This window comes from Candoia aspera, chromosome 3 (assembly GCF_035149785.1).
Source record: "Candoia aspera isolate rCanAsp1 chromosome 3, rCanAsp1.hap2, whole genome shotgun sequence".
NCBI classification, from domain to species: domain Eukaryota; kingdom Metazoa; phylum Chordata; class Lepidosauria; order Squamata; family Boidae; genus Candoia; species Candoia aspera.
In genome coordinates, this window is record NC_086155.1 from 208404481 (window position 1) to 208541451 (window position 136971).

The following is a 136971-nucleotide window of genomic DNA, read 5'->3' on the forward strand; positions in this document are numbered from 1 at the left end:
GGCAGGCGACCGCGCGGCTGCCGCCGAATTCGGCCGGTCCGGGGGCCAGCCTCCGCCGCCGGTGCCGCCTCTCCCCGGGAGCCGCCCGCGGCGCCGGCCAGGCACGGAGGATGCCCGGATGGCTTTGCGCAGCAGGGCGGGCGCGGGCGCGGGCGCGGCGGGGGGCGTTTCCCCAAGGGGGGCGGGCGTCTCTGGGGTGGTCGCCCCGGGAGGACCCGGCTGGGGGATCGGCGCCCGCTCGGCCGCTGGGACTCCTTGCCACCAGAAGGCGGCGGGGCGGGGCGGGGCGGGGCGGGGCCGAGCGCCGTAGGGACCCGCCTGGGGGGAGATGCCCGGAGCGCCCTCCTGGCCGAGAGGGTCGCCTTCTGCCCCCGTCTCCGGAGTCAGGGCTGTAGCACAGGGAAGGGCGGCCGGCCAGTCTCCCTGCCACCTGGCGGCCCGGCCGTGCCCATCATTCCCAGCCGAGACTCGCATTTGGGGCCTAACCTGCCCAGCGGCCACCACCAAGTGGCCCTCTCTTCGTCTGGTGTCAGCGAGTTCCCCCGCCTCACCCTGCCCTAAGCCTTGCGCCTGTGCGCTCCTGGGAGGCGAGGCCCCTCGCAGTTTGCCTGGGCGCCTTCCCTGTCAAATCTCTTCTCTCAGGGGAGCCCGTTCAGGGCGTCCAGGAGAGGCTCCTGGCAACATCCCTTTCCCGAAGAAGTTGATGGGCTGAAAGATTGCATCTCCGGCATCAGGGGTTCTTGTGGGCATGCTGGCTGGCTGGGGAATTCAGGGAGTGGAAGTCCACCCATCTTCAAGTCGCCCAGGTTGAGAAACACTGCTGTAGAGTCTTTTCATTGAAAGGGTGGGCTGGGCTAGCTTTGTTTTAAGCAGTTGTTGTTTATTCGTCCAGTCGCTTCCGACTCTTCGTGACTCCATGGACCAGCCCACGCCAGAGCTTCCTGTCGGTCGTCAACACCCCCAGCTCCCCCAGGGACGAGTCCGTCACCTCTAGAATATCATCCATCCACCTTGCCCTTGGTCGGCCCCTCTTCCTTTTGCCCTCCACTCTCCCCAGCATCAGCATCTTCTCCAGGGTGTCCTATCTTCTCATTGTGTGGCCAAAGTATTTCAGTTTTGCCTTTGCTATCATTCCCTCAAGTGAGCAGTCTGGCTTTATTTCCTGGAGGATGGACTGGTTTGATCTTCTTGCAGTCCAAGGCACTCTCAGAATTTTCCTCCAACACCACAGTTCAAAAGCATCCATCTTCCTTCCCTCAGCCTTCCTTATGGTCCAGCTCTCGCAGCCATATGTTACTACGGGGAACACCATTGCTTTGACTATGCGGGCCTTTGTTGTCAGTGTGATGTCTCTGCTCTTAACTATTTTATTGAGATTTGTCATTGCTCTTCTCCCAAGGATTAAGCGTCTTCTGATTTCCTGACTGCAGTCAGCATCTGCAGTAATCTTCGCACCTAGAAACACAAAGTCTTTCACTGCTTCTACGTTTTCTCCCTCTATTTGCCAGTTATCAATCAAGCTGGTTGCCATAATCTTGGTTTTTTTGAAGTTTAGCTGCAAGCCAGCTTTTGCACTTTCTTCTTTCACCTTCATCATAAGGCTCCTCAGTTCCTCTTCGCTTTCAGCCATCAAAGTGGTATCATCTGCATATCTGAGATTGTTAATGTTTCCTCCAGCAATTTTAACTCCAGCCTTGGATTCCTCAAGCCCAGCATGTCGCATGATGTGTTCTGCGTACAAGTTGAATAGGTAGGGTGAGAGTATACAGACCTGCTGTACTCCTTTCCCAATCTTAAACCAGTCCGTTGTTCCGTGGTCTGTTCTTACTGTTGTTACTTGGTCGTTATACAGATTCCTCAGGAGGCAGACAAGATGACTTGGTATCCCCATACCACTAAGAACTTGCCACAATTTGTTATGGTCCACACAGTCAAAGGCTTTAGAATAGTCAATAAAACAGAAATAGATGTTTTTCTGAAACTCCCTGACTTTTTCCATTATCCATCGGCTATTGGCAATTTGGTCCCTTTTCTAAAACCAGCTTGCAAATCTGGCAATTCTCGCTGTCTACCTTGCAGGATCTTCAGCATTACCTTACTGGCATGTGAAATGAGTGCCACTGTTCGATAGTTTGAACATTCTTTAGTGTTCCCCTTTTTTGATATGGGGATATAAGTTGATTTTTTCCAGTCTGATGGCCATTCTTGTGTTTTCCAAATTTGCTGGCATAAGCTTTTAAACGTCGATTACCGTAGCATCTGAAAGGAGTAAAACCTCAGTGTAATAAGAAGGGAAGTTTTTACCAAAGTAAAGAGAGTAGCCAGCTTGCGCAAAGTCATTGTTTGTGTTGTGGGAACTCAGCATTGCAGTTGGTAAGCCACGGTTTTTGGTTTAGCATATCATGCACACTCAAACAATGGCGATCGTATAATAAACTGTGTTGTGTTCTGGTGGGGTGTAGCACAATATGCAAATCCAACCCTCGGAGGCTTCAGCTGGTTGACCCTCAAATAGTGCTGTGTGGCTACTTCTGTTCAGCTTGCCGTGGATAAATCAAAACGCTGGGGAGTTATTTGTAAAGATTTCTGTTGGTTTTTTTTTTAAAGTTTTGCTTAGAGTTTCTTCAGTTGTGTTGTTTGCCACAGGGCTGTGGTGAGGTGTGTATTAAAGAATAAGCTTTAAATTAAATACAGGGTGGGAAGAGATAGGATTAGGGGAAAAAGGGAACCAACTGAAGCAAGGCATTCAAAGGGCGAGGGGCTTTTACCTGTAAGAATAAAATTAAATTAAAGAGTTCACAATTCTGGGAGTTACCAAGTTAGAGACAGGACTGAATGGATCCTGATTTGCAGGCTCAGGAAGTGTAAACAGAGGTCAGTTTGGAACAGGAAGACAATCTTCTGAACGGGCTACAGTTCCATTTCCTAGAACAATATTTCTCAACCTGGGCAACTTCAAGTTGTGTGGACTTCAACTCCCAGAATTCCCAGCCATGCTGGCTGGGGAATTCAGGGAGTGGAAGTCCACCCATCTTCAAGTTGCCCAGGTTGAGAAACACTGCTGTAGAGTCTTTTCATTGGAAGGGTGGGCTGGGCTTATTGTTGTTGTTCAGTCGTTAAGTCATGTCCAACCCTTCGTGACCCCACAGGCCACAGCACGCCAGGCCTTCCTCTCCTCCGCTGTCTCCCGGAGGTTACTCAGATTCATGTTCATTGCACCAGTGATGCTATCTAGCCATCTCAGCCCCCGCCATCCCCTTCAGGGTCCTTTCCAGTGAGTCTTCTCTTCGCATTAAGTGGCCAAAGTATCTGAGCTTCAGCTTCAGAGTCTGTCCTTCCAATGAGCAGTCCGGGTTGATTTCCTGTAGGATCAACTGGTTTGACCTCCTTGCAGTCCAAGGGACTCTCAAGAGCCTTCTCCAGCACCACAGTTTGAAAGCGTCAATTCTTCGGCGCTCAGCCTTCCTTATGGTCCAACTCTCACAGCCATACATCCCTACTGGGAAAACCACAGCTTTGATTATATGGACCTTTGTCGGCAAGGTGACGTCTCTGCTTTTTAATATGCCATCTAGGTTTGCCACAGCTTTCCTGCCAAGCAGCAGGCGCCTTTTAATTTCATGGCTGCGGTCACCGTCTGCGGTGATCTTGGAGCCCAGGAAAATAAAATCTGTCACTGCTTCCATTTCTTCCCCTTCTCTTTGCCGGGAAGTGATTGGACCAGATGCCATGAGCTTAGTGTTTTTAATGTTGAGTTTCAAGCCAACTTTTGCACTCTCACCCTCCTCGAGAGGCTCTTTGGTTCCTCTTCACGTTCTGCCATTGGGGTGGCATCGTCCGTGTATCTGAAGTGGTTGATGTTCCTCCCGGCAATCTTAATTCCGGCTTGTGATTCATCCAGCCCGGCATTTCTCGTGATGTACTCTTCATATAAGTTCAATAAGCAGGGTGGCAACATACAGCCTTGTCGTACTCCTTTCCCAATTTCAAACCAATCGGTTGTTCCGTGTCCGGTTCTAACTGTTGCTTCCTGACCCGCACGCAGGAGACAGGTCCGGTGGTCCGGTACTCCCATCGCTTCCGGAATTTGCCACCGTTTGTTGTGATCCACACAATCACAGGCTTTAGCGTAGCCAATGAAGCAGAAGTCGATGTTCTTCTGGAACTCGCTTGCTTTCTCCATGATCCAGCGAACGTGGGCAATTTGGTCTCTCGTTCCTTTGCACCTTCGAAACCCAGCTGGTACTTCTGGTAGTTCTCAGTTCATGTATTGCTGAAGCCTGGCTTGTAGGATTCTGAGCATAGCCTTGCTAGCATGTGAAATGAGCGCAGCTGTGCGGTAGTTTGAGCATTCTTTGGCATTGCCCTTCTTTGGAACTGGGACGTAAACTGACCTTTTCCAATCCTGTGGCCACTGTTGAGTTTTCCAAATTCGTTGGCATATTGAGCGCAGCCTTTTAACAGCGTCATGCCTGCCTCATGAATCCCAAAGCTGGAGGGCTGTGCAGCTGCCAGCCTCATGGTGCTGCTGCTGGGAATGCATGGACTCCCTCAAGATTTGGCTTCTGCCCCATCCGAGACCCCAGCAGGCATGCACAAGCCTCATGCTCCTGGCTCCCCTCTTCTGGTTCTGCAGCCCATCCTCTGCTGGCTCAAAGGCTTTCCTGCAGCTCCCCTGGGCTGTGTCTCAGCTGAGGTAGGGGAGGTTCCAGGTGGGTCAGGCCACTTGTGCATCAGCTGGTAGAAATATGCCAGTCACAGTTTCCTTGACAAACACATCTTGGTTTTCCGCCCAACCTGTTGTTAAAAGCGGCTTTTTTTCTGCATTTGCACTCAGATAGGAGCATTTGGTTCCCTCTGTGCCAGAGAGGCTCTGCTGCCATCAGAGGCAACTGTGTTCACTGAACTTGGTTACCAAAGTAAGCCATTTGCCAGCTTTGCACAAAGCATTAAAGTGTGCACACAGTGTTTCTCAACCTTGGCAGCTTGAAGGCTGGCTGGGGAATTCTGGGAGTTGAAGTCCACACATCTTCAAGCTGCCACAGTTGAGAAACACTGTGTGCACAGAACAGGCCTGGTGTGCACATTGGGCTAAGCCAGAAAAAAACCAATTTGCCAAGCTGAGCATCTTGGGAAAATGCAGTTGCTTGACCACGGATCTGGTTAAAGGTGCATGAACCAACCTTTGGGTTCAACGCACGGAAAGATTTGCTCAAGGAAGAAGAGTTGGCTAGTGGCAAAATCTGTCCCTTGCTCTTCATGAAAGGTCAGGTATGCCTGTGCCCGTCCCCGGCAGCAGCTCTAGATCCACAACAGTTTCTCAAAACCTCCGGTGTGCCCACGAGCCGGACAGTTTGGGAACCCTCAATCGGCCAGTCTCTTGGCAAAGATTTTGAGCAACAAGACTGCCACTTCATTTGTCGTGTCCGTAGCCGCCCTTGCTATTTCAGATCACTTTTTCTCTTCCAAGGATGTACAGTGTGTTTTTCTGTAATTTGTATGCTACACAGTTCCAAACAAGCTCTGAGCACTTAAGTTTCTTAATGCATATCAGAAGCTCTTGTTTCACCAAGATGCACAAAATGTGTATTTGAAAGTGGGAGAAATGCTGTTTTCTTCCCCTTTACTGGAACACTCATTTTCTATGTAAAACTTCCCATCTTTTTCAAATTAGGCACTAATGGAGCTGGTGCGCTTTTGTTTAGTCTGGGGACACTGATGGCAAAGAAGGTCTCTGCTCTTCATGGATATCTGCATTTTCTCTTTATGGAAAATGGGAGGAGGGCTGTTAGTTTCCTGTTGTGCCCATGCATGTGCAAAGGACTGCACAGAAACGACGTGGATCAAAAATTCTCCTTCCACGATAGAAGAGTAATATCAAGGCAGGCGTTTGGCATGAATTAGTTTAAAGCGAAACGTCAGCGCTTTTGCATGTAATCTGGTGATGCCGCCATGCAAGCTATCCCTCATTTCCAGCTGTTGCCTTAATACGTAGAACTGAAGACAGTGAATTCCTCCTTTTATCCAAGCAGCCCGATGGTTTATAAACCAGCAGATTTAGGGCTGTCTGCAGTCCTAATGGTGGCATCCAAGCCTGGCCAACCAAGACTTTCCTGTACTGTAGCATGAACAGGGTGCAGCACCAGCCAGATGTAGTGCCAAAGTGTGCGTCCGTGTGCCAGCGCGTGAAAGAAGTGTCGCACAGTATAAAGAAATACTTGCAGACTTGAATTAAGAATGACCTTTTAACCCCTTCCCTTTAATTGAAAGGGAAAAGTCCATCATTCTGTTCCCCCTAAGAATTTGCAAGGAAGGGGTATGGCTCTTACTGTGGAGCACGCTCGGCCACATCTCCGCCTCCGGCCTTTTGAAGCCCGGGCGTCCTCCTTCCTGAGATGCACGTGTGCGCCGGGCGTGCCTTCCCTGGTGTCGAATCGGGCCCTTCCTTCCTGCAGTGGGCGTCCTAGGGGCTGCGTCCCCCGCCCTTCCTGTGCCTGTGAGCAGCTGTAGAATGGCCACAGTCTCAGCGGATGCTTTGCTTGCCTCCTTTGCTGGAACGGACCAGCTCCTGAAAGCTGCTGGGCTGCTGCAAAGAGCCCTCCCGATGTGATCTTGCAAAAGTGCCACTCCCGCCCCCCCCGGGGATTTACCCTGCAGATGCTTCTCCCCCCCCCGCCCCCGTCCAGCACGTAACCTAGAAATGCTGTGCGCTGACGTCCCAACCCATTTGGGGTCCGCCAGGTGTGGGAAGGATGATCCATGCCATCCGATCCCTCCCATCATTCCACTGCCTCGTTTTAAACCTCAAGGTCACATCCGTTATTTTCCCCGTGGCTGAGCTTTATAATGAACTGTCATGCTTGATCCATTGTAATCTCAAAGGAGCATCCTTTATAAGCCCTTGTTATTTTTTTTATAGTAATGTTATTAAAAATTACAGTTGTGACAATAAAAAGTAGTACGAACTAAAAAATAAATAAGAGAGTAAAAAGAAAAATAGGTGCAGAAAAAAAAAGAAAAATGAGGATATAGTAAAGAAAAAGAAGAGAAATATATAAATCACAAGTATAAACAATTTTAGTAACTTATCACCTCCTCTTAAAATAGAACAAATGATCTCTTCTTCCCATATCCCATCTCTTATCTATAAACAAATCCGCAAAGCCTCACCGTTTCAGTCCTGATGTCAGCAAAAGTCTGTTAAGGGTTACCAGAGATAACAACATACATATTTTAACCTCGATCAAATAAACCAACTTTATAGTCCTTCCTTTTAGTTTTAACAATCTTGATCTTTAGTCCCTTCAAACAATATCCTAGAATTTGAATTCTTTTCATTTTTTCTTTGTCCCTTTTTACAAATTTCTTCAAAGCTTTAACAAGCCTCTTTTGTAAATCCAGTATAGGAAAATTATCTCTTGGTTTCTTATTTGTATATTCCTTTTAATTATTAAGACAGCTGGTTTCTTTTGTATGTCCAGTGTAACATCTTTTTCCGTCTTATTCTTGTAGCCTGTCATTTTTAAATCCACTTTCAGATCAGTCTCAATCTTGTCAGGTAATACTTGTTCCCCTTCCATAACGTCTTTTAAACTCAGTCTATCTATAGAGGCAGACACTCTTAAAATTAACTTCTGGGTTCATTGTTCACAAATATCATTCAATACTTCCAATGTTAAAGTATTTTGCTCCATTCTGTATTAGTAAGTTGAGTTTGAGTGTTTGTCTCCTTTAATTGTAATCTTTAGTTCCTTCTAGTTCCCTCTAGCGTTCAACCTTCAAAGTCTCATCCTATTATCGTTTTTTTAAAAATATTTCAAAACAAAAGCATTTCCCCACAGGAAGGATTCTTTAATTCCAAAATCTTGTTTCAAATTTATCTGGACCCTTAGTCCGTTTGTAACTTTCCAAAATCAAAGTTCTAATCACCCTTTTGTTGTTTATCCCCCCCCCCAAATCAAGTTCTTAAACTTGTATTTAAAACTTCTTTTGCTAAGGATTGAAGGAAACTCACCTGGTGCTGTAAAACTTGTCAATCCAAAGGTTCCTAATAGCTGAAAAGCAGTTAACAAGCAATTTCTGGATATGATTAGAAAAGGAAGTATGCGAACCTGGTATCCTCAAAGGCGCTAACTGTGATTTGAGCAAGATGGCTATTCCCTCATCTCCCAGGGCTCTAAACCCGCTGGAGATCGCTGTCTTGCAGCCTCCTCGAGAGGAGAAACTGTCTGGAGCACTCGTGGGCAATCTCAAGTCCTCTCCTTGTCCGAAGAGGAATTATAGAGGGGCCTACTCGCTGGCTCTTCGTTCTGCTGCAGTTGTTGGCTTTGCTCTCAGCGGACCCATCTTCGGTTTGCCATTTCTTCCCCGGAAGCCTATAAGCCCTTGTTATTAAGAGGCTGATAATTTTGCACTTAATCCTACCTTATCCATAGAGGATCAGAGTGGATCAAAATCTTGTAAAAACACATTATATCTGCCTCTCTGTCACGAGTGCTTCCCGGGTCCTGCTTGCCATTTCGTTTTTACAGCATCTGACCCCCCCACAGAGTACTTCAGGAGGCTCAATATTACTCTAGCTTTAAAGTGGGGGAACTGAGGCAGAGGGAGCATGGGTCAGTTCACACACAGCAGTAAGTCAAAGTAAAGTTTGTTTGATTTGGGCTTAGCTTGTGTTAAAGGACGGGTGTGATTTGCCCACTGCCGCTGTTGGAAATCCATTGGATAAATTAGAATACGCTTAGTGTGAGCATTTAATCAAAGCCACAGTGACATCCCATGGGTCAGGACATCATTGTGCCAATGTTAAAATTGTATTGTACATATCATTTGTGGGATGACCTTGTGATGCCCCTGAGGTCCCTCAGCTCCCCTACCCCTGGGAAGACCAGATTTTTGTGGCTTCTGGAGGGCAATTGACGGGTCCGGAGTTCCCTCTCCTCCCACGGCCCCAGCAAAATGATGATGTGGGCAAACTAACCACAGATGGGGAGTTTGCAGTTAATCATCAGGTCCAAATGCAAGTTGGGGGATATGCCTGACATCAATACCTGGGAAAATGCAAAAAAAAGGTAATCAAGCAGTGGGTTTGCAAGCCCTTAGAAATGAACAGGGTGTTTACCAGAATCCAGCACGGATTTGTTAAAAACAGGTTGCATTAGACAAATCTTGTTGCTTTCTTTGACAATGTAACTAGATTAGTGGGCCAAGGGAATGCTGTGGGTGTAACACTTAGGCATCAGGAAGGCCTTTGATAAAGTTGATCACAGTCTCCTTCTTGATCAACTGGAGCAATGTGGGATGGGTGGTCCCACTACCAGGTGGATTCACAATTGGTTGAACAGCCACACCCACGTGTGGTCCTTAACAGGTCTTCTCCATGTGGAGGAGATACATGGTGGGGCACTTCTGGGTTCCCTCCTGGGCCCAGCGTTCCTCAGCATCTTCACAAATGACTTAGAGGAGGGGATAGAAGGGATGCTCCATAAATCTGCAGATGACACAAAGCTGGGGTATTACTAATACTCCTGAAGACAGATTCAAGATTCAAAAGGATCTTGATAGGTTCGAACATTGTGACCTATCCAACAAAATGCTGTTCAGTGGTGATAAACGTAAGGTTCTGCATTTAGGTAGGAAAAAACAGAGATAGGTGGTACCTGGCTTAGCAGTAGTTCTTGTGAGAAGGATCTGTGTGTCCTGGACCACAGATTAAACAAGATCTGGCAGTGAGAGCTCTGAAGCAGTGGAACAACCTCCCTCCTGGAGTCATGGGAACTCCACCACTGGAGGTTTTCAGACAAAGATTGGACAGCTGGGCTGATCTGAGGATTCTTGCCCTGGGCAGAGGGTTGGACTAGATGCCCTCCAAGGTGCCTTCCGACCCTAGGATTTTAGGAATTCCAGCTGGCGCTAACCGAGGAATGAGTCATGAGCTAATTGAACAGTGACTATTTTCTCAGCTTAGCTCCTGCCTGAAATGCAAGAACAGGCATTCAGTTGATTGCGATGAGGAGGCGGTTTCATGTCAACATTGTGATGAGCGCAGATGCCTTAATGGCTGCGGGTCTGTTCATAACTTGTTCGGAGGCAATATTATGTCCTGGCTGAAGGGTCCTCACCAGGTTGTTTCCTTCTGCTTTCTCTTTCCTTGGTGCTAAATATGGCTCCACCCAAAATGCCAAGCCGTTGTGCGGTTGAGTTTGGCTAGGCGTGATGCCAGTCTGAACCATTCCATCCCCTGGGCTCAGCTTGAGGCACAAATGCAGTCAAATGCTGTCGTTAGACGTGGCTTTGGAGTGGGGGGTTTAAAGCGAAGAGTTCACTTTAAACTCAGCACGGAAACAGGGAAAGAAGGGTAAGATTCAGGCTGTGTGAGAGAGAGTGGTTCCCCCACCAGGCTTGTGAGCAACTAGTATGTAGGATGAGGCCCAGGGGCTCATAGCAGGGCAGGGATGTCTGCAGCGGCATAAGAAAAGTCAAAAGGTGGCCATGAGAGCATAACCGAAGACCTTTCCCCTTTTACATAAAAAAAGGAGCAGAGTTTTGATCCTGTGCTTGTGGCTGCCATCTTGACATTTTTTACAATCTCATCCAGGAGAGAATTAAGCTTTCTGTGATGTCTCTATCATACATCAGAAACATCTCAGAAACCACCAACAGAGTTACAACCACACGGCATCACCGTAGCACATAAACCAACTAAAACTCTTCAAAACATATTAAGCAACCCAAAAGACCCAGTAGCCCAAGAAGGAAAAACAGGAGTTATTTACAACATACAGTGCAAAGACTGTAGCAGCCACTATGTAGGACAGACAGGCAGAAGACTAGCAGAGGCATCCTTGAACACCAACTAGCAGTCAGAAGACACGATGAGAACTCCTTCATCTCACCACACACGGACAGACTCAACCATAGTTTCAACTGGGAAACGGTGAGCATCCTAAACCAAGCCGAATCCAAAAACGCCAGAGAAGTCCTGGAAGCCTGGCACTCGGGCAAAGCAGCCATCAACAGGCACATAGAGGCAAACAACATTTACACACCATTCAGAAGAGACAAGAGAAAAGCCAAAAGACCAGGACACTCCCTTGCCAGCAATTAACACCCAGATAGGCAAAAATCAATGCTAGGATTAACACCAGAGGAACCATCAAACAGCACAAGACACCCTGATCAAGGAACTATTAATCAACCCAGCAGCAAGCAACAGCCCAATCAAGGAACTCCCAAGGAGAGAACAGCACACTCACCAACACAAGCAGGGCAAGCCACAGTGTATAAACTGAGAGCAAGGCCTGCTCCCTCTTTGCACTGAAGATGTTGCCTAGTCTGGCAACGAAATGTCTGCAAGAAAACAACAAGGCTCAGAGAGCACCAAGGACTCCCCAGTTCTTGAGCTACAAATATTTGCTTCGATTGGTATGTCTCTATCACTCTGCACATGCAGTAGGTTGTCACTGGGATGATGATGATGGTCCTTTGCTACGTCCACACCCTTGAAGACCCCCGTTCCTTGGCATCCAGGCTCACTTTCCAGGCTGGCTTTGAAGGCATTCCCACAGGACATTCTGGAATCCTAGAAACCAAGTCCAGGAGAGGCTGGCATTCAGGAAGAGTTTGCAACTGACGTCCAGGAAAGTCTCCTCCTTGCCTGACAAATTCAAGAAGGCACTCCTGCAGCCTGGCAGCAGCAAGGTTTGGGCCATAAGCAAATTCTGCAAGAAAGCAACAACAGAAGAGCTTTGCCCAAACTGGAGCCCCCCAGTGAAGTCGAGCTGTTACTCCCATGTTGGAGGCATTCAAAGCTGCATTCTAGTGCCTGTGGAGGGCACCGGGTTGGGGAAAGCAGAGCTGAAGGTATATTTCATACCCACATGGGAGGGTCTCTGAAGGGAACACATGTCAGCAAGAGTGAGAGGCCATTTCTCACTCTTGCTGACATGTGCCACAAGGACCCCCCTGTATGTCACAATGTCATTGCACAAGTGACATCATTTGCATCATTCTGTGATTATCTGGGAGCCCACTTTCCCCTGTGCCCCCCGTGGATGCCTTAGTTATTCACACATAAATTCAAAGAACAAAGAAATTCATAACAGAGAGGATCTCTCACTTGCACAAGTTGGCTGGAAACCAGTTTTGTTTTCTCGCAAGGCACCTTGATGGCTTTGGTGGTTTTACTAAAGCTTTATTAAAATTTGGCATCTCCATTGCAGGCAAGGCAGAGAGGGAAGGAGGCAAATCGTGGTTCTGGGGTTGGGCGGCACCAACATTGAATTAAAGAAATGAAGAAATATTCAGCGGATGTTGGTTGGCCATCCCCTAAATGAGGAGAGGATGTTGTGCCAGTGGCAATTTTCTTTCCAGTGGGACTCACAGCCTCAGCAGTGGAGGGAGAGATCTTCCCTGGCACTGTGCAACAATGGAAAGAGTAAATAAAGTAAAATAAAGTAAGTAAGTAAGTAAGTAAAGAAGATCTAGAACAGCTAATTCTAATAGTCAAAGATGAAAGAGAAAAACTTGGATTGCACCTTAACACCAAGAAAACAAAGATAATGACAACGGCAGAGAATGTGCAAGTCAGTGTTAAGATCAACAACGAGGCAATTGAAGCAGTGAAGGAGTTTAACTTCCTTGGCTGTAACATCGATCAAAAGGGTGACTGCAGCCCGGAGATCAGAAGACGTATGGCGTATACAGCAGTGACCAGTATAAATAACACCTGGAAGAATAAAGATACCAGCTTCCCAACCAAATGCAGACTAGTTAATAAGATCATATTTCCAATAGCTATGTATGGTTGTGAAACCTGGACTTTGAAGAAGGCAGACAGGAGAAAGAGAGATCCATTCAAATGGTGGTGCTGGAGACGATTGCTACGCATCTCATGGACAGCGAAGATTACCAACAAGGAAGTCCTAGACAGAGTCAAACCAAAATATCCCTGGAAGCCAAGATCACCAAACAAAAACTGTCATGCTCCAGTCATTTTATGCAAGCCGACTCACCCGAAATGACAATTCTGCTGGGACTGGTCAGTGGCAAAAGAAGGGGCCGCCCTCGGACTCACTGGCCTGACACCATCAGAAGGGACACTGGAATGACTTGGATGGAACTAAAGGAAGCTGTAAGAGATAGAAAGGCATGGAGGGCATTGATCCACAAAGTGACCAAGAGTCAGTCATGATTGAACAGATCGACCAGACCAGAAGCCTTTACAAAAAAGATGCTTGGAATTAATTTGCACGATTTTCATTTTATCTGGTTGGGCCCACTGAGTGATTGGACCAAACCTTGGTGCTTACTCATGCTGAAACAAAGGCAGAAAAGAAAGCACATCTCAACCTTCACAATCCTAACGAGTTTGGACGCTCGCTTAGACAATGAATAGACCTACTCACCTTGAAATGCCTGACTCTAATCTACGTAAACAATACAGCCAGATTCTCACAGTAGCAGTCAATTGAAAAGCTGCCCACAATCTTAAAAAGACTCCCCAACTCTCCCCAGAATGTCACCAGGATCTTGGGGTGAAATTTTCAGTAGCTTCTGCTCCCTTGCAGGGGACTCCCAAGGATCCATCTTGGCTTGGAGGGACAGAGGGCCCCTTGATTTTGGAGGGGACTCAAATAAGGTGGCAAATCTTATTGGCCAAGGCAGCATAGAAATACTGTAAAATAAGTGCTATCAAAATACTTTAATTTCTCCAATTCTACTATTTCCTATTCTTCTCTGTACACTGTAGGATGTTAGTTACCCCAAAAGCAAATAGCATGATGGGGATTGTGGCAGGAAAACTTTGTTCCTCCTCCTCAACGAATATTTTTGCACTCTTTCAGCTTTCCTAGAAATTTCTTTAATCCCCCTCACCATCTGCCCTCTACCAAGTGAGCTTTAAGACATCTTAGCCACCCTCAGCTCTCATCAGGACGCCTAGGATGGCTTTGTCCTTGGTCAAAGCCTTTAATAAGTCAAGAGCTCCTGAGCTTTCTCTCCATCATTTGGGGGTGGGAGAAAAACCAAGGTGATTGTTGACCAAACCAGGTCTTGGACACAGGGGGACAAGGGAGCACCATATGTCTGCAAACCCTTATCTAGTGAGGCCCCCTGATGCCTTCCCCGGGTGCAGCCATCCGTTAGCATTCCTTGATGGTGCCTGTATTTTTTTGATGCTTGTCGCCTGGTCTCCAGCACCATGACTACCAGCAGTGCAGGAATCCAGGGACAGCTCCTGGACCCTCTCTCAGGGGAGAGCTGGCTGCATGCCTAAAAGATGCAGGAGCGGACAGCAGAAAGAAATCTGTGGGGAGGTTTCTCCAGAAAGTGGCCAAGGAGGAGCAGATTACGCACAGACATTTGTAAGCTCTCTGTGCGTCTGTGATCTCCACACCTGCAGACACTTGTGCTGAGTGCAGCCCTAGAGATTGCTAAAAATCAAAGCAAATCTTGGGCAGTGCAATCAGTGCTCCTTTCACCCCATTCCAGCCAATTCTGGCCTGAAAGAAGAGATTTCGCATTTATTTGGTTGGTTTGTATGCTGTTCAAGGCATATGTGCCCGAGGCAGCATACATTACCTTCCCACCTCCTACTTTCCCACGCAACAGCAACGCTGGGAGGTAAGCTGGGCAGAGAGGGAGAAAGAGCGGTGCAGGTCACCCTGCCTGCTTCCGTGGCTAAGGGTGGATTTGAGCCTGGGATGCCCATGTCCGAGTTCAACACCTTGACCGCTACCCTACATTGGCTCCACACAAAGATATTTGCTTGTAATACAAAGTGCTCTCTGGTTGGCTTCTAAGAATCTCTGCCTGTTCATCAAACCCACAAGTCTCCTTGATTTTTTAAGGCACTGTATAGAACGGTGGGTGGGCAGACTTCCAGAGGGCCAGTGGTAGAAATTGAATAGTAGACATAACCCAGCGTAACTTAGAACACATGGTAGCGTGGAGAAAAAAGTTTTTTTTCAGCTTCTATTGGGTCTCCTGAAGATGACCCAAAGGGGCTGTGCCAGGGGTGATGAAAGGCCTCTTAGTGCCCCCAGCAGGAAGCCCTTGCTTTATAGATTTTTCTTCTGAGAAAGTCGCAGATATCCACTGTGAGGTAGTTATCCCCATTGGTAATGGTTGTGAGAAGAGGTCAGTATACTGATTTGTCCTAGGCTACTGGGTAAGTTGTAACCTGGGGGCCTTGAGGATTGGACAGGGTGCTTGGGTGGGCATGCATGACCACTTGCCCTTTAGATCCCGCTCCCTCTTGAAGGGTGATCGCTAGGGCATCTTTGCTGAGGGAGGCGTTGTATTTCAACAAATTCTGGAGGGGAGGTGTCCTGTGTCTTGAAGGTGAAGGTATGTCCTCTCTTGAAAAATCTTTAGATCCCTCCCTTTTTATCAACTTTAGTCTGGTATTAAATCTGTCATTTCTTGCCAAGATGGTTGAAACAGTGGCTTCAAGCACTCCTGGATGAAATTGATTTTCTGGATCCATTTCAATCTGGTTTCAGACTGTGTCATGATGAGGAGACAACATTGGTCATCCTGATGGATGATCTGCTGAAGGCATGTGGCAGAGTAATTTGTTCTGGCTCATGTTCCTAAATGTCTCTATGGCTTTAGATAGTCCTGGCCCTGATATCCCCAACCATGGGGAGTTGGGGACACGGCATCGTTATGGCTCTGCTTCTGCCGTGAAGCAGTTGTGGAAGTGGGTAGCATCTTTATGCAGATGATACCCTTTAGTTCTTTTCTTTCCTTCCACATCAGATGTGCTGAGCGCCTTGGTTGGACTAGATGAGGTGTAACAGGCTTAAACCGAGCAAGTCGGAAAGGCTAGTTTGTGGGGGAACCTCTCAGCCAAGCCGATTTTTTTTCCTGCTCTAGGTTGGGACAATTTGCCCTAAGGGAGCAGGTCCACAGTTTGAGAGGCCTCTTCCATACTACACTGAGGACCCAGGTCATCTTGGCGGTTCACAGCGTTTACTTCCAGCTGCAGGGGATCTATCAGCGGCATCCCTTTGGAGAGGCCAACCCAGCCATTGTTATCCATTTCCCAAGTGCTGTTCAAAGAATTTTTCAGAGTGTGAAACTTCTTTGTGGACAACAGCTGAGAAGAAGAGGTTGTGATGGTTTCCTAGCAAGTAGTGCTAAATCTTTCAGTGGTGCAGAAGCCCCTTCCCCAGGTCCAAACCGGGGGGGGGGGGGGCAGGCCTGGAAAATGAATACAGCTGCATGGTAGAGAAGGCTCCTTGTTCACCCAACTAGGACTCTGGCTCAGTTTGACTTTTTGGTGCTTCAGCAGACTGGTTCAGAAATGGGGTGGGTCTTACCCAGTAAGCAGATGATCGTGCGTGCTGGCCCATGAATTCCCTGCTTTTCAAAGCAGGTGTATAGACCCATGGCAAGGCTGAGGCTTCCACGGCTTCCTCTGAGAAGAAGCAACCCCCGCGATTATTGGGGGGCTTAATTCTGAGTAAACATAGGACTGGAGCAGAGTAGAGCCTGGGTGGGGCAGAAGGTGGGCAACTGGACTGGGACCCTGCCAGACACGCTTGGGCCAACCTACTGTGCCTTGTTGGGATGTAGTGAAAGGGAGAGGGTGGTCTATTAGCTTGAGCATCCTGGGGAAGAGGTGGGATGAAAATGTCTTTGATAATGAGGAAGCGGTAGAAAACGGGCAGTTATGTGTACAGCCTGTAGTCTGGGGCCGCGTCCTCCAGCCCGCCCTGCGCCCTCCAGATCTTCTGAACAAGTCTTGCCATCTGGGTGGAGCTGACCAAGGGCACCGCCCAGCCATCTCGGGGTGACCTGCCTTGGTCTTTCCGGCGGTGGGAGCTCTCTTGCAATGTCCTTTTTCTCCCTCTCTTGCCAGCAGCTGGTCTAGGATGGCCCCAGCGAAAGCCCCACTTGTCTGCCTCTTGCTGCTAGGGCTCCTGGCGCTCCAGGCCCACGTCTGCCCTGCCCCTTGCCGCTGCTACAGCCTGACAGTGGAGTGTGGTTCTTTGGGGCTGAAAGACATCCCGGGGAGCGTCCACCCCTCCACCCAGGTGAGGCCACCAGGGCCCTAGTGGTGGGCCTGCCACCTACTCTCACACCCGTGCCGTTCTCACTAGCAAGGCACGGGGGACTCGAGACAGGGCCACTTTGGTGGTGGTGCCAGGTCTCCAGAACACTCTTCTGGGTGGCCGTCTTGATGCCAGACTTCGGGGGGTTTTCACTGCTTTTTAACTGTTGATGCCTTTGGAAGATGCTCTCAAAGGCTGTGGTTTGGGCCTATGTGATGCTAGTCCTTTTTAACTGCTTCTGCCATTTTGCTGTTTAAGTATTCTCTTTTACACTTAAAATCCGTTGGCTTGGCTTTTTCATCTACAATCAAGGAGCAAAGTTTTCTGCAAGGAATAACTAAGAGCAGTGGTGGTTTGGTTTGGTTTTTCACAGTAGGGGTACACAACCTATGGGTGACCTCTGAAAGCCTTGGGAATGGCTTCCACTGCCCTTGCAAAAATGCTGAGAAATGTTCAGGCTTTGCACCATTGTGGTGAAGGTGCTGGACTAAGAGTGGGCAGACACAGGCCCTGATCCCACTCAGCCACGAAAGCACGGCCATTTTAGCCTAGTATGCAGTTTGTTGCATGAACCCAGATCGCCGTGCAATCAAGGATCTTTCATCCATTCTTATCCATGGACTGTGGTTTATGGAAAAGGAAGAGACAGAAATGTATTGATTAATTAATCCAATTTATATGGTTGCCATCTAGCCAAAGAAACTTTGGGTGGCAAACAGAATAAAAGCAAATCATGCCATTAAAACCCAAAGAAATCAAACTGAGGCCCAATAACATCTCAAGAACCACTAATAACATTCCCCCTGCCAGGAGTCCCATAACTAACAACCTGGCCCCGGTGCTTGAGGGTCTGAAAGCTCAATACAGTTAGAAAGAAGAAGATGAGGCAGCACCATGGAGCCTTTTCTTAGCTTTATGTATAGGTGAATGCTTACTTTTATTAATTTTAATTGTCTTAAATTTATAGAGAACCTTCAACTCTCTAGAGCAGCACTTCTCAACCTTGGCAACTTTCAGACGTGTGGACTTCAACTCCCAGAATTCCCCATGCTGGCTGGGGAATCCTGGGAGTTGAAGTCCACACATCTTCAAGCTGCCCAGGTTGAGAAACGCTGCTCTAGAGTTCTTCTCTTGGCTGATTTCCTGCCTGGGAGCCTGTATCCTACAGCCTGTGTGCATGTATGCCTCTGAATGCTCTTGGTTCCGATTTGCCCAAACGGCTGAAAGAACAAAGGTTCTTTAGGGATGCAAAAGAAAAAATGAAACCAATAAATTGAAAGACTCATAAAAACGTGTGCGGACCCCCCATGGATATCTACATCATCTCTAAGTCTTTGGGCTTTTAATCTGCACTGGAGAGAGAAATTTGAGTTTTTCTGGCTGCCCTCCTTTGCTTTCAAAGGGCATGACTGAAATGAGCTCAAGGTGATCTCGTTCAAGCCATGACGACATCAACATAGCTCATGCTGTCATGGTGCAAATAATGCCAGTGATGTCATTTATGTAACAAAGGATGTGTGTCTCACCCTGCAGACACCCATGATTGAATCTGGGCTTTCTCCCTCCCTCCCTCCCTGGCTTGGCAGACCATTTTCCTGCAGGACAACAGCATCACGCAGATCCGCCAACAAGACTTGGCTTCTCTTTGGGATCTCCAGTATCTCTACATGCAGAACAACACCATCTCGGCCCTGGAGCCAGGAGCCTTCCACAACCAGAATCGGCTGCTGGAGCTGGCTCTGAATGGCAACCGGATCCATTTGATCAACAGCAGCATCTTTAAGGGACTGGAGCACCTGCGTGTCCTCTATCTCTCTGGCAACCAGATCACCCGACTCCCTGATTTCACCTTTTGTGACTTGGAGGTGAGGCTTTCTGGGGGACCAGATGAAAGGAGGCTGGAGTTCGTTCAGCCTCCTCTAACAGCAACATATGGCATTGTAAGCCCTGGTTTGGGGAACTGAGGCAGAGATTAGGCTTATGCATTGAACTAAGCCTTTGTTTGTGTGAACCTAAGTTCAATAAACCACAATGGGCTACATTCATTCAGCGCACTAAGTCATAGACCAAGGTTTCCAAAGCTTAGCAGCAACGTTCACACAACAGCTAAATCGTGTTAGAGTTTGCACTGATGTGTGATCCCCGCTTTAGCATAAGCCCAGATTTAGCCAGAATTGGAATCCAACCCTGCTCTTCATTGGCCCTGGCAGTCCAGAGTACAAATACATGGGCTGCTTAAGGAAACTCTTACTGTGTTCCAGTTTCTACCTCCTTTTTCTCTGAAAAGTAAATATTGGAAGTGACTTTAAATATCACAGAATGCACCATGACATTGTGCAATTTAACCAGAGAACCCCAGAAAGAGCAAAGGAACCACCAAGTTGGGAAAGTCAGATGGGAAGGTTAGGAATTGCACGATGGGTGTGTGTGCAGTGGGGGGTGGCTCACTTAATAGGTGGCAGGCAAAATAATAAAATAAGTGAGGGTGATGCTCTCAGGTTTTCCCAGAGTTCCTTAGTCTTCAGCCTCAGCCATGTTTTGCATATAGCTGTCTCCTGAGAGTTAACCTATGCAAAAACATACCTTACGTTGAGATAATGTTGGATCCTGTTGATTTTTTTAAATCCAATTGAGCTACTTCTTATTCTGGCCCTGCAATCCTTTTCCCACATTCGTCCTGCCTGTATCTCATATGAGGGCCTCACAAAACCTATACAGCAATGTTCCTCAAACATGGCAACTTTAAGATGTGTGGACTTCAACTCCCAGAATTCCCCAGCCAGCTGTGCTGGGTGGGGAATTCTGGGAGTTGAAGTCCACACATCTTAAAGTTGCTACATCTGAGGAACACTACTGTAGAGTAAGTCTAAAATAGCCATCTCACCTTGTATGGAAGAATACAGACCTGGCCTCAGGAAGGGCAAAGGGAGAGGTGAACCATTAAGTTTCCTCTCTCCTGAGAAAAAGCGTGAAAAAGAAACTCAAATAACCTTGATTGTATTGGGTGTATCTCAGCCCTTCAAGGTAGGCCAGGCCAAGAAACAAAAGCAGCAGGGATTCCAGGAATGCTGTTTCACTGATGTAAGATAGCATAACATTTCTCTCTACTTCATCTTATACCCGGCAAAATCAAAGTGGGGTTATGTTAACATTTCTCTCTACTTCATCTTATACCCGGCAAAATCAAAGTGGGGTTATGTTGAGGTTCTTTCTCACACTTTTCTCTTTCTCGGGACCAAGAAATCTTTTCTCCTTCTTAATGATTCATTGCTCCCTTTGCCCTTCCCAAGGCTTGGGCTACATTCCCTCACACCGTAGCCTCACCCACACTCACACAGGAGACAGGGCCATTGATTTTGCATTGTGACTGTGAGCCTAGCAGCCATTGCTCTCTGCTCCAAAGGCTATTGAATGGGGCCTTGGTCACCAGAAACCCCTGGATTAGCAGGGTTTGTGCATGCCCAGGACACACATCCTGGCCAGAACACCACCTCTGCCCTCAGGCTGTTGTCAGCCAGGCAGACGAGGGAGGTAAAGATACAAGAAGGAGTGAGAATGGAACAGCCCGAGGGTCTTCTGCTTGCTCTGAAGATGTGCTCGTTTTCCCTTTGCAGAGGCTGCAGGAGCTTCACTTGCAAGAGAACAGCATTGAGACTCTGGAGGACCAAGCACTGACAGGGCTGACCTCACTAGCCCTGCTGGACCTCAGCAAGAACAACCTGCGCACCATCAGCCGGGTGACCTTGCGGCCCCTCATCAGTCTGCAAGTGCTGAGGCTGACAGGTGTGTCCAAAGTGACCTCTGGCAGTCCTCCATTTCTCCTGGGTGAAGGAAAAGCTGGGAAAGTAAGAGAGACCCTTTAGTCAGGTGGGGGGAACCTCAGCAGAAAGGACTGAGAGGAATGTGGTGCATCTGGGAACTTGGATCCAATCAGTGTTCTTTCAGGTCCACTTGGCAGGGACCAATAAAGTGTGGGAAGCCCTCGGTTGAGGATTTTGGGGGGTGGGGCTGGCATATTGGAGCTGGGTCTAGCCCTGGAATTGGACTCAGTTTTAACGAGACAACTGAGCTGGGTTCAAAGCATAGGAAGCCACGGACCAAAGGCTGGTAAAGAACTGTTGATAGTTCCTCATAACTGTAGTTCCCAAGCTCTGTGGGGAAGGGAGGGATAATGTCACAACCACTTTCAGATGGTTTGTGTAAGAGATGGGTCTGATCTGTGGGTGAGAGAACCAGTGTCACTGATGATGTGACCCAGTTGGGTCATGAAACGTCTGCAAGCCAGCAGCCAAGTTCAGAGAGCACCAAGCACTCCACAGTTCAACCCTGAGCTGCAGAGATTCTCTTCCATCGGAAGAATTAGTGTCCTTGAGTCTTCTCCAAGTCACACTGGGAAGCCTGCCCTGACTTGGTTCCCTCTCAGGTGCTGGGGATAGTAGGACTGGAGGAAAGTCCAGTGTATCTTGAGGGTGCCAAGCTGGAGAAAGCGGATGTCAGAAGGTCAAGCGGAGTGGGCCCAGCGGGCAGAACTCCTGGCTGTTTCCTTCTCTGGAGGGGATGCAGGCCTGAACTGGGCAAACGGGAGTGGCCGTGGGAGCCAACGGCTTGTGGGAGCTGGGCGAATGATTCCTCCTTGACAGGACACTTTTTTTCCTGGCAGAGAATCCGTGGCGATGCGACTGTGCTCTGCACTGGCTCAGCAGCTGGATCAGGGAGGAAGGGCAGAGGCTCCTGAGTCCGCTGGACAAGAAGATCGAGTGTTCGGAGCCGCCGCGCCTGGCCTACCAAAGCCTAGCGGACGTCTCCGGCAACAGCTTGATCTGCATCCCTCCTCTCGTGCAAGTGCAGCCCCTCGAAGTAATGGCACGGCTGGGTGATGACTTGCGCATCTCCTGCCAGGCCTCGGGCTACCCGCAGCCACTAGTGACATGGCGTAAACTGGCCCATTGGCGGGCAGGGGGCTCCAGGGGAAGTCGGGCCCGGCTACCCGGCGGAACCTTTGAGCTGAGCGAGCGCAGCGTGGGGGAGCGCTTTGAGCAGTCAGACACTGGCAGCGGGATGCTCTTTCTCAACAACGTGACTGTGTCCCATGCCGGCAAATACGAGTGTGAGGCTTCCAACCCAGGGGGTATGGCCCGGGTGCTCTTCCACCTCACGGTTAACCTCTCCCAGCAGCAGCAGCAGCAGCAGTCACAGGGCTACCCAACCTTGGTAGACATTAGCCAAGAGCCCCTCTACGACATGGAGAGCATGGACTTCCATGCCCTTGGCACGGCCACCCAGACCGCCATTGCTGTGGCCATCTCCCTGCTCACCCTGGTGGCCCTCCTCTTGGTGATCATGATCTACCGGAAACACCGCAGGCGGAAAAAGGCCAGGAAGGAGGAGAACGTCCTGTACGTCAACGACTATTCCGACGGGCCCACCACGTTTGCCCAGCTGGAGGAATACCGTGATGAGAGGGGCCACGAAATGTTTGTCATTGACCGCAACAAGCCCCTCTTCGCCACTTACAAGGACCCCCAGGGCTTGGCAGGAGTCTTCCCGGATCAGTTGCAAGACCAGGCGACTCAGACCCCGGAGGGGGAAGAGGACTGTTCCCCAGACGCCAGCGAGCGCTTTGCCAACCAGGGACTGATGTTCCCTCCTCAGATAGCATATGAAATCCACTGCTGAGTGGAGCTGCTGAACCCTGGGGCGGATGGACCCCCACTGGGCTGTCTGCTTGACCTCCGGCCTCTCTCCGCCAGGCCTGCTTTCCCTGTGAGCCCAGGGCCCTGAGAGGAGGAGCCTGGAAGCTCTGGATGACCGTGCCCATGGGTCCAGAGAGGACTCTTGTATGTGCGGCGAGGGACATTACCCTGTGGCTACTACCGGGGCACGTTCTGCCCTCACCGTATTGATCATCATCACCATTCCATTCTTGGAGTTTTCCATTGCTCTATGAAGAGGCTGGGGGGCAATTCATGGGACCTTGCTCAGCTTTCTCTCAAGCCTGAAAGAAAAACACGCAAGAATAGCTTTGCTAGAAGGCATTCGTCTTAGTCTGGCACTTCCTTTCTCACGGTGATCAACCAGATGCCTCCAGGTCACCCACAAGCAAGGGATGGATCTCCTCCCCCTCCTCCTCCCGACATTGCTCCCCAGCACACAGCATTTGGAGGCACGTTACCCCCAACCTGGAGGTCTACAAATGATAGACCTGTGAAAAGCACGGAAGGGCCGCTGATGGACAGCCACAGGTTTGACCCCTGAACTCTTCCCAGCAGCCAGCTGTGCCCCTCCCTGGGCGCTCTGCAACTGGACACAAGGACCTCTGCACTGGGTTTTTGGTCGCAGTCAGCAAAGGAAGCGCAGCTTGGAAAAAAAAGCCACAGGTCTGTAAAGAAGGCTGGATGAGACATCCACTGTGCAAATCTGACGAGCCCTCTTGTGGAGAGACTTCAGTGATGGTGGGACAACCTTCTCAGTCCCTTGTGCAGGCTGAGTTGGTTACGTGGAACTTCTGTTTCTTGGCTTGCCTGTTATTTTTTAAAGGGGTAAAAATAATGCCACAGTCATGAGCAGCACAGCTGCATCTGTAGACCCCATGGGAAACCCTCCTCACCTCAACCTCACACTCCTCTGTCAGTGTTAATGCGACAGCTCCTTCCCCCTACCCGTCCCAGGACCACAGAGTCAGCTGTGCCCCAAAACCACAGAGGACAGGGTGACTTTGTAGTGGCCAGGAAAAAAAGGCTGTGTGGGAGTCCTGTTCAAGCAAAGGAGTCAATAAAATGTAGCCAGCACCTCATGGCTGCCAAGGTCCTGTTGTCTTCTTTTAGTGGATTGGTGGCTGGGGATAATGGGGAACAGAACCTGTGTTGCTCTGAAGGATTCCTGCTGGCTGAACAGCTTTCTTGCTGTTGTGTGCAGTGTGTGTGTGCAGTGATGCCCAGGGCTGAGAAGGTGCCCACAGTGATGCCCAGGGCTGAGAAGGTGCCCACTCTCTAACACAGTTGCAGCCCAAAGAATTCTGCTGCCCAGCAGTCACCTGGGGAGACATCTGTCCTGCTCCAGCTGTGCGACCGTGGAAGGGTCCCCAGAACAGGTTACAAAGGTTGGTTGGTGGTCTCAACTGGAGTAGAAAATACATCTCTTATAATGGACCATTGTGTTTGTGCATGCGTGGTGTTTAAAGAAAAAAAGAGGGACAAAAAGGTGGGTTACCAGAGGAAGGTGGAATTCTCCGAATCCCTTTCCCCTTCCCCTTATTGTGCAATTGCACAATGAAAAGTCTGTTTTGGAAGCCGCCTACAACTGGGGGATAAAGGGCAATGCAAAGGACTGAAAATTTTGCTTATTTGGGGGTGTGTGTGTATAATATATCTGATTTTATATGCAACTACATACATTCACATACCTGTATCAGATAGATGTGGCATCGAATATTAGACCAGGGTTTCTCCACCAGGGTTCCCTGGCACCCTCGGGTTCTGCAAGAGGTCCTCAGGGGTTCCCTGGGAGATCACAATTTATTTAAAAAATTATTTCCAATTCGGGCAACTTCCCATTAAAGAGGCAAATTTCATTCTTTATTTTTAGTTTGAGAACACAGTTAATGCAATAGACAGGCCTACCCATGAAACGAACATAATAATTTTGCACCTTCTGGCCTATCTTTGAGCCTGAATGTGCCGGGGTTCCTGGAGGCCTGAAAAATATTTCAAGGGTTCCTCCAGGGCCAAAAGGTGGAGAAAGGCTGTGTTAGACTCATGGATCTGGAAGGTGGGATGGAAATGTAGTAAATAAGACTGAGAAACATTCATAATTAGGATCAATTTATTAGGATGCAAGCTTGCTTGTTAGAGGAGGCAGAAGCAGGTGTCCTCCGTCGAGCCTCCCTCTTCCTTCCCCCCGGTTCCAGGAGGACCCAGTCCCCCGAAAGCAGTTTTAATCTGTATCTCCTTCGCTTAGGACTCCCACCTCCATGAGGTAGGCTCTGGTTCGGTAACCCCGATAGGCGGACTGGATCTTGATCGCTGCTTCTTCCTGGACACGCAATGTTTGCCGTGCCCGCCAGCCCCGCCAGAAGGCCTGGATCAGGGTGGCTGCGCGGACCACCTGCCACATCTGTTTCCTAGTCTTGAACACCCGCCTCTGGCCTTCGCCCATCCGGCGGGCACCGTAGTTCTCGTACAGCCAGTCGGAGGTGCCCGGGGAAGGTGCCTGCCGCTGCTGCTGCTGCTGCTGGACGCTGGTGGAGGAGAGGCTCCGCGTGGTGGTCCGCTCCCGTGTCAGCCGGACAGAGGTTGGCGTGCTGGTGGCCAGGCGCTGGCTCAGGCCTCCGGGCTCCCGACCCTGCCTCCGCGGCTGCTCCTCAGCAGGCGTATAGTAGCCTTTGGAAGGCGCCTGATAGGAGAGGTGGGGCCTGTGACAGCGGGGCTGGCCCAGTGCCTGTCCCTCCTTCTGCCTGGAGGCGTGGGACATCCTCCTGGCAGTCCTGGAAGGAGGGAGCGTTGCGTGCCCTTCACACTCGCTGTCTTCCCTTTCTGATTCCGAAGGCGGGCCTTTGCCCACGCCCACGAGCACCCGGATGCTGGTGCACCTCCCGCAGCGGGGACACATCTTGGGCTGGGAGACGTCCGTGTCCTCTTGCTGGGACCGCGGGACCTTGCTTCTCCACTCCTCGGGGTCTCCCACAAGGCACTTGCGCCAGTGTTTCCTGGGGTACGGGCCCACCCAGGAGGAGCTTCCTGGCATGTAGCCAGGATGGCCATAGTAGGTCCCCCCCTTCGGAAGACTTTCAGGGACGTGGTAGGTCCTCTGTGGGCGGCCAGGCGGGTAAGCGTGGCTCACTCCTTGGGCCAAGTCCTGCCGGGTACGGTATCCCCTCCAGTGGGCTTGGATGGTGGTGGCCGCCTGCTGGCATTCAGCGAGGGCCTGGCGAGTCATGTAACCCCGATAGTGTGCCTGGATGACCTGGGCAGCTCTCTCCCTGTCCATCCTGGGGTGCCCCTGGGGCTCCCTCTCCCGCCCATAGGGGGAAAGGGAGGATGCCCTTTGGTGCCTGTACACTTGCTGTGATGGCATGTGCTGCTGCCGCAAGGCCCGGTACTCGCGGGTTATGTATTGCCTCCAAGCGGCCTGGATGGTGGCAGCTGCGGCCTGCTCGGTCATGAGCTGCTTCCGGCTGAGGTGCCCGCGCCACGTGGCCTGGATGGTGGTGGCCGCCTTGTCCATGAGCATATCGAGCTCGTCCACCAGGAAGGAGGACCGCCGGCGGGATCGGCTGTTGCTCCGGGCTCTCACCTTGGCCAGCTGCCGATCGTGGTGCTGCTCCTCCTCCGTCAGCTCCTCCTCTCCGCTTGGGTAACTGTAGGAGCACCAGGGGTGATCCTCATAGGTCTCCATCTGGAAGGGGAAAGGGCAGGCGTTAATTAGCAGGGAGGTCCTGACGCCCTTGAGAGTGAAAGCAGAGCTCTGGATCCCCCCAGGGAAATGGAGAATTCTGGAAATGGAAGTTCCACCGTCTCTGGAGGGCACCATGTTGGGATGGGCTTCTTTGCCTCTTCTCCCTTTCATGACCTCACCTTCTGCTATCGATCCGAACTTTATTACGGTCCTACAACAGTACAAATAGGACAATAAAAACAGTACAAGCAATAGAAACAACGGATCCCATTTGCCCACCAGATCAGAGTTAAAATGCGTTAAAAGTACCAAGCCTGTACAGGTAGTCCTCGACTTATGACCACAATTGGGACTGGAACTTCTGTTGCTAAATGAGGCAGTCATTAAGCGAGTCATGCCCGATGTTATGACCTTTTTTGCTGTGGTCATTAGCTGAATCATGTGGTTGTTAAGCGAATCTGGTTCCCCCATTGACTTTACTTGTCAGAAGCCAGCTGGGAAGGTCGCAAATGGTAGGCACGTGACCCCAGGACACTGCAACTGTTGTAAATACATGCTGGTTGCCAAGTGCCTGAATTTTGGTCATGTGACCACAGGGACACTCCAATGGTCATACATGCAAGGACCAGGCGCAAGTCACTTTTTTCAGTACTGTCTAACTTTGAACAATTGCTAAACGGATGGTCATAAGTCGAGGACTACCTGTATATCCAATTGTGGGCTAAAATGCAAGTAGCAATAAAAAAAAACTAGAACTGCTAATTGAAAACTCTTCCCTGACCTTCTACTGTTTCCCCTCTGCTCAAATGACCTATCTCTTTCCCTCCCTATTTTTCTAAATCTATTTATTAAATTTGTATGCCACAGAATCATGCCAACTCTCTAGAAGTTTATAACAAGATACAATACAATAACCCCTTGGGACAAGCTTTAGAAGTTAAAACTAGCATGGTTTGGTAGCCAGTGCAGGACCTAAGACAGGTTGAAGGGATGCTAGCAGCTGGCTCCAGCCAACAAGCAGGCCACTGACCGTGGTATCCACGTGCTCTTCAGAGGCAGCCCCACAAGGAGTGCATAGAAGAAGTCTAGATGCATGGTGGCAAGCAAAGGGCTTGAGTCACTCTGGCCAGATTGTCACGTTTCAGGATGAACTGCGATTAGCGCATCAGGGAAAGTAGAGAAAGCCCTCCTGGCCACAGCCTCCACCTATCTACAGGTAGTCCTTGCTTAACAACCATTTGTTTAGTGATGGTTCGGACTTACAACTGTGCTGAAAAAACCAACTTATGACCAGCCCTCACACTTCTGACCATCACAGCGTCGCTGTGGTCATGTGATCACGGGTTGGGCAGTGGGCAACCAGTTCGCATTTATGACCATCGCAGCATCCCGTGGTCACATGATAGCCATTTTCGACCTTCCTGATCACCTTCTGGCAAGAAAAATCAGTGGGTAACCATGTGGTTCATTTAATGACCACGCTGTTTGCTTAATGACTGCCACCAAAAAGGTTGTAAAATCGGGTTGGATTCGCTTAATGACCACTTCGATTAGCAACTGAAATTCCAGTCCCAGTTGTGGTCATTAAGCGAGGAGTGCCTGTTTCTACCCAGGGGTGTCCTCCCAAGTATGGTCAAAAAAGTCAAGATGGTAGGTTCAAAGGTGTGATTGAAGCTTTGCCTTTTTTTTATATGCATGTGACACTCATGGAGAAAATCTATGTGGTCACTAAGAATCAACACCGACTTGATGGCACATAATAGGAAAAAGTGACATGCATAGAAAAGAAATGGAGCTTCAGTCACAGTATGGCGCCTACCATCTTGACTTCTTTGACCACACCCCTGCAGTAGCTGTTTCATGTCTTTTCAGGGTTTTCTATGACATTCTAGTTAGACCTAAGGTTACTAGCCCTCAGTTTTAAAGATACCAATTTGCTTCAGACAAGTCTTCTGCACTTTTCTTAACCCGTCTCCTCTTTCCCCCATTTCTCCATCTGCCATTCCCATCTCCAGGTATCTTGAATTCATTCGTTCTACAGTATTTGTAATGTCCCCCAACATTTTTTTTCAACATGGTGCCAAGTGGGATGTTTGTATGGAATGGGTGCTCCTGAGAACTCTGGATGAAGCGGATTATCTGGACCCCTTTCGGTCAGGATTCAGGCCGGGATGTGGGACTGAGGTGGCATTGATCGCGCTCTTGGCTGACCTCTGGCGGGACGGGGAGGGGGCAGTGCGACCATCCTTGCTCTTCTTGACCTCTCGGTGGCCTTCGATACCGTCAATCATGGTGTCCTCCTGGACCGGCTTTGGGAGTTGCGGGTAGGCAGCACGGCGTTGTGCTGGTTCTCCTCCTTCCTCTGGGTCGGTTCCAGTCAGCGTTGGTGCGAGGGGAGAGGTCCAGCCCACGTCCCCTACTGTGTGGGGTGCCTCAGGGCTCTGTTCTTTCTCCCCTCTGGCCACTGGGTGAGGTGACCGGACGGTTTGGGGTGAGGTGTCACCAGGATGCTGATGATACCCAGCTTTATATCTCCACCCCAGGCTGCCTGGGTGATGCTGTGCATGTCCCATCTCTGTAGGGGCCTGGATGGGGCACCATGGTTCCCACTCAGCCCAAGCAAGACTGAGTGACTTGGGGTGTTTGGGCCACCTGGTACCAAGGTTCTTCCATCTTTGGTCCTGGACTGGGAGGCCCTGCTCAGTCATTCATGCCCTCGTGACCTCCTGTCTGGACCACTGCAATGCTCTTTACATGGGGCTGCCCTTGAAGAGCATTCGGAAGCTTCAGCTGGTACAAAATGCGGCTGCCCAGGTTGTAAATAGTGTCAGCTACTCAGCACACATAACATCTCTGCTTCGGGAGCTGCATTGGTTGCCGGTGTGTTTCCGGGTGCAGTTCAAGGTGCTGGTTGTCACCTTGGAAGCCCTCCATGGCTTGGGGCCAGGTTACTTGAGGGACCGTCCCTCCCCAGTTGTTTCTACCCATCCAATCCAGTCAGGCAGGATGGCCCTAATCTCTGGCTTTCCAGAAGGCCTTGAAGCCTTGGCTCTGTGCCCAGGCCTGGGGCCCCAGGTGTGTGAAGGGCCCCGTTTCCTGGTCATTTAGCCATGATGGTGTATGATTTATTCTTGGCTGCTATGTATTTTAATGTATTACTTTAATTGCTTTTATTTTTAAAATCTTGTTCGCTACCCAAAGTCACTTGGCGAGATGGATGGCCATACAAAACAAACGAACGAACGAACGAACAGGGCAGAATTATAAGCCCCTCTGCCTGCAGACAGATGGACTGTGTCCCAGTCAAGTGGAAGACAGCTGCAGGAGGTGGATGGACCCAAAGGGAGCAAGAGCAGATCCACTATTGGATCTTGCTCTGAACACACGATTTCCTGGCTGCAACAAAATACGTGTTTCTCCCTAAACCACTGCTATGCATCTTCCAGTTCCTGAATATTGACTGTTGGGGATGAAGCAGAGCGATTCTGATGAAAATTAAATACTGCCTTTGAAGAGGATGAAGGAGACTGAACCAGGAGCTTCCTGGAAAATAGATGGAATGGTGGTTTACTGATGAAGTGCTGCGCACGTGGACACGAGAAAGGGAAGAACGCTGTTATTGTTCCACGTGCTAAAGGAAAAGGTAGCAAGAGTGAATGCAACAACTACAGACAGTCCTCACTTAACAACCATTTGTTTAGTGACGGTTTGGACTTATGACCGTGCTGAAAAAAACAACTTGTGACCGATCCTCACACTTGTAACTCACAGCATCCTTATGGTCACATGATCATGATTTGGGCGCTTGGCAACCAGTTTACATTTATGACCGTCGTAGCATCCTGTGGTCACGTGATTGCCATTTTTGACCTTCCCAGAAAGCTTCTGGCAAGCAAAATCAGTGGGGAACTGCGTAACTTGCTTAGCAACCATGTGCTTCACTTAATGACCATGGTGATTTGCTTAACTGCTGCAGAAAAGGTCATAAAATTGGTTCGGATTTGCTTAATGACTGCTTTGCTCGGCAACCGAAATTTCGATCCTAATTGTGGTCATTAAGCGAAGACTACCTGTACAGGGGATTTGTTTGTTAAATGACCCTGGGAGGCGGTTTGGCAGCACGCTGATCAAAATGGGTGTCTGTGGGGAGGAGAGTGTCAAAAAAGTCAAGATGGCGACGTGACTGTGCAACAGACCATGCTTCAGCATGGAAAAGGGGCAGGGCTTTGATCATGTGGTTGCAAGTGGCACCTTGAGTTTTTTTACACACCTCCAACCCCCCTGGAAGGTAATGGCGAGCTAAGTTAGGGAAAGGCAGTGCAACTTTTTACTTACGTTTTACTCCTATTTATATTTATTTATTAGAATAATTTTATATTTGTATATTTTATTTTATTATATGGTTGTTGTTTTAATCAATTATTGTAAACCGCCCAGAGTCCCCCAGTGGGAGGAGATGGGCAGGGACAAATTGAATAAACAAACAAACAAACAAACAAGCTTGCTGTGGGGCAGAGGGCGGGCAAACCAGATTTTTGCTCTTTGGCAGTTATGAAGCGGCTGCAGCACCGGTCCAGCCTACCTTTCTCACAGCACCACGCCAGCACCCCCGGCTCTTCTTTGGAGCTGCTGCTGGGCTGAGGAACAGGGCTGGATCTTCCCTGGGGGCAGAGAGGCTGTTCACAGGGTCCCGGAAGGAACCCGCCACAACATAGAAGGCCACCCCTTGGCTCACACCCATGGGCCATCGAGAGCACCAAGCGTCCACTCCACTGGCAGGGGTGAGTCTCCCCAGATTCTCCTGGCATGGGGTTTTCTTCGTGTTGCCATGAAGAAGTCCTTCTTGCAGAAGGTGGCTTCATGGCCTCTTTTTTGCTTGTCCGCCCTTTTTTCCTTTTCCTTCTTTTTAAATCTTATACACGCTTGTCAGCTCATACCTGGGGTTTAAATCAACTTATTTTTCAGACCCATTTAATCCCTTCTGTTTCATTCACAATCTAACCTTGAACAACAGTGAACACTCTTTCTAGGGAGGGAGGGAGGGAGGGAGGGATCATTATGCCAATGACTATACTGTAATGCAGCTGAAGGAGCAACTATTGCCTTTATAAAATATTCAACTGGTCCAGAATGCGGCTGCGCAAGCAGTTATTGGTGCCCCAAGATTGGCACATGTGACACCACTGCTGTGCGAGCCGCAATGGGTTCCAGTTTGCTTCCAGGTCCAATTCAAGGTGTTGGTTATCACCTTTAAAGCCCTACATGGCATGGGGCCAGGCTACCTGCGGGGCTGTCTCACCCGTTACATCGACCCGTCCCACCCAGTCAAGCAGAGGGGGCATGCCACGGACCCCAATGGTAAGGGAATTCCAACTGGCAGGGTCCCGGAGGCAGGCCTTCTCTGCAGTGGCACCTGCCCTCTGGAACGTTTTGCCCCCAGAGGTGAGGCAGGCCCCTTCGCTCCTGGCCTCCCGGAAGAACTTGAAGACCTGGCTCTGCCGCCTCGCCTGGGGTGGGAGGGGGAGCAGCTCTTCCTGGGGGTGGCTAGTACCACAGATCTTTCCCCAATGAATAAGATCTTCACCTCTTGGGTTTTATATCTATTTTATCTTTATTTATTGGTCTGTTATATTGTAATTTATATGCTTTTAATTTTGATTTTACTGTAAACCGCCCAGAGCCCCCTTTTGGGAGAGATAGGTGGTAACAGAAATTTGAAAAATAAATAAATATTCCCACTCCTCTACTTTAATTTTAGCATCTTTCAGGCTCTCAGTCACACTGAGGTAATCTCTGTTAATTTTAGCAGTTCTCTTTTAAGTTTTATTTGCTTTTTGCTGTTCTTTTTAATATTTTTTTCCTGAATGTTTAGCTTAAATCCTCAGGTTCATAATATAAACCCCTTGTTCCTAAGCCATCCTTGCAGATTTTAAACATTTCCTCTCTTCACATTATACATTAATCAAACCTATCTCCAACCATTCTTGAAGGATGCTTGGCACAGGTTGGTTTTATTCTTGCAACGAGTCAGTGAGGTAGGTTAGCCTGAGGACCAGCATCTTGGCCATCCTGAGGAAGTGAAGCTGGGATTGCTGTCCGCACCTGGGAAAAACAGCTGCAGCCAGGCAGAAACACTTCCCGCCACCACTTCCCCAAGGCTCAGCACAGCCCAGCCTTTGGGAGAAAGCCCCAGGTTTACAGCCCCCGAAACTTGAGAGGAGATGGGCTTGCTCATTCATTTGCTCATTCATTCCCCACTCACACAGTTTACTCACAAGCATCCATGCTGGCATTCCAGGTGTTGGGCTAATCAAGCCACAACTTGGTGTTTTTAGGAACGTGTTGGCATCCAGAGGCAGCTTCACCCCACCCAGACCCATAGCCTACCAAAGTGTGGGTGTGTAGGAGAAGGGGAGAAGACAACAACAGGCAGACAAGGAAGAGGGAAGCAACATCTGGAATGTATGACTGTTACAGACAAGCAAAAAAGCTGTCAGTCAATTGCCAGGAAATTAAGTAAGTAAAGGAGGTGATCCCCTACTGTTATGAAGTTACAAAATACACTTACAGGCAGAGATTCCAGGAATATAAGTACCAGGAACAGGAAGGAGTAAGAGAACTTTGGGTAAGGCTGGCAGACCTAGCTAGAAAATGGTTACAGCCAGAGGGACATAGCGTGCAGGAGATCATGAAAGAAATTGTTTTGGAACAATTCCTACAGATCCTACCTGGTCCTGTTCGATTTTGGGTGCAAGAACATCACCCAGATGAAGGGATTAAGGCAGTGTCCCTAGCTGAAGGTTACCTTTGCAGCCAGAAGAGCTGCGGAAGCTAGAAGAGGACATAGAGAGGTTGGAAAAGGGAAGAAAAAAGCAGAGACTGAAAAAGGAGGTATACAAGGAAAGGCAACCTTTTTCCAGTCTCAGGGAGGTCGAACAAATTAAGGGGAGGATAGATCCTGTTATAAACGTGGCAAGGTAGGACACTTAGCTAAAGATTGTCAATGTCACCAAGGAAAGGGACCTTTCTCAGCCATGTTGAAAGCCCCATGGGGTCAGAAATAATAATACAATCTAAGGTCAATGGAATTCCTGTTTTGGGTTTAGTTGGTGATATTTCAACCTGGGATTCCTCACTCACACTCAGCTTATCTCACAACACTAAGAGACCAGCTTTTCAAATATGGGTCTCTGTGGAAGCCTTAGGTGGGTTCACATGTCATACAAAGCTAAGGCACCATAATCTGTCTGAAGGCAATGTGTGAACCCACCTTGCAAAACAAGCAGCAAAGACATGATTCTGAACTGGATTAATTGGTATTTAAAATGGGGCTTATTATCTACCTCCTTAAAGAAAGGCGGCTTGACGGGAAGCCACGTTGCATTGCCAAGACTGCTTTTGGACAGCATTTGCTCTCTTTCAGAGCCAGGAAGAATTTAGTGCAGATGCCATAATTAACTAGTTTATAAACAGATTGTGCCAAAAGATAAAGAAGAGTTCTGTATTACTCAACAGTTAAGAACTCAGTGACCCAACTAATTACAAAATAGCATTTCCCAACTTACTTGAAATGAAAATTGAATGAGCAAAACAATGGGGAAAAGGCATCCAGGGTCACTGTGTTAGTGAGGTCAGGAAACATCCAGTTTTGTGAGTACAGATCAGAGCTTGCTGTGTCTGTTAACCCAGCCTTGTCAATTTTCTTGCAAACAGTTCTTATTCTGATCAATGAGGAGAAAGGTTTTAAACCTTCTCTTGCACTATTTATGTCCCTGGAACTTTTTTTTTCTGAAATGCATCTTTGCAGAGAACTAGAATAGAAGAAAACTGAGATAGTTACATTGCCCTAGTCTAGTCAGGAAATAGACCTTTGCCTTCTTCTGAGGATTAGACTTAAAACCTTAAACTGGACTAAGGTTTGGAAAGTAGCCATTGTGTGAAGAAGCTGAGACTTGCTTCTATGAAGCTTCACCCTGGTCAGCCTAACAGCTTAAGTCTTCAGCAAAACCTGTTGGACATTTCAAAGGCAAGCCGCACTGACTGATTTTATGCACAAACGAGCAGAGGGGCTACCTTGATGGCTTTCTCTGTGGCTGATCTCTGAAAGGCTGGGCTGTGTTGCTCTCAGTTGGTCTGTGACCTGGCAAAGAGAAAACAAGAGGGTGAGTGGGCAGATGAGGGTGTCCCTGCCCTCCTGAAGGGTTCTGCATTCTTGGTGAAGCCAACCTAATGCCATATCTGCCCCAAAGAGAGTACTTGCACACACCCTATTGTTTCTGCCTGTAGGGCCTTCCAGCCAATTCTTTCTTAGACCAAGAATTCTGGCAAACCGTGACCTCAAGTGGTGATGTCATCACAATTGTGGCATCATGGCCTATGTGCAGCCAAGCATAAGTTGCTGGGGAAAAATTGGGGCAGCTGATATGCAGAATGGGAGCATCCATCTTTATTATACTTTTCACAAGTATGGCATACAGCCAATGAGTGGAGAAGATGCTGGGCCCAGTTTTGAGTCTACTCCATCATGGAGGTCCACTGGGTGGACTTGGATGCTCCTCCTTAGCTTAACCTCTGTCACAGGGTTGTTGTGGGGATAAAATTAGGAGAGACCCTCACGCACGCCACCTTGAGCTCCTAAAAGAAAGGCAGGATGTAAATGCAATAAAGAAACATGTTACAGCAGCCAGCAAATCGTTCCTAATGTTCCTGCTGGTCTTTCTTGAACAAAACTATGGAAGTTTATATCTAAATGATGAACAAATCACAGTAGTTATATTGCATCAAAGCCTTTTTTTGGGGTGGGGGACATAGTGCATAAAAGCTAGCCACGTTATTCAGTTACGGTGTCTTGATTCTACAAACTGTGGCTCCATCCTGGAAGACTGTGATTGGCAGGAATAACAACACCCATCCGGTCTGCAAACAGAGGCAGTGACCAAAATTGTTCCTCGAAGTTCAGCTAGTCCTCCAGCTGCAGCCAGGTTAGAGAGGCAGGTTAGAGAGAACACTGGGCGAAGGCTGCCTGGACAAGCAGGGGAGCTTTAGAAGGGGGCTGTATTCGGCAGCTTGTATAAAGTTTTCTCTTTTGCTTCCCCCCCCCCCGCTTTTTTTTGGTCTCTTTCTTTTAGAATGTTTTCACATTCCCTCAAAACCAAAGTACTCATCCAGGTTTGGATTCTCCAACCTGCTCTTTTTTTCGGTACAAGCTGTTTCCTTTCCTTTTTTTCAAAGGCTGCTGGGCCACCTGAGTTTGATTTCAACTATTCCACACCGTTTGGGTGCTACCCAGCTGACAAGGGGACAGTGATCTCGGCCACAGGGAAGCCCTGAGGAAGGCTGCAAAGGATTGGGACGCTGGAAAGAACTTTGCCTCATATCCTCCATGTGCTGGGATTTCCTTCCTGCCCTTCTTAGAGCCTAAGGACTCGGGGAAGACCCCCCTCGGTTCAGTGCAGTCCTCTTGACAACCCTTAGTTTTGATCCATCTTAGCTCCCTCATGCTGAGGCTGCTACTCCACCGGGAGAGAGTTTCTATACCGGGGAAAAATGTACCGTTATACTGCCTGGGACTGAAAACTGCAGCGTGTACCTGTTGCCCTGGTGAAGGGCCCTGGAATAGCAAGAAGAGCACACAAGTCCTGTCAAACTACACACAGAGGTTTTTCGCTCAGTTGTCTTCTCCCCACTCCATGACAGGCTGGATGGACAGACCACATGGACCAAGGCTCAAAGACTTCTTAGAAGCACCTAGGAGGGATGACCGAGTCTCCAGTTTGATAAGCAATTCGCCCATAGTCTTAAGCTTGGCAGCCTTGGCAACCTTTTTGGCTGGGGAATTTTGCGAGTTGAAGTCCACACATCTTCAAGTCACCAAGGCTGAGTGTAAGCAATGGTAGCTGAGAATTTTGCAGGGCAAAAGACCTGCTATTGAGTCAGAAAAGTCTTTCACAACATCACTCCCTCTTCTAACCATCACTTAAATTTTCTCTACTCAGCTATAATCCAGCTTTGAGCTGATCAGAACTCAACTCGAGATAGCCCTTGGAACTGGCTCTCATTGAGGCAGAATCCAGCCTTTTCCATAAGTAAATGACAGATACTGGGACTTTGCTCTGATAGGCATCATCTTTTATTTCAAGATAAAAGTCCACTGCATAATCTCCCCCACCCCCCACCCTTAATAAAATGAGGTTTCCCTCTAAATTCAGGATCCACAACCTGCCTGCTCCCATCCTGTCCATCAGTGAGAGAGGGCAAACAACACAGGTGAAAAGCACCCAACTGCACCCTCCCATATCAGCCCCCACAGCAACACAATGCTACACTCTGATGTTACAAAATAGAAGTAAAAAAACAACAACAACAACCAGAAACAGACCCCCCTCCCCAGCTATTGCTACATGCACTGGAAACGGTCTTCAATCAAAAAGAAAAAGAGGGCTTGGACCTGGCCTTGGGTGCTCGCGCCCACCTTCGGCAGGGATGGGAAGAGGCCAACAATGCCCTCTCCCCCAGCTGCGCTTCCCCATCCTCCCACTTCCCATCACCGCAGTGCGGCTCCTGTGCCCCTGCGCCTTTAGGGCCCGGCGCAGTTGGCAGAGAGTGCTTTGGGCAATGGTCTCCAGGGGAGGCTATTCTTTCATGCCCAAGGAAAGCACCCACGGGCTCTTAAGGGACCGCCTGCAGGGCTTCCCCAGGCCCAGCTTCTGGCTTAGATGCACAGTGACTGCCAGGCTGGCTCAGATCGCTGACGAGAGAGGAAAAAGAAGGGGGGCCTATTCCACATTCATGGGCAGAAAAGTACTGACCCCAGCAGGGCTATAAACTGAAATAGTCAAAGCTGTTGTGGCGGCAAAGGTTTGTGGTCCAGATGGCGTCTCCCCGGTTGGCGCTCAGCAGCATCTGCTGGAGTTCATTGCTGACCCGGGAGAACTTCTCCTCGTCCACCGAGCCGTTGAGCAGGTTAGAAGAGGTGGGGGGCCAGGGCAAGTCGTCTCCGTAGCAGTCCACGGGGTAGGGGTAGATGACGAGCTGCAGGTCCAGGAGGCCCACCGTCTTATGGAGCAGGTTCTTCACTCCCTTGGTTGAGATGGGGTTGCCAAACACCCCCAGGTAGCGAAGCCGGGCGCAACAGCAGAGGGCGGGGAGGAGCAGGTTCAGGTGGGTGTCCATCAGGCGGCACTCCATGATGTCCAGGTGGAGCAAGGTTGAGGCAGCCTCGGTCAGCAGACCCTGGAAAGGCTGGAGAAGGCTGTCGGACAGGTTGTTCCCACTGAGGTCTAGCTTCTTCAGGGCTGAGGTGTGGAGGCTTTGGGAAAGGTAGGCAAAATCATTGGGCAGCAGGTAGCAAAAGGCCAGCTCCAGGCTCTCCAAGGGGCTTTGCAAGTCCCTGCAGACAAAGCAAGAGAGAAGGCTTACGGACTGGACTGGCACCACTCGTGCTCTGCTGCTACAGCCTCCCTCTCCCCTTGTGCGCTAACGCAGGGCTGTGCAGCAGCTTCTGGGGGAGAAACACCCTCAGCCCTTCAGTCCGGCACCAGGGACACATTCCAAAGAATAACAGGCAGGGCCAGGATGCAAAAGACATTTTGATTAATTTCATTTGCCTAGGAATATATGCTTACTAGGATATAATTAATACATCATTGATTTCATTTTTTCTCTCCCCTCCGGTCACACTAAAAATTACAATTTGATAACATGCCCTGAGGATCTCTGGGGCTTCAGCAAAGGTTTTCAAGGGCCACACCTATGCCAAGACCTGAGACTGTGCATCTCCAATTTAATGGGTCTTTTAAGAAGCAAAAGGTTGTACAGAGAGAATTAAACGAACGAACAACAAAAAACAAGGCAAAACTACATTTTAAGGCCCACAAATACCTGGCATAATACACACTTTAACAGTAAGCCTATACAGGTACCTATCTGCTTCTTCTTTGCTCCCCCCAGGCCACTGGAAAGGAATTATGCTGCCACAGAGAAGACCCTCACTGGGGACACAGAAGAGGGCATCTGAATCATATCTTCCATCTTCCATCTCATACAAAAGAAGGGAAGCCTTCTGAACTTCCAGCCAAATCATTTAGGGCTTCGTAAGCAAGCACCAGCACCTTGAACTGTGTTCAAAACAAGCTCAGAGATCTGGTGGTCTAAGCTGAGTTCAAACAATCAGCAAAGCACACAGCAGAAAGCAAACTAAAAAGTGTGGTTTGCATGAGCTTCTGTTTCCAAATGCTCTTTGAGGTCAGTCCCATAGGCAGCAATTGCTAAATGCTGGATTATTATGGGATACATGTCAAGGAAGCAGCACAACTGGGTAAAAGTATCCTGAACCCTGACAGTATTCAGAGGGGGGTCTCCTTCTGAGGATTGAGAACCAACCCTGCTTTTAAACCGACCGATGCACGACATCAGTCAACCCGGATCCATGCTGGGCCATCTAGCAATATCCATGTTCTCTCAGCATTCAGATGTTGCGTCACCTTATGCTGTTCTTGGGTCTGAATTTACGCCGGCCCACAGATTTGGTCTGCCAACCTCCTGAAAACCCTGGATATCAAGAATCACTGATATTGAAGGGCACCTGCAAATGTTCCAACTGAGAGGTGAGCAAGTGGACATCAAAAGCACCTGAGCCACACAGGTGGCCTACCCTACGTTGGGACCTTTGCACCAGGGTGTGGATGCTCTGCTAAAATGAGTAATCCTGCACTCCCTTTCTCTCACCACGCACAGACCCAAGCCTCCCACCTCTCTTACCCCAGGAGTTGTCGCAGCTTGCCCGAAAGCCTGGAGGAGCCCAGGTTCAGCTCCTTGAGGCGGGTGAGACGGCTGAGCTGGGTGGCAAAGTACTGCAGGTTGCCTTCCATGCCTACCGTCAGGCGCCGGACATCGATGTTGCTGTAGGGCAGCTTCAGGCTTGCCAGGTTGGTGAACTTAGTCAAGTGGGGGAGGACCACCCTCAGGCCGGAGAGCCCAAGGTTGTTGAATCTCAGGTCCACCTGCCGGACCCCAGCCGGGTCCAGGAACTCCAAGAGCCCCACGGTGCTGGCGATGGAAAGCTCCTCTGCCCGGAAGTCCCGACACCGCAGCCGCAGGGCGTTGCTGCTGTTGATCTGCAGGGCATCCTTCAGGACCACGTAGGAGGTGCTGTTCACAAAAAGGTCCACCCAAACGTCCACCGAAACGGGCCGAGGGGCCGGCAAGGCCACTGAGCTGCTGTATGGGCCCTTCCTCCTCTTGGAGGACCGCCTCAGGCACTTGCTTTGCTGCTTGGAGACGTCCAGGCAAGCCTTGGCCAGTGTGACCGTCCTGGACCACAGGCTCATGCTCTCTGGGCCCTGCCCTTCGTCCTGGAGGCCCGTCATGTCGAGGACCTGCAAGCACTGCCCCTTGCTGCCGGGGAAGTGAGATAATCAAAGCTATTAAAGCAGCAGCAGCAGCAGGTCTCTTGTGTTTCTATGCTTTTTTAGTTTTTTTTTTTCTGTAGTTTTTATCTTTGCTTGAAACTTAATAAAATTCTTATTGAAAAAAAAAAGCAGCAGCAGCAGCAGGAACAACAACTACTAGTGTACCTTCAGCTAGCTGCTGGCTTGGCCGGCTTGCCTTCCTAGAGGTCCCCGTTTGTACAAGCTTACCTAAGAGTGCCGTGATGGAACCAAACAGGATCACAGCAACAGAAAAACCCAACTCCATAAATACATCTGCAAGCACACAGATTATTAATTATTTAATCAACCAAGTGATGCATTTTAAATGTAAAGAAGGAAAAGAAAGGCACAACTCTGCAAGTTCTTAGGACTCTGGCTGGATTCTTCTTGAACGGTGTCCTTTGGACAGCTGGGTTCTCTGCTCTATGGAACCAGCAAGATAGATACGATGCACGGAGATCTGGACACTTTTTCAAAAAACGAGATCGACTGGAAGAAGGGAGATCAAAGGGGTAGTGGACTGTGGCTCCCTGGCTGTCCCCAAACTCCAGTTCCTGAGGGCCAATGTGACCGCTGCTAAGGGGGCCAAGAACCGTAGCTTGGCAGAATCTGGGAGGGCCATGGCCAAATTTGCAGCTAGATCAGATACAACAACATGTGAATTCAGATCAAATTACACTCAATGAACGCTCTGTCAATGAAAAAAGTGATCAAATTCTTTAAAACTTTTCTATTTTGCTGGTGGATTTGTCAATTTTTTTTTTATTGACAACTTGCTATATATATTAATATGGACATACCTGTTTTAAAATTACTATTTTCATTCAAAAATAGTACTAGCTTTAGGCACTATTTTATCAATGAAACCATCGTTTTTTTTCCTGTTGGAAGTGTGACTACGGCCTGGATACAGGTCATGTTTTATCTCCTTGCCTTCTGGACTACAAAGGAGGACTTGGATTAGACCACCAACTTAGTGGGAGCTGGATAGAGAGAGTAGCAAAGGGAGTACCTTATCCTGTCCAACTGACTATAAGGGACATTATCATGGAATAACTAGGGTTTAGTGCCCCCACACACTCAAATCAAGTTTGATTCCTTCGGGTCCACTAGCAATCGTATTCGATTGTTCCCTTAACAGTGATCTTTGCTAAAATTATTCCAGCCTCCCCTGGGGGCTAATAGCTTTACTACTGGAGTGCATTACCATATACAGCTTGGTATTCTCAGCTTCTGCAGGGCAGAAGATGCGGGGTGGGGACTCAGCAAATAAAATGAACATATGGTATATGAAACCAACACGCATACAAAAGTTTTAAAACCACTGTGCGTAGGAATCATAAATAATGAAGAATGACCTTCCGGATAGGTAGAGGATCATGATCTTAGAAATGCTGAAGAGAAGCTTAAGCATGTGACAGAAGTACAACCTAAAATGAAAAAGGCAGGCTGGATGTATCACAAATTAGAAATTTTAGGGAATCCTGGTTTTAATCATCCTCTCAAGCCTCAGTGAAGATGCAGTCAGTATCTACCCCCCACCTCACTTGGGAAGACAAAGAACTAGGGATGCACCTACCTCTTAGTACAAGTTCGATCCTCCAGCATCTTGATGAGATATGTCACTACCCCCAAAATAATGGCCTGAATGCACAACTTGTTTGGTTTCTCCCGGATCAGGGCCCGTTCACAATGCTGACATTTCCGCAAGAGTTTCTGAAAACTGAGGACTGGGAACGGCCAGGTCTGAACTAGTTGCTGGAGTGATGGAGTTCTCTTGTCCATGAAGGCTGCCTTGAACAGGACGGGATAGAGCTCCTTGGGGAGGAAATCCAGGGCATCTTGCAGGGTGGCGTAGTGGGAGACGACCTTCTGCGCACAGAGGAAGACCAGGGAGTACATAGCAGCAACTGGACGGGGAGAGAGCCAGAGGGTCACTATGGAAAAGAATGATTTTACTAGATAATTTTTCTCCAGTCCACCTCAAAGCTTCCATCCAAGTTTTCAAAACTTCCTAGTGACTTTAGTCTCAAAAACATTTGCTGAGAAAGTGACATGCATAGTGCACTTTATAAACAAAAACAACAAAATTACATCAGCCCGTCCCATCCGGTCAGGCAGAGAGGGCATGCTACAGACCCTGTCCGTAAAAGATTGGCGATTGGTGAGGTCCAGGTGTGGCCCCCGCCCTGTGGAACACGTTGCCCCCAGAGGTGAGGCAGGCCCCCACCCTCCCGGCCTTCCGAAAGGGAGTGGAGACTTGGCTGTGCCACCTCGCCTGGGGCGGGAGGGGGGATATCGTGGAGCCAATCGTGGGGATGGTTGGTGCCTTGATGAGGCCCTGGGAAATTTTATTCAGACTACTGTTTCTCCATCTTGGATTTTATATTTTATATTTTTAGGATGAATCTGTTTTTATAGTATTCTTTATATAATCTTTTATTATTTTAATCTGATTGTAAACTGCCCAGAGTCGCTTTGGCAAGATGGGCGGTGAAGAAATGCGAGGGATGGATGGATGGATGGATGGATGGCTAAAATTCCCGCAAAGGTAACAACCATTATTTGTCAACTGCAGCCAAAAAACCCACATCTTGAGGCACCTTAAAAACTAGTAAATGGATTATTGCATCAGCTCTTTGGACTACTGTTTACTTCATTAAATACATGGATCTAACTAAGTGCTCTGCAGTCTGTGAAAGCCTATACTGAAGGACCAGGTGAGGGACAGACTGTCATGGAGAAAATCTATCCCTGTGGTCACTAAGAGTTCACACTGACCGGATGGCACATAATCAATCAATCAGTCTTGAGAGGGCCACAAGCCTCATTGTTACAAGTTGAGAAAGGGCTTGAACCTGACATTTCAATCACATTCCACTGACTGCAACAGAACAGGCACATGAAATTATTGTCTAGTTAAGTTTAGATTACACGCCTTCTTGGTCCTCCAAGAGACAGAACGCCACATTTGCGGATTCCCCCTTTGGAGACTTACGGGCCTTGGAAGGTTCCTGATGTCTTGGGATGGGAGAGGGATCCTACTAGCTGTTCCTAATCTCTTCAGAAAGAGGTGACCTCAGGCACCCCCACTGTAACCAAAGAGCAGACTCAGCACCTTCCGACTCTAAGGAATGCTGCTGCTGCGCCTGCTCAGGGACAGTTTCTTCTGACTTGGTCTGCAGAGCTATCCAAAACGAGCTGGCTTCCTCGTGAGATGTAGCGTTTTATACTGTGTCTTCTTCAAAAGGCTTCTCTTCAGATTCATCCATGACTAAATCTGAGGCAGAAAAACAACAGCATAATTAACTAACTAACGGAGATTTTGATGGAGCAGGCGTATCTCGTAGATACTTGCCTGGCCAGAAGTACGGCTATAAGGGAAAAGAAGGCCGGGTACTATTCTGAATGGTTCAGGAGGGAGGCGTTCGTTAGGCCTGCAATACAGTGTGTAGTTTCAAGAGAGCAATCTGTACGCCATTACAGAAAAATTCCAATTATGCTTCATTCCTGCGAAGTGGTAGCTAAGGATTGCAAGCCTTCTTAAAAGCTACTATGAAGTAATTTTGATCTTCATAAAGCGTTGTTGCAGCCATAAGCTATATCTGAATTACTACTATTGAAATGACTAATGTTAACATTTAAGGCCTTTACAGTTGTGTAAAAGAGCATCTTGATCGTCTGAGTTCTTTAACGATCTGCACTTGGCGTGTGAAACTCCTCAAAGAATTTCAGTCTTAAAGAGGAGCAACCTTTTCTCAAACAAATCTGACCGGGCTCCATAACTTGCTCAGCCCATGGCTGGATACCCAATGGGGAGAAAATCAGGCTTGCTTGCTTGCTTATTTATTCCTCCTATCTCTACACCGCCCATCTTGCAAGCAACTCTGGGCGGTTTACAATTTAGTTAAAATAATAAGAGATTAAAAACATAAAAACAATTACATCATAAAAATATAAATACGAAATATAAAATATAGAAAAATACTTGAAAATTTATGTAAAATATAAATTCCTCGGAGCCACATCATGGCGCCAACTACCCACCATTATTGGCTATCCCCACCCCACCCCAAGCAAGGTGGCATAACATGGTTTTCACTCCCTTTCGGAAGGCTGGGAGAGTGGGGGCCTGCCTCACCTCAGGGGGTAACATGTTCCACAGGGTGGGGGCCACAGCAGAGAAGGCCCTCCTCCTGGACCCTGCCAATTGATGCAATCGGGTTGATGCAATGGGGGTGAGGCGGTCCCTCAGGTAGCCTCGTCCCATGCCATGTAGGGCTTTAAAGGTGATAACCAACACCTTGAACTGGACCCGGAAGCAGACTGGCACCCAAAGCAGCTCGCGTGGCAGAGGTGTTATATGCGCCATCCTTGGGGCTCCTAAGACTGCTCGCACGGCCGCATTCTGGACCAGCTGTAGCTTCTGGATACTCTTCAAGGGTAGCCCCATGTAGAGCGCATTGCAGTAGTCTATACAGGAGATGCCTAGGGCATGAGTGACTGACCGGAGCACCTCCCGATCCAGGAAGGGACGTAGCTGGTGCACAATACGAAGTTGCGCGAAGGCCCTTCTGGCCATGGCTGCCACCTGCTCTTTGAGCAGGAACCACGAGTCCACGAGGACCCCCAGATTCCGCACTGGGTCTGAGTGGGGCAGCGCCACCCCATCCAGAACCAAAGATGGCAAATTCCCGGATACTGAGGAGCCCCCCACCCACAGCCACTGCATCTTACAGCTCTTTCAGCTGAAGCCTGTTGTTCCCCATCCAGACCCCCACAGGCCCAGGCAGTGGGAGAGGGTGGTCACAGCATCACTTAAATCACCCGGGATGGAGATGTATAATTGGGTATCATCAGCATATTGATACCTCATCCTGTGGTGTCAGATGATCTCACCCAGAGGTTTCATGTAGATGGTGAATAGGAGAGGGGAGAGTACCAACCCCTGCAGCACCCCACAAAAGAGGGGCCAAGGGTCAGATCTCTCGCCTCATATCACCACTGGGTGGGACCGGCCCTGGGGGAAGGAGGTGAACCAGCACAAAACCATGCAACCCATCCCCAACTCCCTGAGCCGACCCAAAAGGATACCATGGTTGATGGTATCGAAAGCTGCTGAGAGGTCAAAAAGAGCAAGGATGCACTGCCTCCATCCCGTTCCTGCCAGAGGTCATCCGTAAGAGCGACCAATGCCGTTTCCGTCCCATATCCGGCCTGAAACCTGACTGAAAGGGGTCTAGATAATCCGTTTCATCCAGTCCTCTGGAGCTGCAATGCCACCACTTTCTCAACCACCCTTCCTAAAAAGGGGAGGTGGGAGACTGGATGAAAATTGTCCAGTACAGTAGGATCCAGCGATGGTTTCTTGAGGAGGGGGTGCACCAGCGCCTCTTTAAAGGTTGTCGGAAACACTCCCTCCCTCAAGGGTGAATTCACCATCGTCTGGAACCACCCACATGTCACCTCTCTAGCTACCTTCACCAGCAGGAAGGGCACAGATCTAATTGGCAAGTGGTGGCATTTACAGTCCAGAGGACCCTGTCTACTTCCTTGGACCCAACAGGATCAAACTGTTCCCAGATAACCGGGTAAGTACATTCCTCAGACATCTCCACAGGGCATGCACCACCCTTGGCATCCAACTTGGTACGAATCTGAGCAATTTTATCCTCCAGATGCTCGGAAAACTCCTTTGCACAGCCCTGTAGGTGGGTTACTGGGCCCACCTTCCCCAATAGGGATCAGGTGATCCTAAACAGGGCCGCCGGGCGGCATCCTGCGGATGCAGTAAGAGCGGAGAAATACTGACGTTTCACCACTCTTACTGCCACAGGTAGGCCTTAACAGCGGCTCTAGCTTGTGCCTGGTCAGGTTCGGTCCTTGTCTTCCTCCAGGGGCGCTCCAGGCGCCTCTCAATCCTGTCCGGAACCCATCTTTCTGGGTTCTTCGCTGGTGTAGCTATCCAGCTACCCGCTCCACCAAGCCGAAGAGTCTGCTCTCGCATGAAGCTTATGTTCCTCCCCCACACTAAACCCGCAAAAAATATGCAACTCTCTGGGTGCCTGGAAACTTGAGACTTCCAAGACAAGAAACAAGGCACAGAGATACAGCCATCCTATCCTGTGACAACACACAACTGCAGATCACATCAAATCTTAAATGCCTAAAAAAACCCTCATGGACACCCCTCAGTGGATGTAACACTGAACTGATTTCTACACTGAATGCTTTTGCCGACCACCTCAAGCCACAATCATCCATAAAAAAACTCCCCTCACACAACCACCTCAGCAGACCAGAACAAGATGCCATCCCAAGACGTGAGGCTAACAATGCCATCATAATCAAACAGGCTGAGGGGAAGCTGGCTGTGCTCAGACCTTATGTCACCAGCACTCCCAGCTACGTAAGGACACCAGAGACTTCCCAAGAAGACTGAAAGCCATGGACAACTCCTATGACAACATCATTTAGCCACCATGGATGCTGAGGTGATAAACAACAACACCCCCACAAATACGGGCATCAAGCTATCAGAACCTTCATCACTGATGTCAAGACAGCATGCCTTGCCACCGACTGTGTGAGTTTGTACTCACCGGTAACTACTTCATCTTTGTTACTATTTTGATTATAATAGTAAAATCTAATACAAACTAAACTTAAAGAGAGAGGCGTAAAAAGTGCATGGAAAAAGAGAATGATAAAGAGAGAAAGAAAAGACTATAATAAAGAAAAAGAAAATATATAAAGAAGTAACTTCCAACTTTCATCACAAGTATAAACAAATTCAGTAACTCTTCACCCTCTTTAAAGTTAGAAACATTTATCTCTTTGTCTCATATCCCATCTCTTTTCTATAAACAAATCCATAAAACATCATCTTTCAGTCCTGGTGTCAGCAGAAAGTCCAAAAAGGGTGGCCAGAAGTAACAACATATCTTATTTTAACCTTGATCAAATAAACCAACTTCATATTCCTTCCTTTTATGTCTAATAGTCTTAATCTTTAGTTTGTTCAAATATTGTCGCAGGATGTGATTTTTCTTCATTTCTTCTTTGTCCCATTGCACAGAGTTCTTCAAGGCTTTAACAAGCCTCTTGTGTAAATCCAGCAGGAAAAAATTATCCTGGTCACTCTCTTGGTCTGTCATTTGTATTTCCCTTATAAATTTTAAAACCTCAGCCAATTTCTTTATAGGTCCAGCAAAACATCATTCCTACATCATTCTCTTGGCCTGTCAGTTGTAAATCCACCTTCAATACCATCTCTATCTTGTCATATAAAATTTGTTCCACATCTGACATTTTTTCAATAACATCTTTTGGACATAGTCTATCCATAGAAGCAGACTCTATTACTGACATTGTTGATCTTGTAACTACTATTTTCTGATTCCATTCTTCAAAAGTCTTCTTCAGTATTTTTACTGTCATAACTATCTTGCAGGCCTGTATATCTTTCCTCTACCTAAAATCTTTCTTTTCAAATAGATTACAAAAAGAAGTGGCTTCTGAATTTAAACATCAAGGACATACAGCAATTTTCCATAATCAATCCTTACTCTAAATTAAACCAAAATCACATTATTTCTACAAGTCAACCCCTTAGCACATTATAAAAATCACTAAATACTATTGCTCCCTCCCTTTATATTAAAAGAAAAAGTATAAATCACCTGATCAACTTCTTCTCCCAACGTAACAATTACTTAATTATTCCCTTCCTAATACTATTCTATACATTCCTGTCTACTATAATGATAAAAAAGCATGTAAATTCTTTGCCATTATAATTAATACAAGAAACATGAATTAATATTAATATTAATTAAAAAAAACTTTAATAATCATAATCCCAATCATTAACGTTAAGTAAAATCATCCAAAGCCAAAAGACCATCCAGATAAATATTTTTGGTCGCTTAGTAAAGGTAAAGGTTTCCCTTGACGTAAAGTCCAGTTGTGTCCGACTCTAGGGGGCGGTGCTCATCTCCGTTTCTAAGCCTTGGAGCCGGCGTTGTCATAGACACTTCCGGGTCACGTGGCCAGCATGACGACTCGGAACGCCGTTACCTTCCCGCCGAAGCGGTACCTATTGATCTACTCACATTTGCATGTTTTCGAACTGCTAGGTTGGCAGGAGCTGGGACGAGCAACGGGAGCTCACCCCGCCGCGTGGTTTCGAACTGCAGCTCAGCGGTTTAACCCGCAGCGCCACCACGTCCCTTGGTCGCTTAACCCACTTCAAAATAGACTAAGACATTTACATACCCCCATAATGAACACAGAGCTATTTTCTTAAAGAGCTCAAACAGCCCAACTGCTCCCTTCACCAACAAAGACTTCTCTTCAAAAAACCTCCCATACGTAATAACCCCTTCTCTTCCATAACATTCCATCAGAAATTCAAATTCACTCATGTCTTGCAGCTCAATTTCTCCATTTAAGTTCTTCAGCATTGTCAGTTTCATCCAGGATTTCAATAGAAGCCCAATCTCACTCTTAGGAGAGACATTTCCATCACTGTTAGATTCTTCAGTTTCATCCCCAACATCCCCAACCAGGTGGCACATTTTAGACCACATATTTTCCACAATGCTCTGAATGTCTTACATAATAACTTGACAGGAATCTGAAAAAATCTGCTTAGTATCTGCTTTAATATCTCGATGGAAGTCAGAGAAAGCCTGGTTAAGATCCTCCATGTCTGAGGCAGTAAATTATGGCGCCCCCTAGATACTTAGCGGCAGAAGTGAAGGGCAATGGAAAATTTCAAACTGAGTTAAGATAACAGACAGTTCCCCAGAGAAAGTAGCGGCAGGAAAGTAAAAGTTCGGAACAGTAAATTCAACGTGTAGGAAAAAAGCTAAAATCTTCAAAATTAGCACAAAAATAATAACAGGTATTGGTATTGGATGGAAAGCAAAATCCAAAGTTTTTTTTTTAAAAAAATAAAATAAAATAAAAAATAAAAAAAATCAATCACAAAAATAATGATAAGCACTGAGATAGTTTCTCCTTAATGTAGAAAGCCTCTCTTAGGGTAGAAATACTTTAAAAAATAAATAAATAGGGTGCTTTAGAAATGGGGTGGCTCAACTTAATGTCCCTTTCAGGCTGCAGCGCGGCTGAGAAATGGCGATATCCCAGCCTCCCAGCGAAGTCTTACCTGTCGATCGCAGACGCTGTTTACGATCTCGTCTGGAGGACAAATGGGCCAATTCCAAGAGCTTTCCTTGGTCCGGAAAAACACTCCTGGGCTTCAGGAGGAACCAGCCTGAACTGGAAAAAACTGCCATGATGCCAGTTCTGTCTGCAGAGCTTGTGGGCACAGCTGTTCAGTCCTCCATGTTCCTACCGAAAGTGCTCTACCTAAAATCTTTAGTCCCCTCTAGTGTCCAGTTTTTGAAATCATGAAATTCTTTATCTATGTTGTGTTTGTAAAAACCAAAACAGAACGAGAAGCTGTTTGTACTTTATAATTAATTCCAATGTCTTATTGTAAAAGTTTCAATGTTCCAATTTTATCTGGACCCTTAGTCCATTTATAACCTTCTAAGATCAAAATCTTATTTAGCTTTTTTGCTGTTTATTTCCGATTCTTTAAATTCTTCAGCTTATAATTAAAGTTTTCTTTTGTTCAGGACTAAAGGCAGACTCACCTGGCGTTTTCACACTTGTCATTCCAAAGGTATGACAAGAAGTGGTTAATGAGCAATTTCTGAAAGTGATTAGAAGGTGAGGCTTGTGGACTTCGTGTCTTTTAAAAGTCTTCTGCAGTTACAAACAAGACGGCTAATCCTGTCATCTCCCGGTGCTCAAACCTGGGAACATGGCTGTCCTGTGGTCTCCGCATGGGGAATGGCCATTCAGCGCACATGTGGGCAATCTCCTGTCCTCTCCTTATCTGGAGAGGTTCCAAGGGACTGGTCGACTCCCCGGCTCCTTGGTCTTTGCTGCAGTCAGCGGCTCCGCTTTTGCAGAGCCATCTTCAGTTTGCCCTATCTCCTCCAGAAGCCACTACTTTATTTTTGGCAATGACATATACCTGCAAATCAGTGGCACAGCCATGGGCACATGTGCAGCACATTATTATATTTTTATCTCACGTTTAAATAAATCTCTCTCTCTCTCTTGGCGGCGAACATACCTAAGACTCCTGCCTCCTATTTTCTCCACAACAACCACCCTGTGAGGTGGGTTGGGCTGAGAGAGTGACTGGCCTAAAGTCATCCAGCCGGCTTTCACTCCTAATATGCCAGGATCTTCATGGTTGACCTAGAACAACGCCTTCTCAATTCCCATCACCCCAAACTCCTCTTTTACTTGAGATTCACTGATGACATTTTCACCATGAAAAAGGGTAATAAAATTCCATCATGACTTCAACAACTTCCACCCTACCATCAACCTCAGACTACCTAAAGATAGGTTTGCTTCCTTGATGATATGGTAAAACTACACAATTGAATACAAAAACACATTATACAAGAAATCTACAGACTGTCATGCATGCCTGTAGGCCTCTAGCTTCCATCCCAGAACACATCACCATATCTATCATCTACAGCCAGGCTCAGCCACACTTATTCTGACCTACCTGACAGAGATGCTCAACTGATGGAATTAAACCAGGCATTCAGGAGACTGACCCACCCACCCAGTGAGATCAACAGACAAATCAATAGAGCCAGATCTATTCCCAGAGAGCACCTATTAAGACAGACCACAAAACCAGAATAACGCTATTACCACTAGTTGTCACCTACAGTTCACAGCCTAAGATATTCAAATGCATTATTAATAGGCTGCAACCATACTTGACAATGACATTCTACTTTCTCAAGTACGGAGTGGCAGGGCCATACATGCATACAGACAACCACCCAACCTTAAACAGATTCTCACAGGAGATAAAAAACAAAATAATGATGCAACATAGGAACCAGATCCTGTAGCAAACCCAGATGTCTACTTGGCCCCAACATTTACACCAACAGCACCATCACAGGCCTCAACCACTTCACATAAAGTATAAGTTCTTGACTGAGAGCTCAAATCCTGCAGAGGCTTTTTTTTTTTTACAATATATAACACATAAATATATAACTTTCAGAGATCTCTCTCAGTACACTATCATCCTATAAGCAGATCCCTTTCCTAGGCAGAAAGAAATTCTGGTTTGATCAAGATTCTATACAAGCCAGAGTTGATTTAGTAGCAACCTTCTAGTAACTGCTCTGTCAATAGGAATCAGCTTCTAAATCTTAAAAAAGCTATAAAAACTTAATAAAAAGGAAAAGGCATAGAGACGACTACTGAACCTAAAGCAGATTCTCACAGGAACAAGAAACAACGATGCTAAAAGAAACAAACAATGATGCTAAAATGAGAATCAGACCCTACAAGTCCAGACGTCTACTTTCGCTAACTTTTATACTAACGGCACCATCACAGGCCCCAAAATCTTGGAGGAAAAGCATGTGAAGGCACCTCTAATGTGATAAATGCCACCATCTGGATTCTATGTAGGACAAACAGGACAAACTTTCAACAAAAGAATAGACAAAAGTTTGACAAAAGAACTCAAAACAAGGACAAAGTAATATCAGAGCCTTTCATGCTTCCAGGACACTCCATTACAGATCTCAAAGTAGCCATCTTGGGAGAAAAAAGAAATTTTGCCAGCACAACAGAGAGAGAGATTGCTGAACTCACATACATCAAAAGGTTTCAGACTATTTCTGAAAGCCTCAACAAACACAATGGATTTTTAACACAGTACAAAATCTGTTTTACATATAATCCGTATAAGCAACTGTCTTGCTTTCCTTTCTCTTCCCTACCTCATCCCAATTTAATCCCATTCTTGGCAACTGCCTGGAGAAGTCCCTGCAGTTTTCTTGGCAAAGTATTTCAGAAGTGGTTGGCCATTGCCTCCTTCCTAGGGCTGAGAGTGTGTGACTGGCCCAGGGTTACCCACCTGGCTTTGTGCCTAAGGCAGAACTAGAACTCAGCATCTCCCAGTTTCTAGTTGGGTGCCCTTAACCACTATACTAAACTGGTACTCTATCCTTTTTTTTGCTTCTAAGCCAACCCACGGTAAGGAGTCTTTCCAGAATAATCTGGCTGGTTACAACAGGAAAGAGATGTACATTTAATCCTCACATATTTTCATAAGTCAGACAATATGGAATGTTTATTTATCAAATTTTGTCACCTCCCATCTCCCCCAAAAGAGGGACTCTGGGCGGTTTACAATAAAGCTAAAAAGATCAAAACACAATAAAACAAGATACATTACTTAACGTATAAATATAAAATAGTATCCAAGATGGCAGTTAAAAGTTCTATTTATTTATCAAATTTGGTCGATATCCCTCTGCACATGGATTTGAGCAAATCAACTTTCTTATTTTCAAAGGACAGAAACTATGAACTCATTTTATTTATTTATTATCCCACCTTCATTATTTTTATAAATAACTCAATGCAGCAAACATATTTAATACTCCTCCCTCCTCCTATTTTGTTTTATTTCAGACCCGAGGACCACCCATATTAGGACCATATTACCGGAAAACATGCCAGCTTCTGAGCTCCCTTTTGTGATGCTTAAAATTCAAATCCGTATTCAAATCTCTGCAAGCCCGCTGCCCTCCCAGCGGATCCCCAGGGGCCCTTTCTCCCGCGGCAGCAACGCTCCCAAAATGTGGGGCGGCATCTCCCTGCAGCCCAGGAAGGCCGCCCAAGCTGAAAGGAGACTCCCGGGGGAGACGGGGCGCTTCCGAGGGACGGTCCGCAGGGCGAGGTTTCCTCCCGCAGGGGCAGACGCTGGGCCCGCTTTGCGCTAACGGATCCCAAGCGCCCCGGCTGGACCCGGGACGCGAAGCCCCGCAGGGGGCAGGAGCTGCAGCGGCCTTCGCGGCTGGACCCGCCGCCACCCGGGCGCCCTCGCAGGACGCCAGGCCCCGCGCTGCAGCTTCCGGGGTGGTGGGTGTTGTAGTCCCACCGGCCCCTGCCCCGCTCCGGGCCGTCTCGAGATTCTGAGGGGGTCTCCATGGTAACGAGGCCCGCCGTTGCCCCCGAGGAGCCCCGGGACCGCGACACGCCCCTCCGCCCTTACCCGCGCCGCGCTCCTTCAAGCTCCCGCTTCTCCCGAAGGCCATCCCGAGGCCTCAGCAACCGCAACGGAGGTCCCGCGGCGGCCTCCGTACATCTCCCGGCCGCGCATGCGCAGGCGGCGCCCCGCCTCCCAACCCCGTTTCCAGGGCGCCGAGACGGGAGAGGCTGCTGATTGGCCGAGCGGGCCCCGTCCGCGCCCCCGGTTCGCCTATTGGTCGGCGCGCGGGCGGCGCGGGAGCGGAGAACTCTGGCAGCCTCGGCGCGGGCGAGCGGAGCTGCCGCGTCTCCTTGGAGTCCGCACGGGCCTCGGGCCCGCCCGCAGGTTTGGCCGGCGGGGAAGCCGGGAGTCGCCCTCCTCGCTCCCCTCCTGGGGAGGCTCTGGCCCGGCCAGGCCGATGGCATCCCCGGGGGGGCAGCCTCCCAATTCGGGAATAGGATAGATCTGGGCGCTGCTTGGCGGGGTTCTTCCAGGAGCCGCGCCGCCCCCCCCGGCCCCCCAGGCCTGCCTGCCTGCCCGCGAGGCCGGCGCCCCCAACCCCGCCGGGCGGCCTTTGGGAGGCGAAGTCCAAAGCCGGGGGGGGGGTTGGGGTTAACCCTTCGCGCCCTGCACCCTCCTGGGGGAGCCGCCTTCTCGGGTCGATTATCTGCTGAGCCTCAGGGTTTGCAGGCCAGGCCTCTGCCCTGCGGTCTTGGCTTACCTTCTTCCACTTGTCACCCTCCCCGTCGTCTCCTCCTGCTTCAGCACTTGCCTTTACCAAACAGAACCTCTCAGGGAAAGACAGAATTGCTGCGCCGCCTCTCGGGGTTCCTGTTGTCCCTCTATTCTTGTGTATCTTCGGAAGAAAGGAAGATAACAACAACAATATATTAAATTTAATAATGTTGGTGTGTTGGAAAAAAAATAGAAATGGCAACCCTATTGGCCCAGCTTTGGTAGGGCTGGCTCAAATAGCATAAAACTGTCCCGCCCATGTGAGTCTGCCGTAAAGAATCTCCAGTTCCACCAAAGCATTAAGAATATAAAAAGTTTTTTTCAAATTTTGCATCTATGCTTCAACTGTAGGAAAATGAATAAAATATTCTAGAATGGAATTTTAAAGATGCTGAGTTGTCTGTTATACAGATAGTCCTCACTTAACAGCCATTCATTTAGTAATGGTTCAGACTTACGGCAGTGCTAAAACCCTGACTTAAAACAGGTCCTCACACATATGACTGTCGCAGCATCCCCACAGTCATGGGATCACAGTTTGGGTGCTTGGCAACCAGTTTGCATTTATGACCATCGCAGTATCCCATGGTCAGATGATTGCCATTTTCAACCTTCCCAGCCGGCTTCTGGCAAGCAAAATCAATGGGGAACTGCATGATTTGTTTAACGACCATGCAGTTTGCTTAATGCCTGCAGTGATTTGCTTAATCGCCAGGGGGAAAAAAGTCATAAAATTGGGTTGGATTCACTTAATGACCGCTTCACTTAGCAACCAAAATTCCAGTCCCAATTGTGGTTCTTAAGCAAGGATTATCTGGATATCAAAATCTGAATGAGAATATTGTGTGATGATTGATGTTTACGTGAACCATTTGGATGTAGTCTTGTTTGTAATGACCGCTCTGTGTCCTCTCATTGTATTTCTTGCTAAATCTTCTGATGGAGTTTTCTTGAGACTGATTAATCTGACATTCTGCCTTTTCATACAGTTTTTGTGAAATTACCAAATGGAGCTATGGACCCTCTTAACAAAATTAAGGTCCTACTGAAGAAATGGGAGACTTCTTTTTTTCTGGAGCACCAGAGGAGGCCCAGCAAGGTATTTGGAATGTGATTTGTTATCTGAATATAACAGGTCTCATTGTTATATTCAGGCTGATTAAACTATTTGCCACACAACTGAAATCAAGCAGATTTTTGAAATTATTTCTTCGTTTGTTTTCCAGGCAGATGTTCTGGATGCTCCTGAAAAAATAAAAAGTAAGTATGATTCTTCTCCATACCACATTATATTGGAGGTAGTAGATGTGATAGAATATCAGTTTTGATTTTTGGAAAGTGATAGTTACTGTATTTGCAAACAGTTTTTTTGTTGTTGCTCATTTTCTCATCAGAAAGGAGATAAGGAAGACTAGAAATCTCTATCTAAAACCTTTTAACTAGATGCTAATTGAAATGGTTTCATAACAAAAATAAATTAATGTTGCTCATTTTGATTGCATTGCTATATGTTTTGCCAAAAGTGACTTCTTTAATATTTTACTATTGGAAAAACAAAAATGTTAATGATATCAAGTCAGTTATAATATAGTATGAGGAGACTGTGGTGGCCAGCACCAAAGAGGCTCTTGCTCAGATCCACCCTCAGCCAGTCCCTCTCAGATCGAACTTGGTCAAGAATTTGAAAATCTAATATACTTCTTTCTGGATTGAAGCTACGGTTTCAATCATTTAAAGGAAGAGCTGTAGCTAAAACTTTCCTTCTCAGCTTCTAGCAACTAATTTCAACGAATTGTAATTGAACACACTTCAGTGCCTAACTCAGTAAGAGAATTTTCACTGTCTGGGATGTGCAAAACATTTTATTCTGAGGGCAACATTTCACAAACCTCCACCCCACCCCACCCCACCCCCATGTTCTGAATTGAGACTATGTTTCTGAGTGCAAAGTGGGCTGTTCTGAGCGTTCGAAAACTCAGAGGGCTTTCAAAACAGCCACTGTCATACTCCAAACCAGCCTTTCTCAACCTTTTGACCCTGGAGGAACCCTTGAAATATTTTTTAGGCCCCAGGGAACCCTTGTACATTCAGGCTCAAATATAGGCCAGAAGTTATAAAATTATTATAATTGTTTCATCTGTAGGCCTGTAAAGAATGAAACGTACCTCTTTAATGTGAAGTTGCCTGAATTTGAAGTATTTTTTAAATAAACCGTGGTCTCCCAGGGAACCCCTAGGGACCTCTCGGGGAACCCTCGGGTGCCATGGAACCCTGGCTGAGAAACCCTGCTCCAAATAGTTTTTCACACAGAGCAGAATGTTTTGTGAAACTTTGGTCTTTGACATTTCAAAGCAGAATGCTCCTCCATTAACTACTGAACAATATTTCATAGAGACATGTTCTTACATAATGAAATATTTTAAGTCTCATGCTGTCTATGAGCAATTGGATAACATGCTGCCGAAAGAAGATGGTGTATTTGATGGACTTCAGAACTGATTTGTGTATATGATTCTTAGCTAGCTCAGAAATCTCATTTGTGCACAGAACTATACAGAGAGTACAAGGCTCTAAAGGAATCCAAGGGGCATGATGGTCCACCTGGGTCTGTCGTGATCTGCCAGCAAGAGAATCAGAAACGGCCAGCACCAGAAAAGGTGATGAATGGGCCATGGTGTTTTGCAAATACATGGTTCTCTATGAGCCCTGATCCTGAAGGGGAAAAAAATTCATTGCCTTCTTTTTGCCTTCAAAGTAAAACTTGCTTCAACAATGCCTCCTGGTGGTCGGGTTTGTACAACAAGCTTAACCTAGTTACCACAGCTGTCAAGTTTATGGATTCACACAATATACTGAACCATAAACTAGCTGAATGGGATGAGTTCATACAATATAATACACTGAGCCACAAAAAATAAACCAAGGTTAAAACCAGCCAGGTCTTTACTTGATTTGTTAAGTGAGTTGTGTGAACACAATATCAGTTTTCCTAAAATATTTCTTATGGCTAGTTAACATTTTCTTCACTCCTTTTGTATACAGCATCCAAAACTCACTGGCTGTGTTTGCACAACATACAAACCCTAGTTTACCTAATCATGGTTTACCCATTTAACCCAACTGTCATGATTTGCATAACACTGTAAACTATAAACTAATCACACTAGCTGGATTTACACAACAGGGCAACCAAAAATATGATTGTCAAGTTTGTGGCTCAGTCTGGGTCTTTTTGAAAAGATGGTACCAATATTAACAATTGACCGAGTTGTCTTTCCATCTTCTCTCTGCTTGGGTCTATTTCCTAAGATACCTGATTTTGATTCCTGGGGAACTCACCTGAATCGAGGCCAGAAGATTCCTAAATTGGCCCACCAAGATCCAGAGGCACTGCAGGCTTCTGCACAGCATTTTGGGATGAAGCTGAAATGCAACTTAGGTGCAAGAATTAAGGTCTGAGAAGTGTGTGATTGAGTTGAGAAATGCATACGACACGCTTAACTTAGCTGCTACACTATTGTATTTTCTGGGTTCATATGTTACAAAATATATCGTGCAAAAGATTGTAGTTTTGAATATAGAAATAGCGTGGCTTCTGGAGGCCGAAAGTCATTGAAGAAGCAAAGGGACCAATTTTCTTTTTTAAAAAAAGTTATCCTTGCTCTTCTGTCAACAAACGTAAAACTACTGCATCTCATTTTGGGCTAATTACTATAGATCCCTCCTACTGCGCTCCTCTGGGCTCATAGCCACTAATAATTCAGAACTGTTCACCAACAGTTGGCCTGGAAGAGAAATCTACATGTGAGTGTCAGTTTTTTAATATATTAAAGTAGCAATGTGTTGTGACTGATGAAATAAGAAAACCAAATAAAATGAATGAAGATTAGAAAAATAGCTTTCTAAAGGTTTATCACTCCAGTCCAGAAACATAGAAATAAACCCCAAGAGAGCTGACTTCCTCAAGAAAAACCAGGGAAATAGAGTGCAGAGAGAAAATTAAAAGGAGGTTTTTTTCCTCTGTTTCTTTGGTTTTTTATGAAAAGGTCAGCTTGCCTAGTGACCAGGCTTATCTCTTATTTTAAATATAATTTTCTGATATGAGTAGATAAGAATAACCTTAGAAGCTATAATAGTTTATACTCTCATTAACTCAACAAATAGTCTTGATGGTTTGGCTTCTTCTGACCTTCTAAGAAGGGTAGGGGAGAAAAGGAGGTGAAAGTGTACATTTAGGCCCAGTTTTTACCAAAACTAGCCAAATGAGCCCCAATTGTAAAATGACTTAGTTCTTCATTTGGCCTATGGAGTGAAGAATATATTCCCTGCCCAGAGTCTCTTGGATAGCTGGGTAGTCATATAAATTGGATAAATAAATAAAATATCATGGAGTTAGCGGGCAACACCACAACAGAGAAAAATGAAATAATAAATGTTAGATTTGAGAAGATTTGGGAGTGTTGTGATATTTTTCAGCACTGATACCCATCTGATTTTACTAACTGATTTTTACTTTTGATCTCAGGAATGTCCTATGACTTTAAGGAGATCCCTCACTCCCAAAAGGAAACCAGTTAAATTAGCGCGGAAGGATGGACCTCAAATTGTGAACATGGTGCCTTTCCCATCACCAGAAGTCCATTTGTTAAAAACTACCCCCAATAGTTTGCCTGGCTCTAATGCCAAGGAACTTGCAGCTCTTCTTCCTTCTTCATTTCCAGACCTGACTGATACTCAGTTGCTCTCTCCTGATCCAAAACCAAGACTGTCATCACCGGATTGGTTTCAGTGGCAAAAGCAGGCTATAACAAAACAATTGAGCAGTTTGGATGCTGGATGGCTGGACAGGTGTCAAGGGACAAAACTGGAGACTAGGGAGGAACTAATCAGAGACTACAGTTCGGTCCCAGTTAATGGGGCACAGCCATACCAGGAATTGCCAGAATGCATTTCCTTCGAAACATTGACTCCATTTTTCCAAACTGAGAAAAGAAAATGGGAGAAAGATTGCAACCCTCCCCAGGAAAATTGTCAGAAGGACGTGTTAGAGAGGCAGCCCCTGGTCCAAAGTCCTGAAGACCTCAGGACATTGAGCATTCAGGATAATCAGACTGCAGGAAAGGCATCAGACAACAAAGGGATAAGTGTAGCATTCAGTGAAACCAGTGCTGAATTTTCCACCATCAAGCAGATTCAAAACCAGGACACTTGCAGAAAAGATGGCAGCCAGAAAATGGAGGAGTGTCTTCTGCAAGGAGCTTCATCCAGGCTGAGAGGTGCTTTGTGTGATGTGGGGCATGGGCAACTTCCCCCTGCCAAGAAAGGGAAAGTGTCTGGCAAAAAGAGGCATCTGGATACTGCAGGTGATGATGATGTTGCTCTGGGCATTTCCAAACATCATGGTGTTTGTACAAAGCGCCAAAGGACTAAAGAGCTAGTTGAGGACAGCCGTGTCAAAAAATGGCACCGTTTCAGTCAAAAGCCAGGAATGGATGAATATGACTTTGATCAGGACACTGTCGAAGTGGAAGAAGAAAAGAAAATGGTGGTTCCGTTTCCTTCTGAAAATGTACTTGGAGACCTCAATGAGGAAGAGTGTCCTAAGTGGAGTGGGAAGTCCAGCATTCCAAGCTGCAGGTACCCCTCACTTTTTATTGAAGCGGGGAACTGTACTTTTCCTATTAGGTAACAGGTAAAGGTTTCCCTTGACATTAAGTCCAGTCGTGTCCGACTCTAGGGGGCGGTGCTCATCTCGTTTCAAAGCCGAAGAGCCGGCGTTTGTCCGTAGACACTTCCTCCGTGGTCATGTGGCCAGCATGACTGAACGGAACGCCGTTACCTGCCCGCCGAAGCAGCGCCTATTAATCGATTCACTTTGGCATGTTTTCGAACTGCTAGGTTGGCAGGAGCTGGGACTAGCAACGGGAGCTCACCCCGTCACGCGGATTCGAACCGCCGACCTTCTGATCAGCAAGCTCAGCAGCTCAGCGGTTTAACCCGCAGCACCACCGCGTCCCTTTTACTTTTCCTGTTACATGGCATATAAAACATCCTGCTGCTTGCTAAATTTTAGAAGAAGGGGCAGCATCCATTGAATTCCATTGTTCCTAGTTTGCTTAAGTCAAATGCCTTGAAGCAAGGCTCCCCCTCCCCCATCTGTTTCAGCGTCATTTAATGTTCTCTTTGTTAGGATGATGCGCTCACATTGATTTCCCGTGCAAAAACAGAACTATCCGTTATGTGGATCTTATCCATATGGTCCATTACATTGTGGCTGTTTTTCCTCTTTGGACAAATTCCTATCAAATATTCATTCGCTGCCTTACTGCAGAGTTTTGAAGCCTGGTGTCTTCTGGGCATGTTAGATTTCAACTCCCATAATTCCCAGCCAGCGTCAAAATAGAATTTAAAACATTTGGAGGGCAGTTGGGAGAAATGGTTCCTTAGAGACATCTCTGTCCATGTTGTTCTTTTCCCTGCCATTAATTTCAAGAGTTGCTCCAGGTTCTACCTCCATAAATACAGTGAAAGCACAAAGAAATAAAGTTCCTTCGGCAGTAGCAGAGGCTGAGAATTAGAAAGAATTTCTGTTCTTAAGCCATAGAAGTCTTCCCCAACCTGAGAGATATCTCAGATAGATAGAGCCAGTTTGGTCTAGCGGTTAAGGTGCCAGGCTAGAAACCAGGAGGCTCTGAGTTCTAGTCCCGCCTTAGGCATGAAAGCCGGCTGGTGGCCTTGGGCCAGTCCCTCCCTCTCAGCCCAGCTCCCCTCACAGGGTTGTTATTGTGGGGAAAGGAGGAGGAGGAAGGAGTATTTGGTATGTTCACCACCTCGAGTTATTTATAAGAATAATAAAGATGGGATAAATATAAAGAAATAAATAAAATCTTGAACTACAATTCCCACAATCTATTGCCACTATGGTGTTTGGCAGTGAGTTGTAGGAGTTACAATTCACTGCCAAACTGTAGTTCAACACATCTGGGTGGCTCCAGGTTTGGGACAGCTGGCTTACGTGCTGCCACTGCAGCGTACCTTGCCCTCTCTTGCTACTGTCTATGTGGGCCAGAACCAAAGAGCAGCTGTATATACCCAGAGCACTGGGAGCGTTTACGCTGAGAGGAGGTGTTTATTTTTTTCCAGGATGCCACCGAAGAAGTGTGGCAATTTTGTCCGTCTCAATATGAAGACAAAGTCCCATGTAAAGAGTTCCACCTTGAAAGGAAAACAGCTTCGCAAGCAGGTAAATGACCTTTGGACCGAGGTCCATAGTGGGCCAACACTTTTAGGGCCTTTAATTGTTTCTCAGCTTCCATGCTTTATCGTCTTGTTTTTTCTTCTTCTCATGCTGGAGAATCGACTATTAGGAGTCAATGCCATAAGACTTACTGAAAGAGCAAGCATGACTAGCCCCCGTTTCTCTTCCGCTTGATTCCCTGAGGTCAGCTGTGATATAGGAAAGGACAAGACGGGCCCCCTTTGGCTCATCTGTAGCTGATTCTTCCTAGGTGTGGAGGCAGAAGTGGCAGAAAAAGGGGCAGCAGTTTGGTGGAGGCGGCAGACCTGTGGACCAAAGTTCCGATACGTGCTTCAAATGCGGGGGACGTGGTCATTGGTCTTCGCAGTGCAAAGGTGAAGGTGGGTGCAGCTGGCTGACATTATCAAAGTGGAAAGTTGGATTGCAGGACCCAGGCTGGTTATTAGCAAAGGCTGCCTTGACGCCACAGAGGGACACCCTGTATTTACCTGAAAAGACTGTTCTGAATTTAAGGCAGTGTTCTCTCCTACCAAAGAAAGAGTAAACAGTAAAGAAACAAAAAATAAAAAAACCTTCCCTACCTTGTTTGATCTAGGGCTTTGTTTTTTAAATTTTTAATAGTGGCATACAAACAACTCCAAAACCAACAGGAAAAACGTACAATGGGAGTTACCCAATGAAAAAAGGATCTACCTTCATTGGTGGTGGTTAAAACAAACTAAATGTGACCAAAAAGAAGGAAGAACGGATAAAATTATTAAGAGAAAGAAGAGCTGAATTCTGTCAAATTAGCAACAATACAGAATTAAGTCCTTAAGCCTATCATTAAATCTAGACCATATGGAAACATCTTTTGCGTGCTTCATCTTTTCACTTTTAGAAGATAAAAGATTTTTTGAAACTAGTTAAGAGACTCACATCCTGAATGCATTCCTTGGGATCAGGTTTCTTTTCATTTACGGTACGTAATATCCTCCTTTTTCCTGAGCTCCAGGATTGATAGAACCAAAGCTCTTCATAAAATGACAAATTACTTATTTTAGAAAGATAATTTAGCATTATATTTAGATCTTTAACTATTACATTTCTTTCCAAAGTTCTATTAACCTACCTATGATTTGAAATGAAAACAAAGCTATGGCTGGATAAGACCAAATGTGAGGAGTTGAAGAATCCTCAAATTTCTTTCAATGCCAGCCCAAAGAATCTGATACCCTTTTAAAACATTTTGGGGGTGGTCAGATAGACACAAAACAATATTTTCTATTTCCTGTTTTACGTTTCTTAAAACTTGGATCCGCTGATTTTCCAATGCTTGATTCCGTAGTTCAGATACGTAACAAACGCCAGCCTTCATTCTGTTTTTTAATTCCTAATAAAACTGAATGGCTCGGTTTGCTTCACGCGTTCCACCTCTTAAGGATCCTCAGATTGCAAGTACCGCTGAGGCTGCTAAAGCATCTTGCCATAATGTTTAGGCAATAAATGTTACTGCCGAGCAGATGTTACGGATAAGTCATCTTCAGAATGCAATATTTCAAAGTCTTTATAACAACCGCTATAAATCAATGAACTTAAGGAATTCCTTCTTTGGCCCTGGTGTTGTAACAACATCTTCCCCTCTAGCTTCACGTTTGACTTATTTCACAAAGTCAATTTCTCATGTGCTTCTGGATCAAAATTGAACTGCTTACCTATTAAGAGCCAAATAGGTCTAGCAGTTTTCAGGGCTGGAAATGATTGTTTTAGGGTGCCAGGAGTTGGTCTTTTTTATTGTTTTGGATTGGTTCTTTTTTTTAACTGTTCTGTGAACCACCCAAAGCTTTGGGTCATAAGATGGGTAGCCATCTAAATATCTTACATAAATAAATGATTAATCATCAGCCCCTTACAATGTAAGTGCCAGTACATCTATCAAAGTTCTATACCATTCAGCGGAATTTACTGGGTCTGGGGTTTTCACTAATTTCATAGGTTTTATTGTCTCTCTAATTTCTTGTAATTTCATTGGTTCCGTCATGCTTTTTTAAAATCGTCCTCAGAGATCTCCTTCAATTTGGTATTTCCCAAGAAATTAATAATTTGCTATTCGGTTACAGGTCTAATATTAATGCAACTGAGTATAAAAATAATTAAACTGGTAATTAATAACCTCTGTCTCACTACATAACTGACCATTGTTGGCTTGAATTCCAGGTATAAAATGGTATTGCTTTTGTTGCTTCAACTTGAGAGCCAGTAACCTTCCAGTGTTCTTTCCTGATTCCCCTGATTAATGCTTTTCAAAGAATAATTCAAATTGTTCTGAACATATTAGCTGAACAGAGAGCCTTATGTCCATGTAGACAAAATATTTCTCAAGGTCAATTTCCCAATGTTACTAGGCTTAATAAGTGGCGGAGGCATAAAAAGAAAGCATTTAAATACTTATCTGAACTAAAATAAGCATAATACAAACACATGATTAAGAAAATCCCCGCGCACACACTGCACTCACATAGAACAAGTTGTTTGCATTCCTCTGGTATGCCCCACGCAGGTCGTCTCTCTGCCGCTGGCACCCTGCTGGAGGAAGACCGCTGTGCTGCTGGGGAGGAAGTACCTCTGTTAACCCTGGAGGAAGTGGCTCAAATGACCAACACAACCTACACAATAATTTCAGGTGAGGGGCAAGCGCTGCGTCCGCCATGCCAGAGTATCTTCTAGACTGATTCTGGGTCGCCTCAGACCAGGAGATAAGGCCTGGCATCACCACGAGGTTGGGTTGCTACTAGGGCTTCTACCCCATCACCAGTCATGACCTCTGCTTCCATTACCCCACGGGTGATTTTTAAAGCAACATTTATTTTCTGTAAGATGCAGAAATAATGGTGTAATGTGAACAAACACTTGTAGCTTATGTGCACATATCTTCTACAGGCAAGAAGTGAAGGCTGAATGTATGACATAAATTTTTAAAAAAGCAATAAAAAAAGGAATTCCATCTAAGAGGATGTGCAGGATCGCAGCCTAAGAGGGAAAAAAAAGGCTTTACTGCAATTGCTCTAATACGCATGCTAAATACATTGATGGAGTTAAGATACAGAACTTTGCTTTGAAGTGTGTTATTAATTATAGACAAAAGAGACTATGGGGAGATCCAAAAAAGTATTTTCCAGTTGGGCAAGAAGCAGTAAAAGGGTAGCTAAGACTCGGAATGCATTATTGGCCATGGGGGTGGGAGCTGGGGTAGCCTAAGAGATGGCTTCAGTGAAGTGCAGAGGGGAGCTTGGAAGCAGTACTGTCGAGTAATAAAAAATGTGGTTTCCCCCCAGCTGTTGTTGAAAGTGAGACAGAGAAGTTATTTATTTAGAAATTTTACATGGCTCCCAACTTACTTACATTACTCTGGGTGGCTGACAGCAATCAACAAGAAAATAATACAGAAATAATACAATAAACAGAACAAGACACAATTTAAAAAATCACAATACCTCCCTCCAGCAAGGATTTTTAAGTCATTTCTCCTTTCTCAGCAAAAAGTGAGAGCAGCCAAGAAACCCCGAAGCAGGGTGCTCAGGAAGAAGGTCGCCTGCAAGTAGGAAGGCCTGCATATGAAGCGTTCGCTCCCCCTGCACCAATGGAGCCTTTCTACGAACTGGGGCCGGATAAGGAGGTGAGAGGTAAGGCTCAGACACAAGGTAAAAAAAAACAAAAACCCAAGGAGTATATGGTTTAAAGACTCCTCATTATATGGTCCTTCCAGACTCTTGAGTTCTACTAAAAAGATGTCGCCAGCTACCAGGGCCAGAGTTAGGGCAGTCGAATGAGCGGCTAAGTGCTTTTTCCCGGGACGCTTTTTATTCCATTGGCCCACAACTAAATATTCTTAGAGAGTTTCTGTATTTTATTCACCAGTAGTCTCATCCAAACGAAACTGTGCAGGTGATGCTTCTATCACAGAGAATCAAATACTTAATTTTGGATGCCAGAGGCCTCTTGGTGCTGAATGCGTGTATCAAATCCTCAGACAAAAGGAGCCGACAAGAAAGTGCCTGTCACATGTGGACCCCTGTGGAGTTAGAGGGAAATACAAGTATTCTGGCTTCCAGATTCCACTTTTCATAAACTCCAGTGCAGGGGCGCACAACCTGAGGCAGTGGGGTCACGTGTCCTGCATCCAAATACTGTTACCAGATGCGTCACTTTTAATATTGCAGAAGAGAGCCAGCTTGGTGTATGGTTTAGGCATCAGGCTGGAGACCAGGAGACTGAGTTCTGGTCCTGCCTTAGCACGAAGTCAGCTTGGGCCAGTCCCTCTGTCTCTGCCCTAGGAAGAAGATGGCAAGGGCAAGTCACTTCCGAAAATGCTGCCAGGAAAACCTCTAGTCCAGGCAGTTGCCAGGAGTCAAAATGGTCTCGAAAGCACCAAAAAAACAAGACAGGAGAATAATATATGATTGACTTGACTTGACCCAAAATTATTTTTGTCCTGGCTCTGCAAACTTGGACTACAGCCTCAGGCCTGCCACTTAGCAGCCAAGAACGAGCCTCAACCTCAGAAAGGTGAGGGCTTCCTACACTAATTCATTAGTCCTCTCCATATACAGCTGAAGGTAGGAAGTAGCAGCTGGAGTTATCAGCATCTTCGTCCTACCCCACTAAGCCTCAAGTTCTTCAGAACCTGGAATCGGAATTGAGCCCATTTCCTTACAGCTGAAATGGCCACGGGGCAGGTGGAAGACTTCCTGATCAGCTGCTCCTGCTGATTCCTCCTTGAGGACAGGCATTTTTGACTGCGGTTGTGCACTGTCTTGTCCAGATACGCCTCCCGAAGTGTTCCAAGCGCTGGCTGAGCTGGGTTATACTTCCTTCCGCCCAGGACAGGAAACAGCAGTGATGAGGATACTCTCAGGTAAGGCATAAAGGAGCAAAAAGTTACCCTTAACTTAGATGGATCCTGGCAGTGGTTGCTGGTGGCCAGACATTTCTGGCAAACCTGAATTCTGAAGGACAAGCAGGTGGCTCTCAGTTGGCTTCCGTTTGTCCTAGTCTCCTACCGGGGCCTGGTGGGGTGACATTGGCATCGATGGGTGCCAGGCACAAAGGGCATCTCCCTCTTTCCTGGAATGCTTGTGCTGCCCCATGGGGAGTCTCCATGGTTGCCTGAAGCTGCCTTCTGTCTACTGGGTATATTCAGTGAAAATGCATGTTTTGTGTTACGGAGCATGGTTTTGCATTGCAAAATGAATAGAAAGAGAAATATAATGTGGTGTGGCTTCTCCTCCGTTTTTCTGAGCAGGACAGGGCCTCCGTTCCCCAATCCTCCACGTGAAATTCCTGTTTTCTGCTATGTCCGCTCTACTGTGATGTGTGGGTGGGCACTCTGCATCCTAGCTAACTCTTTAGACGGACTTCCCCTGTGGCATCTCTGTGGACAGTTCCCTGCAATTTGTTGGAGGAATGTTTTTCTCTTCATGCATTCACAAGACCGCTTGGAACCCTTTCTGGTCTTTGAGGGAGTAGATTCAGGCTAAATGTTAGGAACTTTTTGAAAGCATGGTCTGTCAGCCATTGGAACAGGCTGCCACGTGGAGTGGGGCGTTTCTCACTGAAGGTCTTCATATAATCAAATCAAACAAACAAACAAACAAATAAATAAATAAATATAGAGGTTCAGTGGTTGTCTGTCCAAGGTGCGGTAGCGAACCTTGCACTGAGCAGGGGGTGGGACTAGATGACCTTCTAACACTGCAATTCTGTCTGAGTGCCAAGTGCAGAGGAAGGTTCCCAGGGCTGCTGGTTCTGAGGCTGACTGCCAATTTCACGCTCCTGCAGGGCTCTCCACCTTGGTGGTCTTGTCAACAGGGATGGGAAAGTCCCTCTGCTACCAGCTCCCTGCATATCTGTACAGCAAGCGGTCCCCGTGTATCACGTTGGTGATCTCTCCCTTGGTGTCACTGATGGATGACCAAGTAAGCTGGAAGGTGCCCTTGGATCGGGAGCTTGGTGTGGCTGTCCCTGTTGCTGGGTCCATGTTTGCCTAACTCTGAATGAGGCGCAGTCTGCATTTCTCGCAGGTCTCTGGCCTTCCTCGGTGCTTGAAGGCGGTCTGCATCCACTCCAACATGACGAAGGCTCAGCGGGAGGCTGCGATGGAGCGGGTGAGCCAACCATATGGAGGCAAAGATATACTGCCCTGCAAGGCCCATAATGCCCATGCAGTCTAGGAATTGTGGGATTTGTGGTCTCAGCAGAGGTAGGGCCAGGTCGCTGTGCTGTGTTTGGGTCCCTGCCAGCCTCCAGCTTTGAACTTACGCTGTAAATAGTGAAATAATCCTTAACCTTTGTAATGTTTCAGAATGTTCATAGCACTTGTTTACAAGAACCCGGAGTAACATAAATCCCTTATGTTTCTCCCTGTTGCAGATGGGGTGGGGAAGGGCTGAGACTTGGAGGAAGCCGTGCCTAAGCCCCTGGAGGGTGTGGGGTGGAGGCTTGGTTCAGATCAGGGACGTTCTCATTCCTAGTTTGACCCTTCAGCGGGGCACTGATGAAGTGGCCCTACTACGTTTGGCTCTAAGCTGCAGGGCACTGACTATTCTAATCTTAGGACAGTTCCATGGGAGGTTTAAAGGAGGACAAGGGCAGATTTAACCATGGTTACCACCAGCAGCACAGAAATCGGGCTAACTGGTAGCCAAGGCCAGTCTCATCCTCTTGCTCAGGAAAGGGGCTGTGGCTGGGGGCGGAGATGAGGTCTGTTAGGAGGAGGGGTCAAGGGGGGGACTCAACCCTGCCAAGCAAGGCTGTGGCTGAACCTCCAAAGCTGATAAAAGCCCGCGCCCCTGACCTGCTGGGGTTGTGTGCTTGCAGGTAAAGGCCGGGAAAGTCCAGGTGCTCCTGCTCTCCCCCGAGGCCCTGGTTGGGGGGGGCCTCTCAAGGGCCAGCTGCCTCCCTGCTGCAGATCAGCTCCCCGCTGTGGCTTTCGCCTGCATCGATGAAGTGCACTGCCTGTCCGAGTGGTCTCACAACTTCCGCCCTTGCTACCTCCGGCTCTGCAAGGTGCAGACCAGGGGTCTGCCATGCGAAGGACGGGTGGGAATGGGTTGGGGAGCAGGGAGGGGTGGCTTGGGGGCTGCCCTTGCCAGATCCCGTCCAGGCCACGCCTCTGGGATTCTGAATGGGAGAAACTCTCCTCTTCCGTTGGGAAGAGCAGTACGCAACATGCAGGCATGAGCGTGCGTTTCTGGGGCGGGGGGGCCTTCTTATTTCTCCGGCGGGGCACAGATAAGCACACGGCCGGGGATTTGGCCTCTCGCGCTTCCCAGATTAGGTGGCCTGTGCCTCACCGTTTCTCCCTGGCAGGTTCTGCGGCAACGCTTGGGCGTGCGGTGTTTGTTGGGCCTGACAGCAACTGCCACCGTTTCAACGGCACAAGATGTGGCCCATCACCTGGGCATCCCAGAGGGCGAGGGGCTGGCTGTGCGCTCTGTGGCAGTTCCTCCTGACTTGTGCCTGTCTGTCTCTGCGGACAGAGACAAGGATCAGGTAAGTCTGGAGTCTGGCCTGATGCTTCCATAAAAGCTGGCTGGCGGGGGGAGGGGGGTTCAGAAGTCTTCTTTCCCGATGTTGGTAGGTGTGAACGTTGAGCCGTGTCTTCCAGAAGCTCCCGATAAGGTGGAATCTAAAGGCTTCTCTAGGAAATCTGGTTTTCTCCATCAACAGGAGTCAGAAGGATATCCTGTGCTTTGCACTTCCCATCCAGAGGTTGTTACGCCTTGTTTTTGCAGTATTAGTAGCCGGAATGCTGGAATGGATCTATCCGGGTTCAGAAATCCACTCCTCTGGGAGAACTCGTTTGGGGGGCCAATCTCTTAGAATTGAGAGGAAGGCCAGCTACAAATGCAATCAATAATTCCCTAGATAGGAAATGTTTTCCTGCCGGGTGTTCTTTTCTTTCATCTCCAGCAGCACAAGCATGTTTTCCTAAGCTATCCAGGAAAACAGTTCTGCACCTCTGCTGAAAAACGTTAACTGATTGCAGGCTCTCGTAAGTTTGCTGCGAGGGGAGAGATTTGGGAGCCTAGACTCGATCATTGTGTATTGCACGCGCCGGGAAGAGACGACACGGATTGCGGCGTTCATCCGCACGTGTTTCCAGGGGGTGAAGCTAAGAACCCCACCCAGGGAAGAAGAAGAGGACCATCTCCCTGGAAAAAGGAAGAAAGCCAAAGGTAGTTGTTGACTGGGGGTTACTGGCAGAACCAAGCTGGGGAACAGCTGGGTAAGGAATAAAGGATGTGGCAGAACAATTGTTCTTTTTGAAGCATTTGTTTGCAGCCTTCCCCAACACAAGGACTTGGAGCGGATGACAGTAGATGTGGCATAAGCAAAACCACACCCTTGAAGGCAGGAAAGTACTAGAGCCCCCTTAAAGTTCACCTGCACAATGGCTTCCGTCCAACCCCTTCCGACAACCTCAGTGTTCACTGAAAAAGCTTCTAAAGGCTTCTTAGGTTTCTAGAATTCAAGTCGGATACTTGAGAGCCGACATCCTTCTGTGCTGCAGCATGGTGATTTCCAAGCAGGGAGGCCTGTTTATCACCCTGCGTCATGGCTGGTTAGAAAGACCGTGAACGGATCGCAGGTGTAGTCGGAAGCCAAGGGAGGCAGGAGGCTGATGTGGGTTGCTCAGGTCAGGGTGGGCAAGGAAGCAGGCCCGATTCCCACCCAGGCTGCTGCCTTCCACCACCCTGAATCAAGAGCCACTCAAAGCTTGTGTCTGCTGGGAGAGTTACTGTAAAACCACAATTTCCAGGATTCTCAGACTGTGCTGCCCCAAACCATGCAGGCTAAGGATATTGGGAGCTGCGGTCTCAGGACTTCTGGAGGGCACCAGATCGGGACAGACTGGTTTTAATGCACACACAAATTACAAGATGAAAAATAAAAACAGGTCACAGGCGAGACATCTGGGAATGTATCTTATGATTCAGAGGAGTTGGGACTAGGTCACTGGAAAGTCACAGCTTGTTTTTTATTTACAGAAACATCTATCCAGGAAATTCCTAAGGCAGGTTTAAAATAAACAAAGTAGCTGAAAACAGACTCCTCCAGGCTTGGCTCTTGGTGACTCCATGGGCATATTCATTCAGAATATTTGGCATCAATGTGTTTTGCTATTGCCTTTTTCCAGGACAGTTTTTTTGGATTTCCTGGCCTAGCCTATAGTGCTGGGATTCCCTGGTGGTCTCCTATCCCAGCAGTAACTTAGCTGTTCTTGGATTTCTTTAGCCCAGGTAACTGCTGCCACGTGCCATAAAACATGCAGACAACGTATCAGAAGCAGAAACATTTGGAAAATGGCACTGTAAAACTATAAGCAAGATAAAGCAGTCTACACTTTAAAATTGGGGGAGGAAATTAATCTATCTTTGCTTAGTGCCAAAATGATATCAGAGTAGGAGCCCACTAAGCATCTTCACGGGAGATCCTTCCAGAATTGGAACACAGCCAAAGAGACATGAAATCTTTTGCTTCTGGAACACAAACCAGCTTTTTTGGCACATCTGAATCCTTGAAACAAGTTGTGGTTTAGTTGCGGGATGCTTTTCCCAGAGTTGCAGTGAGCCCTGCCTTCATTCTCCTTTGATTTCCACGTAGCTAAAAAAAGCATCCGCCGCCCTCTGAGATGGATTGCCGATGCCTACCATGCCGGCCTGTCTGCCACCGAACGCCGCCGCGTGCAGAACAGCTTCATGTCTGGACAGCTCCGAGTGGTGGTGGCCACGGTGGCCTTTGGTATGGGTTTGGACAAGTCAGATGTGCGCGGGATTGTGCATTATAACATGCCCAAGAACTTTGAGAGCTACGTGCAGGAGATTGGGCGGGCAGGACGGGACGGCAAACCAGCCCAGTGTCATCTCTTCCTGAACCCAGAGGTGAGGCATGGCTCATCCTGTGGGATTTGTTCAGAGAAGAACTTAAGCCTGAAAGCCGCTTGTGCGTGTATCATGTGCTTGTGAAGGAGCTTGGAATTCTGCACCTGGAATCAAATATCCCTGTGTAGCAATTTCATGCCATGAGGATTTGGGATGAAGCGGGGAGGTGTATAGCCAGCTGTAATGCAAGGATTTCTTGCTTTTCATTTCTATCCTCCATCATGGAGGTGCATAGCAGGCTAACAGGAGCACAATGTGTGAAGTGGCAGTACAAAAAGTTATTAGCAGACATGAAAATAGTCTAGGCCTTGCATAGCTCTGGTGGAGAAAACCAGATACTGCGACGTTCCTGGAAAGTATTCAGGCTGAAGCTTGGATGAACTTGCATAATTCCACAATTATGGAACAGCCAGTGGGAGCTCTTCTCCAAATGTCTGACGTTCTACTGGACAGATCTTGGCTGTACTTCAGGGTCATGGGGAAGAGGAGGGAGTCTGGTCCTTGATGCAGCCTTCCAAAGCTTGAAGCGTTCTGGTGAGTTTGGATTGCTGTAGTTTTCGGAATTCCCGGACAATGTGGTCCTGCTGGTGGAGAAGACTGGCAGCCTACGGTCGTCTGGAAGGGATCGGGTTGAGAAAGCTGGTGCCCTCTGTAGACTGTCTCCTTGTTGTAGTGACGCTGGCTTGCTGATTTGTGCTTGGAAAATAATAGAAAACCACTAAGGCATTCTTATTGAGACAGGCTCTTGGCATCTAAGTTGACGGCCTGTTGAAGTAAATTGTTGCTTCTTTCTTAGTTAATGTGTTTTGCTGGTTGTCTTTATTTGCATTATGTTTTAATCAGGCACTTGTTACTTTATTTGTATTTCATTCTCAACTAACCATCAAAGACAGAATGCCTCATAGAGTGCAGTTCAGTCTGTTGGGTCGTCTTCCAAGAATTCATGGCCACATTCCTTATCTGCCCTTACCCTCACTACCCCCTTGTGAGGTGGTCTTGACACAAACCATGGTCACTTGGCCTTGATCAGAGATTGCCTACCTGATGAAATGAGTGATAGGCTTTTCTGCCATTCACAAAGCTGGTCTCTTCCTTCCAGGGTGAGGATTTGCATGAATTGAGGCGGCATATTTACGCAGACACAGTTGACTTCTTCACCATTAAAAGGCTTGTGCAGATGGTTTTCTCACGCTGCAAATGCCGAGAGCTTCATCAGAAGCAGCAGGAACTCAACAAGGTGAGGAGAGGGGAGCGAGCAGGTGTAGGGGAGGACTACCGGCCAGAGACTTCTTTGAAAGCTGCATTGTTCCTTATGAGAACCAGCGTGGTTGGGTTTATCTTGTGGTGGTTAAGAGCTGATTCAGGCTGTGCAATGAAGGACCACCTCATTTTCTCGCATTGTTGAACCCAATCTTTTTTTCAAGGCATCCCCAGAATTGCTTGAATGTGCTCCTGAATCTCAGCTGGGGCTTTAGCTGACTTTCAAGAACATGCACATGACCCAAAGGGAAAGGCCTTAGAGATCTGAGCAGAAGAAGGCAGCATTGGCTTCTCTGAAGCCCGCAAGGCCTGTCGGTCCCTGGGTAGCCAGTTGGTTGCCCAGGTCAGGAGAACTCTGCTTTCTCTTCTTCCTGCACATTCCTCTCAAAAATTCCTAGTCGAGCCACATTGTTTTCTTCCCCCAAGTTGTGTGGGTTGGAGGGATTGAAGAAGCCAGTGGCGATATCAGGCATCAACCTAAAACTCTGCTCCCAGGGAAAGAGTTTTAAGCCCAGCAGGACCCCCTGACCCTCTGGTTAGCCTGTCCCTCTGGGCTGAAGCCTTGAGATGAAAGCCAGAGCCTCTCCCCCCTGCCCCCCCGCACTCCTCTCATACGCAGCCAGAATGTTTCTAATCACCAGGGCTGCGAAGTGGCGGATGCCGAGATGCCAGCTGCCCTAGGAGGAAGCTCAGAAAAGCCACCTGAGCCAGAAAATGGACAGTCACGGATATGTTACAGGCATGAGAGGGCCATCCCTATTCAGCAGGCTGTGGAAGCGCTGGACATCCGAGAAGAAGGTGAGGACCGCTGGGTTAGGAATCAGAGAGCTGAGAATGGTCTTCCCGAAGCCTTAAATATGACATACAGCCAATCAGAGGGGCTTGAGAAGAAGAAAGAGCTGAAGAGGTTTTCTGTGTCTTCCCTGATTAATTGTGCTGCCTCAACTTCTTCCTTATCTGAAGAATCCAAACCTGATTCAGGATAACTTTCAGCCAGTATTTAATAAGATACTGGAAAACATAGTGGCTTCTCAAATCTAACCGGGTTTGGATTAGCCAAGGGTTTGGCATTCCAGATTGATTTCCAGCCTGGTCTTGGAATAGGAGCCGCCAGGGAAAAGATTTCCGTACCGTAGGATTCCCTGGGGCCCGAAGCTCAAGTCATCTAGACTTTGATCCATCTTGAGCAGGAGGGCAGGTTTCCTGATGCTTGGTTTTTTAAAAAGACGTTTCTGAGCTGAACCAAGACTGCCTAGATCCTTTGTCAACAGATGGCACAAGTCCAATTGTGGACATTGGGGTGGGGGCTTTCCAGACGGGTGGAAAACCCCAGCAAATATGTTCCCAAGTGGGTACGGCGGTGCTTGTTCCCGTCCACGTAATAGATGGCGTTTGTCACCATTCAGGCGCAGAGACCCTTCTGTGTTACCTGGAATTGCACCCCTGTCGCTGGGTAGAGCTGCTGCATTCTACCTTCTCCTCTTGCCGGGTTTCGTGCTACAGAGGTCCTCAGCAGCTGCGGACGGTTTCTCGAAGGTGAGGGAAGGAGGGAAAGGAACGGGACAGTGTGAGAACAGGTGGGGATATTCAGAGACAATGTCCTGACAAGCAGGAACCACGCTGAGACGAAGAGAAAGTCTCTAGTGTTTTATTACTGCTACGTTAGACAGAAAATCCTACCAAACTGAAAAAGCGTGAGAAAACCCAGGCAGATAAACCCCCAAAGTTAAGGTGGGTCTGGTCTGTGTCTCTTTGAATGGCTGCTTAACTCCTCAGTACTATGCATGCATTTTCCCCCCTGGATAGGGGCCCCCTCCTGCTCACCATCAGTGCTCATGACAGGCAAGGCTGTTTCCCAGAAATCACTCAAATCCAGTAGCCAAAAATTTGGCACGCAAAGTTGGAGGAGGAGGAGGAGGAGGATTTGTTATAGCTGTCCCAGTCCAAAAGACTCTGGGCAGCTTACAACATCCAGGATGCAATTAAAAACAATTAAAAACAGCCACACAGCGTAACAGCCTGGACGACGACAACCACCCCCAAACACGACAGACTCCTCCTGGCACATGAGGGCATCAGTTTTACTGCAGAAAGGAACTGTCTGCTGCAGCTGGCATTTGGGAACCTTTGGCTTGAACACGATATTGCCGTTGTTCAAATATGCAGCCAAACTGGGGGAGGAAAGTGCCTAGGTCAGACTCTTTTAACCAGTTCTCCTCCGCCCTGGCAGATTTATTTTAGTGGCTTCTAAGCCGCTCCAGTCAAAGCTGACTCTTCAGACTGGCCACCTGTTGCCATCTGTCAGTGGCAGTGGAGTTACCCAGGACTGCAGATCACCAGCGTTAGCCAGACAGAAGGCCGAACCAGTGTGTGGTCTGCTGCACGTGTGGGAGCAGATGCCACTGGTACAGGTCCGCGGTCGAGAAGCCTGCAGATGCTCCTTAGACAATCTCAGGGTGGACACTGAAGTCCCCCAGGACATGGAGCCATGAGTCACTGAATGCCGTGTCTGAGACCACTCTGGGTATTCAGGAGATGCTGCTGGGCAGCAGGGTGGGCAGTGCGCAGACTGTCCTGGTCAGTCACAGCAGCACTCACTGAGGAGCAGCTGTCAACAAGATGGGGTTTGGTCGGCCACTCCGGGTTCCTGCCTTCTGGTCCTACCCAGCTGGACCGCAGAGTAGCCTAGTAGCTCGAAGGGATGAACTATCCCCTCTTCTGTCAGCTGGGTCAGCCCTTTCATCCAGCATTAAATCTTGGATCATCAGTGTTCTGTCAGCAGCTGACCTGGCCTCAAAAACCTGGCTTTTCCCCCAGGGCCAGGGCCAGGGCCAGGGCCAGGAAGTGCGTAGAGCCCAACATGTATGGTTTGATTGGATTACAGTTTTTAGGGGCCTTGGCTTTGCAGCTATGACATTTTACTATTTTTTGTGTTTACGTCTTGCATTATGAGCCCCTCAGAGTCACAAGATTGAGATGGGCCACTACTGTGTATAAATTCTATAAGTAAATCTCAGGATTTTGAGGTTGGAGTATAGAAAAGGTGTCTCTGTTCGTTCCATTCCTGCAGTCAGGTTCGGTTGGTAAGCATAGGCTGTTGGCTCTCCTGGGCTCCTCACTTGCTGCCTGTTCCTCCTCCAGGTGCCCCCCGCTTGCAGTTTGCTTGGCCCAGCAGCGCCTGAAAGGGATCTGCGCCACCCAGGCCAGCTCTGTGGAGTTCGATGTCGTTGAGCTGGCTGATTCCATGGGCTGGGAGGTCCTGCCTGTGAAACGCGCTCTGCGGCAGCTGCAGTGGGACACCCAGTGGCAGAACGGTAACCCAGTGGGGAGCTTGGCCGACTGGCATGCAGAGGGCCATTTGGGGAGGCTTTTTAGCTGAGCCAGTTCTCGGTCACGGGCCAGGAAAGAGGCAGAGCACCTGAAGCGGTTTGCCGCTCATCCCTCGCCTTCAGGACTCGTGAGCACAAGAGGCCTCCCTTGCAGTCTGCTGCATCCGGGGAATATCTTCCTCCGCCACGGGACAGTGGCTCAGAATGTGCTGGGGGCCCTGGTGACTTCAAGACATTTCCCACCACCCTTTTCTTCCTGCCCAGGTTCCCAAGGGTCTAGGAAGAGCGAGATCCTGGTGGAGTTCGGGGACCTCTCCTTCCGCCTGCGCTGCTACGGGGATCTCTCTGACGATGAGCTGGATGCTGTGTGTGACTTCCTGCACCGGCGAGTGATGGATCGTGAGAAGGCAGCCCTCCGCCAGCTCCACGTGTGCCTCCAGGCTTTTCAGAGGTGGGCAAAGAGGCCGTGTGTCTCTCTTCTGCGTGGCTGGTCGAGCACAGAAGAATTAAGTATTCGGTAAAGTGAAGGGAAAGGAGGCAAGCTTTCGTTCTAGTAACTTAATATATATTCTGCAGGGAATCTTGCTTGCGAGCTTCTCTTTTGCTCTTGCTTTCTCTCCATTTCCAAACTGTCTTTCCGGGAAACTCTTAACATGCTTGAAGAATACTCTGCAATTTGCTTTTTAAAAAAAATCCAGACCTCGATTTCACTTCTGTGATGAAGGGAGAAATGAGTTGAGGCAGAGAGAAAAAAGCAGAGGTTCTTTGGAGATACAAAATGGGTGTTTCTACCCTGGAAGCCAGCTGGGAAAAATGGCTGCTCTGTTTTGTACAGAGCCCAGTTTCCCCACTGTTCTTATCAGCAGTCTTCCCATCTGCTTAACATAGGAAGGAAGGAAGGAAGGAAGGAAGGAAGGAAGGAAGGGAGGGAGGGAGGGAGGGAGGGAGGGAGGGAGGGAGGGAGGGAGGGAGGGAGGGAGGGAGGAAGGGAGGGAGGAAGGAAGGAAGGAAGGAAGGGAGGAAGGAAGGAAGGAAGGAAGGAAGGGAGGAAGGGAGGAAAGGGAAGGGAAGGGAAGGGAGGAAGGGAGGGAGGGAGGAAGGGAGGGAGGGAGGGAGGAAGGAAGGAAGGAAGGAAGGAAGGGAGGAAGGAAGGGAGGGAGGGAGGGAGGGAGGGAGGGAGGGAGGAAGGAAGGAAGGGAGGAAGGGAGGGAGGGAGGGAGGGAGGGAGGAAGGAAGGAAAAGGAAGGAAGGAAGGAAGGAAGGAAGGAAGGGAGGAAGGAAGGAGGAAGGAAGGAAGGAAGGAAGGAGGGAAGGAGGAAGGAAGGAGGAAGGAAGGGAGGGAGGGAGGAAGGGAGGAAGGAAGGGAGGAAGGGAGGACGGAAGGAAGGAAGGGAGGAAGGGAGGAAGGAAGGGAGGAAGGAGGGAAGGAGGAAGGAAGGAAGGAAGGAAGGAAGTAAGTAAGTAAGTAAGTTATAAGCTACCCCAACCTGTCACAACTCTGGGCGGTGTACAAAATAAGGCAATAGAAATAAATATAAATATATATCCTTAAAAAAATAGAACACTACATAAAGAGTCTGTCACCTATGTTAACCCAAGGCCTGGAGAAACAACCAGGTTTTAAAGGCGTGTTTAAATAAAGGCAGGGCAGGAGCTGTATAAATCTCTCCCAACCCAAGGTGTTAGCAAGCATAACCTCTTTGCTCTAACGCAGCGTTTTCCAATCTCTGCAACTTTTAAGGTGTGTGGACTAACGCCCAGAATACCCTCAGGCAGCATTAAGTCTACTCATCTTGAAGCTGCTGAGGTTGAGAAACCCTGCGATTCTGGGTTAAGAACTTCTTCCAAGACCTTTGAAAGAGGCCAGCATCAGAAGCAAATGCCCTCACTGAGTTGCAGCTTCCCCGGCTGGTTGCCTGGCAGGGGTGCGCTTCATCGTGCTCTCCTCCTACACAGTCTGAGGGCTGTTTCAGGAGGGCTTGCGCTTTGTAAAGAGCAGCATCAGAGGTTTTGGCCCACTGGAAGGCCGGCTGGTGCGTGACAGGAGAGCCTCTGGGTTTAATTCCAGAATGGAAGACCAGCTGGGACCTCTGCTCCAAAAAAAAGCAGATGGATTCAAAGCACCCTGCAAAGTTCTTTGAAGACATACTGTGGATGGTGGGAAAACATAAAACAAAGCTGCTGCGTGAATGGAAGCACCTTACTGAGATTCCTTGGTTTGCCTCCAGAATCTGACAAAAGCTATACACTGCAGATGGACGTGGACGCGTAGTCACTAGACATCCTGTCTTTTCAAATGATTTCAAGGCAGGTAACAGTGATTAAAATACAGGCCATCATCTCTCTCTCTCTCTCTCTCTCCCCCCACTTGGACTGAAGTAGTAGATAACTTCTATCAATAAATGTTTTAAGTTTTAAAATGAACTGTGATGAGTAGAACATTCACGAACAGTTCAGGTTTTGTGGCTTCATTTTTGTCTGTATGTATATTGCCATAAGACATGCTGTCCATGCTGAAAGTAATTGGTAAGAAGGGTGAATCTCTGACATAGAATCACGATTGGTAAAAGAGCACAACTGCAGGCCGTCCTTGAGAGTCCTGCTGGACCTCCACTGTGCCTTATCTCCCTTGTGGGTCTGCGCATTTTTCCACAGCGTGGCTTTCCCTACATCTGCCTTGTGTTGTGACCATGCAAATGAGGAGAGAAGTACCCAGCTGAAGTCCCTGCTGATGGCTTATTTTGAGAAGCAGACAGCGCTGGATGAAACATTCCTGGGCGGAGAGCATGAGGCTGACCGTCTCCAGGATGTTCAAGTGAGAAAATCTTTCCCCTTCTGTTGGCTCCAAAGCCTGGATGCTCACAAGCACCCATCCTGGCTTGCCTTCTGCAGGCTGGTGCCTCTGCCAGGCTGTGGGAAACTTGGGGGTTGCAGTCCCAATGCGCATGGAGGGTGCCAGAGTGGGAAGGTCGATCCAGGGGATTTGCTTTATTTATTTAGAGGGTGACTTTCTATGCCCCAACTAGGCATGATTTGTGGAAATTTGCTGCCTTCTCTTGCGTATGCCCTGAAAAGTTTCCAAAACTTCACAGACTCAGTCTTCTTCCTCAGCTGACCCTTCTTACCCTTCTGGGTGTCGCCAGGCATTGCCAAGTATCTTTTAGGAGATGGACTCCCTTTTATATATTTGGTCTGTGTTATTATGGAGTAAATTTTGAGAGGAAAAAGTTTGGTTTCTATTCCTGCTGCCTTCTTAACTGCAATACCATAATCCACTCAATCCTTGGTATTTCTGGTTAAAGCTATTAGGGAGCAGCTGACCAAAAATGGCCTTTTCTGTCTAAGATCCTGCAGAGCTGTTAACAATATGGATAGCAGAAGGCAGCCTCCTATGCTTCTTGCTAAATAACATGCAAGGAATCTTCCTTGACGGGGGGAGAGAGGCCATAAGCCACTCTTGTCTCTTGTGTAGAGAAAGACACTCCTCTTCCTGCAGAGAGCGAGCTTGCTTGCCCTTCTCCACCTCTAACCAGAACTAGGGAAGACCCGACAGCTATGGGGGAGCCACTGCCAATCACAGTGTAACGTGTTATAAAGCAGCGTCCTAAGTTCAAATTAATATCCGTGCATCTCTGTAAAATTATCCATTAAATGGCATTGGTATTATGCAGGTGGTAAAAAGCCATCCTAATTCGATTGGAGTGGCTTAGTCGAACTCGGTAGGAAACATTCATTCCTGCCTGTATAATTTTATAATTTAACAACGTTTGCACTGAAGTTGAAAACTTGGTCCTTGCTTGAGATGGTGTGTTGCTACCATGGGCCAACATTTATTCCCTTAATGCTAATTTCACTCTCTCTTGAATTTGCTTCCTAATTATAGTTTCAGGAATGGGAACAGCAAATCCGAGCTGACGTACGCCACTTCCTCTCCATCCGCCAAGATGAAACGTTCTCTGGCAGGGCTGTGGCCAGGATTTTCCATGGCATCGGTAAGACTCCTCTTATAGGGAATCTGCACTCTGCCGATTAGGAAACGCACAGAGCTCTTGGCGAGCCTTTGTCCAGTCATTTGGGAAAACAAGGTAAAGCCTCCTTTGCATCGCCTTGAGCCCTGGGACCACACAGCCACACGTACGCAGCTTTCTTGGAGGTAGAGTTTTTTAAATCCAGGACTAACCAGATCCAATCTTTCCTGGTTTATGAGCTCAGAGGTCCACTGGGGTGAACTAGAAAAGGTGACGGCAATTTGACTAAAGATCTCCAAAGCCAAGAAAACGTTGGGCTAACAGGTAGCTGATGGGCTGTATTGTTTCATTTTTAAAAAAGAAAATTACAAAGTTTTTCTGGGAAATACAGGTATCTATTCCTGCTCACCAGATCGTCGCAGCACAGTGGTAGCCTTACTTTTCAATATCCAGATTACGATTTAACATTGCTGGTGAAATGAAGTTTTCCATCCAACTAAACTGAACCTAAGACACCTGAGAGGCCTTGTGCCTTGTGGCTGTTGACAGACACTTATTAGATGGTGCCTGTGACAGCATTAACTATGCCTCCTACCATAACCTAGTTCTTAAGGGTAGCGTGCACAATTTAAAAATGAGTTTAACAACATAGGATAATACATTTGTTTATGTAATGCATTTCTATCTGAACGACTTATGTGTATGTATCTCCTAACTTTACCCCCAAAGAACTCTGTGAGGTAGAGAGAGCTGAAGCCCCCAAATTCACCTGTTTGCTTCAGGGCCAAGTGATGACTTCAACCTGGGTCTCTCTAGTCCAAATCCAACACCATACTAGTCTTCTAAATCTTGTGTTCTGTTCCTTAAGGGATCCAACAGACTTTTAAGTGGTGAAGTGGTGACAGATGTCAGTATGAAAAAAAACCAAAGACGACTGCTCATTTATTAAACAAAACAAAAACTTCATTAGGAATTATAGACAGACATTCCCCCCACTTGCCAACTGGGTTCCTCATGTTGCAACAAAACTATTTCCATTAGTTATCTTGCACAGATTGCTTGCAGAAGCAGAATGAAGTTGAATGTAAGCAGGCTGCCAGCAGGAAAGTCATTTGTTATCCCAAAAATTAATTAGGTTGAAAATTAAAGGTAGTGAAAAAACATATATTAGGATGAGTTGCTCCAATCTCTAAAAAGAAATGAAACACAGTGAGAGAAGATGAGAGAGCTGGGGCTGGGGCTTGAAAGGGACTGAGGTAGAATTTATCAGTCTTTAACCCCCTTTTGGAGCCACAGTTGTTTGCAAAGCAGGGTCGTTAAACAAGGCCCATTCTGTTATAGCTCTACTCTCCCTGAGGACTGGAGAACCACTTGCAGAATCGGAAAAAAGATGATGGTAGGGAGAGAAGATCCTTGGATGGGTGAAAGCTGTACTGATGACAGAGAATTAGCTAGTTACGAAAGAGGCCCCAGCAAGCAGCTCTCCTGCTCTCTCTGCTGCTTCAGCTTTGCTAATGCAAGCATCAGGCTCTTTGACATTGTTGCAGTGCTTGCTTCATCGAGGTTGCTTTGTCTACACAGGGAGTCCCTGCTACCCAGCTCAGATTTATGGCAGAGACCGTCGTTTCTGGAGGAAGTACCTTCACTTTGACTTCCATAAGATGATGCGCTTGGCTACAGAGGAGATCATCCGTTGGAAATGAATTGAGCTGGGCGGAATCTGGAGAGATGAAGCCCCACCGCAGAGCTGCTTGTTCCTCAAGGCTGAGTGCAGGTTGCTGTGGCTGTGAAGAGGCGGCGGCTATATGCCAACCACTAAATTGCCAGAAGACCCTCTTGCAGCCAGATTTCCCCCTGGGCAATCGTCCAAGCTTTCTACAAAGTAGGTGGAGCAACTGAAGAAAGGTCACGATTCTCCTGGCCTAAACAAGGGTTGGTAGGGAGAGTCCTTTTAAAAAAAAAATCTCTAGGCTTTTGCATTCCCTCCAAAATAGGAAATGCTACATATCTGGCAAATCTTGAGGAGCATTCCTTCATCTCATGACTTTCCCCTCCAGAATCCTGGCAAGGATGGGGTTGGACTGAGGACTTGGGAGTGGATAGGCATTGATTTCAATATTTCTTGAAGAACAGGTAGGCAGGTCCTCTTCCTGAGGAGAACTGGAAGTCCTGATTTGCATTCTGGCATTTGAACTGGACAACAGACTATGTCTTGCTTATCTACACCAGGCAGTATCATGAAGTAAATACCTCTAAGGAAGAACAGGAACGTTTTTGTACTGTGTTACAGAATTTTCCCTGGCAGAACTTGACCTAATATAGCAGATTTTTCACTTAATCTAACCCATCATTTTTGTCTTTTTCTGTTCTTTACTATATAAAGAGTGAAAGATTTAAAAAATAAGTTTAATCTTTCTCATTTGAGTGGGACATTAAAGTTTTGTGTAAGAACATTGACAGGACAGGAGGGAGGGTAAAGTGAGTCCTCCTTTGATATTTTATATATTTATTATTCAAATTTTGTTACCGCCCATCTCCCCCCAGAGGAACTCTGGACAGTTTACAATAAAATTTAAACCACAACAGTAAACATTAAAATCCAATAAACAAACAATTTACCAACATAAAATACAATGTAGATAAATATAAAATCCAAGTGGCTCTAAGATGCCAATCTGGTGGGGGGGGGGCTCTAAGGCGCAAGCCACCCCCAAGAATGGCTACCCACCTTCCTGCTCCAAGCAAGACGGCAGAGCCAAGTCTTCAGGGACTTCCTAAAGATCAGGAGCGATGGGGCCTGCCTCACCTCCAGGGGCAAGATGTTCCAAAGGGCGGGGGCCACTGCAGAGAAGGCCCACCTGCTGGATCCTGCCAGATGAAATTCACTTACAGACGGGGTCCGCAGCATGCCCTCTCTGCACGATCAGGTGGGGCGGGCCGATGTTATGGGGATGAGATGGTCCCTCAGGTAACCTGGCCCCATGCCATGTAGGGCTTTAAAGGTGATAACCAACACCTTGAATTGGACCTGGAAGCAAACTGGCACCCAGTGCATGTCCTCTCACAGAATCTGGGAGCCGGAAAGGGCCTTTGAGGCCATGGAGCCCATTGGAGGCTCAATGCAGGAATTAAAGCATTCCCAAGAAAGGGGAGCCCCCATCTCCCTTAGCCGTGGACTTCACTGTCAAACTGGTTCCAGTTAAGTTGTTTTGTTCCCAAAGTTGACTTTCTGCAGCATCCCCCTTAGGAGGCTGTTAAGGGCTACCTTTCCTTCACCCAATCCCAGACTAGACTGTCCTCAAGGCAATTGCATGGCTCACCCAGTCTCAGAAAAGCACCCAAGCCACTTCCAACAAGCAACACAGGCTTGAACCACCAGTGGAAAACTGACAGAAACTTCTAGGGAAAGAGGCCCATGCCTGTCTTTTCAAGAAACTTCTGTTAAAGCTTCTCCCTCCTCTCAAATTTCTAATCCGTCTCCTCGTGGAGAAAATGATGTGCTTTGAGCAAACCTAGAAGTCTGGGACAAATAAGGCTGATCAAGGTTTTCTCTTACTTCAGAATGGCAACTGGGCTGAAGGTCAGCATAGCCATTATGGTTAAATATTAACACATTTGTAATTTCAAACTGTCTTGCTATAACAAAGTAGGTAGATGGCAGGCTGCCGAACTGCCGTTCTTGGGGGGTGTTTGTGTGTGTGTTTGCTGAGACTTAATTCCCAGGAGCAGCTTGTGTAGAAAATAACCTCGTTCTTCTGAGGAACATCTCTTCCCTCACTACAGAGTGATGGTCTCTCTACTTTGTCTAATTTTGGATGGCGCCTTTATGCACAACAGTTCTGGGAGCTTGCCAGCCCAGGTATCTACCCGGGAGATTTATAACAGTAGGAACTCAATGTTATCCTTCATACACAGGAATTTCTAAATTTGTGAGGAAGATATAATTGGGGTGAGGGAGCAACAGGCAGCACCATCCTAGCCAGATTTGGTTTTGGAATTGGCAGAAGTTAGAAGCCTCCCTGTCCTAGCCCTCGGGGCAGGGCTTCCCAACCAGGGTTCCCTGGGAGATCATGATTTATTTAAAAGATTATTTCAAATTCAGGGAACTTCATATTAAAGAGGCGCTCATTCTTTATCTTCAGCGTAAGAGCACCTGATGCACAAAGACAGGCCTACCCGTGAAACGAATTTTATAATGTTGCGACTCCCGGCCTGTACTTGAGCCTGAACCTGCAGGGTTGCCCGAGGCCTGGGAAATATTCCACGGGCCCCTCCAGGGTCATAAGGGTGAGGAAGGCTGCCTCGGGGCATCCCTGGGGCACGGGGCAGGGCCGCGGTGAGGGAGCCTGGCAAGCGCCGCTCCCCGGTTCGGGAGGGAGGTTCCCGGCCTCCCCGCGGGCGCCGGCGTTTATCGAGCGCGGCCTCTGGCAACGAGGGACGGCGCCGAACCAGAAGCACCATTCCCGGAGTCACTCCCAGCCGGAATGAGGTGGGGCGACCGAGCGGCCTTCGCGGCGCCCCTCCGCTGCCCGCGAGGGCGGCTCTCCTCGTCCGGCGCTGCCGGCGCTCCTCGCAACCTACGGGGCTTTGTCATAGAGGGGGGAAGCCCAGAGCGCCGCTTTAGGGACAGAACGAGCCGGGCGGATGCTTCCGCTCCACAGAACGCAGTCCCTCCTTCCTCCTGCAGGCTCCCGGGGGAAAGTCAACCGACAGGCGAAGGCCCGGGACGCCCTCGAATCACCGGTCGAGAATGGGTGGCCACACCTGTCTCTGAGGGGGCGCGCAGCCTGGCGGGACTCGGTCCTTTCTCTTCCGGCTCTCCTTCAACGTCACTTCCGCTTCCTTTGTATGCAAGGAGCCCGGCTTCCTCTTGCGAGCGCTCCCTGCCGGTTGCAGCGCGGGAGTGTCCGTGCGCGGAGTTGCCGTGACAACGCCGGGGTCGGGGGGTGGTGGTAGCGCTTCGCCGGCCGGATGGGAGTGCCTGGAAGGGGCGCCGGGTTGGGGAAGCTGGCCTGGCCAGCCCTGAGCAACAGCCCCTGAGGGCCCTCTGTCCAAGTGGGGCCAGTTCCCCTTCAGAGCCGTCAGGTTGGGGGCCGTCTTCTCCGGGGGTAAGGAGTTCCGCAGTCTCTCCGTGATCCCTTGCCCGGCTTCTTACAGGGGGAGCCCCCCTCCCCGGCTGATGCCTGGGTGGGTGGGCGGGGAGCTGCTGGACCCGGAGGGGAGACCCGGTTCAGCCTCCCCCCCCCCGGCCACGGGGGCTCCCTGGGGGGCTGCAGTAGAAAATGCTGGCTGGGGAATTCTGGGAGTTGAAGTCCACCCATCTTAAAGTTGCCCAGTTTGAAAAACACTGGTTTAAATCAAATTACAGGCCGAGGAAAAGGAGGTTTCCATTGGCTGCTTGTCTTTTCTCCTGTCTTTTCTCCTCCTTTTTATATGGAATCCTGCAGCAATAAGAGCGTTATTTCCAATAACATAATTACTTCCAACAATAATTACTTTCAACAATACTTCCATGCTTCCCCATTCGCTCTTAAAGACACTGGAGGGGATCTGGGGTGTTTTGAAAGATATTTAGGACGGTGTTATATTTTATTAGGAATATGGGTGAAGGCAGGTTAAGGAAGAAAAAATGGAAGAAACTTTATTTCTTATACGCATTCCCCTTTCCTCCCAAACAGAAGAGAAGAAGGTGTAATCCATCCGATAGTCTCCATCTTTCCTTTCTGGAGTGGCAGGATTTTTGTTTGACCCACCCTGACGCCTAGTTTTTTTTTTAATTTACTTACTTACTTACTTACTATTTCGCCTTTATTATTTTTACAAATAACTCAAGGTGGCGAACATACCTGATACTCGTTTCTCCTCCTATTTTCTCCACAACAGCAACTCTGTGAGGTGGGTTGGGCTGAGAGAGAGGGACTGGCCCAAGGTCTCCCAGCCAGCTTTCATGCCCAAGGTGGGACTAGAACTCACAGACTCCTGGTTTCTAGCCCACTGCCTTAAGCGCTGGACCAGACTGGCTCTCTAGTTGTTGTCTAGTTGCTGACAATGGTGTTAGATTAAAAAAACCTGGTGCTTTTGAGATTCCTGGATAAGACAAAGAGGTTCTGAATTCTTTTTCCTGTTATCTGGAAGTTATCTGCTCTTCTCAGGTCCCCTCACTGAGGCTTTCCTTCCAAAGATGTTCTGATTGGCCACTGCTTTAACCCCCCCCCTTTCTTTGCAGGGGGGACCACGGCTGAAGAATGACCTTCAAATACTTGTTGCTCTTTCTGCTGTATTTTGTGCAAGGAATACCATATGGGCTACAGTCTGGACTGCTGCCGATCTATTTCCGAACAGTGGGCCTCTCCTTTAGCAAGATCAGCCTCGTTAAGCTGCTTTATTTGCCATGGATCCTCAAGGTGCTGTGGGCCCCCTTTGTGGACTTGTATTTCACCAAGAAGACCTGGCTGTTGTTGACCATGTGGGGCTTGGTCCTGACCTGCCTAGCCGCCTCCTTTATAACACCGGAAGTGGACTTCTTCTGGGTGGCCATCATTCTACTGTTCATGAACTTATTTTCTTCCATCCAGGACATTGCAGCCGATGGGATCGCCATCCAGCTGTTAGGACATGAGGAGGTGGGGTTCGGCAATAGCATCCAGGTGGTGGCCTACAAGCTGGGCTCTGTACTGGCAGGAGGTGGCCTGCTCACTTTCCTCCATCATCTGGGCTGGGGAGCCCTCTTCCTGTACCTGGCTCTGTTGTATGTTGTGGCCATCATACTCACCTCAAAATTTCACTTGAGATCCCCTTCCCAGGACAGCCACGCCAAGGACAGGAACTTGAGCCTTTGGCATCTCCTCCATGAGCTTGTCCTTGTGCCAGACACTCTGTGGACTGCTGGCTTTGTTTTCATCTATAAGTTGGGTGAGTTCTCCTCAAGACCAGGAACTGCAGAATTATTTGTTGGTGAACCTTACTAATACCTGTTGTTTGTGGAAGAGGTGTTTGGATAATATGAAAAAACATGCCAGTCCAACTTTGTTTGGGAGCTGCTGTGTGCAGGTCCACCCTCTGCAAATCTCATAACCATCATTCTCTGGCAATGGCCTTTCGGACCAGATGCTGCAATAGGACTTCCATTTCAGGGTGCGTTCCGTGTGGAAAGCTTTGCTTAGATGTCCTTTAGGTGGGGAAATATAGATCTCGCTACAGATGGGTTGATGAATTCTGTGGGTTATTCATGTTGCTTCTTCAAGAAGTGGGCAGAAATACCTTAGGAGGTAAAATTCTCCTATAAAAGGGATCAGTGACCTAGCAGGTTTTTGCTAATGCTGCTAGAAAAGTTGCTGTATTGCGAAAGAAAGTGACTGCAGCAGGTGATTGGCTCCAAAAAAATAGCAGGAAATGTTTGTGCCACTAAGGCTCTGGTTAGCCAGCGTTTTGCTAAAGACCTGCAGAACCGATCTAGTGACATTCACAAAGCAGACAGCCTAAGGAAGACAGTGTTTGTTCAGAAGAGGGAGGGTGGCTGCTAAAGGTACAGAGCCCCCACTCTCCCTTTTCTGAACGAACACTGTCTTTCTTAGGCTGTCCGCTTTGTGAATGTCACTGTCTTGGTCACTCATGAGGCTAAACTATGGTTGACTGAAGGAAGCACAATTGTCTGCATTCATGTACCACTGTGCTAGGAACCAAATTTCACAAACTGCAAGAGCCACGTTCATACATCTTGTTAGTTACACTGTGGTTTGCATAGTTTTATGAGACCTGCCTAAGCCTTGAGGTTCACAAGGACAGCATTTCCCTTGGCATTCTGGACACCCCCATCTTGGCCACCTTCTGAGATCCCTTCTCATGTACATCACCAGGAACTGAACCTCAGTTCTCTCTGCAGGTGAACAGGGGTCGGTTTCCATGTTCCCCCTCTTCCTTCTAGATCACAGCTTCTCTCCCCAGAAGCTTGGCTTCTGGAACGGGATTGTGGCCAACGTCTTTTCCATTGCAGGCTCTTCACTGGGGGGCCATCTGATGTCAAAAAACAGGTAAATGATGGAAAGTATTTTCTCTATTAAATGGAATCTCAATTCTCTCCCTGGGATGGCGTCATTTAAAATCCAGCATCTCCAGAAGGCTGGTATAATTATTCCCTTTCTTGAACCCATTCCTTGCTCTCATCTTCAAGAATTGTCCATGGGGAGAGGGGGGGAAACTGAGGAGGCCTAACTTGCATTCTGTTTTCCTGTAAGTTTAACTTTATGTCTGCACAGTGTTCAGACCTGTTTCTCAGCCTTAGCAACTTTTAAGATGTGTAGACTTCAACTCCCTGTATTCCCCAGCCAGCAGGAATAAATATCAATATTCATCATCTATTTATATTTTATATGATTCGTATACCATTTCAATCTGGATGGCTCTCAATGGTGTACACCAGAGCAGCAGTGCAGTATAGAATTGTGCCTTCACATTATCTTGATTCCTGGTGGCTACATTGGCAAGTCTTCGCAGTTTTATTGGCAGCATTTGTGGAACTCCTGGTTTCTAGCCCAGTGCCTTTAACCGTTCACAAACTGGCTGTCACAATCTAGAGTATACCACTGCAAAACAACGTGACTAAAACACTATATAAAATCTAACAATTTTATCCACTCTTTTCTGGAGAGCCGTAGTTCAGAAGAGCCTTTTCTTTTCAGCAGTGATTGGCTGGCTCTTGTGAAAGTCCTGAAAATTTGCTCCCACCCAAAGGAACGAAGGAAAAAAGTGCTCTGAAAGTCCAGCAGAATAACTAAATCTCCAAAGCGCTTCTGCCTGAAATGCTCTTCCTCTGGGGAGCATCTGCTACGGAACTCAGGGATGTGACTAACATTCCCAGATAGGCAGTCCTGCTACTTTGGATCCCCTAAAACCCACCAGGGTTTGGTGGCCCCATCGTTTTCCTCTGGTCTCCCAAGGGAAGGCCATTTTGTGCCCTGGATGCAAATTCTACAGACGCTAGGTTTTTTCCCCTCCCAAATTGGCCGAGTCTTCACCCAAGCAAACATGTGACGTCCTTGAATGCTGCTGCGGTTCCATGCTGACCTCTGCTTGCGGCTTGTTCCCGCCAGGAATTCTAACCCTCTGCAGACCTTGCTGACCCTCCGCTTTTGCAACCTGCTCTTCCAGACCTGGATGTTAGTCACCTACACAGACAAGGCGGCTGTCTTTGAAGGTGAGTCGGGTTCCGCCCAGCACAGTAGCCGTTTCCCCACTGGCTCAAGAACATGCGGCTTCTGCAGGCAGGAGTCTCGAGTTACCACTCGGGAAGATGATGCGGTTTGGGAGGGGAGGAAAGAGGTGGTGATCCTGGCTTGCTCCAGAGTGACCAAGTGCAAAGGAGGGTTTCTCTGGCGTGCAAGAGGGGACCCTGGGAAATGCCAGGAGGGTCGGGTTTTGCCCTCCATCAGGGCTGGGGTTGTGACAGGAGAGGCACACTGGAGGAACGGCAAAGCAGGGACTCCGGAACTGGGAGTGAGACCCCTGCCTGGCTCAGACACATGGGCAGAGGAGGACCTGCAACCTAATGGGCATCTACGCTTTGTGGGCCATGAGGTTGCCTGTCTGCGGCTTAGCATGTTGTGTGAACCCAGCCCATTGTGGCTTATTCAGTGAATTCTGCTTAGGCAAACCATGGGTTAGTGGGTTGAGGACACAGCCCATATCTGGCATTGCATTTCTGTCCGGCATTATCAACGTGGGGCTACCTTGCCTGACTCCAAGCCACAGCTCTTTCCTGTTGCCACAAGCCAAGCAGCCGCTCATCCGCTTCTTCACCTGAGCTGATCAGATGGCATCTCGTTGCAGTGGCCGTGATACTGAGCATCTGTATCCAGCACTTCATTGGGGGGCTCATCACCACGCTGGCCTTCAGCAAGATGATGCTCTGCACTCAGCAGGCAGCAGAGAAGATCCAGGTATGGTTCTTGTTCCAGAGCCTCGCGCCTTTGCACGTGGGATTCGTCAGGTGTATGTAGCCACAATGGCCCATGAGTTCAACTCCCAGTAGAGTTTGAATCCCACAGAGAAATCTATGGCTATGTACTGTATGCCTACAGGGTGTGTACTGCTTCCTGGTGGTCAGTGTAAGTAAAGACACCACACCCGTGGCAGGGAGTGGACATCACATATACGGATAGTCCTCAACTTATGACCACATTAGGGACTGGACAATTTTTTGTTAAGCAGTGTGGTTGTTAAAGCAAGGCATCACATGACCGCACTCAATTTTACATTTTTTGCAGCGACTGTTAAGTTAATCATGTGGTTGTTAAGTGAATCATGTGGTTCCCCATTGATTATACTTGTCGGAAGCTGGCTGGGAAGGTCACAAATGGTGATTGCGTAACCTCGGGACACTGCGACCATCATAAATATATGCTGATCACCAAGCGCCCGAATTTTAATCACTTGACCGTGGGAACGTGGCAACGGTCATTAAGTATGAGGACTGGGCATAAGTCATCTTTTTCAGCGCCGTCATAACTCCAGACGGTAATGGTTGTAAGTCAAGGACTACCTGTAACCTTGTAAATGGGTGCATGACTATGTGTCCTCTGTATCTCTGGTCTGGGAGTTTAAGACAAGGAAGATGAGCTCACTACACCATTCTCAAAGATGGCTTTGTACGGGGGCTGGCCAAAGGCCTTGTCCTTTCTAGGGCGTGTCCTCCCTCCCTCCCAGATAGCGGGGAGAGTTGTCCAGGCTCCCTGCTCTGCTTGGCTCACCATGCTTCCCTTTCCCCACAGGCCACTCACTACAGCCTTCTTGCTGCCTTGGAGGTCTCGGGCAAGCTGGCCTCCAGCACTGTGGCGGGCAGCCTGGTGGACTGGCTGGGCTTTCTGCATGCCTTCGGGATCTTCCTCACCCTCTCCTTGGCCTCCACGCTGTATACGCTGTAAGCCAGAATGGGGCAGAGGCCGCCCTGCCAGGATCAGTCCGGTGCCACTGGCCAAAGAGAGGGAGGCTTCCTGGTTGTTCCTGCCCTCAAGGTGAAGCCCACTGAAGCCGAGGGCGTCTCATTAAACCAACTGCCTCACGCAACTGCTTCCTGGCCAGTCCTCCTTGACAGGGATGGGGGGGGGGAGAAGCATCACTCGTGTGAGCCACCAAGGAGCGTCAGATGGGGAACAGAGGTCACCATGCAGATTACAGGTAGCCCTCGTTTAGCAACCACAATGGGGACCAGCAACTCGGTCGTTAAGCAAAGCAGTCACTAAAAGAAACCACAACAGTGCTTATGATCTTCAGTTTCCCTTTGCTTTACAGACCTGTGAAGGTTGTGAATGCGGGGATTGATCATAAAGTTACTTTTTCATCACTACTGTAACTGCAAGTGGTCACTAAATGAGGCAGTCACTAAACGAGGATTGCTTGTAACATGCTTGCAGTCAGCAACTTTGTGTGTTCTTTCCTACTCTGGAAAGGGTATTCTGGAATGGAATTTCTCCTCTTGTTTGCCCAGGTAATAGGTCTACTAGGTGTGTGTAGAATGGGAGAGAGCTTTCTCCGTCTTCTTTCACTGCTTTCCCACACAGCTGGGGAGCCCAGCACTGTCATCAGACCTTGGGGGGGGGGATTCCTCTGGCAACTGGAACCAACATGGCTGGGGTTCTGCCATTCTTCCTGTTGCTGGTTTCCAGCTTTGCCCAGCGCAGAGTTCACTTTCACTGACTGGAGGCACGTGAACCTCTCCAGCTGACAGTAGAAGCGAAGAACCTTATTTCCTAGAAGGGAGGCGCAAAACGACACTACTGCAGAGTCAGTTTTGAAAGATAGTCTTTGCCAGCTAACCAGGAGCTGCAGTGATTGAACCGTTGATGACCGGTCTTCCTTAAGGATTTTCTGCATGATCCATGCTTCCCTGACTTATCTCTAACCATTCCCAAGGAAGGATTTTTTCTACACTTTGTGAGTGTGCAGAACATTACAGGAATATTTTAAATAAATGCTTATTATCTTTTCTGTCAAAGTTTACTTAGGCTGAGAGACTGGCTGAATTGTCGTCTGCCTGCGTCTTTTGCAGTCAGGGTTTTACCCAGCCTCCCTGCCTGTTTAGCGAGGAAGCGTGCTTTCAGAATTAACATGCCTCTTAGTTAACTCTTACACAGCCCCTTTTGTGTCCTTTCATCTTGTTTTCTCATTGTTTGTGTCTTATTTCTTCCACTGTTGCTCCTGCCAGTTTTGTCCTAAGCCCAGACCATTTTGAACAAAGCACTGCTGAAGCTAAAGCAAATAAGAGTCTCCTGCAAGTCGAGATGGGTACATGGGGTGAGTCCTTCCCAGGTTGTGCTCTTGGCAACAGCTTGGAAGTGATTTGCCCGTCCCACTCCAGCCTAACCTTCTGGGATTCCAGGGTCAGAGGTCTGACCTGCTTAGCTTCCAAGCCCAAGCGGGGTCACCAGGAGCTGCTGAGACACCGGCACAGACGGGGCAGGCATGGAATGGCCCTTCTACGCCACTCACCTTACAACCCAAGATTCCACTGGCACGTTGTCAGGGTGGATCTAGTCCTTCATTTCCCTCCCTCGTGCAAAGTTTTCTCATGCCGCTTTGGAGGGAAGCATGACCAATTCTGCAAGGAGTGTGGCCAGGACCACCTGGGCCCTTCTTTTCACCCAAGCTCTCTTCAGCAATAGCTGTCAAGCTGCTCCACTGGCGTTGGCATCTTTCTTGGGTATGGAAGTTTCTAAAGCTCTTGCATGGTTCCACCCCTGCCCCCACCCGGCTGCTTTAGCATTCCTGTCTTTTTATGTCCCGTCTCTGCCAGGCTTTCTCTTGGATTTCCTCCAGTACCACAGCTGGAAGGGACGAGTTGGTCTCTCTGTTGCAAATCTCTTAATTCTGCCTGTGGAAGCAAGTGGAAGGGACAGCCCCCCACTTTCCAGAATACCCTCCCTCTACTGTTAAAAAAAGGGACCTTCCTGGGATTTTCAGTGACATCCTCCTTCATTATCAATTGCTTTAAAGTTGAAAAGAGGCCACATATCTTGCAAACAGGCTGGGAACCTGTGAATGGCAGAATACCAAATAAATACTTCAAGTAAATGAGCACAGGGGGATTTACTTCTCAGGTCGGTTGTAAGGGAGCTGGCAACAAAGAGAAAGACCAGATGGCCAGCCGCTCACAACCAAAACACCACCACCACCACATCTTTATTTTGTGCAACTTAAGGTAGCGTTCGTAATGCTCGTGGTTCCTATTTTCTCCACAGCAAGAAGCCTGTGAGGTGGGTTGGGCTCACCCACCCGTCTTTCTGGTTTCTAGTCCAGCACATTAGCCTCTAAACCAAAATGGTCACGGAGGCGCCCAGCTTCTGAATGGGGAGCAGGCATTTCCCCCTCAGGCTTGCTGGGCCAGTGGGAGCTGGGCAGACTGCTGTCCCAGGCTACGTCACCCCCAGGCTCATCCTCAGGGCGTCTCTCCTGCATTGTCAGTGCGGGAAGAGGAGGGAAACACCACTTCCAAACGGACTAAAGACCGCTCTCGGCTGCCTCTGCAGCAGGCTGGGGGTGACATGGAGCTGGTGTCACAAGGACGTGTTCGTCAAAAATGGTTAGCAAAGCATCTTTGTGCCAAGGCAGCCGGGATATGAGGGTGAGCCCTTAGCATCCTTCACCAAACTTGGCTCACTGTAAGCTTTAGGAATATCCTCCCTACAGTCTGAGCCTTTCTGTGTAGGCATAGATGCGTCCTTTGCTGCGTTCTATTGGTCCTCCTCACTGGAATTGTTTGCAATTGTACTGTCAAGAATCTCCTTCTATGGGGACTCACGCTGGCCCAGAGCTGCCTTCCCCGTTGCTGCTCCTGCTACAGAATCCTACTTAGGATTCCTCTGGGTTGATTAAACTCTGCTTTTCTGAAATCCCAAGATGTGCAATTGAGCATGCTCAGCTTTGGCTTTCTGTTAAAATCAAGAATTCCAACATTACGCAGTCACTTTCCTCCAATGTTCCTGCTATTTCCACATCTCCAGCTAAAACTTCTCCCTGATTGGTATCAGTCAAGGAGAACTTAGCCTCTTGCACCTTCTTGAACCACTGAAGGAGAAACCTTTCCGCGAGAAAATCAGGAATTCCCTTGGTGGGAGAGTATCTCCCAACTGATGTCTGGATGAATCACTACTTCTTCAGTGCCTCTTTGAAAAATCTGCTTTTGCAAAACCGTGTTCTTACCGGTTGCCTTGCTGGCTGGGGAACTCTGGGAGTTGAAGTCCACATGTCTTCAAGCTGCCAAGGTTGAGAAACCCTGCCTTTACCACCACACCAAACTGGCTTCAGAATCGAGTTGGGCGCGGTGAAAGGTCCCCTGTGCAAGCGCCGAGTGGTGCCTGACCCTTTGGGGGGGGGGGGGCGCCGCTTTCGCGGCGTTTTCTTGGCAGACGATAGAGCGGGGCGGCTGGCCACCGCCCTCCCCAGCAAGCCGGGTGCTCCTTTTACCGGCCTCGGAAGGACGGGAGGCTGAGTCGGCCTGAGCCGGCCGCCCAGAGAGACTCGGGTCGCGGGCAGAGTTTCGGCCGCAAGGCTGCCGCTGCCGCTGCCGCTCTGCGCCGCACGGGGCTCTGCACGGAATCCAGCTCGGGAGGTGCGAACCCGGATTCCTGCCACGCGCCTTGGGACGGCGCGGAGACTCCGTGCGCTCGCGGAAACGCTGCAGCGGCCGCCGGGACTCCGGCAGGCCGTCCCTCCGCGAGCCCCAGGGGCCGCTGCCGCCGCCGCCGCCGCCTTGAAGCCGCCCAGGGGGCGCGGGGCGGGCGCGGCGGGCCAATGGCCGGCGGGGCGGGCGGGGCCCTCCGCGGCCAATCGGAGCGCGCCGGGCGGGCGAGCGGGCCGGGGCTGTAGGCTCGGCGGCGGCGAGGAGCGGCGCGGCGGGCGCGATGGAGCTGCGGCGCACGGTGAGCCCCGGTCCGCGCGCCCTCCCCCCGCGGCCCCCCCGCCCGGCGCCCCCCCGCAGCCGGGCGTCGCTCGGGCGCCGCGGCATCCCCTTCCCGGGCGGCGGCGTCTCTGCAGGGCGGGGGAGACCGGGAGAGGCGCCGAGGGACCCCGCGGGGCTTGGGTCGGGCCTGCTGCTGCGCGGGAGCCCGCGGCACCCCGGGGGCCCTTCTGGGGGGGGCGAGCGAAGGGGGTGGCAGCGGGCCTGGCCCCGGCTGTGGGGCAGCCTGGCTGCCGGGAGGGGAGGGGAGGGGAGGCTCTTCTCTTCTCCGGGCTGCGGGCCCTCCCCTCCCCTCCCCTCCCCTCCCCTCCCTCGCCTTCACCGCGAGGGGCAAGTGGCAGAGCAGCCGCTGGGGAGCCCTGGTGCGGGAGCCGCCTTTCTCCCCCGCAGCCGCGCCCGGTCGGCGTTTATTTGCCTTCCCTGCGCAGAGCAGAGCTCCAGGATCAGCCTCCCTAGTGGGCGGGCCCTGCCTGCCTGCCTGCCTGCCTCTTGGGGGACTGGGGTGCTTCAGCCCCGAACATGCCCCCTGCTCCCCCCACTTTCCGTGCTCGCAGTGCCCTTGCAGGTGGCCGGCTGGCACAGCTTCAGGCAGCTTGCCCTGTGTGCCGGAATGGCATCTGAGCTGCAAGAGGATGGCCATGAACAGCGCAAGCTGCCCATATGGGAAGGCCCGTGCTGTCTTCTCCGTGGGTGGGCCACCTTGAGCCTGAGCTGGCCCCTGTTCAGGTTACGTAGCCAGCCTTCTCTTCCTCAGAGCACGGATCGATTTGGACTGCACCTTCTGCTGAGGGTCCTGGGTTTGTGGCCTGTCATTCTGAGAAGTCGCCCAGTGCATTTGTGTGTGTGTGTGGGGGGGCGGCTAGAAGCAGCAGCAGGCCCCTAACTCCCAAGGATGGGCAAGCCTCTCTCGGTGCCAACCTGGCCTATAAGGGCAATAACAGTGCCTGTCTCCGGGCTCTGGCTTGGCTTCAACCTTTGGCCATCTTTTCAAAGAGGGTTGGTCCTGGCCTGTCGGTTGCCAGGCGTGTCTTCTCGAGTGCTCCGTCCTGCCCAGAGAGCCTCGCTCTGCATCGCCTGCTCTTTGCTGAGCCTGCTGTACTGTAATAAACCGAGGGAGCGTTGTTGTGAGCAGGCTTCTCTTCTCGGTCTTTCCATCCTTTCCATCCCTCCTTGACCCCGTCTGCTTCCCTTGAGCTGTCCTGCAGATGTCCTCCGAGATAATGCCCCCCCCACCAGGACCTTGGCAGCCTCCTCCATGCTGGAACGGCAGGTCACGGCCCTCCCCAGGCACTCCCAGGCCCTCCTCCTTGGCCCGCTGCAGGACAGTCTCCTCCATGGGGGGGCCGGCATCCCCTGGGGCCGGGCAGAGCCGAGCCAGGGAGGTGGTCTCGCTCCCTCCCTGGCCCCGCCTCTTGCTTTATCCCTGGCCTTCCTGGGCTGCCCTCCCGGGGCGTGGGCCACAGGCTGAGCCCCCTCTCTTTGCTTTGCCTTCCCCAACCAGGTTAGGCTGGAGGTGGTTGGAGAGCAGTGGGCTGCTCCAGGGTTCCCTCCCTCGGCTGGGAAGGGGGTCTCAAAACGCTGAGCTGAGCTGTTTCCTCCCCTGAGACTGGGCTGCCAGGGCCTCTGCCTGGCCCCTGCACTCAACCCTTCCCCTCCTCTGCCCCCTTCCTCCCCTGCCATAAAGGGGGGAGGGCGGCCCGCAGTGCCCCAAGTCAGAGGCCTGAATGCTTCCGCTCTCCTCCACAGGGGCAGCCGCTTCAACGTCCCGGAAGTGGGCCTTCGGGCTGACTTCTCACTCGGCCCCCCTTTCTGCTTTCTTGCAGCTCCAGGTTTGCCGCTTCCACCTGCAGCTGCTTCAGCGCAAGAGGAGCCCCTGGCTGGTCTCTCTGCCCTGCCGGCCACACAGCGAGGCCCGGTCAGCCAGGTAGCGGGGCTCGGTCGAGGCTGGCCTGGGGCGCTCCAGGCGTGCTCGTTCCTGCGGATGTCCTGTTGGCATCAGGAGCCTCTGGGGTTGACCCAGGTCCTTGGGGTTGCACAAAGGAGGCAGGGCTCTGGTCTGCTCAGTTCACGGGTCTGTGTCTCCTGCGCTGCAGCTCCACCGGACAGAGGGGGCTGCTGAAGAGGACCTTTCTGGGAGCAGCCGTGGGGCTTCCCCTCGTGATGGGTATCTATTACGGCTTGGCAGAAAAGCAGGAGCAGCGGAAGATGCGGTTACTGGCCGGTGGCGTGGTGCGCTTTGTCAGGTGGCTACCGGAAGGCACCCTTGGCCCTTTCCCTGGGGAGGGGGCTGGAGAAAGGAGAGCCCCACCTCCTTGACTCCCTCCTAATGAAGGCCAGCTTGGCCATCATTGCAAGGTGTGGCTGGTTCTGTGGGTCTGTCGGGAGCAGGAGGGTCCAGAGGAGCCCGGCCCTGCCCCTCGCTGGTGACGTCGCTCCTGTTCCTGCGCTTGCTTCTCCCTGCGGTCCGGCGGGGCTCTGCGTGGCACAGCCCGTTTGACTTGTTGGCAGGAGGCGCTGCTGCCCTCGGAGTGTTTGCCGCCCGCCCCCTTCCCGCCCCCCCCCGGCAGCTCAGTTGGGCCAGGTGTCGGATCATTGCGATGCTTTCCAGATGCTGGACCAGGAGGGTCTCAGGCACCTTCTGCCTCCTGGGGAACTCTGATCCAGAGCCCGGGGATCTTCAAACACTCTGGGGCCAGCCCTGGAACGTGGATCCCCTTGTGCAGAAGGAGCCACTTTCTGCATCCGGGCCTGGGTTTGTCCCCAAGGCCTGGGGTGGCAGTGAGCAGGTGGACTGACGGGGCAGCCCTCAGCCTGGTTTATCTTTTCCCAAAGGTCCCTGCAGCTGGGAATCCAGATCTCCTTGGATTACTGGTGGACAAAGCACATCATGTTGAGAGGCCTTGCTGAGGTACCGTTGCTTGTCAAGCTTTGAAACCGGTCATTCGGAGACTAAAAATATATAAATTATAACGTTTAAAAGCCTGGAAGGCTTTTAAGGAAGGAAGGTCTTCATGCTCAAACCATTTATTTGGCTAAGAAATTATTTGCAGAAAAAGTTAGAAAAAAGGTATGAGGCCATGAAGAGTACAGATCTCATCGTTATTGTATCAAAGACCAAGGTCGTTGCGTTTGACAAGGAAAGTGAAAGAAGTGACTGCCGATTAAAGATACACGGCCTCAAATAGATGACTGAGCATGGGGAAATGGATGAAGAAATTTTAGGATGTGCAAATGTTGGTAGAAAGATAATAAATGGGATATGGTCTGTTGTGAAGGATGAATGGCTGTCGAAAGAAACAGAAATCTTTATCTGCAAGAGTGTGCCTGTGCGTGGTATTATGTGGAAGCAAGAGTTCAGCGTGTCAGGAGAAATGCACAAGCAAGTTGAATAAGGTGTGAATGGGCTGCCTAAGGAGCGTACGGGGTAAACGAAAAGGCCAGGAGCGAATGGTTGAAGAAGGAGCACAGTTGTACCAAAAGTGGTGTGAAAGCAGTCCGTTGAAGCGGCCTGGTCTTGCAGAGAGAATGAAGGAGGGAAACAGATTGGAAAACCAGCACGTGAACAAGCTGAGGAGGAGGAGGAGCCGTGGGTGGTTAGCTGGAGCTGATGAGGTCCTGAGAAAGAGGGACGTGGGATGTTCAGAGGGCGGAGAGCAATGCCCTGAGCTGGGTGTGGATGTGGTAGAAGCTTGCAAGGCGAGCAATGTGCAGCGGAATGGCGAGTAGCGTTGGGGTAACTCGACATCCCACTGTGTTGCCTTTTCTCTTACGGTTCCTGACTCCTTTCCTGCTCTTGTGTAGCGCTCGCCAGAATGGGGCCCGCGGTCCACCTTCCCTTGAGAGATGCGCAGAGTAGGGAGAGACGGAGGTTACCTCGCGTCAAACCCCCGTCTGTGAGGTGTGGTGGGCCCTCCACCCCATCTCTTGGCGGGGGAGTAGGATTTCCCGCTGCACACAGTGTGTATATATCCTGTGTGGTGTTTGCGGCTGCATGGCCCCGCTAGGAGGCAGTGTTGTTGCTTACCCCGGAAGGGAACCCTGCGATAGGCGTGGGCATGCGCTTGGATGTCTGCAAGTTTGCCTAGTGCAGGGAAAAGATGGGAAGAACACCTTTTGCTTCACCAAGCGGACAAGGAGGAACTGCTCCTGAGTTGCATGTTCGGGGGCAAACAAGCCGAGCCACTTCCCTTGCTTGCTTCTGACCTTCAGAACCGGGGGTGGGGGGGCAGCTCGGATATCCTCCTCCTCGTCTGAAACCCCAGAGGTGTCCCGGGATAGCCCGGGCACCCCCGCTTCTTGGGGGGTGGGGGGAGGGGGACAGCCAGGCCAAGCCGTTTGTGCCGCCGCCTGCTGCGAGGTCTGCCAGGGAGGACCTGACTGCCTGCTCCTCGCCCCGCCTTCCCTGTCAGAACAGCCCGGAGTACACGGCGGCCATGTCGAGGTGTCACCAGCGCTCCGCCGAGAGCATCGTCTTTGGGGCCACCCAGAACGGGGGCCTCTACATCAAGCTGGGCCAAGGCCTGTGTGCCCTCAACCACCTCCTCCCCCAGGAATACGTCAATACACTGCGCATCCTAGAGGACCGGGCGCTCAGGCGGGGCTACATGGAGGTGAGTGGGGCGGGGAGGGGATATTATGTCCGTGAATGCCAAGCCGGGCAGGTGGAGATCCGCCCACTTTCGCTGCTGCGTCTGCCCCCCAGGTCTTCAGGACCGGCTGCACTCAGGGACCTCGCTTGAGTAGCTCCACCCTCCTGTTTCCCCTTCCTGATCAGGAGGGAGGGTTGGCTTCCAAACCCCTCCCTCCATCCAAGGCAGTTGCTAACTCCCCGCCTGCTGTGGTCCTTTCTGGCCGTAGGTGGACGATCTCTTCCTGGAGGACTTCAATGCCAAGGCAGACCAGCTGTTCCTGGAGTTTGACTACCAGCCCATTGCCGCTGCCAGTTTGGCCCAGGTGCACCGAGCTCGGCTTCACGACGGCACCCCGGTGGCTGTAAAGGTGCGTCCGGGGGCAGACGATGCAAGGATGTGCCAGCCTGAAGGGTCAGAGGGGTGGAGTTGCTGAACTACGCTTCCCAGCATCCCTTGCTGTTGACCGTATTGGGAGTTGGTGTTCAGCTGGAGGGCAGCAGGTGACCTTCCTCCTTTTCGACTGCAAGGGACCAGGCTTCCTGGCCTGGCCCCCTCTGGGTAGGCACTCAGTTGGGGAAGGCAACACGGGAGTCTTGAGCAATGGCTCTCCTCCAGGACGGCCCCGGTTCCCAGGGCATCACCGTCTCCTGCTCCCCTGCGCAGGTGCAGTACATTGACCTGAGGGACCGGTTTGACAGCGACATCCGCACTCTGGAGTTTCTGCTGTGGATAGTGGAGCAGATGCACCCCAGCTTCGGCTTCAGCTGGGTCTTGCAGGTATCGCGTGGGAATTCTGGTCCGGATTCTCTTGGAGGAGCCCCTGCCCCTGCGTCTCTTGCTGCTGATGTGAGGGAGCGGCTCCCGGCTCCCTGGCCCCCTGCAGCACCCCTGAATTGACTTACTTGCTTGCACTTCTGAGCCCCTCCAGTCAGTGGACTCGGGGGGGGGGAACGCCGGGTCTGAGTCAGGAACCCTTTGTCTCAGCCTCAGCTACAGAACGTGACCCATTCAGAACACGGTGGGCAAAAAGGAAGAGGAGGGGCTGAGGGCATAGTCAGGCTCAGGTGGGCCTTTAGGAGGATCCCCCCTTTCAGCCCCCTTTCTTGCTCCTTTAAATGCGGCTGGAGGCTCCCAAACGGCTCATGGATGCTCGAGCCAGGTCTTCGCTGCTTTAAGAGGAACAGTGGATCCTGAAAGCCCACCCTTGGCATGCCCTTGTGCCCCTCCACAAAAGTTGGGCCCCAGTGGGAGGGGCACAGGTGTCATGGCATCTCGGGGGCAGAACAGCCCTGGTCGTCCCTCCCCTTGTGGGCAAACCCAAAGCTTTGTTGCTGGGAGCCTGATGCACAATCCAGGACTGCAGAAGTTTGCAGAAGGTGCTAGGAATGGCGATGCTGCTCCCCGCCATGTTCTTGGGTCTCTGGGCAGTGCCCAGTGTGCCTGGCACCCTACATTCCAGTTGCCTGGTGCTGCCGCGCAGGCCCGGCTGAGCCGAGGCTGCTTCTGCCTGCCCACTTTCTCTCCTCCCCCTCTCCTTCCTCCAGGACCTGAAGGGGACGCTGGCCCAGGAGCTGGATTTTGAGGTGGAAGCCCGCAACGGGGAGCGTTGTGCCCGGGAGCTGAGGCACTTCCATTTCGTGGTGATCCCTCGCGTGCACTGGGAGAAAAGCAGCAAGGTGCTCCTGGCGCTCACTCGGGGGGGTATGCAGGGAGCCCTTGTGGCTGGGGACGGGGCGAAGCGTGGAGCACCTGGCTGTTTCCTGCCGAAACGGGCCAGCTTTCCTTTAGCAGGTGGCTCTTTTGCCCTCTTTTCTCTTTCCCTAGAAGTCCTTCTAGCTAAGGCCTGGATATCATGGCTGGATTTACAGATTGTACTAAGTCATGGTACCTGTTACATGTACCGCACTAAGCCACAAGCCATTGTTGTCGGTAGCTGGAATTTCACATTGTGTCGCACCAAAACCAGGCTAGCCACAGAATGGCTTGATGTTGGGATGGGGGCCTTGCAGCTCCACCCCCAAAACCACTTGTAGCGTCCAGCCCTCAAAGCATGGCTGCTTCTGGTTTAGTGTGATGTGTGAATTCAGCCGATGTCCCTTCAGAGTATCAGCTTTGGGTTATGGTGGTCTGGAGTGAGGCTCTTAGATTCCCTGTATTTTGGGGAAATAAAATATTTGCGGGTTCTTCTCCCTTACCCACCTGGAAACATACCCTTGATTTTTGCTATGGGTCTTCAAGCTGCCTTGTGACAGCTAAGAGCTGTTTCAAGCTTTCCCTGATGAGCCGCGACATCTCCTGAAGCAATTGAGGACCTCAGATGCCAACCAAAACCGGACAAGATGCTGGGTTCAAACTTTAGGCTCCCTGAGTTACTCTTCCGTCAAGCCCAGAGCGGTGGTTACTGATCTGACTTCTCAATCCACTCATAACAACCAAACAGGAGACTAGCCATTATTGTGCCAATGTTTAAGAAAAGAAATAGAATGAACCCAGCCAGCCACCCTCTGATTCGTCTCTTAAGCACCGTCAACAAAAGACTTCACCTGGACATTGTGGGAACAATTGAGCGGGGAAAGTTAATCACTGAAGAACAAGCCAGATTTTGAAAAGAGAAGGTCAACAAAGGATCATTGCATAATCCTCCAGCATCTAATTGAGAAACATGACAATATTCCCAGAGGGTCCTTTTGTGTGACATTAATTGGTTTTAAAACTGCCCTTGATTCAGTTCCGAGGCCTTCACCCGTCTCTCAGAGGAAGGAGGCCGCATCAGTGGCCCCCTCTGCTAACACTGAGAAGAGTAAACGAGTGTACTTTGGCCCTGTCGCAGTTTAACCCTTTATTCATTCATTCATTCTATCCTGCCTTTATTATTTTTTTTATAAATAACTCAAGGCGGCGAATATACCTAATACTGCTTCCTCCTCCTCTTTTCCCCACAACCACCACCCTGTGAGGTGGGTTGAGCTGAGAGGGAGGGACTGGCCGAAGGTCACCCATCCGGCTTCCATGCCTCAGGTGGGACTAGAACTCACAGTCCCCTGGTTTCTAGCCCATTGCCTTAAGCGCTGGATCAGACTGGCTCTCTATATTAATTAACAGGATAATTCATGTCCTGGTTAACTGGTCATGTCCTGGTCAGGATCTCTATGCAGCTAAGTTTGTAGACAAACGTGTAGAAGTTCTGCTAATTGAAGGCTGATGAGAAACAGCCCTGAGGGGTGAGTTCTGCAGGCCGTTGTCCAATGAAACCCTTTCATCTGAGATGGAGATCATTTAGCAGAAAGCCACGACCTTGGGTTTGCGAAGACTTGCTAAGTAGGACTGTGTGCACAGGCGGGCACGTTGCTTCAGGCGGGCCTCCTTGAGTGAGACGTGTCTTGTCTCGGCCCCTTGTGTGAGCCCCGGAATGGAGGCCTCTGGGCAGCCCTCTGCCAACTTCATCGCTCAGCTCAGTCGGGAGCAGCACTTTCTCCGGAGGCTCCCGTGTGATTCCAGCGGCTTTAAGGCTGCTCAAGGCGTGAATTCTAGCCCGGTCTTAGTGGAGCTGAACTTGAGACACGCGCTCTGTTGTTCCTAGCCCAGTCACAATCCCCAAGGGCGCCTTTCAAGTTCAACTGCGTTCTCACCGTTGTTTTGCAGCTTGTGGTCTGGCTTCTGACATGGCCTCATGCCAGGGCTGCTTACCCGGCAGGTTGGGCTCGGAGTGAACAGGCACACGGGAATCCGGGGATTTCTGATGCTGGTTTTTATTACAGAAAAGCAGAGGAGGCCTTACAAAATAATTCCACTGGAGTTAGGCAGCTAATAAATTCAAATAAATGAGTAAGTCCGGCGACCGGTTTGTATAGAAAGCAAGCCCTGTATGTGGTGTGGTCAGTGTTCCGTATTTGCATCTCCTCCGACCCCCGCCACGCAGGAGGAGGACCAGCCCTGTCTCCTGGGTGGGAGGTCTGGGGCCTGCCTGTCTGTCTCTCGTCTTGGTAACAGCCAGATCTGATAATGCGTTTTTTTTCCGACAGTACGAGAACTTTCACACTGAGGATCTGGGTCACATCTGGATTAGGAATAACAGAGACAACACAGTTTAAAGATGGAAATTAATCCGGTTGGGTTTGGCTCCCCTTCTCTTGAGGGGTTCCTCTCAGTTTTGGAGTTGGCGGTTAGGGATGAGGCTCCGGGGCCAGAGCCCATATTAAGGGACGCGCAAGGCGTATCAACCGGCCGCCCACCAGGTGTGCCCCTGAGTCCAATTTGAGTAGAATCAATTGTTCTTTGAAGCCGGCAGATTGATTATTCGGCATGTCAGTTCCCAAGGACCTCCTCGCTGGCAAGATGGTTCTGTTTGGGTGCCGTAGGCAAATTCCATACTGGCAGGGTGAGAACTTGCCCTTCCAGCTCCAGGGAAGGAAAATCTGGAGAACCATTTATGCGTGTGTTTATCTACTGTGTTTCCACACTGCTGCTGCTCCAAGGGACTCACAACAGTTTACGACTAACAACAAACCATGACTGGAATGAAATTGCATTATTGGGTCATTACTTAAGCTCATTATTTCAATGTTGCAAATGTCCATGGTTTTAGCCCTTAAAGGTCCTTTTGAGCAGCTGAGTGTTAATAGCTTCCTGAAAAAGGATTAAGGTGCTGGATCCCTGGGGAGGCTGTGCTACAGTGGAAAGCCCCCAGTTTCAATCTCTTCCCCGATTCTCCTGCATTTCTACCCAGGACAGTATTATGATGCGGGCTCAATGCTGCTTAGTGGGTGGTCCTGCAGGTGCCTCCTAAGCTGCACATTTCATACAGCTCAGAGGCCATGGGGCTGCTTTGCAATTTGGGGCCTGGGGCTTATTTCATGCTCATTTGCGGTGACCTGCTCACTGACGGCCGTAGGGAAATGAATGCACTGAGCAGGCCCGTGGGTAGCTTTTGCTAACTCCCCCCTTTCTCCCTGCCGTTAGCGGGTCCTGACGGCGGATTTCTACGAAGCCTGCAAAATCAACGACCTGGAGGGGCTCCTCAGGCAGGGCTTAAGCCCCAAGGATGTGAGTGTCTGCGGGAATCGGGGGGGAGGGGCGGAGAAGGGTGGGGGGCCCTTCTGCTTCATCCAGAGGTGGTCACCATCGCTCACCGCCCGGGCAGGGAGCACGGCAGCACGGAGCAGAAATTGGGGGCTGCCGAAAGCCGGCTCCCCTCCCGCACCGTGGTCTTCTCCTGGCCCCTCCCAAGATAACTCTGCTCCTCCAGGGAGAAGCAGGTTCTGAGCGAAGGCACTTCTCCAGCCATAGCCTGTCCTCCTTCCTTGTCCCCCATTCAGAGACCTGCTTTCTCTCTCCCTCCAGGCAGTGCAGAAACTAATCCAGATGTGCGCTGAGCAGATCTTCCTCACTGGGTTCATCCACGCAGACCCTCACCCGGGGAACGGTAGGAGCTGCGGTCAGGGGCCGAAGGAGGGGCTGCGCCAGGGCTCAGCGGAAGGCCGTGTGTCTGAGGCAGGGGCCGGTCTGAGGCTCTGGTGCAGCCGGAAGGATTGGAGTTCAGTTGGGAGCAGGCTCGGCCACCAAGCGGCCGGTGGGTGTGGCGTGTCACCCGGGGGACTGTCTCGTTGAGCTGTCCGTGCGAACCGGCTGAGCTGAACGGGGAGGCCCGCTGCTCCGGCAGATTCCAAGACTCCTCGCCACTGCGCCCCTTGCCCTGCCTGTACCTGCTGCTGGTGGTCAGCCCCAGGGGAGCTGAGGGGTGGCACTGAAAGAGGAAGGGGACGGACGGGCAGTTGGGGCATGGGGAGAACAGTGGGGAGGGCAGGGGCGGAGGAGGGCGCCAGCTGCAGCCGCTTCTACGCAAGACCTGCACAGGTGCGACCTGCTCTGCTTTTCTCAGAACCGGCCCCGAGAGCCAGGCTGGGTGGGGAGCCAGGCCCAAAGGAGGGCAGGTTCTAAGGGACATTTCCTGGTGTGGTGGTGGGGGATTCCTCACATCCGGGCAGGACTCCAGCGTGGCCCCACTCATTCTCATTCCCCTTACCTGTCTTACAGTGCTGGTGCAGAAGGGCCCTGATGGCAAAGCTCAGCTGGTTCTCCTGGATCATGGCCTGTATGAGATCCTTCGCGAGAAGTAAGGACAGGGTGGTATGAGGTGGGAGCATCCCCTTTGGAGTACAGGTAGTTCTCAGTCAACGACCACTCGTTTGGCGACCGCTCAAAGTTATGACGGTGCTGAATAAGTGGTGATGACAACCGGTCGTCGCTGGCCACCCTGCACCCTTGGGCACCATCCCTGAGCCCCACTGCACTCGTGCTGCACCTCCCCCACCATTGTGCATCCTTGTGGACTCTTCCCCACCCTCCCCCACATGGCAGCAGCCACCCTGAGCCCCGCTGCACTTGTGCCACGCCTCCCCTGCCACCCGCACACCCCCTCCCTCCCTCTGCCATCCAGCAGCAGCCCCTTCCCTGCCCACCGGCCTGCTTGCGAGCCACCTGGGACTTGCCACTTCCTGCCAGCTTCCCCACTGACTTTGTTGGAAGCCGGCAGGAAGTTGTGAGGAGGTGCTCGCTTAATGACCCCCAGTCCTCACTTAACAACGGCAACAGGAACACCAGTAATGCCATCACTAAGCGATGTGGTCACATGACATCACTCTTTATGACCACATCGCTTAGCAGCAGGGATCCCAGTCCCAATTGCCGTCGTAACTCAAGGACTACCTGTAGCTGCCTTCTGGACCTGTGAGGGTCTGCAGCTGCATTGTCTCCCCTGCTGACGATGCTTGCGCTCCCCCAGGGAACGAGAAGCCTTGTGCAAGCTCTGGCGCGCCATCATCCTGCGTGACAACGCCTCCATGCAGCGGTACTCCAAGCAGCTGGGTGTGAAAGGTGAGGAAGGTGCAGGCAGGCCTTGGCCTGGGACTTGCTGTGGTTTATTGATTAACTGCAGTTGGCTGGATCCATACAGCACACTCAACCAGGCAAGCCATGTTATGGCTAAGATCGGCCCGTGTTTCCTGGTTATGCCTCCTCAAAAAGGTTCAGCCCCTTCCCTACCCTCCACAGAAATCTCGTTGCCGAGGGAGAAAGGCTCCCTTTTTTCTGGGCGAATCAGGATGCCTCCTGCAGATGGTGGGCGCCACTGAAGGGAGTGGGTGCAAGTGTCTGCCCTTCTTAATTTGCTGTCCTACTTGCAGCTTATTTCCAATTGCCCTTTGGTCCCTTTTGGGCCTGATGTGCAGATCTCCCTCCGCTGCTGACTGCCGCTTTCCTCTCCAGATGAGGATTACTTACTTTTCTGCGAGATCCTGCTGCAGCGGCCCATCAGCATGGCACAGCTGGCGCTGTGCAACGTGCTGACACAGGAGGAGACGGCCTACATGCAAGACATGGCCAAGAATCACTTTGGCCGCATCATGCAAGTGCTCAAGGACCTGCCCAGGTCCATGCTGCTCGTCTTCCGGAATGTCAACACCGTCCGGGGCATCAACGTGGCTCTGGGCACCCCCGTGGACCGCTACTACATCATGGCCAAAAGGTGTGAGCCAGAAGCGCCCCGACAGAGGGGGAGGGGTGCCGTGGCATCCTCGGCTGCAGCCAGGGGGAACTCCCTGCATTGATTTGCAGACTGGGATGCAAGTCCTGCTTGCGGGCAAAATGAGAAGTTGCCCAGTTACTGCTTCCTTTTAAAGCTTTGCAACACTGGATTTGAGAGGAAGCTCGCTGTTAGCGGATGCCGCGCCAACAATTCCTCTCTCGGTGAAGTGACTTCTGGCACATGTTCATGGTCTTAAACAGAATTACCCAGAAGGCATCTCATCGATCAACAGCAGCCACGAAAACTGACACCAGGAGTTCATCTCTTTTCCATTCTTGGGCTCCTCGGGGCCAGAGAGAAGTGCAGTTTGGGGTACTCTGGGTACTTTCAGAACCGGACTTGGTCTCCCCTATGCTGAGAAGCACCAGGGCGCTTCCTGCTGGGCCCTTTGCTCAAATGACCCACCAGTGAAGCTGGCCTGGGTCAGGCAGGTGCAGGAAGGCCTTTTGCAAAGAGAGTGCCTGCATTCCTGCAACTCCGGCAACTCGCCTGTAAATTAACTTTTTAATGGGTTTGCACCAAATACCAAACCTGGTTGTGGCTGAATGGGCTGGGTCTGGCTCTAAGCTGCAGAAAAGCGAAGCACCCTTTCCTCCTCCTGCAATTGCCGGGTTTAGGGCTTAACTAGGATGGTGCGAAGCCGCCTCTGGGCTGTTTGGTTGTTGGGGGGGAGGCACCAGAAGAAGTGGGCAGTGACTGGCATTTGCCGGGAGAGGACTTTGGATTGCGTTTAGCGCCAGCCATCCCAACTCTGCCACAGACGGGGTGCGATTTGGGGAAGCAAAGGCCTGCATGAAACCCTGGGGGTAGGGGGTGCTGAGGGCTGCAAGATGGATCCTGGCAAGTTGTGCCCGTAGGGTGAGCTTGGGGAGTTGAGTTTTAAATCTGCTCCTGCCTCAAAACGGAAAGGAGGCGCTACCACTTTCAGCAGTTATGGGCAAAGCGGCCAGAACAGGGATGTGGGAGGCTGCTGTTGGCCCATCTGGGCTCTCCATCTGCCCGCCTCCAGTTTGGGCACAGGCCAGCCCCTTTGAGCCTCAGCAAGCGCCAGGGTGCCCTGGTGCCCTGGCCATGTCCTCTTAGCGCCAGCAGCACGAAGGGCAGCTGTCTGTCTTCACAGTGCGGTGAAATGCTGGAGCCACACAGTCAGCCAGAAGTCTGGGGCCCTGGCCAACTTCTTCCTCATCCGCTGGATCCGCGCAATTTGGGATGGCTTTGTGTTTGAACTTACTCTCAGGTAAGGGCAAAGCAGGGTGCATGGGCCAAGATGGGATGCGTGTGGGTGCCCTGCCTTTGAAGCTCCCCCTTCTCTCCCAAAACTGCAAGACACCCCCTTCCTGATGCTCTCTGCCCACCAACCCTACGGCTCCTGTGTCCCCCTCCCCCAGGATCCAGGTCACCTCCATGAAGCTAGCGACTTCCTTGCTGCAATTCCTGGTTTATGTCGGTTTCTTGAAACACAGCGAAGAGCAAGAGCAAATCTACGAGTTCCTGCAGGCATGAGCTGAAGGCAAGGCCCTGGAAGATGCCCGCGTGCCCAGCTGGCGGGTGCAGGGGGTGGTTGTGCCCAGAGACTGTGTCCTCTTTTTATAGCAGCAGAGCTCAGCCCGTGGACTGGGAAACTGGACACTCAAGAAAGTCCCGTAGTCTTTCTGTAACAAAGTCTGTCTGGTGTTTTCTTAATTAGTTCAGAAATTTTAATAACTTAAAATGAACTCGACGGTGTTGCCATATAAGTAGTTTGTTGCCTCTTCCGTCCCTCCTTCCCTGAATTAATGGAGAAGGGGCTCTTGGTCCAGACCCCACATTCCATCGTCTTCTGCAGTTACGCGGTTTGAGGGAGGTGGCGGTTGGGCTGAACGTGGAATCTCGGGGGCCTTTTGAAGGGCCAGGTGCCAGCTTTGCTCGAGGGGCGGCGGGCACGGAACGAGGCGTCCAACCGAGTCCTTCCGGTGAGCAAAGCAGAGGCGTCCGTTGGGGAGAAACCGCGTTGCCCCCACAGCCACATCAAGGCGGGATGCTGGAGCAGCCTCTGCACCCATCTAGGCCACTGAGCCCCCCCTGAACTTCTGCTTTCGCAGGCAGACTAAGCAGCTTGAAGCTCTTGAAGCCCTTGCCTGGCGCTGCAACTCTTTTGCAGCTGTGCAATGAGATAGCTTTGAGCACAAGGGATGGGCGCAAAAGCAGGCCCGGAAGAGGCTCGCCGGCCTTGCCTGTGCAGAAGGGCTGCGCTTACCCGGGGAGCCTGCAAAGTTGGCCCCTCCTGGGAATCGCAGGCTTTGCCCTAGTTTATTAGGCCTTAGCTGAGCCCCAGGGTGCCCACCAGATGCCAAACACGGCTGGTGTCTGCTTCTCTTGCCAATGCAGGGAGCTCATGGGGGTTGAATTCTTTTGGGGACTGTGGTGTGGATGCCACCAGGCCCACATCCTTGTTCAGTGAAGCTGTCAGTCTTCCACTGTGGTCCAGGCACCTCATCCTAACTGCTTTTTAAAAATATGCTTTTTAAAATAGATAAAAGCCTGCCAGCCGCAAGGCAGCATGCCAGCCGCTTACTAGTTGGTCTTTGTGCTGCAACCCCCCTTGGCAGAACTTCCTGGGGAGAAGAAGGTCTTGGAACTGCCCTGCCCACGCTTTGAGAGACAAGCCCCCTGCTCCTGCACCCCCCATGACCCCCACCATGTTCCAGTGCCAAAAGATAGCCTGCTCCTAATTTAGGCCGCACCCTCCTGCCCCCTTCCATGTGGCAGGTCAGCAGAGTGTGGTCCCCCAGGCCTTGGATGTTGCTGACCATTGCCGTTTGTCTCCTCACAGCCACCGTCACCCGCCTGTTCTTCCCACCAGCTCCCTCTCAGCCCCAGAGCAAGGCAAGACTGGCTGTGCAACCCGGGCATCAGGCCGACCCACTGGCTCTTGGGCCAAAGCGCATGCACGGGGTGAGAGTGCAAGTGGCCTCCTGCCCCAAGTCCCAAGTCAGTTCCACTCCGGGCTGCAGCGAAAGGCATCCTGAATCGTCTCCTCCTTCCCTCCCTGGAATCACCACCACCTCCTTCCTCAAGAGCTGATTGAGTCCTGGGTGGGTCCAGGTCCCCACCCCAGCCGCAAACCGGTACGTTCCTGGAATGCACAAGGGGGTCCCTCCAGCACTCGTCTCGCTCCACAAACAGACCAGTCTGTCATTTCTTTACAAATTCTTACCATTTTATACATATCAAAAACAAAAGACCAACAGGGCAGGTGGATGCTGCAACTTGGGGAGAAAAGGGGGACATTGAGCTGCTTCCTTTACCCCAAAGAGGGGACACCCTAGAAATGGGCGGTGACACGGTCGATCTCCAGGAGATCTTCTAGGATCTATAGGGGGAAAGAAGAGATGGGGCTGTGAAGAACCCGGGAAAGGCAAAGACCAGGCCGAGAGGGGAGCTGAGCTGGTGAACGCTGAAGACACCCCTCGGGAAGTGAGTGGACAACGAGCAGAGGGTGGGCTCCACCCAACCACGTGGCCTCCCCTGGGCCTGCCCGCCCCACTCACAATGTCTGGCGTGGTGCCGATTTTCTTAGCCAGCTCACTGCGCTCCATGGTGCTCAGGTAGAGGTAGCGGTTCAGCAGCTCCCCGTCCAGGATGTTGCGGACGGCGTTCTGCAGGATGCGCCGGTCCACATGCAGCATCCTACAGGGAGGACGCGAGGCGGCTCAAGGAAACGAAGCCGCTGGGGACCGAGCCCGCCCCGCCCCACTCGCCCTGCCCCTCCGGCCCGAGAGTACCTGAAGGCTCGGGGATTGAGGCCCGCGTGGTGCGGCAGCATGGTGGTCAGCGCATTCTGCAACATGAGGAGCCGCCGGTAGGTCTTCTCCTGCATGGGCAGCAGCAGCCCGATCCCTCCGTCCAGAGTGGCTGGAGAAGGAAGACCACACCTGTCCAGGCTCAAGCCGGTGTCCTGCCCCGCCAGAGCGAGCTCTGCCCCTCTATACGCAAACCAGTACACATGGGCTAACCTAGAAACCTGTTACACGAAACTTGCTCTGCGGGCAAAATGCTGAGCTGCCACTCCCGAAGGTGCAGGGCTCCTCAGCTGCTCCGTTGTGCCAGAGAGGCTGCCTGGGCCCCCAGCAACCCCCCCCCCCGCTCACCAAACCAGGTGATGTGCTTGTTCTCCCAGGCGTTGGTCTTCTTGGCGGGCCCTTCCATGGCCCCCCGACAAGGCGTCCTCCAGAAGGCGTTGACGTGGGCGCCCACGTGGAAGTCTGCTCGGCGGAGGAGCCGCATTCCGCCAAAGCTCTCCTTCGCTGCAGAGGAAGCGCAAGGCCCCGCGGGACCGCTGGGACATGGGCACCAGCAGCAGCCCCAAGCTGCTCCCCAAATGCCCCCCGGTCCCCGCTGGCAGGAGGCTTCAGCATCCTCCCGCAAGCCGCTGCCCTGGCATCTCATTTAGGGATCCCGGGACTAGTGGAGATCCTCGGGGACAGGGAAAGGGAGCGGGATCGATCCAAATCTCTCCAGAGCAAGAACAGACCTCGGCCATCTCCCCCCCCCCCATGGCTGCGCAGCTGCCCAGAGCTGCTGGGAGTCAGGCGGCATCTACGTTTGGTAAGCAATGAAAGCACTCCTTGGCTTGTCCTCACCTTCAGGCAGGTACATGTAGACCAGGAGGTTCCGGTCTCTGTCGGACACTGCAAAAGAGAGCCACAGAGTCAGGCGATGTTCCCTGGCTGGCCAAGCCACAGGCTCCTGGCTGCCCTTGGGGCAAGAGAGGAGGGGGTGCGGGGCTCGGGTCCAGAGGGAAGTGGCCCCTTTGCCCCTCTCCAACACGAGAAGTGGTCTAGCGTCTCTTGCTGGACTGGACAGAGGATTTCAGCAGCCCCTTTGGCCGGAAGAGCTTACAGGGGAAAACCGGCAGTCACATAATGGAAATCAGGCTCACTGCGGAATTCGGACAGCGGGAAACGGCTTGCTTGCAATCCCGTGATTCTCGCTGCGGAGTTTTTAAACTCCACTCGAAAGGTGGTCTTCTGAATGGATTAGCATGGGCAGCACTTTGGGCCCAAAGTGGAAAAGGCATCTTGGAGCAGGGAGGGCGGGCATGCTGCCCCCGCCTGGGCCCCTTTAAAGAAGGGGCTTCTTTTCCGGGGCCTGCACAGTAACTGCGTGGTCCCAGAAAGACAGGCGCTTTGAACTGCAGAGGCACCCACGGCATGTCCACACTTCTACCAAAATGCCTAGGCAGGGGGTTAGGCCAGAAGACCTCCAAGGTCCTCCAACCTTGGGCTGCATGGTCTGTTGTTCCCTCTCAGTGCCTCCATCACTCCAGGGAGTATCTTCCTGGGATCGAGTGCAGGAAGGAGCAGAGCTGCTTCAAGGAGAGGCGCCAGCAGATGTTGCTTGTGCACGATCCCTGCTCTAAAGCCCCTTCCTCACTCACGGCCCCCCAATAGCCCCTGCCCAGCACTGTGGTGCAGACAAAGCCTGCTGGGGCGAACCCCAATGCAAGGGCCTAGGCTGCCTGGCCGTTCCCGAGGCCCGCTCTGGGACGCACCGAGGAACCCCAGCTGGGCGTTGTCCACCATGAAGTCCACGCTGTAGACCTCCAGGGGCTTGGCATCCTGTGGGCAAGAGAGAGAAAGGGGGCGGTCAGCAGAGGCACAGGGCTGGGGGGGGAAACAGCCTCTGCACCGTGCTCAGGAGCCCCACCCGGCTGACGAGAGAGAGCGTCTTGCTCTCCTCCTGGTAGCGCAGCAGCGAGATGCTCTTCATGACGTCAGCAGCCAGGATGAAGTTCTTCACGCTGATCATCTGGTGGATGTAGAGCTGCGTGTCAATGAAGGCCATGCCCGTCAGATCATTGTCCTTCAGGCTCCACAGGAAAATCTGCAGCACGGAACAAGCAGGCGGGTGGGCAGGGAAACCTGGGCATGCAGGGGACACGCAGGACCTGCCTCTCTAGAGTTCGCCCACCCTCTTCCCCCCACACCCTCCTCTCACGCCAAGGAAATTACCAGTACCCCCGCCCCAGTCCTCGGCCACCAGAGCCAGTTTTTCCCGTGAGAGCAAACCCTTCCCTTCTCCCAGGCGCCTGCACTTGGCTACCTGCGCTGGCCCCAGCGGAATCTCCAGCACCCCACTCACCCAGTGCCTGCAGAATTCCTTCCCCTTGGCTGGGCTCACCAAGCCTGGGTTCGCCACACAGCCACAGATCAGTTCCTCTCCGGTCCGGCTGCCCCCGGTGCCTTGGGGTGAACCAACCACCAGCCTCCCCACAGGCACCGTGTAACCCTGGCTCCCAAAGTCCTGGCCCTGAGCTAGAGGCACCCGGGAGGCATGCCGCACGGCTTCTGGCAGACTCTGGCCCCCGGGCTGCTCACCTTCTGGCCAATGGCTGACACCAGGTAGCCGTTGCAGTGGCAGAGGGCCGTGACGGGCCCCTTCTGCTCCTTCTCGTACAGCACTTTGAATTTGTTCTTGGTGAGCGGCTGCCCCGGTTCAGGAACAACTTCAATGATGTCCATGATCAAGATCTGCACAAAGAAGCTCAGGGAGGAGAAGGAAGAGGCCAGACCGACTCTCTCTTCCACTGCTGAATGGAAGCCCGGTCTTTGAAAGCCTGGCACAGCCTTTCTGTGCGTGCGTGCGTGCGTGAATCACTGTAGTGCAGTGTTTCTCAACCATGGACACTTTAAGAGGTGTGGACTTCAACTCCCAGAATTCCCCAGCCAGCAATTCTGGGAGTTGAAGTCCACACCTCTTAAAGTGGCCAAGGTTGAAAAACCCTGGTCTAGCAGATCCTGCCCTGAGTAGGGGATGGACTGGATGACATGTAAGGTCCCTTCCAACTCTACGGCTCCACAATTCACTTGCCTAACATCTGGAGTGTGGGACACACCACTGGGAATTTGGAGCAGGGGCCCGAATTTTGTGGGGAACAGCTTCTCAGGCCAGCGAGGAGGCAACTCACCCGGCCCCTGCACGTCACTTCTTCGCCCTGCATGAGGCAAGTCCCAATGGCAATGTAGCCCTTCAAGCCGGAGACCGTTTCCTCGCTCTTCAGAGACACCGTCTTCATGCAAGTCACGTGTTCCCATTCCTCCAAGTCAATCCTGCAGAGCCAACGAGTGGAAGATGGTGTAGGGAAGCCTGATTTGCATCTGCTTCTCCAAAGCTGGCGTGCTCAGCTGCCCTCCTCTCTGTGGGTCCCTCCTCTTGGCCTGCCAGTCTCAGATGATGAACCCAGCTCACTCTGGGCTTCTGGAGAGAATCTGGACTGCCCGTAAGTCATGGCCCAGGACTCTGAAGAAGCTGAACCAGTGGACTATCAGCCTCAGGAGACTCCAAGCCAGGAGCCACTGGCTGAGTCTGAGGCTGATCAGACACGGGCACCATCGGAACCGCCGGAGCAGTCACATGACGACGTACAACCTCCAAGCCCTTGGACAGGAGAGGAGAGCGGAGAGCAGAGCAAAGATGCTCAGTGAGGCTCCTCTCCAAGCAAAGGAGAAACTCTCTTGATTGGAGAGAGCTGGCTGCAGCCTGATTTATGAGGCAGCCCTGACCCAGGTTTCTCTGTTGGAAATGGCAGTCTGATCTCCTGCTCTGGCTGTCATTCCTGCTTGTGAGACTCTGACCTTGGGCTGGCTCTCAAACCTGACCTGGCTCTCTGGACTTTGGACTGGATTTTGGCTACTCTTCTGCATGCTCCTGTTGAAAGCAACCCCCCCAGGCAAGGTTTCTTTCCGAGCGCCTTTGTTGATTCATGTGTCTTGCCTTGTCTGCTGTTATTTGCTCAGCCTTGAGTAAATGGACTGAATTTAGATCCTGCCACTTGGGATTTTATTCTTATTCTTATATCTATTTATTGATTGTTATTTATATTTTTATATATTGTATTTATTTCATATTTACTGTTTTAATTGACTACCTTTGCTGTAAACCGCCCAGAGTCCCTCTGGTGGGAGGAGATGGGCGGTGACAAATTTGACTGACTGACTGACTGACTGACTGACTGACTGACTGACTGACTGACAGACAGACAGACAGACAGACAGATCGCTTCCCTCACTTAGCAACTGTGTGTGAGTGAGAGATCTGAAACAGGACACCGCAGGATGGGGCCACTGGACCAGATGGCGTAGCAGCCTCATCCACCTTCAGAGCTCTGCCACCACACTGCCTCCCTCCCCATGAAACCCTCCCTTGCTGTAATCCAAGGATCCTGGTCCCCTCCTCTCACCTGGTGTTAGGGATCGTCTCCCAGCTGACTGGGGAGATCAGCTGAATAGAAAAGGCTTCCTGCAGTGGGTGCATGTAGCGATCGTCTGCAGAACAGAAGAAAGGACTGCCGGCTATTGGCCCAATGCAAGAGGGAAGCGGGGGGAGATGGAGCTCCAGAGAAGGCACCCTCCCTCGGACACAGAAGATGCTGTGCAAAACCCCTGCAGCACCGTCATTTAAAAGGATACAGGTATTGCACAACACAGCCCAACCCGATCAATGAAGATTCCGGTTTGCTGTGTGAACCCGCTAACACAATCAGTACTGGGGCAAAAGAAGGGCAGCTTTCACCCCAAACGACTCCCCTGCTGGCCTGGTCGGCTGTGTTGCCCAAACCCAGAAGCCCAATCAGCAGTGGGGCTGGGTCCAAGCGGTGCCACCTTAGTCCTCCAGGCAAAAAAGCTGTAGTGGTAGAGTGGCTAAGAACAATCCTCCATCGTGCAAAGCTTGCTCCCATAGAGCCTGCCTCCCAAAGCCCAGCCGCGGCTGCCCGCCTGCTGATGCAACAGTGCCAGGACTGCAAGGCGACTGGATTGGAGGAAGGGGCAGGGAGTTGGCACTTCCCCAAAGATCAGCCTGTACCTGGCAAGTCGGGTCGTTCCTGCCAAATCCAGCAGGAAGGAGGAAACCGTGACTGGAGTAAGAATGTTGCCTCGTGAGAACCACCAGAAAACCACCTGTGTTGAAATCCACCTGTTCTCTCTGCCCCTGCCCCCTGCCCCATAACTACGCAGCTCAGGGTCCTTTTCCAAGGGCAGCCCAGCAGACCCCCCCCCTCACCACAATGCCTCAGGCAGGACCAGAAGGGGACTGCTCGAGGGGGCACCATCAGCTCAGGCAAAGCTCCTGCGAGAAAGGCCTCTGTGCCGAGGGGGCCGCGCATCGGCCACCGGCACACCCACCTCTCTCAATCGTCTCAAACTCCTTCTCCTCTCCCGTCATGCGGGGGATGCGGGTGCAGGTGTTGTTGATGCTGGTGGCCACGGCGTACACCTATCCGGAAGAGGGCATTCATTCAGGCAGCAGGGCAGAGACGGGGAGCTCTCCCACGCACACGGACCTCCCGCAGAACGATCCTTCCTGGCAACCGGAAGGAGGTCTGGGACCTCCAACCCGGTGCCACTCCGTTTCCAAGTCAATCCGGCATCACGCCCAGCAACCAGTCCTACCTTGGACTCCACATGGTAGGCGACGTAGTGCACGGTGCAGCGCAGCGGAATCTTCCGGACAGGCCAAGGTGCATCGTAAGAGAGATAGGCGGGCAAGACGCTGATGCGCAGCTCCCCCTGCGTGGCAGAACCCAGTCAAAACCTCCCTCTTCCAGGTTCTGGGTTGGCACCAAGGAACTCAAGAAGGGCAGGTCTTCCAACCAGGGGGGTCCTCCCCGCTCTAACCCGGGTCTGGCTCACCTGCCGATTGAAGTAGAGGAAGCCCTTGGGGCAGTTGACGTTGTGGAAGGGGGCAAAGGACTCGATGGGGCCGTCTATGGTCATGGGGTGCAAGCGCAGGGCCCCCCGAGAGGTCACCAGCAGCCAGTGTGGGGAGGGCCCACAGATGAACACCTGAGAAGAACCACAGATGCTTCTTGTACAAGGAAGCCCCGGAACGCCCCAGGCCTCCAGGCTGGCTTCCTCTACCTGGTTCGGATTAGAACCCCACCCCTGGGCCTCTGTGCAGAAAGGTCCCACCAGCCCCTGCCCTTTGGGGTCCCCCACAGCGGCTCTTCCACCCACCATCTCCGCCAGGAGGCCCCCAACGCTCTGGCCTCGGTTGCTCCTCAGGGCCGCACAGGGGCCCCTCCTGGCCAGCTCCTCCGGCCCCCTTGAATGCCTCACTCACCCCCGAGTAGCCGTAGATATCTTCAAAGTAGCGGAAGCGAGCGACCCGCCCCCGGGGAGCCCCCGCTTCCTCGCCCCCTGCGCTCTCGGACTTCTTTTTGGACGGCCGGGACTTCTTTTCCCGGAAGTTAATGTTGTGGGGAACCTGGTTGGGAGAGGCCGGGTGAGCAAAGGCAGCAGGTGTGAAGGAAAGTCGGGTGGGAGGGCAGTCTGCAAAGGAGGCTGCAGCGCCTCAAGACAAGCGGAAAGGTGTGGTTACCTGCTGCCCCTCCGATCTGCTCTTTCCCTGGTAACACAATACCTTGGACCAGTGTTTCTCAACCTCGGCCGCTTTAAGATGGGTGGACTTCGACTCCCAGAATTCCCCAGCCAGCTGGCTGGGGAATTCTGGGAGTCGAAGTCCACCCATCTTAAAGCGGCCGAGGTTGAGAAACACTCCCTTAGACCCAAAGGAATTGGATTATTCCACTCTGTCTCTCGCCAACAGCGTCACAGGTGGGCAGGTTACCTTTTTGAACCGCACTTTGAGGTTGGTCTGGCCCAGCTGAGAGTCATGGTTAAAGGCCTCGTAGATTAGCAGCTCTTGATCCACGTGGACCTGGCAACAGGATGTGGAAATCAGCTGACGGCCGCTCCATCCTAGAGGCTCCCAGTGCCCAAATCTGGGCTGGAGGCTGGGGTGACCGAACAGCACTAACCCGAAGCCCCCCCGCCTCCGTTCCCCAAGGGCTGAGGGGGTGGCGGAGAAGGAGGCCAGCCCCAGGAGGAGGCCCAACCGCTCTGGGATCCTTCCGCGCTGCTGCTCTGCAAGGCCGGCCTTTCTAAACACCCTCGCATATCACCAACGGCAGAGCTTGGGTGAGTTTTAAATACCAGCCAACACGCCAAGATTTGTCAGGGGCTTCCCAAGCAAAAAAAAAATTAATTTCAAAGTGTGATCAGAACTGACTGTGACCCAGTTGCTTCTCTCATCGGCTCTTTCCCTGGAAACACAGCACCTCTGGCGTGGAGGGAGGATACTACGAGGCTGGCTGGGGAATTCTGGGAGCTGAAGTCCACCCATCTTAAAGCGGCTGAAGTTGGGGAACCCTGATCTAGGGAGCTTCCGGTGATTCTTTCAAGACGGTTCTGGGGCGAAAAGACTTGCGGGGCGGGGGTAGTTCCACACTGTGGTGAACACTGCAGATGCCCAGATGAAGGGAAACACACTTGAGATTTGCAGGATTGGTGTCAGCCCTACAAGGAACAGACACCACGTAGACCTAAAACTACTCTTATTAAGACTGGCTGCAGTAACAGAACCTCGCGAGGCCCAATGCGATTCCCCTCCTCCCTCTTTTATGTTCATGTGAATTAGGAGGGCGCCTGTCTGAGATGTAACCCCCCCTTGTCTGGGTTCCTGCAGTGTTGCTCTACTCGTTGCCTCTCTCTGTCCAGGCCGTCCTCTCTGCTGGCTGCACACGCTCCTTTGGAAACACCACCGCTTCATGGAAGCGGCTGGTGGTGCGCTGCGCTGTGCCTAACTTCAGTTTTGGCTTCTATGGGAGAACTGAAACCTCAGTCAGTCCTGACTGTTGCTGGGATCCCTCAGCGCAGGTAACCCAGAGACGCTCACCAAGAGGTACGGCCGGCTTTGCCGATTTCCCAGCGCCACCAGCAGGACCTCCTTGACCAGCGGCATCTCGGTCTGGCGGATGACTTCCTCCTTCTTGGCCTCTCCCTGGCTGGCAGGCTGCCCGAAGGAGCTGTCCACCAGGACCCGCTGCCCCATGGGGAAGTTCTTCACCAGAAAGACCAGGCGCCAGTCGGGCAACTGGTAGATCTGTTGGGGAAAAGTCGGTGCTAGGAGCAGCAGCAGCAGCAGAGACGCGGAGCCGCCCCTCCTGGCACGAGATCCAGGCCTACCTCCATGGCGCCGTTCTCCCGGACCAGCACGCACCAGTGGGTCGGGTCGGCCTTGTACTGGTGGGAGTCCCTATCAGCCGAGGGCAGGCTGCAGCGCCGGGGCTCCTCCTTGGTGGGGCTGAAGAGAGAGCTGGAGTCCCCGTACAGCATCTCCTCCTCGTCGTCCACCGTGTTGCTGCGTGAGGTGGAAGAGAAGGAGCAGAGGGAGCTCGTTCCGGGGGGCCCGTGGCAAATCGGACCCCTGCCCCCTCTGCTAAGAGACCACGGAGATCCACTCACACTGGTATCTCCGGTCGCCAGGCCTTCACGTCTCTTGGTTCCCCTGAAGGAGCAGCAGGTGTGCTCCTGGCTTGCACTAGGCCTCCACTGGAGAGGGCTGAATAAGGACGCCGGAGAGGCCAGGGGAGGGGCTTTTCCTGCTGCTTTAAGAGATCTGGAATCCCCCTGGGCCCCCTCCTCCCGGAAGAGCCCCTCTGTGCGCCCTGCCCCACCTGATGTCCTGGATGGGAGTCTCCGTCTCAGACTGGCTCCTCAGGGAAAGCTCGTCGCGGGAGCTGGACGAATGGCTCTCGGTGGTGAACATCCCGCTCACATCCCGGTACACGCACAGGGCGATCACCCTCGATTGCTGGGGAGAGAGACGGGGAAGGGCTGGGACGCCACAGCCAGGACTGCACACCCCAAGCAGGAAACCTGGATTGGGGAAGACCCCAGCAGAGACTTTCCTCCTCCTCCCCTACTTTGTAAAACACCAACTTGTTCCCAGCTGGGCCGCATCTGCCAGTGCGCCGGCACCCTGTCGGATGTGCAATCTGAACAGTCGTTGCCACTGAGCACTCCCACTACCAACCTCCCAAAGGCAAGTCACCTCAGATCTAACCACGCTGCACGTTCTCCGCGCTTAAGCATCCAAATCTGAAGCCTAAAGAAGAAACCGGGCAAAGGCGACTGAACTTACCTTGCTCCTGCCAGCCAGCAGGGACCCAGAGAGGTGCCCCAGAGCCCAGGTGCTCTTAAGCGTGCCCAAGCCTATCCCTCACAGGGGCCAGAAGCTGCTGCTTCAGCGGCTTCTTTTCAGCGATCTTGGGATTATTAGGGTTAGCATTCACAAGACCGAACGCTCCTTTCCTAGAGGCCGGAATGGCTTCCAGGCGCGCTCAGAGCCTCACTCACGTGGTGCAGCTGCGGCTTCTGTAAGGTGAGGCGGTGCGTCCGGCCCCCGTAGGTGTCGCTCTTCAGCACAAACATGGTCACCTGCCCCTCAGAGCTCATGATCACCACATAGGGATCAGCCACGGCGCAGTGCACAATGGGCGAGCCGAGGTCCACGGGGATGAAGTGCAGCTGGTTCACTGGGGAAAGAGGCACGGACGGCTAAGAATTTCATGGACCTGCGATGCTTCAGCCCCGAGAAGGACAAGGCGCACTCCTAACTGTCCAACTCGTGCCAACCTTGTGCTGCTGTCCAAATTAGGGCACGGACCTGTCTCCCCCATTTCCCCTCCCCTCCTCCACTGCCGAGTTGTTGAACTTCCAAAATGGGACAACGGGAAAGGCGAGCCAGGGAGCGTTTCTGCACTCACCTCCTTCCAGCAGGCGGATCCCTAGAGGGGACACTTGGACGATGTAGCGGTTCTCGCCAATGTTGCCGGAGTACACGGTGGGGCCCTGAGTGGCAAAGCCGCTGGTGTCCAGCTCCATGATTTCCTGGCCAGTCTGCAAGATCTGAGGGACCCAAAGCCAAGGCGGGAGAGAGGGATCAGCATAAAACTGGGGGCAAATATTCCTGGTTGCATACCAGATCAGCAAGCAGCAATTGTCATTGCAGGAAAAGGGGCGTGGCCAGCGACTCTTGCAGGCGCAGCTTCTCCACAAAAGCACACCGCTGACCACGGGTCATCTCACACGCTCCCGGCTCTGTTCGCCCTTTGTGCCGACGTCCCCAAGCCACCCCTCACAGCCCAGGATGGACCCTAACCCGCCGAGCTGAGCCCCAGAACCACAGATGAGCACCCACCATGGTGGAGTCTTCGCGGCTCAGAATGAGGAACCCGTGTCGCTTCCCGTCATCTGCCGGCTCCGGTGGGGAGGGTTCCTTCTCGGCACTTTCGTCCTGAGTATCTTCCTCCTGCTAGGAAGGGAGGCTGACATGGAGGATGCTGTCAGGGCACAGACCCCACCCACAATCCACCAGGAGCCCCATTCAGTCACGGTCTGTGGTGAGAACCTGCCCAGGTCACTGCACAGCAAGACCCCACGAAGAAAGAGGAAGGGCTCCGACCTTTGTACCAGGCAGAGGCCGCTGAGGACAGAGGGGGCAAAATTTGCAGGGGAGGCGATATTAGCGAGAATCAGAGTACCAAACCGCCTTCAAACCTGCTTCAGGGATCTCTGGAGGCTTCCTGGGTGTGAACAGGATGCTAGCCCAGCCCAACAGAACTCTGCCCTTTTTCTGACCAGCCAGGCAGCCAGAGAGAGGTAAAATGCCTCTTTGCCCACCCTCTCCCATCCCCCAGGGTTCCGCAACAGATGGCAGGAGCGCTGGGCTGAGAATATTCTCTCTCTGTGGCTTGGGGGATGCAGCTGCCTACAGCCCAAATGGGTCCAGCCCAGGTCCTGCCCTGGAAACCTGCAAATGGCAAGGGGTACCACTTGGGTCTGCCTCCTCAGCTGGCACTGGGAAGGAGTGCCATCAGCTGCAGAAGACGCCGGCTTCATCCCCCTCTGTAAACCCCCCAGGACAAAGGCTGGACGTACGGTGGCCTCCTCAGTCTTCCGGGGTGAGATCACTGTCCACATGTCATAGCAGCCTGGGAGTTCAAAGGTTGTGACCACCTGGGGACGGATGCTTTTCTGGAAAGAAGGGGGAGACATTGGGACCCAGCACCTCCATTTTCCAGAACGTAACATTCACAAATGCTTCTGCCCAGGAGCGAGACTTCCTAAATTTTGTTTCAAGACATTTATTGTGTTAAGGAATTAATTCTGGCTTGAGAAGCCACAAAAGGTGGAAGGAGCTCTAGAGGTCCTGGAAGTCCCCTCACTTGTAACTAGGAATCCAATTAAATCCCCTCTTTGAATTCACCGCCTGGAAGTTTAAACCAAGCAACCCTCAGAGCAGATTCCTTTAAAACGTAACAAAATTAAGTGAGGCTGTGAAAAAGCTCAACTTAAGGGCAATACAAGACTTGGGTAGGGGAGGCATCTCCAGTTCCATGGGGGTCTATGCACCACAATCTTGGATAAGATGTGCCCCCTACTCTTGAGGTGTCCAGTTAGTTTCCACACGTCTTCAGCACCCCTTCCTTATGGATCACTCTTTCTTCTTCAAATGCTTCTAAAGCTCTCTTAAATTTCAAATGCAGGGAATGAATGAACAAAGAGCTAAACAACAGCTTTTCCGAATTTACTCTGTGCACAAAAACGGACTTTTTGGCGTGGAATGTCGAAAGCTTTCAGGCCCTGAGCAAGAATACGAAGCCAAGGCTCATCAGGGGAAAGCTACTGCAGGGTCACCCCCTTTGGTGGTCACCCCCACCCTTCAGAGTCTACAGGCTGCTCCGGCGTTCCCTGGGGCGGCCCCCCACGGCGCTGCGCCTGGCTCCCCTCCCTGGCACAGGGCTGCACGGCCCACCCAGCTGTGCGACTCCCCACCTGTAAGACTGATAGGGCACCGTTCTTGCCATAGCCTGAGCACACCACGATTTCCAGATCTGGTTCAGGACTGTTCTGGAACTGGAAAGGGAGAGAGAGAGGAAGAGGGAGCCAGAGTTAGCAGGTTGCCTGCCTTGTAGGTTTTGCACTGCAGAACTCCCTCGTTTCCTCAAGAACTGCTCTGTGATTTTCTTAAGGAAATGTTCTTAATCCCCCGCCACCCCCGGGGGCCTTTTCTTCAGGCGCCAGATGGTGCCCCACCCCCCACCCCCAAAGGAAGCCAATTGGTGGCATCCGTGGGAGGCCCAGGGGAGGAGAGAAACTGAGCACGCACCTCCTCGGAGAGAAAGGCAGGCTCCCCCATGGCAGCGTTGGCACAGGGGCCAATGTTCAGGATGCTGTCACAGACCTTTTGGAAGAGGGGAGAGAAGCATCAGATCACCTGCAAACTTCTGATTAACCAAGGAAAGAGGTGGGTGCCTGCCACTGTCTCCGTCTTGGGAAAGTGAGATGGGACACCCCCCGCACCTCTCACGATAGAGAAACTCTAGCACAGGGAAGGAAGAAGGGCCTCCAGGAGCCAAACCAGTTACAGCTAGTCCTCACAGGATGCTGCGATGGTCAGAAACTGGGCCAGTTGCCAACTGCCCGGATTGCAATCATGTGACTGCGAGGATGCTGTGACGGCCGGAACTTTGAGGACCGGTTGTAAGTACCACTCATTCAGCACTGTCACAAGTTTGAATGATCACTGAACAAGTGGTTGTTAACTAAGGACTGCCTGTACTGCTATGATTATTAGACAGGTTTATATCCTGCCTGTTGGCAATGGTTGCATTAAGTGGTATCAGACAAACGCAGCAGTCCAGTTAGAATAACAACACCCAAGGAGCCCTGGTCCCAGGAAGGAACCAGAGAACCCTACTCAAAGCTACTAGAAGCTCGAAAGAGCAACACAGCCTTCCGTGCCGGGAGGGAGCCTCTTTTGGGGGGTGCTTTGCGGGGGGGGGCCTGCAACGGAAGGCCCCTGTCTGTCTCCAATGCCGCTCCAATTTTGGGGAGGCTCGTGGAGCGCCTGGGTGGCCCTCTGGGGCCACAAGGGCCTCCCTCCTGGGAAAACCAAGGCGGACACACCTCGAAAGAGTAGGTGGCCAGCTGTGTCCCGGACTGGGCCTCGCTGCCATACACCTCAATCTCGTCCACTTCGTCCTGAGGAGCCGACTTCCCTCCTGCGCAAGACAGATCGGGAGACGTGGAGCAACAGCTGCGTCCTGCTGCCCGGCCTCCCGGCCCTTCCGCTCTTCTTTCCCAGCACTTCCTCCTCATTCGTTGCTCCTGCCTGCTTCCCACCAAACCGGGGATGGAAGCAGCTCCGGGGTCATGCGAAAGGGTGCCGCGGACCTTCTGGCCAGGCGGCTCTCGGCAGGCAGGGCAGAGCGTCCTCACAAGCCTGCCAGCTATCGGTACGGGCGAGGCTGATCAAGGATGCCCCCCCACCACCCTCTGTTGAATTCCCCCGGAATCAGAAGACCCCCTGGAGGTGGGGGGGAGGGAAGGACAAGCTGCCCCCACCAGAATACCGACCACGGAAGCAGAAGCCGTAGAGCTCTGGTGCCATAAAGGCTCATTTGCAAAAAGCACCCAGGGTGGGACTCCCATTGCCCAAGACCCACCAGAGCGCCACTGCCCTCCTCAGCCCCCCTGCTGCAAAGCGGGACACCCACCGGCCCAGTTGGCGGGCTGCTCCAGGCGCTTCTTCTTCGTGGGAGGCTCCTCCTGTGAACCAAAGGGAGCCACATGCTGGCAAGCGGTGCAAGTGGTCCCCAGGTGCCCTCCTTCCGCTGCCCTTGGCAGCCCACGGGCCGCCCCACCAAGGAATGCTCCCAGCATGGGAGCCCCCTCGGCTCCTCTGTAAACGGGGCTCCAACAGGGCTATTCGTGGCAGGAGGTGGCAAAAAGGACACCCCACCATCCAGCCAAACCCAGGCACTGCCCCCCTTCCCTCCACCTTCCCAGATCCCTCGGCACCAATGTTTTCTGGGGCACTGATCAGTTCCGGGGATACTGCTAAGCCACCACACTGGAGCTTATACAGGTAGTCCTCACTTAGCAACCACAACAGGGACCAGCAACTCTGCTGCTAAGCAGAAAGTCATGGGACCACGACAAACTTACGATGTCACTTCCCATTCAGTCATTAAGCAAATCACTGCAGTCATTAAGCTAAGCACCACATGACCACGACTTGCAATATTACTGCCAGCTTCTCCATTAATTCTGCTTGCTGCAAGCCGGTTACGAAGCACCTGAATGGCAGTCACGTGACCATGGCATGCTGCAATGGTCCTGAATGTGAGCACTGGTTGCAAAGTTGTTGTTTTTTAAAACACCGTCGTAACTTCAGTTGCTGAACGAGGCAGTCGGTAAGTGAGGACTACCTGTACTGCACTGAAGAGGGCAGCCTTGAAATGTAGGGCTCAGCACTTTCTGTGGAGGAGGATGGAAAGGTCCCAACCGAACTCACCTTCTCCATGGAGTCCTTTGCGATGCTCGTGGGGGCCTCCTGGAGCTTTTCGGTGTATTTCAGGAGAAGGGAGTTGCCAAGACGAGAGCCCAGGAAAAGGTAACCAGGTTCCAAGGTAATCATCTAAGATCCAAAAGCAGGGAGGAGGAAGAATGTTAGACTAAGCTGGAACGGAGAAATGAGAGACAAGACCACAAGGAGCCATCCAGCTAACCATCAGGCGCCAGCCTTGTGAAAATAAAATGGCTCAGATGCCACAGCTGCTTATCTAGTGGCCCATCAATCCGATCAGTCAATCACCATCCTATCCTGGCCTGTCACTGCCTGGCTGAATGGCACTTACACACGTGGTGAGGACACTGGCTGCCGCCTTGTCAAAATGGAAGGAGCGGACACTTCGCATGCCATCCGTGATGAGGGTCAGCACGTAGCTGGGAAAAGAAGTGGAAATGGGTGATGGGAGCCGCTGGTTCACAAGCAGAACCAATGGCATCTGGACCAGCGGCCTCCAAAGAGCTTCTGCTCCATCACCAGGCTACATAGTGTGGAGGGCAGAAATATAGCCAGGACCGGCATTGGTGTGTGTGAAGCAGGAGACTCCTGGAGAGCAGGAGACCCAACGGCTGATGTCCCAGTCATGCTAGTGGATGGAGAAGACCAACTTCTCCCTCTTCGGGGGTTGACTAATGGCCCTGGTACACTCCGGCAGAAGAGTTAAGCTGCCTAAACAGGGGATGGGCAGGAAGTGGCTCAGCAGAGTCTGCAAAAGAGAAGGTTCCACTTCAACCTTCGCCCATGCCACCAACCACCACTGGGTGGTTCAGAGAAGAGTCGTCGCTTCACTGGAGTGCCTGGTGGAGGGGGCTGCCCTGAACGGCAGCAAAATCAGATTTCTGCGAGGAGTCAAATAATCCCTCTGGTATTTAAAGTCTTCTTTACTCCTCAGGCCTCCATCTCTCTGACATCCTCAAGTTTTTGTCTTTCCCGGATGAAGCGATTCCTGCTTTATCTACTTCTCTGCACTGAGACTGGGGGTCAGTTTCCCAAAGCTCTGGACTGCAAAGTCAGAATCAGCTGTTCCCTTCTTCTGGCCGAGAGGGAGCTCCCCCACCCCACCCCACCCCACCCCCAGCTCTATTCAGGGGACAGCCGTCTTGCAGAGGCTCCCAAAAGCAGCCCCCAACTCCAAGGGAGAGCAGCAAGAGCCCTCCAGCTGAAACACACGTCCCAGGCCCAGCGCTAACCCTCCGCCTGGCCAACCTCTGGCTGGGCTACTGCGTCTGGCCCCAGGAGGACAAGCCCAAGCCTTACATCTCCCCTCCTTTCAGCGAGATCACCATCTTGTCGTAGGAGATGAAGGTCGCCTGGGCACAGTCCAGAGTGATTTTCACTCCTTCTTGGACCCCTGCAAGAGATTGGGTGGGGTGGGGGAGAAGGGATTATGAACAGTGCAGCAGTAGCTGCTCCCTTTGGCACACATAACCAGTCAGGCTATATCCTCAGTTTGGCAGCAAAGGCTTAGTTTCCTGGCTCTGGCAGAAGAACCCGGAAGCCTCAGCTTCCCATATGGGTATGTGCAAACGGTGTGTGCCAGTGTGTGCATCTGCTTGCACTGCCACATATGCACAGAACTCTTAAAAGCACGTTGACCCCTGGTTCCAAAGAAGTGTGGAATAACGCCACGGTGCTCTCTGTATCCCCAAAGGTTTCTTGCAAGTCAAATTACTTGCAAACCTCAGCAGAAGGCAGCAGGGCGTGACATCCAAACTTGGCAGGCAGCACCCTCTCTAAGCAGGGAGGGAAAACAAGAGGGCAGGAAAAGGGGCCGAATGGAAACGGCTCCTCAACTTGATCTGGAAAGGATGGATGCCGTGTTCCCAAAGATTTCCAGCTCCAGAGCTATCCAGGAGCGCCCACCAACAGTCGGACCAGGAGGAAAGGCAGAGAGACGTACTCAGTGGGAAGACGGTGGTGCCGTTGGTGAGGCTGTTGAGGGACACGCCGTACGGCGGCACACTCTGGTTCAGGTAGAGCAAAGAGTTCACCGCAAAGATCACAACGCCTCCTGGAGAGGGGAGAGGGAGGCAGAGGACGGGTAGAGGACAACGGCTATCTCCTTACCCATCCCGCAGTTCCAGCAACATCCACGGTTCGCCTTCAAACTTCTGTTCCTCCCCACAAAGCTGCTTGCAATTTCCAGCCACTGTCCAGCTCCCCCTTCCCCAGCAAATGCAACGCCTGGAATTTCCAGCCAGGAGGCACTGCAGTCCCAGCACATCTGGAGAGAGGCTGCTGGAGACCCACGCAGACGCCAGCCTCCACACCAGCCTTTCCACCCAAAGCCGGGAAGGGCCACGCCCCTCACCAATGGGCTTGGGCACTGCCAGGGCCTGGGTGCAGTCGAAGGGCAGGTTGCTGAGGGACCAGATGACTGGATGGACCTTCTGCATGATGTTGAGGGAGATGGCCACGATGCTGCAAGTGTCCTGGCGCACAGCCACCCGCCTGCAGAAAACAAGACAGGGACAACTTCACGCTCCCATCCTATGAAAAGGAGGAAGAATGTTCACAAGTCTAAACAGGGTGAGGGGAGAGAACGAGGAGCGGCCGTTGGCAGTTCCAGATCTAAAGGAAAAAGGGGCTGGCGCATCGCCTGCTTATTTTGCAGAGAGGGAACACTTTGCGATGCTCAAAAGTTCTCTTTCAATCAACGAAGCCTGGCTTTGAAATTCAGACTCGGCTCCAGAACTGAGCCCCTTCTCCAATTAATTCAGGTAAGAGATGGCATGTTGTAATTAAAGCCATCCACAACTGAAAGAGCGACGGACAGTCACGAAACGTACAACACACAATAGAATGAGAGCGTTTTGCATTCATGGAAAAGGTGGAAACAGAAGTTCCGGCGACTCTCCCCGGAGTGTCAGGCCATGTACACTAACACGGAGGCACCTTTTAACCCTGCAGCCTTCAACGGACTCTCCGCCCCTTGCTGCACGGGCCCACGGCTGGCCTTTGCTCAAGGGCCAAGAGCCTGGCCGTCGCAGAATCAAGAGCAGCCGGGGGAAGGCGGTGGAACGCACCCCGGCCAGGTCTGGTTGGGCTCGAAGAGGATCAGCAAAGTGGGCTCATAGTAGCCATACAGGAACTGCATGTCAATTATGTTGAGCAGCTTCTCGTCCAGCTCCCGCACATCAATGATGTAGCTGGGCAGGAAACTAGACTTCTGCCTGCAAAGAGAGAGCATGGGCTAATGAGCTGGAGGGGCCCAGAGACACCCTGGGGAGAAAACTGGGTGTACTCCCCGAGGCAGGCCACAGACAGGCACCCAGACTCAGTCTTAAGTGCCCCAAGGCAGCCTCCCTCCAGCCCCCGTGTTCAAGATGCACCGGGCCCCAACGCCCATAATTTTCCAAACAGGATGGAAAAGCTGAGCGAAAGGAGTAAGCAAACTGGTGGCCGGACAGGTCTAACGATGTATTGATTTACTGTAAATAAACTTATTTATTTATTAATTAAATAAACTCTTAAATAAATAAATACTCTACAGTCCTTAGCAGCCACAATAGCTAGATGGCCCTAAACTCTGCCCAGAGAAGTGGAGCGGTAGAGTCTGATGCAAACTAGTTCTAGCTGCTGCTGCCGCCTCTGCCTTTTCTTTTCTCGTGCCTCCGGTTTCCTGGTGTTGCCTCTTACTTACTCGGTTTCTGCACTCTGCATCACACTGCTTATCCCCAAAGGGAACAGCATGGTGGGCACTTATGTTACGGTACTACCACCTTGCTATTTCTGGCACTATTACAATTTTATGCTCAATTAGATTTTACATGGAGTAAATCTTAAGAAGGAGATTCAGTTCCCTAGGAAAAAGCATTTCCTTTTGCCTCGGCCTCGTATTTGCCGTTGTAAAAACCTCATCTTTCCAAGCCTTTGACAACCTAGGACGCTGGCTCTCTCAGCAGGCCTTACCCCTCACCCACGACTCCTTCGTGCTCATCGGTCAGGGTGTCTCTGCGGAAGGGCAGTACCACAAGCCGCGTGCCATAGATGAGCATCACAGCACAGCGCCCGTCGGGATCCACCCGCACTTTGGGGATATGGACGTTCTGCACAAAGCCATCCTGGGAAGAAACAGAGCGAGTGGTGAATCCTGGGCAGCACAGGACAGATGCAAAAAGGCAGCTTTTGCCCCTCTGGACCGGCTCTTACGTTACATCCCGATACATGGAAACTAACTGCACCTGGCCAGAGCGCAGAGTTGCAACAGATCCAGGAAATAAGCAGCTTTGCTTCTGTCTGCTGGAGCAGGTACAGATGCCACCCTAAACCCTTGCTAATGGTGCTCTGCACCACAGTTTTTGAAGCAAACTAATCAGGGGCCTCTTCTGCTTTGGTCACTGGCATTCACGTGACCTCTAATGGTGCATGCCTTGAATGCCAGGAATTACAGAGAGAAGCTGGGCGGGGAGGAAGAAGGACCACTCAGATCAGGAGGAGTCCAGCAACTCCTTTTCTAACTAATTTTATTAAAAAGCATAAGCCAACGCAGTTCTCCTCCACGCTGAATCACCAAGGCCCATCTTGATCTAGCATTTTGTTTCTCAGAATGGTCAACTGGGTGACCCCAGGATGCTTGCAAGCAGGAGATGGAGACGTGCCCCTCTCCAGCCACCGTCCCCCCTTGTAACAGGGACGTGGAGGCATGCAGCACCCGACCCCAATCTAACTGGCCGCCTTTGACAGACTTTCCTCTGCAAACCTATCCAATCCCCTTTGAAAGCCATCTAAGTTAGTAGCCGCTGTGGCCTCTGATGGGAATGAATTCCACGGCTAGTCACACACTGGACAAAAAAGTGTTTTCGGGGCTTCATTGAACACCTCCAGTCTAGACTTTTAAGGAAGAGAGAAACACACCTCCCTATCCACTTTCTCCATGCCACACATAATTTTATACATCTCAATTGTGTTTCCCCTCCATTACCTTTATTCCAAGTTAAAGAATCCCCACAGTTTTAGCCTTTTTCTCAGAGGGAAGAGGTTCAAGCCCCCGATCATTTTGGCTGCCCTCTTTTGCCCTTTTCCCAGCACAGGTGTTAATGTGTGGCATCCAGCACAGTGCACAGCAATCCAGTGGACTTACCGTAGGCTTTCCATCACAAAACCAGCATGCTAAATATAACAGCGTTACAGCTGTTGTTTCCTGTCGGCTCCACAGTCATTGAATCTCACACCAAATTCCCTCCCCGCTGGTTCTAAGGCACGGGCGTTTTGGGCATCTAGAAACGTTGCCTCTTTGCCACGGGCCGTGCACGAAGGTACCCAGGCTACGCAAGGTTAACGTAAGCCTTCCATTACTCTCCTTCTTCCTCTGCCGGCCTCTCTGATTTCTTCCACTACCTCAAGATCAACCTCAGCATTTTGATCTGATGGGCTACACCACACCCTTCAATCTGCTTCCCTCTGCAGAGATTCCATGGAGCAAGCTGGTCTTCCAAAGTGTTCTGTAGGGCAGATTTTACACCCTTCTTGATAAAAAGAGTGTAGATTCCCCCTCCTTTCCAGCATTCTCATCAGAAACGACAACATCCTGCTGCTGCTGCTGCTGCTGCTGCCACCAAGTTTCTGCTATACCCATTCTTTGGATGTCCTCATTTGCCACCAGGTATTCGAATTCTGGGCTCAGAGACTTCTAGCATCTGCCTGAAAGCGCTTACACCTACAATCTTCCTCTTCAAATGCCGCTGATGTGAGTTTTTTCCCTACCGAGCTTCATATCCCTCCATTAAACCACTTCCAACATGGGTCCCTTCCCTTCTAGCGATTTCTGAAGCAGCTGAATCTTTGACAGAACTGGCTAGTGCCCAGCGCCTGCAGCTGCCCCAACTGGGTCAAGTCAGAGCAGCTGTGGTCTGGCAGTTGGCTCCCTTCTGGGTCAGGTGGCTCCATCTGTCTCTCTTGTACAGGTTCAGCTTCTTCCCCCAAGTCCCCTGGGGCCTAACCAGTCTAAGCCCCTTCATTCTAGGAGGCTGAGTGGAAATTCCTCCCACAGAGATTTTGGACAGTAAATGATAAGCCTTCAGACACATGCGTACCCTCAGCTCCGGCTCCTCAAAGTAATGAAGGGAAAGTGTTTTCAGATCGTGGGTGCCAGGATCGTACTCAACCACTGAGAGCTGCGAGACAGGAGAAAGGGAATTAAAGACAGAGGGCAGAGTCCCGTTTGTCTTTTGCTCCAGTGAGAAACTATACGCAGAGGGACTGTCACTTAAAACCATTACCACTTCCTCACTTTTCCTAGACCTTCACTTTCAGCGATTTCTCAGTCTGGATGGAAAAAAAAGAATGGAGTGATGCAAATTGATCAGTTTGCTGCTTACTACGAACTTAGAGCGTACGGTTTTACGACTGACGTGTTTCATTTTACACACAGTTTTTGCAGGACAGGCTTCTGTCACACGGACTTCAGTGAGCAAAGGATGACTTCTGTTACACCATCACGAGCTTGCCACTGTCCTATGCCAGCCGCCCAACGTATTAAATGGGGCAGAGCAGATCCTGCCTCAAGTGACTAAACAAGTCTCCAGACCGGTGTTTTACTAAATTATTTTTCAGGCAGGCCAGACCTTTCCAATGCAGTTTTAAGGGAGCCAAATGGCACCCATACCTAAACAATGTCACACTGCTGCACATTTACTGCTCTCCCCTCCCAGAACGTAAACCCTGTTTAGCTATTGTAGAAGTACAGAGCGGCTTGGGAAGCCGGCTGAAAAGCGGCTCAGGTTTCCTTCGACGTAAGAACTTCAAGAGTCCCACAATTAATTTCTGCCAGGCAAAACCACCCTCAGGAGCCAATCAGGGACGGGGTGGCCAGAGACCCCTCAGAAGACTCTGGCCCACGGGTCATCCCTTCCGAGCAGGAGCTGCCGCTCCCTGGGGCCGCCCCGCCCCTCTCCCACACGCAGAGCCTCCGCCCGGCCGGCGTCGTTCTGCTTCCCCAGCCCTGCCCCAACTGACCTTTGCGTCCTTGAAGCTGAGCAGAAGCGCATCTCTCTTGGCTCCCGCAAGCTGCACGCTGGCCATGGACATGACGTTGCCAAAGAACGAGAAGGCAGCCACCAGCTCCAATTTCTCCCTGTGGCCTTTGCCTTCTGTGCAAGGCAACAAATTAGAGCCCAGCACAGCCAAGCAGCAGCCCCAGGTGCAAACCCAAAGTTTGGCGCGACTCCTTCGCCACAAGCCCCCCGTCATCCGGTTACCATCAGCACGAAACAAGCTTTCGTGAACTCTCGGCCTGCATCTCCCCATTCAAACTCAATCCATGGACACTGCTGAGGTTCTTCCCAGGGCAAAACACCCCGAGGACAGGGCAGGTCCTGGCCTAGCCCTCTGGTGCTCGGTCCCTACGCCTCTTTCTCTCCATACAGTCGACAACAGCACTGAGACCGGGCGGGGTGTGTGTGTTAAGGCTCTGCCCGCTTCTCCCCTCTAGCTGGCTATCCCGACTTGCCTGCTCCGATGGACTCTGGCTCCCCAAGGCTTCTGTGCCCCCCTCTTCTTAACAGGCAATGCCAGGCAGCTGCACCAGAGACTAAGGGGCTTGCAGACCCTGAAGTGGGATGGAGTTTGCTTTCCCCTGTGAGGGTTTACTGGGGGCCAGAAACTACTGGCTGCTCCAGGAGCGGATTAGCCTCCTGGCAGTTCCTCAGTGGCTTCAGCAGGAGGCAATCCATGAAAACGGCCTCAGGAGCAGCCAAGTGCCTATGACCCCCACAGAGTTGCTGGCAGGCCCAAAGCAAACTTCTTGTGGGATGAGCTTCTGCCAAGCTGTGCAGGCAAAATCTGGGGATGAGCAGAGTCTGGGGAGCAAATGTCCCCCCTCCCCACTTCTTCCCCCCACCACTTTCCCAGGAGCTCTCCCCCTGCAGCCCAGGCCTCCCTCCCCACTCACCTGTGTTCCTGTCATTTTTTGTGGAGCTCTAGAAGAGAAGGGGAGCATCATCAGCCCTGCAGACCCGCAACCACAGCCACACCATCCCCCTGGCTTTCCTCCCCTCCCCTCCCCTCCCCAGCCCAGCCCCAGCCACACCTGGCTATTTACAGGTTAGGAGGAGAGCTGGAGGTGGGAGACCTCACTGTGCAGGTAGTCCTCGCTTACCAACACTTGTTCAGCAACCATTCAAACTTAGGAAGGCACTGAAAATAGAGACCAGTCCTCAAACTTGTTGCAGTGGCCCGGCAGCCACATGATTGCGATTCGGGTGCTTGGCAATTGGTACGTGTTTACAACAGTCAGGGTCCCATGGTCACGTGACCACCATTTGCAATCTTCACAGCTGGCTTCCGACAAGCAAAGTCAATGGGGAAGCCGGCAGGAAGTTGCAAGTCACAGTCATATGTTGTCTCCCATAACAATCCACGGCAATTCGCTTAACGACTGCAACTGGAACTGACATCATAAGTCGGCACAGTCATGTGATATATGCTTAACAACTGTGCTGCTTAGCAACAGAGTTAGCAGTCCCAATTGTGGTCAGTAAGTGAGGACTACCTGCAAAGACCAAGGCTTCCTTGGCACACAAGCATCCTGGCGCTTCTCCACCCTGGGTCATACCCCAGCGCTCAACCCCAACTCCCAGCTTGGGCTGCTTCAGTTCCGGGTTTACTATTTCTGAGCTCTGCCCATGCTGTTCTTCCTAAAAGGTGTTAATGTGATGGGGATACACGGATGCAATGATTCCTCCTTGATTCCTCGATCAACCCCCATTAACCCCCATAACCAGGGGATTTGTAGTACCTCGGAGTCATGGTTGAGCCTGTAAACGTACAGCTGCGAGGTTCCTGCCACCACCAAGTTGCGCTCGGCATTGGAGAAGAAGTTGCAGTACATGGAGAATTCCAGCCCGGTGGGAGGGTGGGCTTGCTTGTATACAGCATACATCTTGGCCCCCTCCCTGCAGAAAAGAACAGCTTGAGGGGGAAGCTACAAAGAAACAGAGCCCCCTGCACCTGGAAAAGTCTCGGTCAGGGGAATCCTGGTGACAGTGACTCTTGCCCTGATCACTATTGCCTGGCTGGACTACTGCAATTTGCTCTCTATGGGGCTGCCTTTAAGACCGCTTGGAAATGGCACTCGATGCAAAATGCGGCAGCCTGGTAGGGTTCCAGGGACAATTCAAGTGCTGGTTTTGGCCTATAAAGCCCAACGTTGTTTGGAGGTTGGCTATCTGCAGGACTAGCTCATGCACCAAAATGGGCCCACCCAATAAAAGCATTTCAGGAAAAGCTTTCAGGACAGCACCTTGCAGATTGTCTAGGTCGGCGTTACTCAACCTTGGCAACTTGAAGAGGTGTGGGGAATTCTGGGAGTTGAAGTCCACACTTCTTCAAGTTGCCAAGGTTGAGAAACACTGGTCTGGGTGCTCCAGTCCAAGATAAGTTTAACTATTTGTTATGACTGTACTTATTATTATTACAGCATTACATTATTGTCTTATGGATGTTTTCTTTTCCTGAGTTACATGATTGTTAAATTAAAAAAACGTAACTAAATAAACCAGTGTTCCTCTGCCCTCCAGGACAGTACCCTGATCAGAAAGGAACGATCGAAAGACAGAAAAATGAGGCCAGGGGCTTTCCCTAAACAAGCAACTTCAGGCTGGGTTCACACCTGCTTAGCTAGGTTACTGAATTAACGCCTTTGGGGGGTTCACAGAAGGCACTAAATCAAAATAACCGCAGGGTTTCGAGGGGCACAAGACGAGAAGCCACCAAAGCCGCCTGAGCGTGGGATGTTCACGGGTTCACGCATTCGCACGGGCCAGGGCTGGGCTGGGCACGCGAGGCTTTCCCCTTTCGGCTCAGCACGATGGGTCTTCCTTTGCAAAATAGGGATTAGGGAAGGAAATTCCGCAGGTGGGGCAGGGAGGATTGTTCGCACGTGCTAATCCGCGGATACTTAAACCGGGGTTCAGCTGGGTCTGCCCAAGAACCTTGTCCAGGATGAACCGCTGGCTGGATCCCCTCAGGACTCAAAGCTGCCACCTCTTTTGAGCCGAGGAACCCCGAGGCGCCTTCTTTGCAGAACACCCACGAGAGCGTCCCAGACCATGTACAGAGTGCGTTTTCTTGCCACCCAGTACCAAGTCCCGGGAGAAACACGCCTCCGAGGTGAAAAGGAGAGAGCTCTGCCAGCCCGGGCTCGACGGAGCCCCCTGCCCTCAAAAACCACTGGGCGCCGCGCTTACCTCCAAGCCCCTCACCGGCCGGAGCAGCGGGAAGGCGCTCCGGGCGGAAACCGCGACCGCCGGAACCCTCGGCGCAACGGCGGTGATGGGGGGCACCGAGACGAGAGGCTAGAGCGGTCGGAAGAGGCGCGGCCAAGAGCCGCAGGGGAGAGAGGGCGGCAGGACCAGAGAGGGCGGAGATGAGGCGGCCCCGGATGCCTCTGTTCCCTCCGTCTGATTGGGCAGCAAGGAAAGGAGAGCCGTCCAATGGCAATGCCTGATTGCCGCGGTGTAGGACTTCAACTCCCATAACCCCTTGCCACGACATTCGGAAGGAAGGCGGGGCGGCGCCAGGTGGGGAGGCCGGTTGGAGTCTACTCCGCGCGAGGAGCCGCGTTGGGGCTGCACCTGCCCCGCCCCGCCCCTGCCGCTGCGGAGGGCGCTCGACGCAGAAAGGGCCTGCTTTTCATTTTCAAGCGTATTCTGGCGAAGGGGTGACTGTCGCTTTCCGAAGTACTTCTGAGCATGTGCAGAGTGTCTTTGCTTTAGTAAAGGTAAAGGTTTCCCTTGACATGAAGTCCAGTCGTGTCCGACCCTAGGGGGCGGTGCTCATCTCCGTTTCAAAGCCGAAGAGCCGGCGTTTGTCCGTAGACACTTCCGTGGTCATGTGGCCGGCATGACTAAATGGAACGCCGTTACCTGCCCGCCGAAGCTGTACCTATTAATCTACTCGCATTTGCATGTTTTCGAACTGCTAGGTTCAAAGGCTGGAGTTAAAATCACTGGAAGAAACATTAACAATCTCAGATATGCAGATGATACCACTTTGATGGCTGAAAGCGAAGAGGAACTGAGGAGCCTTATGATGACGGTGAAAGAAGAAAGTGCAAAAGCTGCACTTTCATGCAGCTAAACCTCAAAAAAACCAAGATTATGGCAACCAGCTTGATTGATAACTGGCAAATAGAGGGAGAAAATGTAGAAGCAGTGAAAGACTTTGTATTCCTAGGTGCAAAGATTACTGCAGATGCTGACTGCAGTCAGGAAATCAGAAGACGCTTAATCCTTGGGAGAAGAGCAATGACAAATCTCAATAAAATAGTTAAGAGCAGAGACATCACACTGACAACAAAGGTCTGCATAGTTAAAGCAATGGTGTTCCCCATAGTAACATATGGCTGCGAGAGCTGGACCATAAGGAAGGCTGAGAGAAGGAAGATCGATGCTTTGGAACTGTGGTGTTGGAGGAAAATTCTGAGAGTGCCTTGGACTGCAAGAAGATCCAACCAGTCCATCCTCCAGGAAATAAAGCCAGACTGCTCACTTGAGGGAATGATATTAAAGGCAAAACTGAAATACTTTGGCCACACAATGAGAAGACAGGACACCCTGGAGAAGATGCTGATGCTAGGGAGAGTGGAGGGCAAAAGGAAGAGGGGCTGACCAGGGGCAAGGTGGATGGATGATGTTCTAGAGGTGACGGACTCGTCCCTGGGGGAGCTGGGGGTGTTGACGACCGACAGGAAGCTCTGGCGTGGGCTGGTCCATGAAGTCACGAAGAGTCGGAAGCGACTAAACGAATAAACAACAAGGTTGGCAGGAGCTGGGACTAGCAGCGGGAGTTCACCCCATCACGCAGATTCGAACCGCCGACCTTCCGATCGGCAAGCTCAGCAGCTCAGCGGTTTAACCCGCAGCACCACCACGTCCCTCGTCTTTGCTTTGGCCCCTGCAAAGTTCAGGGCCAGGCCTTCCAAGGATGCCGGGGGAGACCGCGGGATGCCTAGCCTGGCATCCCCTCCCCACAGAGGCTGCAGCCATGATTTGGTGGAAGGGAGAAGGCACGGAAAGGACAGCCGCACAACCTGGGCCTTCAGAGCGCGTTTTGCCCAAGGAAAGCTGAAAGGCGGCTATTATTAGAAATATTATCGTTAGTAGTTC

At 50.8% G+C, this 136971-nt stretch overlaps 7 protein-coding genes across 14 annotated transcripts; 4 read left to right on the plus strand and 3 right to left on the minus strand.

Annotated features, from left to right (window-relative positions):
• The first annotated feature begins 15605 nt into the window (after positions 1–15605).
• On the plus strand, positions 15606–22795 carry LRRC24 (leucine rich repeat containing 24). The gene is made up of 5 exons (XM_063300007.1): positions 15606–15703; positions 16868–17042; positions 18647–18925; positions 20675–20843; positions 21721–22795. Exons 1-5 carry the CDS (start codon positions 15606–15608, stop codon positions 22734–22736), a joined length of 1737 nt encoding a protein of 578 aa, XP_063156077.1. The 3' UTR covers positions 22737–22795.
• Positions 22796–24893: 2098 nt separating this feature from the next.
• Positions 24894–31194, minus strand: IQCN (IQ motif containing N). The gene is made up of 2 exons (XM_063300008.1): positions 31036–31194; positions 24894–26453 (listed from the first exon to the last, which is right to left on the minus strand). The coding sequence occupies exons 1-2, from the start codon at positions 31192–31194 to the stop codon at positions 24993–24995; spliced, it is 1620 nt and encodes a 539-aa protein (XP_063156078.1). The 3' UTR covers positions 24894–24992.
• A 5365-nt stretch (positions 31195–36559) lies between these two features.
• On the minus strand, positions 36560–53123 carry LRRC14 (leucine rich repeat containing 14). 2 transcript variants are annotated; one of them, XM_063299751.1, is made up of 5 exons: positions 53016–53104; positions 42882–43163; positions 41463–41793; positions 39213–39848; positions 36560–37842 (listed from the first exon to the last, which is right to left on the minus strand). In XM_063299751.1, exons 3-5 carry the CDS (start codon positions 41783–41785, stop codon positions 37272–37274), a joined length of 1530 nt encoding a protein of 509 aa, XP_063155821.1. In that variant the 5' UTR covers positions 41786–41793; positions 42882–43163; positions 53016–53104; the 3' UTR covers positions 36560–37271. The 2 variants fall into 2 exon arrangements, with proteins under 2 accessions (XP_063155821.1, XP_063155820.1); XM_063299750.1 differs by lacking the exon at positions 42882–43163 and having other exon boundaries at positions 53016–53123.
• Positions 53124–54702: 1579 nt separating this feature from the next.
• RECQL4 (RecQ like helicase 4) lies at positions 54703–81264 on the plus strand. 2 transcript variants are annotated; one of them, XM_063299753.1, is made up of 24 exons: positions 54703–54825; positions 54953–54986; positions 56274–56383; positions 57036–57179; positions 58252–59363; positions 60870–60969; positions 61235–61364; positions 63524–63646; positions 64500–64646; positions 65786–65878; positions 66802–66938; positions 67044–67127; positions 67840–68028; positions 68332–68514; positions 69011–69200; positions 70630–70907; positions 72007–72144; positions 72809–72965; positions 73553–73703; positions 75309–75481; positions 75761–75947; positions 78152–78305; positions 79380–79488; positions 81046–81264. In XM_063299753.1, exons 1-24 carry the CDS (start codon positions 54742–54744, stop codon positions 81165–81167), a joined length of 4329 nt encoding a protein of 1442 aa, XP_063155823.1. In that variant the 5' UTR covers positions 54703–54741; the 3' UTR covers positions 81168–81264. The 2 variants fall into 2 exon arrangements, with proteins under 2 accessions (XP_063155823.1, XP_063155824.1); XM_063299754.1 differs by having other exon boundaries at positions 54704–54825; positions 73574–73703.
• Positions 81265–85516: 4252 nt separating this feature from the next.
• MFSD3 (major facilitator superfamily domain containing 3) lies at positions 85517–90521 on the plus strand. Its single transcript, XM_063299755.1, has 5 exons — positions 85517–86376; positions 87347–87494; positions 88554–88657; positions 89290–89399; positions 90231–90521. The coding sequence occupies exons 1-5, from the start codon at positions 85710–85712 to the stop codon at positions 90381–90383; spliced, it is 1182 nt and encodes a 393-aa protein (XP_063155825.1). The 5' UTR covers positions 85517–85709; the 3' UTR covers positions 90384–90521.
• A 3802-nt stretch (positions 90522–94323) lies between these two features.
• ADCK5 (aarF domain containing kinase 5) lies at positions 94324–108285 on the plus strand. 4 transcript variants are annotated; one of them, XM_063299757.1, is made up of 15 exons: positions 94324–94376; positions 96238–96338; positions 96508–96657; positions 97247–97322; positions 98824–99024; positions 99272–99412; positions 99661–99822; positions 100590–100721; positions 104005–104088; positions 104386–104467; positions 105079–105157; positions 105827–105918; positions 106309–106567; positions 107748–107864; positions 108016–108285. In XM_063299757.1, the coding sequence occupies exons 1-15, from the start codon at positions 94359–94361 to the stop codon at positions 108128–108130; spliced, it is 1809 nt and encodes a 602-aa protein (XP_063155827.1). In that variant the 5' UTR covers positions 94324–94358; the 3' UTR covers positions 108131–108285. The 4 variants fall into 4 exon arrangements, with proteins under 4 accessions (XP_063155827.1, XP_063155828.1, XP_063155829.1 ...); XM_063299758.1 differs by having other exon boundaries at positions 99709–99822; positions 108016–108284; XM_063299759.1 differs by lacking the exon at positions 96238–96338 and having other exon boundaries at positions 94333–94376; positions 108016–108284.
• Positions 108286–109801: 1516 nt separating this feature from the next.
• Positions 109802–135159, minus strand: CPSF1 (cleavage and polyadenylation specific factor 1). Of its 3 annotated transcripts, none has more exons than XM_063299764.1 (38): positions 135052–135159; positions 133602–133758; positions 132756–132783; positions 131822–131952; positions 130900–130980; positions 128777–128928; positions 127891–128037; positions 127176–127315; positions 126765–126875; positions 126122–126215; positions 125154–125241; positions 124811–124933; positions 124011–124062; positions 123421–123515; positions 122621–122695; positions 122287–122367; positions 121390–121485; positions 120650–120763; positions 120216–120357; positions 119806–119984; positions 119124–119260; positions 118633–118807; positions 118343–118549; positions 117236–117325; positions 116729–116872; positions 116299–116451; positions 116059–116175; positions 115792–115882; positions 114849–114933; positions 113577–113718; positions 112987–113139; positions 112316–112492; positions 112161–112227; positions 111250–111297; positions 110758–110913; positions 110392–110521; positions 110158–110296; positions 109802–109979 (listed from the first exon to the last, which is right to left on the minus strand). In XM_063299764.1, the coding sequence occupies exons 2-38, from the start codon at positions 133743–133745 to the stop codon at positions 109932–109934; spliced, it is 4332 nt and encodes a 1443-aa protein (XP_063155834.1). In that variant the 5' UTR covers positions 133746–133758; positions 135052–135159; the 3' UTR covers positions 109802–109931. The 3 variants fall into 3 exon arrangements, with proteins under 3 accessions (XP_063155834.1, XP_063155833.1, XP_063155831.1); XM_063299763.1 differs by having other exon boundaries at positions 120650–120760; positions 131822–131955; XM_063299761.1 differs by having other exon boundaries at positions 131822–131955.
• Positions 135160–136971: the final 1812 nt, after the last annotated feature.

Coding starts and splice junctions, on each gene's coding strand:
- LRRC24 (XM_063300007.1), top strand. CDS start 15,606: ATGGCTTTAGATAGTCCTGGCCCTGATATCCCCAACCATGGGGAGTTG. Junction 18,926..20,674: donor TCACCTTTTGTGACTTGGAG/GTGAGGCTTTCT, acceptor TTCCCTTTGCAG/AGGCTGCAGGAGCTTCACTT. Junction 20,844..21,720: donor GCAAGTGCTGAGGCTGACAG/GTGTGTCCAAAG, acceptor TTTTCCTGGCAG/AGAATCCGTGGCGATGCGAC.
- IQCN (XM_063300008.1), bottom strand. CDS start 31,194: ATGGGTGTGAGCCAAGGGGTGGCCTTCTATGTTGTGGCGGGTTCCTTC. Junction 26,454..31,035: donor GGCGTGGTGCTGTGAGAAAG/GTAGGCTGGACC, acceptor TTCCCCTTCCAG/ATGGAGACCTATGAGGATCA.
- LRRC14 (XM_063299750.1), bottom strand. CDS start 53,058: ATGGCCTTCGGGAGAAGCGGGAGCTTGAAGGAGCGCGGCGCGG. Junction 41,794..53,015: donor CTTGAAGGAGCGCGGCGCGG/GTAAGGGCGGAG, acceptor CTCCCCGTCCAG/TTGCTGCTATGTACTCCCTG. Junction 37,843..39,212: donor AAGCTGCGACAACTCCTGGG/GTAAGAGAGGTG, acceptor CTTTGTCTGCAG/GGACTTGCAAAGCCCCTTGG.
- RECQL4 (XM_063299753.1), top strand. CDS start 54,742: ATGGACCCTCTTAACAAAATTAAGGTCCTACTGAAGAAATGGGAGACT. Junction 56,384..57,035: donor AACGGCCAGCACCAGAAAAG/GTGATGAATGGG, acceptor CTATTTCCTAAG/ATACCTGATTTTGATTCCTG. Junction 70,908..72,006: donor ATCTCTTCCTGAACCCAGAG/GTGAGGCATGGC, acceptor TCTTCCTTCCAG/GGTGAGGATTTGCATGAATT.
- MFSD3 (XM_063299755.1), top strand. CDS start 85,710: ATGACCTTCAAATACTTGTTGCTCTTTCTGCTGTATTTTGTGCAAGGA. Junction 86,377..87,346: donor TGTTTTCATCTATAAGTTGG/GTGAGTTCTCCT, acceptor TTCTCTCTGCAG/GTGAACAGGGGTCGGTTTCC. Junction 88,658..89,289: donor CAAGGCGGCTGTCTTTGAAG/GTGAGTCGGGTT, acceptor ATCTCGTTGCAG/TGGCCGTGATACTGAGCATC.
- ADCK5 (XM_063299757.1), top strand. Junction 104,089..104,385: donor AGGGCTTAAGCCCCAAGGAT/GTGAGTGTCTGC, acceptor CTCTCCCTCCAG/GCAGTGCAGAAACTAATCCA. Junction 104,468..105,078: donor AGACCCTCACCCGGGGAACG/GTAGGAGCTGCG, acceptor CCTGTCTTACAG/TGCTGGTGCAGAAGGGCCCT.
- CPSF1 (XM_063299761.1), bottom strand. CDS start 133,745: ATGTATGCTGTATACAAGCAAGCCCACCCTCCCACCGGGCTGGAATTC. Junction 128,929..130,899: donor TTGAGGAGCCGGAGCTGAGG/GTACGCATGTGT, acceptor GTTTCTTCCCAG/GATGGCTTTGTGCAGAACGT. Junction 119,985..120,215: donor GATCCGCCTGCTGGAAGGAG/GTGAGTGCAGAA, acceptor CTCTTTCCCCAG/TGAACCAGCTGCACTTCATC.